Source organism: Dendropsophus ebraccatus, chromosome 12 (assembly GCF_027789765.1).
Source record: "Dendropsophus ebraccatus isolate aDenEbr1 chromosome 12, aDenEbr1.pat, whole genome shotgun sequence".
Classification (NCBI taxonomy): Eukaryota; Metazoa; Chordata; class Amphibia; order Anura; family Hylidae; genus Dendropsophus; species Dendropsophus ebraccatus.
In genome coordinates, this window is record NC_091465.1 from 20316864 (window position 1) to 20461042 (window position 144179).

General features: G+C 43.9%; 4 protein-coding genes, 1 long non-coding RNA gene, 1 other non-coding gene and 1 pseudogene across 7 annotated transcripts; 4 read left to right on the forward strand and 3 right to left on the reverse strand.

Moving 5' to 3' along the window:
* The first annotated feature begins 11632 nt into the window (after positions 1-11632).
* On the forward strand, positions 11633-12685 carry LOC138769437 (uncharacterized). The gene is made up of 3 exons (XR_011359258.1): positions 11633-11717; positions 12185-12418; positions 12611-12685. It is a non-coding gene; the product is annotated as an uncharacterized lncRNA (long non-coding RNA).
* Positions 12686-21323: 8638 nt separating this feature from the next.
* Positions 21324-30821, forward strand: LOC138768636 (multiple epidermal growth factor-like domains protein 11; the record flags this gene model as incomplete). The annotated part of the gene is made up of 9 exons (XM_069946588.1): positions 21324-21450; positions 21542-21742; positions 22522-22701; positions 23352-23543; positions 23970-24194; positions 24719-24868; positions 25273-25376; positions 25508-25722; positions 30692-30821. Coding segments are annotated over exons 5-9 (810 nt in total), but the record flags the coding sequence as incomplete, so codon positions are not given.
* Positions 30822-30846: 25 nt separating this feature from the next.
* Positions 30847-90972, forward strand: LOC138769436 (uncharacterized). Its single transcript, XM_069947920.1, has 33 exons — positions 30847-30912; positions 33096-33242; positions 33727-33891; positions 34229-34380; positions 37403-37571; positions 37660-37768; positions 37887-38032; positions 38836-38961; positions 39378-39557; positions 40010-40234; positions 43104-43230; positions 43784-43983; positions 49471-49683; positions 50777-50922; positions 51413-51540; positions 53338-53485; positions 59746-59878; positions 59983-60138; positions 66370-66496; positions 66581-66792; positions 66899-67061; positions 72151-72233; positions 72469-72629; positions 73867-74026; positions 78014-78180; positions 79954-80020; positions 80103-80234; positions 81127-81462; positions 82048-82163; positions 83372-83463; positions 86265-86382; positions 87462-87581; positions 90018-90972. Exons 1-33 carry the CDS (start codon positions 30873-30875, stop codon positions 90153-90155), a joined length of 4902 nt encoding a protein of 1633 aa, XP_069804021.1. The 5' UTR covers positions 30847-30872; the 3' UTR covers positions 90156-90972.
* Positions 90973-93581: 2609 nt separating this feature from the next.
* LOC138769889 (uncharacterized protein CXorf65-like) lies at positions 93582-105247 on the forward strand. Its single transcript, XM_069948623.1, has 7 exons — positions 93582-93669; positions 93747-93784; positions 97139-97225; positions 97694-97810; positions 98658-98732; positions 102230-102331; positions 104803-105247. Exons 2-7 carry the CDS (start codon positions 93760-93762, stop codon positions 104853-104855), a joined length of 459 nt encoding a protein of 152 aa, XP_069804724.1. The 5' UTR covers positions 93582-93669; positions 93747-93759; the 3' UTR covers positions 104856-105247.
* Positions 105248-118440: 13193 nt separating this feature from the next.
* Positions 118441-118630, reverse strand: LOC138770169 (U2 spliceosomal RNA). Its single transcript, XR_011359421.1, has one exon. It is a non-coding gene; the product is annotated as a U2 spliceosomal RNA (small nuclear RNA).
* Positions 118631-126013: 7383 nt separating this feature from the next.
* Positions 126014-126184, reverse strand: LOC138770183 (U2 spliceosomal RNA; annotated as a pseudogene).
* A 5511-nt stretch (positions 126185-131695) lies between these two features.
* Positions 131696-143243, reverse strand: ATP12A (ATPase H+/K+ transporting non-gastric alpha2 subunit). 2 transcript variants are annotated; one of them, XM_069949025.1, is made up of 23 exons: positions 143167-143243; positions 140906-141064; positions 139765-139824; positions 139047-139250; positions 138657-138770; positions 138351-138485; positions 137710-137827; positions 137314-137582; positions 136962-137160; positions 136613-136722; positions 136399-136533; positions 136115-136307; positions 135838-136013; positions 135472-135608; positions 135202-135352; positions 134946-135114; positions 134452-134606; positions 134154-134277; positions 133922-134067; positions 133505-133638; positions 133165-133266; positions 132508-132599; positions 131696-131959 (listed from the first exon to the last, which is right to left on the reverse strand). In XM_069949025.1, the coding sequence occupies exons 2-23, from the start codon at positions 141032-141034 to the stop codon at positions 131931-131933; spliced, it is 3081 nt and encodes a 1026-aa protein (XP_069805126.1). In that variant the 5' UTR covers positions 141035-141064; positions 143167-143243; the 3' UTR covers positions 131696-131930. The 2 variants fall into 2 exon arrangements, with proteins under 2 accessions (XP_069805126.1, XP_069805125.1); XM_069949024.1 differs by lacking the exon at positions 143167-143243 and adding an exon at positions 141633-141860.
* Between the last annotated feature and the right edge of the window lie 936 nt (positions 143244-144179).

A 144179-nucleotide genomic window follows, 5' to 3' on the forward strand; every position in this document is an offset into this window, starting at 1 on the left:
TATGGTGTCCCACCACGGGTGTTACTAGTCTAAATACCCCTCGCAAAAGTTTGTACTCAAAGTAGAGTGATAATGAAGTCATGTATCAAGTTTTACCACTAGATGTCAGTATTATATGTATTAATATAAGTATTCTGCACAGCTGTAGTGAACTAAAGGTTAATGTTTTGCTCAGGATCTGCACCACTGAGAACTGCTCTTTTCTTCCACCTCTCTATCCTTCTTTCTTCTTGCACTCTCTTCTTCGCCACTCACAGAGGTTGTTACATACACCCTGTAGGAAGTTGTCACATGGGAAGAGGAAGTAAAGACACACACCTACCCAGTCCAGTGTAGTCTAGTCTGGAGTGTGGTAGTAGACAAGACGTATGGAAGACACTGAGACTCTTTTCCTTAAAGCAACACTTCTACCTCTAATGCAGTGCTAAACACCTAAAGAGAGGACAAGTTAGAGATCACCGCAACCCACACCACGAACATCTCTTTACGTGCGTACAGTATCCTACAGCAGAGGAACTGATCCAGATAGAGAAAAGCAGCCAAGAGCCTACCTACTCTATCTCCCAACGCAGATGAAACCAGATAACTTCGGACACCTTGCTCAACTCGGGTAACAAGATCTGGGGCTTATGTCCCCTAGGAGGACGGGTCACCCGACAGTGTAGGGCAACAGGTGGTTACAGCTACAAAGGTCGAAAAATGGGCACAAGTATTCTTCTTTTTTCAAATATTGTCAAGTATTCTTCTTCTAAGGTTCCGGCAGAGCACAGTGCTACATTGGGTTGGGACTCTCAAGAAAAACTCCTCTTCACTATTCTGAACTCTCCCAACCTATTCCTCCCCACTCTTTTGAACTCATTCTGCTCTTCTCAGCACGCAACCAAGTCCGCACTGCTTCTCTACGCTTAATACCTCTACAGTTCTCAGTACAGATCTAGTCAAGTCCAAAGCAATCATTGCACCAGCACCTATACTTGAGGTACACCATCCTTGGGTCATCTCACCTTTCTGTTGGTGGTGGTACCGACAGTCCGAGTGGGTCATATATCCACTATGGACCACCGTGATAAGCGCCCAAGGGACCCATCACAACCTGGCAGGTCACCGACCATTGGGGAAAGGGTGTAGCCAGCCTCAAAAACTAAAAGCAGGTGTGCCTCCATACCGCTGTGCTAAGTCAGCACTGGTGCCACAACAACCTACCAACCACCATAGAATTGGCGTCTCCTATAAAAGCTCAACAGGTGACCGGTCGAGTACACACCACAAGACTAAAATATCAGTTATAATTATCCTCCCTGACCTCTGTATAGGGTTCAGATCTGCTGACCCCCTTCAGATTCCCTTTAAGAGCATGTCCAGCATTACATACAGTGTATAATTCCGGCATCACAGGCACTGCCATATGTCTATATGTAAATATAACCATAGTAGCACCAGATTTCATTCTTCCATAGTGGCTTTCTTAGGAACACTTTCTAGAAATTCTTTCATATAAATGCAGCCACCTGCTGCAATAACACTCCCGCCATGTAATGTATCTGCATTTTATTTCCCATCATTCCTCCCTGGATTGTTGCGCTCAGCAATCCGCCCCGGAGCCTCTCTCTATAGCCCATTATAGCGGAGAACAGATTTGCTCCCTACCGTTGTGCGTCTTCCCTCTCCTCACGCCGTGTTCCTGGGAACAATCCTAATTGCTAAATATTTTATTTAAATGTTCTTCTGTAATAAAAAACAATGAAAAAAAAAGTGTAACAATAAAAAGTAACAATAATCGGGGACATAAAAGCTCTAAATATTTAATCTGCACATTGAGTAATAATGGTGGTGAGTGATAATGTGCGGGATGTTAAACAAGGCAAATAAGCGAGTAAAGCGGAGGCCGGAGAGGGTGCTGGAGGAACCGCTGACCCCTGACCCCGCAGCAAATGTGCTTTCATGAATAATTCTGTATCCTGTGAGCCGCCATAGGAGATCATAGGACAAACTGACTTATGTTTATAATGTGCCTTCTCAGTACTGACTAGTAACCTCTATCATGAGAACTTTAAATAAAAAAGTTTTGCAACTTTTTGATAAACTTTCTTTTTCAGTTTCAACCCATTTTCATGGCATCAACTGGAAGTTTTTAAATAGAAGTAAATTAAAAATCTGTATAACTCTGGTGACGACACCAGTTAATCTGAAAGATTTTTTTCCACTGGAGTACCCCTTTAAGTTCTCTCCATATGTATATAAGCAGATTGCAGAGTGTTTCATTTTCCATTGAATGAACATCTTTTCCTTTGCTCTGCGCTCCATTACTGAGGTCAGTGATCACTCTGGATTCTTTTTAGGAACTCATCACTCCTGTCAGTTCCCCTGTCCTCGTGGCTACTACAACCCGGACCCCAGGTCTCACAGTATTGACAGCTGTTTGCCGTGTACCCCGGGGCATTTCTGTGGAATGGAGGGACTGAACGAAGTATCCGGAAAGTGTGACCCTGGTAAGTGTGACTATACTTACTGAGCCTAGAGAGAAATACAAAAAATATCTGGGGACTCTGCATAAGATCAGGATGGATCCTTGCTGCTTGGACACCCACGTATTAAAGTTTTAGGGCTGGTATGTGTGACTTGTTTTGTGTGTCCTTTTCTCCAGGTTGGTTTTGTGTTTCCGCGGCCTGGACTCCTCAGCCCTTTGATCTGGATAACTACACCAGCACTAACTGCTTATGCCCCGCCACCTCCACTGGAGGGAAGTGCCTCCCTGGCTTCTATTGCCCAGAGGGCGCCGCTGAGCCGGTATCCTGTCCTCCTGGGTTTTACTGTGAGAGTGCTGGTGAGTAAAATGAAAGACAATCAAAAGTTATTGCAAGAGTCCTGATCTGTGTGCCGTCTTTTTCTTCAGTGCACCAAAATTTGTTTCGAACATTGTCCAGCAAATTACCTCTTATGATGCTTACAATATCTGTTATCCAGAACCATCCCTCTGTCTTTCCTCCTGGCAGTCGATCACAGTGACAAAAAACTAAACTGAGACTTGTTCTATTTAATCTTGGTCTGGCTTTTCCTACTCCTGTTTCTGAAGCTCTGTGAAAGGTGTTCCCAAATCATAACAATCTGTGTCACAATCTGTGTAATAGCCCTGTAATATATCTTATCAGCGAAAAATGCCTCCTTCTCTACTTAAGGCCCTATTAGGGTCCTATTACACAACAGATTATCTGAAAGATTTTTTTGAGCCAAAACCAGGAGTGGACTAGACACAGAGAACAGGTAACAATGGAAAGACTGAGATTCCTCATCTTTTCAAATCCACTCCTGGCTTTGGCTTGCAAAAATCTGTCAGATAATCTGTTGGTGTAATAGGGCCCTTACACCAAAATATGTCTGACAGATTATTTTGCAGATTTTTTTCAGCCAAAGCCAGGAATTGATTTGAAAAGAGGAGAAATCTTAGTCTTATCTTTACAACCTGTTCTCTGTTTACAGTCCGTTCCTGGCTATGGCTGAAAAAATCTGTCAGGTAATCTGTCAGACATCTTTTGGTGTAATAGGGCCCTTAGGCTCCTTTCCTCTCTTTCCTAAACTCATCTTTTACTCAAAAGAAGTTTTAAAGGGGTTATCCAGCACTACAAAAACATGGCCACTTTCTTCCAGAGACAGCACCACTCTTGTCTCCGTTTTGGGTGTGGGTTTTGCAGCTCAGTTCCACTGAAGTGAACGGAGCCTTATTGCAAACCACACCTGACCTGGAGACAAGAGTGGTGCAAGTGGTCATGTTTTTGTAGCCTGGTATAACACCTTCAAAATCTATCCCAGGGGGATGGGGATCAGGTTACAGCTGCCCATAGAAGTCTATGAAGAGTGATGGAGAAGGAGGGAGCTACAGAGTGAGACAGAGAAGCATAAAAGCTGCTGATTAGAGATGAGAGAACCGGGTTCATGTTCGAGTCCATCCGAACCTGATCGTTCGGCATTTGATTAGCGGTGGCTGCTGAAGTTGGATAAAGCTCTAAGGTTTTCTGGAAAACATGGATACAGCCAATGACTATATCCATGTTTTCCACATAGCCTTAGGGCTTTATCCAACTTCAGCAGCCACCGCTAATCAAATGCCGAAAGTTCGGGTTCGGATGGACTCCAGCATGCTCCAGGTTCGCTCATCTCTACTGCTGATCTTTCCTCCCATAGACTCTTATAGGGGTAAAAATGATAAGTTCTAGAATGGCCAGAAATTGTGCTTCTCTTCATATATTCAGATACAACAGCTAATCCTGATAAGTTTGTTCAAAGGTCTGTCACCATTTAATTATTAGTAATTTATCCATGATGTTAATTGTTTTGTTCCATGCTTCAGGTCTGGCAGCTCCATCTGGAGAATGTGCCGCTGGCTTCTTTTGCACCGGTGGGACCAAGACCCCCAAACCTACTGATGGCCTGCAGGGAAATATCTGCCCCCCTGGCACATTTTGCCGTGAGTAATGTCTACATAAGTTCTGCCCCTACCTGTTTCCCTGTTATTTGTTCGTCCATTTATCTTTGTCTTTTTAATTTTTAGCGAATGGATCGCATCATTCACAGCTCTGTCCAGCAGGGACGTTCTCAGCAGATCATGGCTTAGGAAGTGTCTCCGAATGTCAGCTGTGTCCTCCAGGACTGTACTGCAATGGATCTAGCAGGATTTCTCCTTCAGGACAGTGCTCAGAGGGTATGATCTAAAGCTGGTGTTTTCCAGTGGTTGCACAACTACAACTCCCAATGTGCCTACAGTAGGTTCCCAAGACATTAGACAGCTACAGCTCCCAACATGCCCTATGTGCTGCAGGTTCTCCAGCTGTTGCACAACTACAACTCCCAGCATGCCCTGAGTGCAGCAGTTTCTCTAAATGTTACACAAGTACAGTTCCTAGCATGCCCTGAGTGCAGCAGTTTCTCTAAATGTTACACAACCACAACTCCCAGCATGGCCTGATAGGAGTTCTAGTTCTGCCTTCTGTTGGAGAACACTGGCTAAAGACTCCTGGAATGAAATAAATCTGTGTTTTTTGTTTTTTGCATCCTTGTCACATATAGCGTCCTGTTTATCCACCTGTCTACATAACGGTTTCTGTCTGTCCATGACATCTCACTTTCTTCTCTCTTTGCAGGTTATTATTGTCCTGATGGGCAGACACTGCCTGATAGTTTACCATGTCCCTCAGGATACCGCTGTCCAGCAGGGAGCTCAGAGCCTGTACCTTGTGAGTCAGGATTTTACCAAAATGAAGAAAGGCAAACCGCATGCCGGGTCTGTGAAGCAGGTATTCCTGAGACCGGGCAATGGATACAGCTGGGGAGGGAAAATGAAAACCATAAAAGCTGCTGGGATGAAGACATCAAATGTGAAGGAATCTGACAGCATCTGTAAATGGTGCAAAAAGTGTCAAACGTTTATTGCATTACCAAACATTGGAGCAGCGATGTATCGACCAGAATGATGTTTGTCGAGCAAAGACAATTCTAGTTGCTGCTCCTATGCTTTGTGATGCAGTGAACGTTTGACACTTTTTGCACCATTTACAGATGCTGTTATATTCCTTCACATTTGATGTCACTCAGACACTTCAAAAATTTTGTTTAGTCAGGATCTCAATCCTGAGAACCAAACGATCTCTAGATATAGTCGGGAGACACACGTAACAGCACGCTATATACTGAAGCACTGTGGACATACAGCCATAGATACACGGGTATTTCCATAAAGGGACTGACTGGCCTTACAGATTGCATGTACATAGCCATTGCTCTTTCTGCCCTGTCCTGCACATAGCACATGCTAAGTCCCGCCCCACCTCCTGTCTTCTATTCTGATCTATCTGTTACGAGAGACAGATTTTTAAAAAAACAAGCAGTGAGCAGCAGATTGCAGTTAAAGCGACTCTGTACCCACAATCTGACCCCCCCCCCCCCTCAAAAAACCACTTGTACCTTCGGATAGCTGCTTTTAATCCAAGATCTTTCCTGGGGTCCGTTCGGCAGGTGATGCGGTTATTGTTCTAAAAAACAACTTTTAAACTTGTAGCCCTGTGCCCAACGGGAGTATCTGTGGCCTAACTTTGCACCACCCCTCTGTCCCTCCTCCCCACACTCTTAATCATTAGGAATGCCACTGGAACATTTTCTCCTGTCTGAATATTGCACATGTGCCTTAACGATCCAGCCGATGTTCAGTATTTTCACAGCTGATGAATAGGAGACAATCTGCCTGGAGCATTCCTAATGATGGAGGGACAGAGAGGTTGTGCCAGCCTAATGCATTCACAATCTAAGCCCCGGCCGTTGCGCACGGAGCTGCCAGTTTAAAAGTTACCTGCCGAACAGACCCCAGGACAGATCTTGGATTAAAAGCAGCTATCTGAAGGTACAAGTGGTTTTGGGGGGGTTTCAGACTGTGGGTACAAAGTCCCTTTAAGTAAGACACCTAATAGCCAAGACTTTAGAGCTGTTTTGTGGGTTAAGGAGTTATTCTTGGTAAATTAAGCGATTTACAAATATGTTACAGACCAGTGGGGGCTCTGATCTATGGGATCCCTGCTGATGCTGATAATACACGGCTTATTCAGTGCTGCACACCCCTTTACTGTTTTTCCCTGCACAGCAGCTTTCCTTCAGCAAGTGGAGACCCTGGAAAATGAGGAGTGGTGCTTAAAGCACGTAATACATGTTATAGTTTGTGTCCATTGTGACCCTTAGGTTTTTTTTGTGAGCTGAGAGGGTTGCCAGTCAGCGACTACACACACTTTATATGCCCACAAGGATATTTCTGCCCTGCTGGGACTCAGTTTGGTGATCAGCATGGCTGTCCAGAGGGAACCTATGGTCCGAGACATGGCCTATCCAGCATCAGGGATTGTGTGCTGTGTCCACCAGGGAAATTCTGTAAAGGATCAGGACAAGCTGCTCCCACAGGTACACTTATCCATACTATGTACACAGTAACCATAAAGCCGCATTACTGTACACTGCTAAATGAATAAGATTTGTCTTATAGGGAACTGTTCTTCGGGATACTGGTGTAAAGAAGGTGCCACAAGTGAACATCCACAGGACGGGCTCTCGGGGGGTATCTGCCCTGCAGGATACTACTGCCCAGAAGGTCTGGCTTGTGTTGTGATACCATTCATGCTATCCTAAAATAACAGATTGTTTTTATAAAATGTTCCTGCTATTTTCTTCCAGGGTCTCATTCACCACAGCCCTGCCCTACTGGGACCTGGTCAGATGCAGAAGGTCTAGGAAATAGACAGGAGTGCAGGCCTTGTCCTGGGGGAAGTTTCTGCAACCACTCTGCTCTTACCTCTCCGTCAGGGTTATGTGCACAAGGGTGAGTCTTATGCAAATAGTTGTTCCTTGGAACAACTATTATTGGATCTCTAGTCTGCTTTCATTTTAACTACATTGGTCACTTGGGTTTAAGGAGTTCACCTATAGCAGTCGCTTTTCCTGGATCCTACCAGTGGCTCCCAGTACTCATATGACCCATGAATTAAGATATGACAAGCAGAAACATATCACAAAAAAAAACATACAAGCACAAATCAATGCTGGAAGGAAACAAGAAAAAAAAAAAAAAAACTTGTGATTACATGACTGGAGATGATGGATTGAATGGTGATACCAATAAGTGATGACGAGGGTAGCCAGGAATTAAATGGAAGATAAACACAAGAAGGGAAATATTCAAGAAAGGGCTCTAAATTACTGCACATAATTTTTCAGTAGATCTTACAGATCTAACTAAACCTAACTGTCCCTGCAACATCCCTGCACTGTCCCTTTAAACTACCCCTAACAGAATCAAGGAGCAGGCACTAGGACCCAGAGAAATTAAACGTGGCAAAACCAAAAAAAACCAGTCCAACATGTACCAAGACAAACTAAGCAAGACTGCAGTAAGTATCAGGATAACCCAAAAAGAATCAGGAAATATACCCTAGGAACATGGAAAGTAGAGATATGCAGGTAATGATCAAACAACTAGCAAAAAATCATTCATACAGTATGTCGTGGATTTCGACTGTAACTATCGTTCCACGCGTTATGGTGAGTGATTTCAGGTTATTCGCAACAGGGCTTGTTTGCAATCGTTTATCGTTGATTGGAGAAAACAAAAAAATTGCTTTGTCCGATAAGACCCTTACAGTTGACATACAAAGCATACACTATAGTCTGGAAACATCCTGACATCGCCTACTGTTTTGCTCTAGATCAGACTATGAGGCAGACTGATAGGAAAAGAGAAAAAAGCTGGAAGATTGATGGTATTCATAATGATATGTGACTGAGAGATGAGGGTGCCAGCTAAAGACTGATGGGAATCGGAGAAGGCCGATGGGCGGCCTTACATGATGTATGATATTTTTGTTAGAATATAAAGGGGAAAATAAATATTTATTAGCAGAAAAGTAGATGACTAGAAGACATCTAGAGGTCTAAGGAGCTTCTTCCCATCACTAGAATATAGATACCATAATATCTCAGTGTTGTGTAAAATGGATTTCAATTTTTCATTTTAGGTATTACTGTTTGGGTGGAGCGAAAACCTCAACTCCAAGTGATGGTCTTTCAGGAGGTCTTTGCCCACCAGGACACTTCTGTAATTCTGGGTCCTCTGCTCCTACCTTGTGTCCTCCTGGCACTTACATGGCACAGAGTGGAGCTACTGAATGTGATGTGTGTCCTGCTGGGAGATACTGTATTCCCGGAATGAGTCCCCAGCCATGTCCTAGAGGTAAATGATTTACATCTATACTTAGAAAGTATACCTGTCATGGCGGCCCATGGTCGGATCAGCGCGAGTTCCATTACGGTCTCATTGTGTATTGATATCTATGGAGACTCAAACTCCCGGATGAACAGAAGAACTCAAGGCTGATCTTGCAGCAGGCTGTCGTGACAGGGACACTTTACTGGGGTACTTTTCATATTTTGCTGCTCTTGCATAGAACTTAAGCATCCTCAGATCCCCCACTGAACACTTCCCTCTCAGCCCGCTCATCCAACCACTGACCACAGCCTGTCCAGCTTCAGTCAGTGATTGGCTGGGCGGCTATCACTGCCGGCATGAGTCTGTCCCAAAAGTGGTGGCGGGAACATTCAGCAGAGGTAATTGATAATTATTTACTTGTAAACCTTAGTATAGTGATCAAAGATGGACAAACCTGTTAAACAATAACGTTTTTGTTCCTTTAGGATTTTATTGTCCGCAGGGGACTGGTGTGGACTGGAAGCCATGTCGGCCTGGAACCTACAGCTCTGACCTGGGATTGGAGAATATTGCTGGCTGCAGAGTGTGTGATGGAGGCAAATACTGCATGTTTTATAACTCCACCAGCACGACCGGAGACTGTGCAGAGGGATATTACTGTACGGCTGGTTCTTACCAGGTGAATCCTGAAGAAGAAATTCCAGGTATATGGAACTATTATGCTAGACATGCACGGCATAGATTTCAGATCCCTCTTCCCCCCTCCAGATCTGTCCAAACTTTACACTCCTCTGCCCCCTCTCCAGCAGACCCCTCTGCCATCATTCAGCGGACCCCCCCCCCCCCCCCCCCCCCCCCACACACACACACACTCCTATCCTCCTTTCAAGTAGCCCCTTTGTTCCCCTCTGGTCACAGCTCATGTCTTGTATCTTCTCTAAAGGGGATATCCGGAGAGCGGGAATGGTCCCACCTTTTCTGCTCTCTGGCGCTCTACTATCTCCGTCTGCTCGTCCGTGCTGATACTTCTGCAGATGAGAGGGGGGGGGGCAGGAACATGCTGTGGGCAGTGATCAGTAGCTTCCCGATTTCACCAATGTGACAGGGACATGGGGCGGCTATAGGACAATGTAAACAGATTATAGTAAATAAATGGAGCAGATGAATTTTCACTTGTGCACAAATGTTTTTCCATTTGTCCTTAGTTGTGTAAAATGTTTTAAAGATGTATAGGATGGCCCAACATATTATTATTATTTAAGTAAATTCAGTAAATATAGCAAGTACTTCTTTTTTGTTGAGAATATCTCCTATAGACCTTAAAGGGGGTTTTCCGGATTAGACATCCCTGCCCCCCCCCCCCCCCCCCCCCCGCATCTCACCCGTCACTGACAGCACAACCCCCACCCCACCCCCGCATCTCACCCGGCCGCCCGCCCGCATGACACCCCTCCCCAAAAGCAGCCCCCCCCCGCATCTCACCCGGCCGCCTGCCCGCATGACACCCCAGCGTCACCATCTCAGCTCTGCTATATCAGCGTTACCATCTCAGCTCCGCCATATCAGCGTCACCAACTCAGCTCCGCTATATCGTCAGCGTCACCATCTCAGCTCTGCTATATCATCAGTGTCACCATCTCAGCTCTGCTATATCAGCGTCACCATCTCAGCTCTGCTATATCAGCGTCACCATCTCAGCTCTGCTATATCAGCGTCACCATCTCAGCTCTGCTATATCTTCAGCGTCACCATCTCAGCTCTGCTATATCTTCAGCGTCACCACCTCAGCTCTGCTATATCATCAGCGTCACCATCTCAGCTCTGCTATATCATCAGCGTCACCATCTTAGCTGTGCTATATCGTCAGCGTCACCATCTCAGCTCATCTACACCATCATCATTGCCATCTTAGCTCTGCTACTTCACCATCTTTCAGGCATAAGCATTGCATGATGGGAAATGTAGTTTCCTATCTTGATTATAGACCATCTTTTAGAAAAAGTTGTAACTCAGGAACGGAAGCAGCTAGAAAGACGGGAGACGGCTCAAACGGAAAAAACCTTGTTAGATATTCAAATATCTCAACCATTCCTGTTGTGTATATATATTGTAGGATCGGCTGGTCCTTGTCCACCTGGTCACTTCTGTCCTGTGAGCAGTGTGGTCCCCTCACCTTGTCCAGTCGGCACCTATAGCTCAGGGATAAAGCTGCACTCAGAGGTAGGAAAGTCATGGTGTGATCACCAAATCCCATAGTATATCCAACTTACAATCTATTGTTCTCATGCAAAAAGAGTAATCCAAACTACTCATATGTCTCTAGAATGGTCCTTTAGTCCGAGATTATTGCATATTTCTCTATATTCTTATGTCATAGGCTGAATGTTCTCCATGTCTTGCTGGATATTACTGTGACTCTCCTGGCCTTATGCTGCCGGCTGGACCATGTTCGAAAGGATTCTTCTGTACCTCATCTTCTATATCTCCTCAGCTGTTCTCGGTTAGCCCTATGGGAGGTCCATGCCCCACAGGTAATGCTTTAAGTAAAGCATGCAGATAACTTGTATATGTACACTATACAGACATATAGTAGAGGCTCAGTTACGCTTACTGTGGGCATTTTGAATTTCAGGACACTTCTGCCCCATTGGCTCCCCTTCCCCTCAACCCTGTCCTCCTGGAACATTTAACCCTATAGAAAGACAAGGTGTTTGCCGACCTTGCACAGAAGGGTAAGATCTGGTCCAGACCATTGTCTTTATGGAGTTATTGCTCTCTCATTAATGTTGGTCTGTGTCTTCTCCTGTTGGACGCAGGTTCTTTTGCCTCAGTAACACTTCTTCTCTGGACGGAAAGGAGTGTCCTCCTGGGTTCTACTGTCCTGAAGGGACCTTCTCCTCAGAACAGTTCCCATGTCCCCGGGGCACATACAATCCACACAGAGGACGCCACCTCTTGGAGGACTGCTTGCCTTGTGACCCAGGTGACATTCATGAGTGAGAAAAGAGAAGTGCATTGTATGTACGGTAGTACAGCAAAAAGTAAAACATTAGTATATATGATTGTATAGTGCAACCAGAATGTTGACATAGCACATTGGTGCCATGTAGAGATGAGTGAACTTAAAGTTAGTTTAGGTTTGCGTTAACCTGAATGCTTAGCATTTGAATCCCGGAGTCTGGAGAAGATGAATTTATCCTTAGGTCTTCCTGGAAACCATGGATGTGGCCATAGGCCATAGGCTGAATCCATCTTCTCCAGACTCCGGGATTCAAATGCTAAACATTCAGGTGAACGCAAACCTAAACTAACTAAGTTCCCTCGTCTCTAGTGCTAAGTAGCCCCATCAGTACAAAATTGGCTACTGTGAAAAAAAATGGAGCTTTGGCTGACTAGGCATTGCACAGAGTAAGTAAATATACGCCCATCTACTGTATTTTTTATTTGTAGGATATTACTGTGATGCTCCTGGACTTCCCCAGGTGTCTAGCCTCTGCTCTGAAGGATATTTCTGTACACATTCTATGAATACACCAACCCCGAGCCAAGGGATTCTAGGAGATGTGTGCCCTTCAGGCCATTATTGCCCAGCTGGGTCAGCCATTCCTCAGCCTTGCCCTGCTGGTTCGTATAGTAACACCTCAGCGAACACCGGGCCTGGAGCCTGTGTGCTCTGTGAACCAGGTAAGGTAAAGCTAGCCCTGTTTCTGGAAACCTGTCATGTTAAATGTGCAGACTCGTCTCCCAGCATCATGTTATAGAGCAACAGGAACTCATCAGACTTATAGTTTTGTGTAAGACGATTCAGTACATTTTGTAACTGGGTAAAATAAATAACATTGACCAAGTGATCTCCTCATCTTTATATGGTTACAGGATACTACTGTGATAAACCTGGACTGGCCACTCCAAGCGGGCCTTGTGATGAAGGCTACTACTGCCCGGGAGCTTCTGTGTCTCCTCATCCTCCTGAGGTAATGTGCAGCAGTATAAGTCTTCTGCTGAGTTCACGTTTATGTCGTCACCTCTGATTTTCTGTTTCATCATAGTGCAGTGTCCCAGAACATGCAGACTACTACTCCTATTATGCTCATTTCTATTGCTATGTCAATGCCTGTTCTGGTAATTGTTTGCACTGCAACTGCTGCTAGTTTTCCCCTGGTATTCTCTGGTTATGTGTATTCTCATTCATATTCTTATATATTCCTGTGTATTATTACAGTGTGCAGTGGTATGCAAGGCTGCTGATCACGTGACCAAGCCAGTGCCCTGTAACCATGGTTCCTCCAATGGCCGACTAACTCTGGCCAGGGGCAACCATGTGACCTCCCACTTCCTCCCAACAAGTGAGTCTTCCCCCTGCTTCCAAGCAAGGAGGGTGTGTGTCGTCTCTCTCCTGCCTCAGAGGAGTTGGGCATATCGCAGGTCCCACTTCACCTCTAGAAGTGTGGATCGAGTGCTCTGCTGTATTCAAGTCTTCGGCTGTATCTTCCTGCTCAAGTGTCCGGAGTTCCTTCTCTCATCTGGGTGTCATTCCGTTATCTCTCATCATCGTTTCAAGTATTCACAGCAAGTATTATTCTCAAGCTAATCCACCTAGCAACGCTACTTTCTCTCATACTCCTGCTCCCATCATCCGGCACGTATTCTCACAGCCTATGCAGCATCACTCCTGCCTTGTTTGTCAAAGCCTGCTATATACCCGGTTGCAACCGGACAGAACTGTTGCTTCTAGTTACCTCATCTATAATAAAACCGCTGTTACTGAACCCTGGCATTGGTGTCCACTAACTGGTGCCCTGACTAGGTGCAGCGAGGAATCGCATGCCCATCATCACCCGCAGATTCCACAGACCGGCCCTACAGCTGTGCTGCCCTCAGGCCTATACCGTGACAAGTATAACCCCTGCAGCTGCCCCGGTCATTGCCCGCTCATAACACCAGCACTGCGGAAGTGGCCCCCAGGGGCCAGGGCATCGCATTAGTAGCAGTAAAATGAAAACGATGGATTCCCAGATCTGTCACATGACTGATATCAATGGTGGCTAATGTCTGTCTATCAGGTTCCATTATGGTGTCTGTTGTTTCAAGAAGAAGAACTTTGCTTTGCGCTTCACCGTTCTACTTTATCAATATAATGTACTCCGAGACAAGATCCAACACAGATGTGAACTTGGCTTTGTCTTTCTTGGTACTTGTATTTTATAATACATTGGATGTAATACAGTGAGATTTACAATGCATTTCTTCCATTAGGTTACCAGCAATGGCGGCCCATGTCCTGCCGGTCACTTCTGCCCACGGGGGAGTCCTATTCCTCTGGCATGTCCTGCAGGGACCTACACACAGTATTTAGGACAAGCCAGCTGTTCTGAGTGCCAAGAAGGTTTCTATTGCCCTGTACGATCTACTAACATATCCATATGTCCTCAAGGTAAAGAGATTTATTTTCTTGATTTTACTTTGCACCATTGTGACTGCACAGGGCACAATGCAATATTGTAAAGCCATGATCTCTGTATATTATCTGCTGTATTATGTCCCTTATAATCCACCTTACACCACCATTATTTCTCTATGTGAAATTCCTGCTAGGATATTACTGTCCAAGGAGAACAGAATTTGCAGAGCAGCACCCCTGCCCGCCGGGTACATACAGCGGGGGTGAGGGAGCCCCTGACATCAGCACCTGTCTGCCCTGTCCCCCGGGGATGTTCTGTTCAAGACTTGGATTGGAAAGGCCAGAGGGATTCTGTGCACCTGGATGGTTTTGTCCTGCAGGATCGATATCCGATAAACCCGTCCATCTCCTCGAGGTTCCAGGTAATATACTGCTCTAATTTCAGACGAGTATACAAAATTTATGTTGTCAATGATAACTAATGGAAATTGCTAAAGGAGTCCAGGTTCCTTGCCATAACAGTGATCAGATGATGGAATCAGTGGGTCCAGCAGAATGTGATCTAATGTGTATTGTTAGTTTTATATGTACCGTAGGTATATAAAAGTCTATTCACTGTTTTCTTTGTATACTGGGACCTGTGGAATCATCTGTTTTCTTTGTACACTAGGACCTGTGGAATCATCGAATGTTTCTTCGTATAGTAGGATGTGCCCACCAGGAACATTTTGCCCCCGCGGTTCATCCCACCCTATTCCCTGCACTCCAGGTATTACTGTGTGTTTCTGTCCTTTCTTGGTTGGTTGCACTTTAAAGCATTGGTTTGTGCTGTGTTTGAGAAATCTGTCATATATCTTTGTATCTGATGGGTTTCTTTCTCCACTTTTAAGCAGCAGGGAGGGGAGTGATTATACTCAGCAGTTCAGAGTGTAGAGAGTTGGTAAGGCATACATGGAGGGCAGCTCATACAGGCTTTAAATAGGAAAACATACATACAGAGTGTCCCATACAGATTGTAGATAGGGAAGAGCGCAAAAAAGGAGGGCGTCTCACACCGGCTGTAGATAGGGGGAGTGCATACTTAGAGGACAGCTCAGTTAAGCTGTATTCAGGGAGGAGAATATGGGGGGCAGATAACACAGGCTGTAGATAGGGAGGAAAGCAGATACAAGGAAGGTTAGAGAGAAATCAGAGCTCCTATAGAAACCTTTACACCCCTTAACACACAGACCTCACATACAGTATGTACAGCATGATTGGTGGTGTAGTACACTTTTTCCAAGGCACTCTACACTCTTTGCGCAATCAACTATAGAAAGTACACACAGGAGCAGAGTGAAAGGCTATTTTTTACTAGTTATCAGTTATTGAGCAGCAACGTATATAGCATTTATGTATATAGCATTTCTATATACACTCATGCATCACTATTCACATAGACTTGTTGGGATTACACACACTGCAGCACCACAGTGCCCCACAGTGGCTAAATGTGTATTACAAGGAGGACACTTCTATGTGAGAGGAATCTGAGCCTAGAAGTAGGCAGCAATCATTGTTTCACCATGAGGTCTATAAAGCTCTGGTTGGTATTATATTGTGATCATTTCTTATTTCTTTATCATGTCTTTATGTGCACATCACCCGGTGTATCACTGACCATAAAAAAGGATATTGATAAAATAGAACGGCTCCAAAGACAGGCCACAAAAATGGTGGAGGGTGTGAGGCAGAAACCATATCAGGAAAGACTTAAGGATTTGAATCTGTATAGTCTGGAGGAAAGAAGGGAAAGGGGGGACATGATTGAAACCTTTAAGTATGTTAAAGGACTAAATAAGGTTTAGGAGGAAAGTGTTTTTAGTAAAAAACTGAGCTCAAGAACAAGAGGTCACAGTGAGAGGTTAGTTGGGGGCAAGATCAGAAGCAACGTGAGAAAATATTACTTTACTGAAAGAGTAGTAGATACTTGGAACAAACTTCCAGCAGATGTGGTTGGTAAATTGACAATAACAGAATTTAAACACGCCTGGGATAAACATATATCTATCCTAAGATAATAAGAATGGAAATACTAAAAGGGCGGACTTAGACGGACCAAGGGGGCTTTTTTCTGACGACAGTCTTCTATGTTTCTATATAATGTTCATTTACTTAACACTCTTAAACTTCTTTCCAGGGAAATACTGTGCATCTCCTGAGCTAGACTCAGAATCTGGTCCCTGTGACTCTGGGTTTTACTGTTCAGCTGGTTCTTCTCTCCCAAATCCCAGAGATGGGGAGATGGGTGACATCTGCCCCGCCGGTCACTTCTGTGTTGCAGGAAGTTCCTCACCCTCCGCATGTCCACCAGGTGAAAAATGTGTTGGCTGTCACTGAGGCTGAGGGGTGTGTGGTCTCTCCTCTGCAGTGAATTCTCTCTTTCTACACTCATGCACAACAAGTGTGATTCACCCCTTCTTTCCTTGTGCTTTCCTTTCTATCTACAGTCTGTGTGATCTTCCCTCCCTGATAATTTGGATGCTTTCACCCTTACCAATCTCTGATCTGCATGTACAAAATCCTTCATCTACCTGCTGCTATCTTTAATAAGAGAAGATAGAGGTTCAGTGTTTCTTCAGCACAGCCAGCTATGTACAGGAACTGTGCACAGTCTATACCAGCAAAATGGTAGGACTTTTTTTTATGGAATTATTTAGAAAGTTGCTTTATGTTGCATTCAGGACATAAATACATAACATTTAAAATTCAGTGTAAAGGTGTCTACAGCCACAAGTCAGGTACTTCACGTTACAAAATTCAGCAAAAAAAAATTCTTTCAAATCAACTGGTGCCAGAAAGTGCCAGAGATTTGAAATGTACTTCTATTAAAAAATCTCCAGTCTTCCAGTACTTAGCAGCTGCTGTATGTCCTGCAGGAAGTGGTGGTGATGGTCATGGTGATAAGACTTTGATTTGTACGCAGGGACCTTTTTGCCTGTGTCGGGTGCTCGGTCTCCTCAGGACTGCTTGCTGTGCACAGCTGGATCTTACTGCTCTCACTGGGGCAGTGTTGTCCCTGATGCTGAATGCATTGCTGGTCGGATTTGTCCCCGTGGGACGATATATCCACAAGATCCAGGTAATAACAACACCAAAGTGTTAAGAGTTGATCAGAAGAGTCCTTTGTGTTGGCTAGATATATGTTCCCTTGTTGTTCTGTCAAGTTTTACAGTAATCAAACAAGCAGGCTGTTCAGCACTTCTCCTTAATTAAAGTAATCGGTGGGGGGTGTCAGCACCCAGACCCCCAATGATCAGGATTTCTGACATGTCACAAGTTCAAAAAGCAATAGGTATCCTGTAAGGGTGGACCTGCCTATGGTGAATTTAGAGTCAGCAGGTTCAGGGTACAGCCGCGGCCACACATGGCTAGAGACTATATACCTGCTGTCTTCTCGTCTGCTCCTATCTAGCAGGATATAGCCTGTGCCTCCACACTACCTTATGGAAGTACAGTTTTCCTTGAAATATATGTAGACCCTGTGTCACTAATTCCTAATTCTTCCCTGACGTCTTTTTTCAGAACACGTGTGCCCTATTGGCCATCACTGCCCTCCTGGGAGCTCCGAGCCTCAGGCCTGTCCCATGGGCCAATTCCAGGATAAGACCGGTCAAAGTCAGTGTGAGGTCTGCCCAGCAGGAAGGTAAGTGCTTGTCAGTAAGGCTGGGTTCACACTGCATTTTTGCAATCCGTTTTTTGCAAAAAACGGATGAAAAAGACGGATGCATTTGTGTGCATCCGTTTTGACTTCCATTGTAAAAAAAAAAAAGGTTCAAAACGGATCCCTTTTTTTTGACGGACACAAAAACGTAGCTGACACTACTTTTGTGTCCGTTAAAAAAAAGGATCCGTTTTGATCCGATTTTTTTTTACAATGGAAGTCAATGAAAAAACAAATGCATCCGTTTTTTCCATCCGTTTTTTGAAAAAAAACAAAACATAAAAAAAGGGATTGCAAAAACGCAGTGTGAACCCAGCCTAATGGATCACCTGGGTCTGAATGATCTGTGTTGTCACCCACTGGCCATTCTTTATTTTGCCTTGGTGCATCCAAAAACAATTTAGTTGTTTAGTTGCCATACTATGCAGCTTTATTATAGAGCCTAGAAGATTCTCTATTGTGCTGGAACGTATCCCAACATTTTCCTCCAAAAGTTCCTAGTTATTATGTACAGTACCATTAAAGGGGTTGTTCACTAATATATATTTTTCTTTCAAATCAACTGGTGTGAAAAAATGCCAAAGATTTGTAATTTACTTCTATTAAAAAATCCCAAGCCTTCCAGTACTCATCATTTGCTGTATGTCCTGCAGGAAGTGGTGTTTTCCTTCCAGTCTGACACAGTGCTCTCTGTTGTCACTTCTGTTATTCTGTCAAATTACAAATCTCTGGCACTCTGGCCAGTTGATTTGAAAGAAAAAAAATTTTGGTGAACAACTGTGGTACTCAGCCAGTAGTGTTGATGTTATTTGCCGTGACGCCAGCACAGTAGTAGTGCATAGGTGTGATGTTGATACCTGTTTTTGTATGGCCAGTTTATAACCCCAAATGGTCGGTAACCTCCAGGCTTGTTGCGGGTCCCTTGGGCTCTTGTCACGACAACCTGGAGTTGTAGTTGATCCACCCAGGATCAATGGCGTAGCTACCATGAAGGCAGGGAAGGCAGTTGCTATGGGGCCCCGCACTACAGGGGGCCCGCCTGGCCCGTCTCCCCTGTCTTCAAGGTAGCTACGCTTCTGATAATAAAGCACCCTGCCAGAGACGCAGAAGGGAGCGTCTGCAATCCCCTCTGTAACACCTCCGCACCTCCCCCTGACACAGGCTCAGAGCGTCCTGCACCAGTGTCCCCCTCTCCACAAGTGGAAGAGTCCCAGGACGTTCCACTAAGCCCCGCCCCCATCGAGGCAAGCCCCACCCCCAGTGCCCACCATCCCACTCGCTCATGCCAGAATGCACAGGGCCTGGGGAGGAGACACAGCAGGAGGATGGTAACTATCACTGCCAGCTGGAAGTCACCAGCTTCCCTGGCATCCTGTATAATGGAAGTCACCAGCTTCCCTGGCATCCTGTATAATGGGGGTCACCAGCTTCCCTGGCATCCTGTATAATGGAAGTCACCAGCTTCCCTGGCATCCTGTATAATGGAAGTCACCAGCTTCCCTGGCATCCTGTATAATGGGGGTCACCAGCTTCCCTGGCATCCTGTATAATGGGGGTCACCAGCTTCCCTGGCATCCTGTATAATGGAAGTCACCAGCTTCCCTGGCATCCTGTATAATGGGGGTCACCAGCTTCCCTGGCATCCTGTATAATGGGGGTCACTCAGGCTCAGCTTCCCTGGCATCCTGTATAATGGGGGTCACTCAGGCTCAGCTTCCCTGGCATCCTGTATAATGGGGGTCACCCAGGCTCAGCTCAGGGCTGGACTGGGACTTAAAGTCAGCCCTGGCAGTCAAACCCCAGCAGCCCACATACCATATCATGGATAGCGCTGTGTATATGGGTAGTACATATAACTGTAGTGACACTAAGTGAAGAACACAAGGCACTTCATCTCCCACGTTTACCTGATTGCACGACTTACTCAGATGCACATACACAACACCCGTGGTGGGACACCCCACAACCCCTTTAAGAGGGATTATGTAAATGGCAAATTAGCTATCGGTAAAATGAAATCAATGCAATGGATTCCCTTTAAGCATACAAAACAAATCTTTATATATAATTCTTTTATTTTGTAACCGGTTCTGCTCTGTTCACACCACCACGGTTTCTATTATGATGACAGTGCTGGTCAACAACAGTTCCCTACTGACTTATAATATTAAGGGTTCGTACTGTCAAATCTGATGCCACACCTGGCTGAGGCTCTGGAGTCCCTGACAGTAGTGGGATCCCAATCACCATATCTGCCAAAATATTTCTATGGGAAAGACTGAAATCAACATGTAGAGGTGTAAATGCATCCTGCCAGTGTAGGTGCGCTCATAGGTGACTGTCATTGTGTTTGCAGGTATTGTGGCCCATTGACACCAGCAGAAGAAACACATAATCGTAGCTCAGGGACATATTATGTACCTATGGAGTGTCCTGTAGGCTTTTTTTGTGTGGAAGGAACAAAGTATGGCCGACAGCACCCCTGTCCAACCGGCACATTCAGCAATCAGACAGGACTTGTATCCAGCGAGGGATGCTCCCCCTGTCCTGGGGGCTGGTTCTGTGCACAGCCAGGTATGCTAAGCTGCTGTATACTATGCTGCTGTATACCGCACCGCCATAAACATGCCAAATGCTCAGCTGGTCACTTTACCTCAATCCTCAAGTTGCAGGCATGTGTATGGAGCTGCCTGGGGACAGCCAGGTCCAAGGAAAAATGGTGTCCCAGAAGCAATTCCTTTACAACCAGTTTTCTCTATTTTGAGTCCAGTAAAATTACACACGGGGGGCTGCGTTCTGCAACAGTTGTAATAAAGGCCAACTAGGCTGAAACACGTCGTGTTTCAAGCATGCACGAACAAGCATTCCCTGCTTGTTCATAGTCTGTAGAATGCTTTATGTCTTTTGCATCCTGCGCTATAGCTTAGTATTATGATATAGGATATAATGTCCTTCCAGCAGTGTAGGAGCTCAGCGATCTAGTGGGGGCTTGTTGGTTCATCTTTATTATATTTCACCTAAGCAAGGGCTTCACAGACATCACTAACTATATATATATATATATACTGCCCTTGCTGTACCATGTACCTCACTGTACCGTGTAGTATGGCCCTAAGTATCTCTTCCTGTCTTTAGGTCTCTCATCTCCTACTGAGAAGTGCTCACCTGGATATTACTGCACATTGAATGCTCAGCTTCCAAACCCAGCATATGGTGTCCATGGAGGACTGTGTCCTGCAGGGTCCTACTGTCCTCTCGGGAGCCGGTGCCCCCTGCCTTGCCCTCCAGGCACCTTCCAGCCGTACCAGGGGATGTCTTCTCTTGAGTCCTGTTTGCCTTGTCCTGCCGGGAAGTTCTGCAGCGGAGAAGCTTTATCACGGGTGTCAGGTTGGCATCTGTTTCTGAAGCATTGTCCTCTCTGTAATGTTGGAGTGTTTGGGTGGGAGGTAATATACACTGACTCTTTTTTCTTCTTAGGGAATTGCTCTGTCGGATATTACTGTGTGTTGGGAGCCTCCTCGGAGTCACCTATCGATGGCATCACAGGGTCCTACTGTCCGAAGGGTTACGCCTGTCCCTCTGGAACGTCATCTCCTCTTCCCTGTATAAATGGTGAGCTTCCATTAAATTGTGAACTATGGATAAATGAATCGCATTTTGATCTATGTGTTTGACTCTAATTTTTTTTATGTATACTGTACAGGTTTTTTCCAAGACCTGGAGAGAGAATCCAGCTGTAAAATCTGCCCTGCAGGCTTCTATTGTGACTCATCAGATTTCGGTGGAGCTGTCCTTCCCCAGCCATGCCCTGCTGGTTATATCTGCCCACAAGGAAGTCAGTCTGGAACAGAACAAAGATGCCCACGTGGCACCTACAGCTCGAGCGGGCGGCTAGCGGCTCAAGGTTTGTACTACAGTGGTACCTTGGTTGTCAAACTGCTCGGTTCTCAAACTGCTTGGAACTCAAACTGTATTTTCAAGAAAAGTTTGCTTTGGTTCTCAAACACTTTTTTGGGCATCGAGTCTTGAAGTACAGTACCGTACCGCGGTATTCGAACAAAAATTTACCCGGAAGTAATGTTCAGAATTCAAACTTTGCTCGGTTTTTGAATGGTTTTGTGAGCGTGGATAGTTGGCTTGTACCTGGTGAGTTTAGCACTGGTGAGGCTTCACATACAGTACAGAACTGTATAAGACTGCTGGAGTGCATATTCAGTACAGTAGTAGTACAGGCAGTGCACCACCATCTCCCATCCATTACAGTGCTGGGAAGGGGGGGGGGGCACTATACAGTAAAGGATGAGAGAGGAGTAAGTGATTACTGTATTGTAATTGCTGGTTTTGTTGAATGTTTCTTGTGTATAATGTCCTGTACAGTATAGTGCTGCTCTGTAATGTCCTGTAGTAATTACACAAGGCACTTATCAATGTAATAAATGTGAATTGTAGGTAAATATTGGTGGCTGCTGGAACCAATTAAACACATTTATATTATTTCCTATGGGAAGACACTGCTCGGTTCTCAAACTGCCTTCCGGAACCAATTAAGTTTGTGAACCGAGGTACCACTGTATTCTTATAGATTAATAAAGAGAACATAAACCAAACTGCTGGACTTGTGTCCTGAGAACTTCACCCCAGAGACACCATGAAACACACACAACTCTCTATATTATTCTGCAGCTGAGTGCCGGTCCTGTCCTGCTGGTTACTACTGTGCAGACGAGGGTCTTACTGAACCAACTGGACGCTGTCTGCCGGGTCACTGGTGCATTGGGAAAGCGGAGACTGCAAATCCGACTGATGGTGTGACCGGAGATGTGTGTCCGGCTGGAAAGTTCTGTGAAAATGGAGATATCTCAGGTACATAGTATCTATATGTCTATCTATCTGTCTATCTCATGTGAAATTGCAATGCTTTGGTTCTCTCTCTTTTCAAGTGGGTTCTGGGAAACAACCGAAACATTGCAATTTCACATTTAATTAAATAAACCTTTGGTCACATTGCTTTTTGGGAGTGCTGCAGTGAATAATTTTTCTGTCTTTCTGAAACAAGTCAGCAGAACCATTAGTGGTCGGGTGCCGGCAGATCCAGGTCCGTAATCAGGGTCCACGACAATAATACCAACAGAAGACCCCAACACTCCAGTTGTGTGAAAACGTTGTTTGCAGCCAAAATTTATTCCATCAAATGTCCAAAAACAGTGATAGCAATATTTAATTCCCTTCTCGGCTTGCAAACTGTTCTCTGTGAGGACTTTATGTTGCTACTGTATCACAATTTTTTGGCTTTTGATAAAATACATTTTGTCAGCAATCAGGCTTTTCCCCCCCCAAAACTGGAGTGCCGGGGTATTTTCTTGGTATTATCGATCTATCCATCGTCTATCACATATTTCCCTTACTTTTTTGGTTCAATTTTCATATAATCTCTGCAAAACTGGAACATACCTGTTCTCTTTTATTGAAGGTTTAGCTGCTAGTTCACATTATTTCATTGTTTCTTCTGCTAGGAGACTGCCGGGCTGGATACTTCTGTGATGTCCGGTCATCCCGCTCTGACCAGGCATTATGTCCCCCTGGATATTATTGCACAGAAGGTGCCCTCTCTCCTGTGCCATGTAACAGTGGGACATATGCTCCTCTCAGTGGCAACAAGGAACCTGATGACTGCCGCCCCTGTCCATCTGGACACTTCTGTAATGGTAAGCTAACCTCCTTTTAGACCTAAAGATTTGCTGTCCACTCATTTGCAGAGCCTTAACATGGCACAACACATTGCTATCTTTCCCATTCCCCCATACACATGCACACTCCTCTCAGTCGAGTATACATGAATAGAGAGTGGGGATAAGGCAGATCCCATGCTCCTCTGATGGCAGGTTATCTCAGGGTGAGAAGAATCAGGCAGTTGAACACAATATGCCTGATCCTTTTCACCCCTGAATCTGCTTTCAGAGCATTGTTTGGTCCCTTACATGTTAGATGGTTGACCGGTTTCACTAAAATCGTCAGGCTTAGCCAGCATTTATTCCTTTTGTGTTTGCATCTTGAGGGACGACCATTGTGTGATATGGACTGATAGCTCGTGGTCATAGAATGCCTCTCCCTGTATGTAATCCTGTTTCTAGGCACAGGGAAAGCCATGTGGCAGGGTCTTTGCGCTCCAGGATTTTTTTGCCCCCCTGGTCAGATCTCCCCCCGGCCATCTGCCCATCGTTGCCCGAGTGGGTATTACTGTCCTGCCGGGTCAGCAGCACCAGTGCCCTGTGAAAGTGGAAGCTACCAATCCCTGGAGGGGCGAGAGGCCTGCAGCACCTGCCCTACTGGATTCTACTGTGGATCAGGCAATGGCAGTGAGTGGCATCTTTCTTGCTCTTTATCATTATTACTTTTTTTTTCCTGGTTATTGGTTTGATATACTGAATTGTACATATATCTAAAGCTGTACATGTATCTGAAGCTGTATCTAAAGAATAAAAATCAACAGTCATTATTAATTCTCCTGGATGTGATGTTGGTTACTGCCCCTTTAAGGGCTTCTTTTATAATGGACCTTTATCAGTTATCCACAGAATGGATGATAAATGACTGGGACATCCACTGATCACTATAAGGGGGTTCAAGCCCCCCACCTCTCCTCACAACACAAGAAAATTCAATGGCGGAAGTTGAGCTTGAGCAGATTTGCTTCATTTAAAGTCTGTAAGACTGACTGATGTAGCGGAATACAAAGATGAGGAAGGCTGGGGCTCAGGATCCCCTTCTGGTGATCAGGGGGGCAGAGTAGATGGGTGATAATGATCCATTATGGGGAGAATCCCTTTAACATTCTCACAGCTATTGAATGATCAGTTTAAATATAATTTGCTTTTTTTAGGCTCAGGAATATCAATGCCCACTCTCTGCCCATCCGGACATTTCTGCCCCCCAGGGGCCAGTTTTGTTGCTGTGTATCCTTGTCCAGCTGGGACATATGGACCCAAAATAGGAGCATCAAGTATATCAGACTGCGAGGCCTGCCCAGCTGGTGAGTACGAGATGGATGTGGCTGGTGTCATGGGGATTCTGCCATTATGAGGGTCTACACTGGCCACAATCTGGATGAGAGCAGCAGACATAGAACTCTTTATAGAGGCGATAACCTTGATGACCTCTGTCCAGCTGTTGTCGCAGGGGGAATGGTTGATGTAAATTTAGAGTCAGTGTCCATGTAATGCACAATGCCTTGTTCTGTAAGGCTTGCTGGTTGCTCTAGCTTAGTGATCTGCAATATATGGCCGTCCAGCTGCACAGTCTTCACTTCAGCTATGGGTAGCTGTAGTTTTGCCACAGCGGGAGAGGTACAGGTTGGGGAACTCTACCACAGATAATGGCGGCCTGGGCCTGGTTATTTACATTTTTTCCCTCTTTCCTCTTTTTCTCTCTTCCCAGGAATGTATTGCTCATCTGAGGGTCTAGACAAGCCCACCGGTTATTGCTATGCAGGGTACTACTGCTCCCAGGGGGCCATTAACCCAACACCTATAACACCAAGGGTAAGATGACCACGACTGTGATATAGCAGGGACAAGCTGTTCTGCCATGATACTGCAGTTACAATTACAATGTGATGAATAATACAGGTTTGCACACGACACATCACTAAATCTATGCCTCTGCATTACAGGTGCCCTTTGATCTGCATTTCCCCCAGAATGACATTTGCCCCGCCGGTCACTTTTGCCCCAATGGTACCCGGTCTCCAGTTCCCTGTCCTCCAGGGTCATTCTCAATGGCTGCAGGTCTCAGTACATTGGAGGAGTGCCAGCCCTGCCCCGCAGGACACTACTGTGCTCAGGCCGGCCTGTCTGATCCTGCCCTGGCATTGCCATGCTCTCCTGGGTTGGTGATCTTTTCTATTCCATCAGTGAATTTATTTATATTTTGTCCCATGGTGAAAAGCCCCCAACATGTAATATTATTATTATTATTATTGTGCTTAAATTCTCTGTTGTTTTCTAATTTCTGATTATGGGCTAAATAGCTCTCATACCACAAAGTTATGTCCAACCAAGCCAGTGTTTCTTATACTGGGGGAGTCTTATAACACGACTGGGGATATATACCAAGCCAAAAAATCTACTACCCATCTGCAGAAACCTGCAGGGGGCGCTGACAGACATGAGAGGTGGCGCTGACCCGCAAACATCACTGCAGTGGCTCCGGGGGTCAAAACCATGGGGCATGTGCAATGCCAAGGATTGCTGTGAGGGCGGCACGGGGGCAGGGGGAAAGGCGCACAACACCACACAGGCGGCGCTTCCCTAGGGCACGGACGCTCTCGGCCCCGCCTCTTAGACATAGCAATTCCTCAACTAAAGTTTGTTTTTTTGCATTATGAAAGCACAACCAGTGCGGCCAAACATACCAGCAGAAAGGACTTCACATAAGCTACAAAAAGGTATGAGTAGTTGGGGGGGTAGCCCAGTGGGAACAGAGTCGCTTTAACCTCTTTAATCCTATAGAAATATCTCCTTATGGAAGTCTTCCAAAGACAGCAACACTCTTGTCTCCAGTTGCCACACCCCAACCAAACTGGGAGACAAGAGTGGTGCTGTCTCTGCAGGTGGCTATGTTTTTGTTGCACTAGATATCCCCTTTAAAGGGGGTATCCAGTGCTACAAAAACATGGCCACTTTTGCCCCGCTCTTGTCTCCAGATTGGGTGGGGTTTGTAACTCAGTTCCATTGAAGTAATTGGAGCTTAATTGCAAATCGCACCTGAAATGGGGGGAAAAGTGGCCATGTTTTTGTTTTAAGATCTGGGGACAATAAATGCCAGAGATGCAGAGAAAACTTGCAGCCATGTTCCCGCAGCCAATCTAGTTATACAACTCTTGTGGCTGGTGCATTGTTCTGCTGACAGTCTCCTTCTCCCATAGTGGAAACAACTACCATGGAGGGATGAATGTGGTTGCCATGATGCTTAGATAACCCTGACTTTCAACTTGACCATCATGGAAAGGAGTCAGGGCGCATCAAGAAAACATTTCCTCACCATTACAATCCCCATATAGGAAAGATCCAATTATGAGGGGGCCTTGGGATAAAGATGGATAATAGATATTAGATAAAGGGGCCATGCTGTGCTAGTTCCTATCAGTTATGTAACTAGTGTGAATTGCACAGTATTTTACCATTGCAGTGCAGTTTCTGAGCTGTGTTAGTACAGAAGAGCTGTAATTAATAATGTGGACACCAGGTGTCACTGTGGCACACAACATTTCTCTGCCATAAGATCAGTATGTGCATGGCAGGAGGGCATGATACAGACTATAAACATATCTGGGACATCTTATAAACTCCATATTCATGTATTAAGGTGGATCAGATGCGTTATATGTCATATTAGGGCTGCATCATGCTGCGACATTTGTCATAAGATGGCATTTGTGCTATGCAGTAAATCAGACATTGAGTCTCCCGATGTTGATGAAGCCGATCCATTATCTTTTATGTGAAATATTAGTCATTAAATTGTAATTATCTGTCAGGAGACGGAAAGTGATGATGTCTGTAATGAAGTCTAATGGACTCATCTAATTCTCCATCAGAGGATGATACAATCCTGCGGCTGCAATGTTATTTATACTGATCCGGATCGTACTCTAGACAAAAAGCTTCTATCAGAACAAACACTGACCAGGGTCCAGGCCAATGTAGGAACATTTGTGGGATCCAGTCCTCCTTGTGAGGGGAGCGGAGCCCCTAAGGACTCTATATTAGGATACAGGTATGAGCGGCCACTCCGACTTAGGAGCTGTTCACATTACCATTTTGCTATCTTTAAAGCGACTCTGTACCGACAGACCTGACCCCCCCAAACCACTTGTACCTTCAGATAGCTGCTTTTAATCCAAGATCTGTCCTGGGGTCCGTTCGGCAGGGATGCAGTTATTGTCCTAAAAAACAACTTTTAATCCTGCAGCCTGTGCCAAACGGCCGGGGCTTGCATTTGTATATGCATTAGGCTGGCACAACCTCTATGTCCTTCCTCCCCACCCTCCTCATCATTAGGAATGATCCAGGAACATTTACTGCTGTTTGAGCTTTGCACAGGTGTATTAACGATCCAGCCCATGTTCATTATACACACAGGTGGGGAATAGGAAGCAATTGTGGGTACAGAGTCGCTTTAAGCATATATACAAATGAATGCAACAACACATATCACTCAATATACCCATAGACTTTTACTGGTAAAAGTTAATACTTTTTTTTTTAACCTTCTTTATGTCTGTATAAGATGGCAATATAATAAGGCAGCATACCACACTTTCTTGTCCCCAACATATGTGAAACACACAGACATAAAACCTTATGTTTCCATGCATATAACTTACTTGTTTTAGGCATCATTCACAAAATATGATCCTTTTTTCTTCTACTATTTGTCCAGTTTTTGTTGTGTGTATTTTTTTTTTTATTCAATTATTTTTTTTTATTAAAATTTTTTTTTTGCTGTTATCATTTTTCTGAAATACGAATGAAAAATAATGAAACAAATGTGCACAAGTAATCCATGCAAAGATGAAAACTCCTCTTTAAATCCAACCCTTTCAATTCTACTACTTAAAATTGTATAAATACACGGCCATTGGAACATCCTATGTGTTGGAACACCCACCATCCACTTGCATGTTTATTAAAAATAGAAACGTGAAGAAAACCATTTAAAGGGTTACTCCTGTGGAAAAAAAATTCTTTCAAAACAGAAAGTGCCAGAGATTTGTACTTATCAGCTGCTATATGTCCTGCAGGAAGTGGTATTCTTTCCAGTCTGACACAGTGCTCTCTGTTGCCACCTCTGTCCATGTCAGGAACTGTCTAGAGCAGCAGCAAATCCCCATAGAAAACCTCTCCTGCTCTCTAGACTGCAAAGAATACACCACTTCCTGCAGGACATACAGCAGCTGAAAAGTACTGGATGACTGGAGATTTTTAAATAGAAGTAAATTACAAATTTCTGGCACCAGTTGATTTGCCTTAGTTCAACAACTTTATTCACATGGAGAATATTTTTTTTTTACATTAGAAGGTATAGGAATGTATAAAACCTACACCTGTGCATTAGGTATATGTAGACTTTTGCTAAATGTTGCATATAAAATAGTGACGCAGCAGCCATTATCACAATCCGTGACTCTGTTTCTGTGTCTCACTATGCGGCGGGATAGCTCAACACACTTGTATTCCACTTCTAAGGTGCAGTGCATACAGTACTGTGTACATCACCGCTCACATCCCATTTGTTGGGTTGTGTGTCTGGCAGGGAACACTAAAGTGTAGTAAATGCACCCGTACTGTATGTACCAGGCTCTAAAGGATGTCATGTTGTAGGCTGTACATGTCATACTGCCAGAGTCAAAGCTGCTTCTGTGGCTGGCTGGCACCATATTATACCTACTCAGCGACGAGAGCTGCAGAGAGTTAGGTGCTAAATATCCATCAGTATCGGGATTTGGACAGTCCCTTTGCTGTCCTGTCTGTTGGAGTCTGACATTGTCTTTATTGTCTTCATTGTCTCACACGTCTGTCTTTGCCCCCCATGCTTTACCCTGCAGCTCTGCTTTCAGTACAGTTACAATAAGGACACTGCTACAGATGTGGATCCGGAGCTCTGCTGCCCCCTGCAGTCTTTATGCTTCATGTTCTGCCATGTAAAACTCTAGTTATGAAACCCATTAATATCTGACACTGCTCGACTTTCAAGGTTGTGAAGATTTAATGTCTCCAAAGTTAAAAAATGAATAAATCAGCAGCAGGGGCGATGTACAGACAGACAGATCTGCAGGGACGTGCGCTTCATTACACACAAAATGCTCCGTCCTTGCCCGCCACTAAATATTGATAGAAAACAAAATTTATCTTCGCTTTGCGTTGCGCTTCTCTCAGAGCCAAGTAGCGTTTGATCTTCTGCACCATTAAATATGTGATCAATAATGGATTTATGAAGTCATTGGCGGAATGCAGATTCCTGACAAGTCACTGATCTATACCATAGCGTATACAACAAACAGTCACAGCGATTGGTGTATTATGTATTGGCTGATGGTTAATGGTCAACAAATGTAATCAATATATAATGCAAACACACACACGTGTGTGTGTGTATATATATATATATTAGGTATATATATATATAGATAGATAGATAGATCTAAATAGATAGATAGACAGATCTCCTTACTAGATTTGCTGAATTACAGTACACTCCATGTGATTGAGATTTTACAACTCATCCACGTGCTGCAAACATTTTCCCATGGAAATTGTGATTGAAATCTAGGGCGCACTTGCAGTAATATGCACATTGGACACATGCAAATTTGCTATAGATTCGAGTAGATTCCTGACCTTAAAATTTTTCACAGGATTTACACAGTTGTATCCTGGTGCCAACTTTGTATCAGCCTGAAGAATTATTTAGGTTGTGTTCCCACCATCGCACCGTTTTTTGCGCTTCTTTGTTTATATAGTGAAAGCCTAATTGAAAATGTGGTTTCTGCAATTTTGCCTGCCTGACTGTCTGGGCTTTGCCCTGTGATTCCAGTCAGCAGCACATCTTTCGAGTACGGACTATAATCACTTAAGGTACCCATACACCTTACACTTTTGTCAGCTGTTGGTATAAGAAGTATGGTGCTCTCATGAACGTCTACTGAAAGATGATGTCGGTGGAGATAGGGGTTAAACGTGATAAAAAAAATCACCACCCGACCCCTTTAGTGTAATATATATCTTCAGTAGATATATTTGTGTCCATCCTCAACTTTCCCTTAGATAAGTTAATCTTTGTGTCACATTTTCAGGTATGTGTGTAAGGAAGGCAGCTCAGTGTCATGCCCTTCAGATGACCTTCGTGGCTATCGTTGTCCTGCTGGATTCTACTGTCCCAGTGGGACAAGTATTGAGATCCCCTGTGAACCTGGAACATTCAGCCCTATGTCTGGGTCTAGTATGTGCCTGCCGTGTCCTGCTGGGAGTAGCTGTATGCAGGTGTCTACAGTGGAACCGCTAACCTGTCCTAGAGGTAAGTGCCCGCAGAAAATAGCCTGGAGCTCCTGGACCCTGTAAGCATGCTAGACCACCTGGAACATCCAATGATTTGGAATGACAACACAACATCTAGTTCTAAATGATAGATCTGTAGCATTCCGTGCATATGGGGGGCATAGCCAAGGTGCTAGCATGGTTAGGGGGGGGCCTGTGGGTCCCGTATCACGTGTGACTACTATGGCTATGCCACTCTTTAGAGGTGTTACATTATAAAAATCATCTGACCCCTTTATAGTACTACTGTGTTAAGCAGCTGAATTAGTTGAGATAACAGATGGTATATTAGAGCCAACCTTATTAATTGTGAAGATTTATCTCTTTATTATGCCTGCCATACTCCTGAATATTTCACTATTGGGATCATCGATCTCTGTAATGACTGGACCTGTGTCTATTACAGCATGTTCAAGGACATTGCGCTCAAGCACTTCTCATGCGAGGGCAATCTCCTACTTGTCTCAGCTGTATATCAGCTGTCTAGGCCTTAAAGGGAATGTAGCACTTTTCATTTTTTTTTTTTTTTTTTTTTATTCTATTGGTCGATATTTTTTTGTACATTTTCTGTTTATTGGGGAAGTCATCTTGCTTGAGCTGCTTTTAACAGCATTTAGAGATGTGCTTTACAGCAGCAGTGTACCATGGGAAAACTGTAGTCTAAAGATGACTCACTGACTTCTATTGCACAGTATAAGTGACTGTTCTCTCTGACCTGAAAAGAAGTCCCTGTTCTGGGACTTCTATGGTATACATTTGTGGACATGCTCTGTGACTTTAAAGAGGTTAACGGACAACTCCGGTCAAAAGTATTTTTTAATATGTTATTACTTATGGAAAGTTAGACAAATTCCTAATGTACATTAATTAGGATCAATGGAATCAAGGTCTGCATGCAAACATATACACTGTACTACTCCCCCTCATACTATGAGCAGATGATGGGGAAGTAGTACCAGGGCTATCCCCATCACTGCCACCACCGATGCCCCCCCAGCTGTCATTCGTACGTCCGTCGTCCCGGGCGGGTCCGCTGCTGTAATTGAGGACCGGGTCTCAGGCGTACTTCCTCCCTAAGACCGGGGCCTCAATTACAGCAGCGGACCCGCCTGGACCACCTGTCGCCGCCGCTGATGCCTGCCCCTGCTGTCACTTGTACGTCCAGCGTGCCGGGCGGGTCCGCTGCTGTAATTGAGGCCCTGGTCTCAGAGAGGAAGTAGGCCAGACGTACGAGTGACATAGGGGCTGCGGTGATGGGGATAGCCCTGGTACTACTTCCCCATCATCTGCTCATAGTATGAGCAGATAATGAGGAAGTAGTACAGAACATATGTGGCGGATTGGTGATGGGGATGGCCCTGGTACTACTCCCCCACCATCTGCTCATACTATGAGCAGATGATGGGGGAGTAGTACAGTGTATATGTTTGCATGCAGACCTTGATTCCATTGATCTTGACAGCCATTGATTCCATAGAGTGTCCAGCAGGGGCGCACTTTATATAGAAGTCAATGGTACTCATTGAATTCTATATATAGTGCGCCCCCTGCTGGACACTCCATTGGAATTCCACCTGATTCGTGACGTCACGGTATTTCAGAGAATTTGAAGTCTCTATGATCTACTAAATTAAGGGAAATAGCAGTATATGGGCATTTCCCATAATTAATGTACATTAGGAATTTGTCTAACTTTCCATAGGTAATAACATATTTAAAAATACTTTTGCCCGAACTTCTCCTTTAATGTGCAGGAGGTACAAGGTGAGTTGTGACCATTATCTATTGACTTCTATATGAGGGTGTAGTGGGCATGCTCTGTGACTTGTGAAGAAGTCGCTTGTAAGCTAGGAGAACGTACGCTGGAGGTCTACACCAGGCAAGGTGAGGGTAAGTGTGTTTGTGCAAAAGGAGAGGGGAGAGAACAGGGGCCTGTACTCCGGCGTACACTGTGTCAGCAGCACTCTGAACATTATGTTTTGGAACCCCATGAATCTTGTATACGTAAACGTAATTTTCATAGTCCTGCTGACACTCTGAGCTTCTCATTGATTCAGCAGCACAAACGCTCTGACGGGGCCGGTCAGAGCTAGTTAGCTAGGGACGTACAATGCCCAGGACTGCGTTATATGTTGGATTTGTCTATGTTCCCTCTCTCTTTAGGTTATTACTGCCCGGCTATGACTGCAGTACCAGTCCCATGCCCGGCTGGCACATTTAATCCTATAGGGGGCGCTCTGACACTTGCCTCATGTAAGAGATGCCCAGCAGGGAGATACTGCCGCGGAGAGGCGAATACTGAGCCTGATGGTAAAGTACTCATCCTAAAATCTTTTTTCAGGGGATGGAATAAAGCTACTGTGTTGTTTGTTATCTATAGAAAGAAATAAGATAGAAATATCTATGGATAGAGGAATAGATCCAAAGACCTGAACCACTATCTTCATGCACAGTAGGAATTGCAGGATTGGTATTACATGTCAGTATGGCCGCCCTGCTGTCATATTATCTTTGTAGGAAGGTAAATTTCCTGCTTGCATTGATCTGTGATCACTGGCCAGGTAGACATCTTTCATAGCCCCATCTTACTGGGTCCTCCTTATAGAGCTCCTGATGAACGCAGGGTGGGGGCTCCCCGAACATTACCGCAGAGGTCGGGGCAGTCACATTTCTCTAATTTTATTGTCTGTAGTTAAATCCACAATGATTTTCAGCAAAAGCTTCATATGCTATATTATATATTACAACATTATTCCAGTATAACGTATCCTGTATCCCATATCTCCTTCCACAGGCCTGTGTTCTGCCGGATATTACTGTGAAGGCGAAGCAGCAGACAATATTCCTCAGAGGACTACTCGCTTTCCTCTCAATGGCCCTTGTCCCATCGGCCATTACTGCCCTGAAGGAACCCTCTCTCCAAAACCCTGTCCTGTTGGGACATTGAAGAATACAACAGGTATGTGCTCCTACCCAGATCCTCAACACAAAAATAATTTTAAGTGCCTGACTTGATTTCATGGAATACGGGATATCCACAATAAACCTCTTACAACACCTTGGGAAGGTGACTTTCCCTTCAAGTCAGTGTTTCTCTCCAACTAGGAATCTTAGAACATTCCCAAGCCAAAAATCTCTCCAAAACGAAAGAATACCCATCTTACTTGTTTTTATGGTATCCATCCACAGGGACTACCAGGGACATCCTAGAAATATAGAAGTGTATATGTCATGTACAATGTAAATGGATTTCATTATGTATTGCCTCTGTACCTTTCCTTGCTTCTCTTTTCTAGGTGGCTCTTCCGTGGACAGCTGTGTGCCATGCTATGCTGGGTATTTCTGTGCCAGTGTTGGTCTGAGTTCACCCACAGGCTTGTGCTCAGCTGGATTCTTCTGCCCGGGAAATTTCACCTCCACCAGCCCTACTGCTTTCCTGTGCCCAAAGGTAATAGGAACTCTTCTAAGGTTGCGTTCACACGTACAGGATCTGCAGCAGATATGATGGTGCAGATTAGAATCTGCAGCAGATCCACAACAGATCTGTAGCAGATTTAATAGCCCAGAATTGATTTGCTTTAAATCTGCAGCTTCAAATCTGCTGCAGATCCTGTACATGTAAACGCACCCATAGGGTGCTGTCACATGTACAGGATCTGCAGCAGATTTGAATCTGCAGCAGATCCGCAGCAGATTTCATGGTCCAGATTGGATTTGCCTTGAATCTGCAACATCAAATCTGCTGCAGATCCTGTACGTGTGAACGCTTGTTCAGGTGGTCCGGCAGCTAACACTTGGCTTCATACAGCCGACACTGAGTCTGTCTATTGACTATAACAGGGCAGCCTAGAGTCTCCCAAGGTTGTTGTAGGGCATTCATTACTCGGATATCTATGTCAGATCCTATTGATATTCCATAGACATATGGGACGGTGAACTCCCTTGTGTGTGTGATTCGCACATGGTCAGTTCCTGTTCCTGGCATCCTTTACTCTTCAGGACAGGACTGGTTTTAATCACCTGTTGTGGAGTATGTGCTTCCTCATTACTTGCTCCATTATCTGCAATATGTTGTGGTTTTTCCTGGTATTCTTAGTTCCTATTCAGATACTTGTGTCCCTGCTATAATAGCAAGGTTACTATTTATCCAAGCCCCTCCCTGATACACACATTAGTTTTAGGATCTGTGCGTACCCAGTGACCTCCTTCCACAACACAAGATGGAGTAGTATCGAGTTACTCAATGGTTTGCTTAGGTCATGGAATGTTATTTAATCTTTCTTTATACTTTCTCCACAGAAAATCAGGGGGGGGGGCGGGATTCAAACAAAATCATCAAAATATTGTTGCAGGTTTATGGTGGATTTTAGTGCAAAATGTAGAAAGAAAACGAAATGAAAAAAAAGGCAATGTGAACCTGCAATAAAATCCATAAAGTGTAGATCAGGGATGGGGAACCTTCGGCTCTCCAGCTGTTGCAAAACTACTATTCCCATCATGCCTGGACAGCCAACGGCTGTCCAGGCATGATGGGAGTTGTAGTTTTGCAACAGCTGGAGAGCCGAAGGTTCCCCATCCCTGCTGTAGAATATGACTATAGCTTTCAATTCAATAGGGAATAAATCCATAGCGTAGTTGTAGTTGCAATATTAAATGACACGTTACAAATTTACTGTAGATTTTTTTACGTAACATTATTTATAGTTTATTGTAGTGTAGTAATATTTACCGCTAATAAATATTGATTTTATTATAACATTTTTTCTTTATGCAAAAATGAACATTTGTGAAACTATAATATTCCCTTACAACAATTCACAGTGATAATAAACAAAACACTTGGTAATTTGTAAAGTTTTTATGGATAAAACATTGGTGAGCACCATAAATACTGACAAATACCAGCTCTCTGTGATACAGTGTAATAGATAGGGACTAGGTATACCTCCAGGTCAGCAGTCCTAGGGCTATGACCCCATTACACTTGAGAGGCGGCTGTCTGCGGTCACTCTGCTCAGTGTCTTGTAAAATATTAGATTATTTCTTTTATTACTTGCCCTGATGTCATCAGATCTATCAGTTCCATCACTGAAAGAATACTGGCGGGTGTCGCAATGTACGTCTGACACTAAGAACACTCGGTCTTTGGGATTGTCCGATGTGATCACAAGACCCGGTTATAGAAGACACAGGTCATGCAGCCAAAAATTACCATATTGCACCGGATCAAAGCTTAGTTACATGGCAGCACATAAGTCACAAGAAATGATCCAAGGTGGATATGTGGTTGAGACGTGAACTCATTTACTTTCTTTAACTGTGGTGCAGCACAATATAGCGATTTTTAGTTGTCTTCCTGTACTTATCAGCTGCTATATGTCCTGCAAAAAGTGGTGTATTTTTTCCAACCTAGTGCTCTCTGCTGCCACCTCTGTCCATGGCAGGAACTGTCCAAAGCACAGAAAATCTTTACGGTTCTCCAGACTGGTAAGAATACACCACTTCCTGCAGGACATACAGCAGCTGATAAGTACTGAAAGACTTAAAGGAGAAGTCCAGCGAACATTTTTATTAAAGTATTGTATTGCCCCCCAAAAGTTATACAAATCCCCAATATACACTTATTATGGGAAATGCTTATAAAGTGTTTTTTTCCCTGCACTTACTACTGCATCAAGGCTTCACTTCCTGGATAACATGGTGATGTCACTTCCTGGATAACATGGTGATGTCACTTCCTGGATAACATGGTGATGTCACGACCCGACTCCCAGAGCTGTGCGGGCTGTGGCTGCTGGAGAGGGTGATGGCAGGGGGACACTGAATGACACATGGCACTGGAGGGACACTGAGCATCCCTCTGCCATCATCCTCTCCAGCAGCCACAGCCCGCACAGCTCTGGGAGATGGGTTGTGACATCACCATGTTATCCAGAAAGTGACATCACCATGTTATCCAGGAAGTGACATCACCATGTTATCCAGAAAGTGACATCACCATGTTATCCAGAAAGTGACATCACCATGTTATCCAGAAAGTGACATCACCATGTTATCCAGAAAGTGACATCACCATGTTATCCAGAAAGTGACATCACCATGTTATCCAGGAAGTGACATCACCATGTTATCCAGGAAGTGAAGCCTTGATGCAGTAGTAAGTGCAGGGAAAAAAGCACTTTATAAGCATTTCCTGTAATAAGTGTATATTGGGGATTTGTATAACTTTTGGGGGGCCAATACAATACTTCTCCTTTAAGTTTTTAATAGAAGTGATTTACAAATCTCTGGCTCTTTCTTTTTTTGTGAACTACTTCTTTAAACGGTGACCATACCAGGATAGGTTTTTGGACAATCCATACACAGAATAGATGGTTTCATACACTGACAGCAGGAATATGTTACTTTTTTAAACAGCGGAGCTTTTTCTTTATTTTATAACATTTAACAAATCGTATTTTGCTGTTCAGGGTCATTTCTGTATTGCCGGATCCCCCTATCCTATCCCTTGTCCTACTGGGCAGCACCAGCCAAACACTGGGTCTCATTCTTGCACCCCTTGCCAGCCAGGATTCTACTGCCAGGAAGCAGTGGCCGGTCACCCGCAGCCCTGCCCTCCACACTCCTATTGCCCTGCAGGTATGTATTGTCACATTGTTCTCTGCCTGTAATGTTCTGTACTGGTATATTGGACATGTCACCCTGATAACCTATATTACATTTACAGGTACACTGTTTCCTGTACCTTGCCCTAATGGGACCTATACACCCCATAATACGAGTGGTCTGAGAGAGAAGGGTGAATGTCTGCCATGTCCTCCAGGACATTACTGCCGGTAGGAGCCCTGGATCACATCTGTATAATGCACTTAGTTACTTTTATGTCGCAGAAGTGTCTGTAATAAACTGTCTGTCAGATGTGATCATACTCTTCCTGCACTTTATAATGCACAGGGGAGGTAAGCTGCTGGGGCCTTGTGCGGCCGGTCACTTCTGCCTATCCGGCAGTTCGGAGTACACCCCGCATGTCCAGAACTTCAGCCGAAGCTCACTGACTGAATGTAACTGGGGGCAGATGTGTGCAGGGATCTGTCCGCCAGGTGAGTAATGGAGAATACAAGAATTTACAATCAGATCATATAGTATTTCCTTACTGATATTACCGTACTTGTGAGCAGTGCTTTTAGCATCTTACTAACTCAGCATCTCAGCATCCTTTCCATATATAAAATCCAGTCCAGTTTGCGGCATAGACTGGTAATTGCTAAAAGCAATAGATGTAAATGACCCGTAGCCCACCTGGAGTCTATGGTCCACCACAAGAAGTGCTGCAAGTTGTAGGCTAAGATGATAGTCATGAATATTTCATCCCTATGTCTCCGTCTGCTGCTCATACGCAGGCTTTTAGTGCAAATAACCTACATTACCATTGTCCTCATATTTGCTGTTCAGGGTCATGGGTAAACTTATAAGATGAAATTCTGCTCGGTTGTTTAGATTCTAGTATAAGGTACAATAAAAAAGAATTTAATGCAGATCTATATCAATAGCATAGGTGACATATTTGTGGTTGCTGGGGGCCACACCATTCATATGGAAAATGTATAGGGGCTTCTTAGCCCCATAGACTTGGTACATCATCACATACATATTCAAACATTTTCCCCATTGTTATTCATTGAGTAGGAAGAGGGGACTCTGGACCCCCAGTGTTTATCAATGGATAAGTTATAGGGATAAGTAGGGATCACTGTATAATTATAATTCCTGCCACTTTCACAGTCCTGTGTGAGTGGTCAGATCCTCATTCTCCCCTGCAGTCAGAAGACTTCTATAGAATCTATCAGTAAATCGTTCTCATCATGATCTTGTGTCAGCATCTTATGTTCTGTCCTTTTTACAGGTTTCTATTGCCAGGAAGGCACCGTATTGCCCAGCCCATGCCCACCTAACACAGTAAGAATCTCCCCAGGGGGCAGACACAGGGAGGATTGTGAGTCCTGCCCCCGAGGATACTGGTGTAAAGAAGGTGCTGTGTACATTAATATTTCTGTCCATAAATAAGTTTCTTTAGGGTGCGTTCACACCTACAGGATCTGCAGCAGATCTGCAGCAGATTTGATGGTGTGTTCAGTTATTTAAATGAAATCTGCTGCAGAAAATCAGCTGCAGATCCTGTAGGTGTGAACGCACCATTAAAGGGGTTATCCAGCCCTACAAAAACATGGCCACTTTCCCCCAGAGACAGCACCGCTCTTGTCTCCAGCTTGGTCGGGGTTTTGCTGCTCAGTTCCATTGAAGTGAATGGAGCTTAATTGCAAACCGCACCTAAACTGGAGCCAAGAGTCGTTTTGTCTCTGAAAGAAAGTGCCCATGTTTTTGTAGCACTGGATAACCCCTTTAATATCTATGGATGTTCACTGCTGAAGTGCGTTCTTTATGTAGGGGCCCTGGGGCCTGTTCTGTGTCCGCCTGGGTATTACTGCAGTGGAGGAAATCACACCAGTCCTGGACATACAGATGAACCACAGCAGTGCCCTGTTCACACGTACCGTGCCCTTGCAGGGGCAGAGAGAGCCAGTGACTGCCAGCAGTGCCCCCCTGGCTATTACTGCAAACTGCCAGGTAGGAAGCAACTATGGAAAATAGGAAACTTGCTGTGTAACTTTTCTCTATCAGCAGGTGCTACCGCAGTTCTGTGCCCTCCGTCCAATGCACACTGTGCTCCTGACAGAGCTCTCTTAGTATCGTGAGGATAAGCTATCCGCTCTCACTCACCCGCTTGCTTACTGCACCTTCATGTTGTGTCATAGCACTTGGCACTTCCTTGTCGGACCCTCTGCAGCTGGTATCTCCCTTCTTCTTCCTCGTCCATCTCGCACCCCCTTAGTTATCTTCTCCCATTCCTTCTTCATCTTCTTCTTCTTTTTTTTTTTCTTCCCCCTTTTGTCAGCCACATGTCTGCTTGACCTGCCTTTCATATAACATCTTCACATGGATTGTACCAATACTCCATCTAATGTAATAAAAAAGTGCAACTGCTAAACATATATACAATGTGTATTTTTTATTGTTAGGTATTGTTATGTTTGAAGACTATCCATGCCCTCCAGGGTACTGGTGCCCTGGTACAAGCGACCCATTGGCCTGCCCTGCTGGGACTTTCAGAACTGAACCAGGAGCTTCATCCATTCACCACTGTGAGATCTGCCCCATGGGATATTATTGTCCCAACCCTGCTGAGACTCTGGAAGTGAATATTATAGGATTGCCCTGCAGACCGGGCTATGAGTGCCCACCTGGTATGTAAGCTTGTGTGCCATGAAGCTGCATTTGACCTGAGCGGTCTATTAGTATAATATTGGCGATGTTGAACCATCCTCTTTGGGTGTCCTGTTATTCTCCTTTCCTAAGCAAGTCACCACTTTCATAATAGCATGTCCACCATTACAGTGTCCAAGGGGGTTTGAACCGTTGGACATTGAGTGTTCAGACAGCGGCCGATCAGGAGAACGAGCCAGGAGGAGTCCGTGTGGTGCAGGTTCACTCCTGGCTCTGTGTCCTTTTCTGATCTGGTTGGCTCCATAGACTTTCATTATGCGAAGCTCCAGGTCATATAACACAGAGCAGGGAGAGAAAATGTGCCCTGCAGACTTCTTCCGGCACGTTCTCCTGATTGGTCTGGACACTCATACCCTGACTGCTCAATTCTTTTTTTCCTGACCGATAGACTTAAATGTTACCGTCACTGGATTGTGTGCAGGTCTGAATATGTTCTGTGTGTTCAGAACCTCCCTGGAATGTACTTATATTAATGTCGTATTCTTGTATGTCTGCCAGCCTTCTACTGCTCTGATCTGAGCTGTCTATCCGCCGGTCCAAAGCCTCATTGTGCAATACTGTTGCTTCATACTGAACGACTGGTTCTGTATCTATTCTATCAGCAATTTTGTGCTTCTTAAATATTTGTTGCAATGACCTATTTCACTGGGTTACGAATAAAGAACAGAAAACGTGGCATTAAATAGCAATATAAAGGGATTAGCATTGCCTTACAGGAAAGCTACGAATATGCAGTATTAGAAAGCCAATGCTTTTCCTTCTGAATGACAGCGGCTTGTGCATCCTTTTTTTCTCAGATCTCAGACAACATTTGCTCCTCTTTCTCCACTCGCTGCCAGCGCTATTACATGCGCCAGCAGCAAGCAGGTAGGACACAGTGTGGCACTGGGGGCGGGGTTCGGCTGATCGCATGATCACTGCATTGTCCGGACAGCCCATAGAGGTTAGCGGTGGTCTGCTGCCGCCCCTCCTATTGCACGGAGCGATGGCAGCAGATTGCTGCTATCTAGATCGTTGGTCTTTCAACATGTTGAAAGACACTGAAAGACAATCGTGCATGTCCGCTGATTGTTGTATTCTATTGCACTAAGCGATTGTAGGCTGTAACGGTCAGTATCGGCCTAATACGGACAATAATCGCTTCATGTAATAGGGCCTTAAGACTTTTTTTAAGTGGAAAACGTTTAGGTTTACAATGACTTTTCCTTTTTGCTTTTGCAAAGTCAATGATGTCTTCATTCTTTGGACAGCCAAATCAGACAAAAGTCTTTAAAGGGAACCAATCAGCTGATAAGGTTTCCTGCTGCACTGTATAGCACTTGCCTGCATTATGTGGTTAGAAGTCCTGGCCCTATTCACACATCATTAATCCTGTTAGTAATTGCGGACCTGCAATTACAGACAGAATTCAGATGTGTATCTGTCCCCATGTGTGTAATGTCATACCACAGGTGGTTCCCTAAGTTTTATATCACCCAGGTAAAGTAACTCTCAGTTTTTTTTCACACCAAGTCATGTCAGCTTCAATTTCCACTACAGCCACTAGCTGTCTCACTCTCCCAGTCCACAGCTGCAGTGTATGTAAAAGGTGTAGCTATGTACAGACACCAGAGTTTCTGCTGCACTAACAAAGTCTTGGCCAGGGCCCTTGACAGGGACTGCACCTCTTTCTGTATGCTAAGGCAGACAGCCAGTATGCTGTGCTGAACCCAAGAAGTGGGGTAACTGGACAGTAGGACCACCCTTGTCTATGACGTGGATCTCTTCAGTCAGGACAGTGACACCCTGACACAAGGAAAAGCAGAGTGACTGATCCCCAGTAAGGCAAAGATGCTAAGAGCTGAGGTACCTTACTGACACTGATGCTCGTCCACTTGGGGATAGTCTTCAGTGGGAGCTCACAAGACAGTCTCCGATATTGTGTAGGCAGAAGGCGGTCAGAGCTATATCTAAACACTTCTAAACACATCCCAGCAGAGTACTGTTACTAATTAGACAAGGGCTCCTACCCGGTCCCTATACTACCCTTGTTTTCACTTTCTTCTTCTGCTGAAGTCTATTTCCAAGTTCTTATCAGAGTATTATCAAGTAATTTTGGACGAGCACTTGTATCCAGTATTTTTCCTGTCACATATTTTGTATTGCACTGTAGTTATTTTTCAAGTTAAGTTAAAGCACAGTTTAAAGTGAATGTACCATCAGGCCCAGGCTGAAGCACTGGAGGCAGGCCAACCTACCCCCAGTGGGAGGAAACCCCCACCCCTCCTTGATGCGGCTGCATTGATTCTAATGGAGCTGCCTCCTAGAGGGGTGTGGGGGTCCTCCCACTGGGGGTGGGTTGGCCTGCATCCAGTGCTTCAGCCCGGGCCTGATGGTACTGTACATTCACTTCAAGTCGGGACTCTGTGTTCACTCGCGCCGCACCTGCACCTACACCTCGCACCTCACACCAGTTCTACCAGGGTCCAGTGCCTGTGTCTCCCCGGGCCACGGCATCTCCATTTGCACGGACCTATTGATTGAAATCATGGCACTTTAATTGATCCGTAGCAACTACAGATGTGTACAAGGGTCTATTCAAATCAGTGGGTACTGTACTGTCTGCAGCTACGGATACAGATCTTAGGAATAAAAGAAAATCTTCCAAGTTATGTAGTAGTAGTGCAGAAGAGGAGAGAGCATCACTCATCAGTATCCGAGTAGAACTGCCTTTCAGGGATCTAGGAATGATGTGTGAACTGTACTATTGTGACTGACAAACAGAGGCTGTTACATTGATACATGGAAAAGAGAATCAACTTTACATCATGTGGGATTTTATTGTTCCAGGTTCTATCCGTGAATCTCCTTGCAGAGCGGGATCATACTGCACGGCGCGCACAGGAATCCCACCGCTATGTCCTGGAGGCTTCTTCTGTCCTGAGGGATCTACCACCTATAACACCAGTGCACAGCTGTGAGTATGTCCCATCCATTGCTCTGTATGGGCCATCATTTACCATCATATACAGAGGAAGTGTAATGTCTGGTATGTAGTTAGAGTGCTCTATGGAGGTGTTCTTGGCCTTTAGATGGACAAAGGGTATATTTCCCATTCTTTGCCCTATATATACACAGGGGGAGATTTATCAAACATGGTGTAAAGTGAAGCCAGTTTCACGTTACACCATGTTTGATAAATCTCCCCCACAGGACGTATGTACCCAACTCTAAAATAGGATGAATGTACCAGAACGTTGTGGTGTAACTGTACACATCATTTTGTCCTTTTACAAGATATCTTCTTTTTGCATAACTGTTTGGCAGTAGAATACCCCCCTAAATGCAGATTACACTACCACTACCACAGAGCGCGGCTCTGGAGGGACTAAACTTTCATGAATTACATGGGCAGTCACTAATTTCAATGGGCGTCATGTAGTTATTTGGGAAAACTCTGTGGGGGATCCCCCTAGCAGATAATAAAATGCTCCTGACTAACCTTTGGGGGTCTCATCTTTGTCTTCCAGGTGCACTTTCCCGTTTTTCTGCCCCCCTGGTAGCATACGTTTGATGCCCTGTCCAGGGGGCAGCAAGGCCGTTCATGGAATCACCCTGCGGGATTCGGCAGAGACATCATGCAGTAAATGTGGACCTGGGACCTATCGTAGTGCCAGCACCTCAGATGTCTCATGCAAGCCATGCCCTGCTGGATACAGCTGTCCTCAAGGTAAAATGAAAAGCAATCAGCTGACCCCATTGCCATGGTGGCATCACGTAATGCCTATGCTGCAGCAGGGTCAGTGCAAATTGGGCTGCTTTCACTGTGTGATTCTACTGCAAGTCAGTGAGAGGATGATGGGAATCCCCCTCTTGGTCTGAACCAAAAGACCAGTTCTACCACTACTTGTGCTGATTATATATTTGAAGCATTGCAGTACAATGACTATATGGCTATTTATATGAGTATTTAGTTGTTTTATACACTTTTACACCTTTATGTTTTGTTTTTTTTTTTTGTTTTTTTTCTTCCATTTTTCTTTTATTTGTTTTCATATGCTTTTGTACCGCACTCCCTAACCCTCTGTGTTGCTGCATTGTACTATAAGGGCCCCGGGGCTTATGTATTTGTATGGTTTATGCTTTTAATGTGTTTATGAGTATTTTATCCTGGACTAGACAGAAAGACATTTCAGGTTTAAGATCTTTTTTTTTTTATTATATATTTATACACATTTTTATTACATTTTATTACAATAAATTGACACATATTATCAGATTTTGCTTTGAGGACTGGTATGGTTAAGAATTTTTTTAGTTACTGTGTACATTGGATGGTGTATTCCAGTTAACCTCAGCCAAATCAGATACAGGTGAGCTGCACCTTACATCGTTACTGTGCAAATTGGGCTATAGATCATGTTCCTTTGGACTAAATGCTTCTCGTGCTGTTTATCATTCACTCCTTAGCCTGATAAAAGGGCTGCACATTGTTATAATTTAATTACCACCTTTACCGGGCAGAATTCTAAATGCAGCTCTGGATGTGATCAGAGTAAAAGACATGAAATTTGGGTCAGTTCAATAAAATCAATGCAAACTTAATGTTATACATAGATATGAGCTGTAACATGATGTTCAGAAACGCAGCTACACCCTTAACGTTTAACGCCAGCCCGTTCTATATATACAATATACTCGAGGGGAGAACGTGTATAACCTTGTGCAGACTCCTGGGCAGATCCTTCTCACTGTGCCCTGGTGCACTATAGGGTGAGAATATGTCAGCACCTGTATATCAGGTTATTGCTCCAGATCTGCCCATGTGCTAATAATGTAATATCACATGGCATTACCTCTGGCCTGGGTGGATGACACAGCGGCTGCTTCATCCATGACCCTGAGAGGGTTACATATGTTTTTTTTATGTTGTCCCTTTTAAGAGAAATTTGTTGTGTATAATGTACACTGGTAGACCACTATATTTCATCACTTTCACGGTTAGATCTTCTTTGTAGACCTGTTACCCTGGATAGCAGCTTGCAGTCCAGTGATCAGTTTTCTGTGGATCAGTCAGTGTGAATCTGCATTAGATGGAAAAATCCATTGATCTAAGTAGTTGGAAGCTAGACCTGGTCATAAGGTAGACTAGTTGAGGTCAGGATCTTTCTACCAACCTTGGGGAGTGTTCTCATATACTGGTGTGAAGAGAATACAAAGAATAGTGTGATCAGGGAAAAACAACCAGCAAGAGCAGATCCTGTGGGTAGAAACAATTTGTCACTGAAAGGGATCAGAGGAGAGTGTTGTGAAAAGTTCTGAGGACCAACAAGAGCAGTCAGCATATTGCAGACAAATACAACTCTGGTGCCCGACCAATGTGTCCAAACCCACAACTCTCCACTCCTTAGCACGAATGGGATTTAACGGCAGATGACCTGCTCTAGCGCTATGGTGTATGGAGGCAGTAAGGTGAGAGTCCAGGGGCAAAAGAGAAAAAATCTCTGAAAAGTGGAGCGAAATCAGATGAATCCAAATCTCTGTGCAGAAACATGGCCACTCAGATGGATCCATATCTCTGTGGAGAAACATGGCTGGTCAGATGGATCCAGATCTCTGTGGAGAAACATGGCCACTCAGATGGATCCAGATCTCTGTGGAGAAACATGGCTGGTCAGATGGATCCAGATCTCTGTGGAGAAACATGACTGGTCAGATGGATCCAGATCTCTGTGGAGAAACATGGCCACTCAGATGGATCCAGATCTCTGTGGAGAAACATGGCTGGTCAGATGGATCCAGATCTCTGTAAAGAAACATGGCCGGTCAGATGGATCCAGATCTCTGTGGAGAAACATGATCGGTCAGATTTATCCAAATCTCTGTGGAGAAAAATGGCCGGTCAGATGGATCCGGATCTCGGTGTCATCCTAAGTAAAATGATGAATAGTTGATCTTTTAAAATGCCACTCCGAGGATGATAAATGTTTTTTTACTTTCCAGTAGTAACATGCAATTACATCTCTATGAGATTTACATTCAGTCAGTCATGGAAATGTATACAGAAAGTGACTTCCAGACCACGTAGCAGCCGCTGTGGAGTTTGGGCAGTGAGGTGGGTGATCAGAGGGTTGAGAATAACATCATATTGGGGATCTAAGGTTTCCTGGTAAGAAAAGGATCGGTGCTGCTGTTAGTATAGCATGTTGCTGCCGGGGTGTTACATGTATTTTTCCCAGAGTGTTGCTTTAAGAATATTAAGTAACTTATATTCTGCTGAAATGATGGGAAGGCATGTGATATGGGTGTGTGCGGTGAGTTGTTTGCTGTCAATAATAACCAATATGAACATGCAAAACTCTATGGGGGAGATTTATCAAAGGGTGTAAAATTTAGACTGGTGCAAACTGCCCACAGCAACCAATCACAGCTCAGCTTTAGGCAGTGCTGAAAGTAAAGCTGAGCTGTGATTGGTTGCTGTGGGCAGTTTGCACCAGTCTAAATTTTACACCCTTTGATAAATCTCCCCCTATATGTTATGCGATGCTGATTGCTGCAAAAATTACATTTTGTTGTTGCATTATTGCTGGCACTCCAGTGCTTGGTGGTTATGACTTCTGGCAGCAAAAACTTCAACCCCAGGACACTGTGTTGGTGGAACTGTGTAGTACAGTGCTTTTTGTGTTCCCACGATTACAGGGCCCTTACCAGGAAGTCTTATGGTTACATAGGAGATGCAGTGTGTGTGTCACCACATCAGGGGGAGGACGATAAAAGACAAAAAAGGAGTACAGATAGGTTGCTGGTGGGTGCCTGAGATAGTGATCTTCTACATGGCTCCAACTTTGTCAGGACACCATAAGGAGCAAGCAAAACATGTCTAGGGCCACAGAGGTAAATAGGCCACCACAAGGAGATATTGGCATCTAGAGGTTGGACGGTCATCAAAGATGCCTCACCTTACAAAACAATCCTCCCCACCTGTGACTCCACCATTGTACACCCCTATCCTCCCCACCTCTTACTCCACCATTGTACACCCCTATCCTCCCCACCTCTGACTCCACCATTGTACACCCCTATCCTCCCCACCTCTGACCCCACCATTGTACACCCCTATCCTCCCCACCCCTATTCCACCATTGTACACCCCTATCCTCCCCACCTCTGACCCCAACATTGTACACCCCTATCCTCCCCACCCCTACTCCACCATTGTACACCCCTATCCTCCCCACCAATGTACACCCCTATCCTCTCCACCAATGACTCCACCATTGTACACCCCTATTCTCCTCATCAATGACTCCACCATTGTACACCCCTATCCTCCCCACCTGTGACTTCACCATTGTACACCCCTATCCTCCCCACCTGTGACTCCACCATTGTACACCCCTATCCTCCCCACCTCTTACTCCACCATTGTACACCCCTATCCTCCCCACCCCTACTCCACCATTGTACACCCCTATCCTCCCCACCTCTGACCCCACCATTGTACACCCCTATCCTCCCCACCTCTGACCCCACCATTGTACACCCCTATCCTCCCCACCCCTACTCCACCATTGTACACCCCTATCCTCCCCACCAATGTACACCCCCATCCTCTCCACCAATGACTCCACCATTGTACACCCCTGTTCTCCTCATCAATGACTCCACCATTGTACACCCCTATCCTCCCCACCTGTGACTCCACCATTGTACACCCCTATCCTCCCCACCTCTTACTCCACCATTGTACACGCCTATCCTCCCCACCTCTTACTTCTCCATTGTACACCCCTATCCTCCCCACCCCTACCCCACTATTGTACACCCCTATCCTCCCCACCTCTGACTCCACCATTGTACACCCCTATCCTCCCCCACCCCTACTCCACCATTGTACACCCCTATCCTCCCCACCTCTGACCCCACCATTGTACACCCCTATCCTCCCCACCCCTACTCCACCATTGTACACCCCTATCCTCCCCACCAATGTACACCCCTATCCTCTCCACCAATGACTCCACCATTGTACACCCCTATCCTCCTCATCAATGACTCCACCATTGTACACCCCTATCCTCCCCACTTCTACTCCACCATTGTACACCCCTATCCTAAACAACTTCTACTGCACCATTGTACACCCCTATTTCCTCATCAATGACTCCACCATTGTACACCCCTATCCTCCCCACTTCTACTCCACCATTGTACACCCCTATCCTAAACAACTTCTACTGCACCATTGTACACCCCTATCCTCCCCACCTCTGACCCGACCATTGTACACCCCTATCCTCCCCACCCTACTCCCCCATTGTACACCTCTATCCTCCCCACCATTATACACCCCTATCCTTCCCACCCCTATTCCACCATTGTACACCCCTATCCTCCCCACCTCTGACTCCCTCATTGTACACCCCTATCCTCCCCACCCCTACTCCACCATTGTACACCCCTATCCTCCCCACCCCTACTCCACCATTGTACACCCCTATCCTCCCCACCTCTGACTCCCTCATTGTACACCCCTATCCTCCCCACCCCTATTCCACCATTGTACACCACTATCCTCCTCACCTCTGACCCCACCATTATATACCCCTATCCTCCCCACCTCTGACCCCACCGTTATACACCCCTATCCTCCCCATTCTGCGTTGTATAGACGTTTTATAGGGCTGTGGAAACATTCCTACAAATATCATAAAGATAAAAGACATCATGAGAATGTTTACAGAATTACGAGATTTTCCATTATGATGGGCATGGTTCCTTGTCTGGCTGGTGTTTACATGGCTGAGAGGGTATGTTGTGTATTATAGATGGAGGAGATTGGTCTGCGGTGTCCCACATTATAACCTGCATTAAGACGCATGCAAGGAATGCAGGAGATCACATATAGGCTCTTACGTCAGCCACACACTTCGAGGATTTACTACGGTCCACACCCTGAATGAGTAATTGTACTATCTGCGAGTCTGTACTCCATTCATGTGTCACCCCTCCCCCCTCTATATATATATATTATCAGCACTGTAACTGTAGGGGATCTCTTCTTTACCTCTCCTCGGGTCTCTGTACCACTTTAGGATCATAACATTTTTAGCCGTGGCACCAGGGGAGAGACACATATGAGACTGTCCTTCAGAAAATATGTATGCACTGTATGGCACCTAATTCTTCAATGTACCTTCCACCCTTTTTATTACAGGTGTGGAGAGCTACAAGTCCTTTCCCTGCCTGGCCGGCCATTACTGCCCATCTGGGGCCACAGCACCGATCCCTTGTCCCCCTGGTACATATGGGAACAGCACTCAGGGACGAGAACTAAGTGACTGCTGGCCATGCCCAGCGGGCACCTACAACCACCTCTCTGGCCAGGTGTCGTGCTTTCTGTGTGGCAGCTCGTCCTATTCCCAGCCAGGTGTGTAGAGTCAAATGTTTGTCCTAATAAGCATCAGTGATCCACTGGTACCCAAGTTATATAGTATTACATGGCAGGCATTAAAATAAATAGGCATCCAGGTGATACGTGGACAAGCTCGGTCTCCCTTCATGCCAGACAAATTCCCAACATTCCCATGTAACATCTCCGTAGGCAAGGTCTGCTCCAGGTTTTTGTGGGGCCTTGGGCGACAGAGCCTCAGCGAGCCCCTTTGTGGAGTAAATCATGTGGCAACTTCCCCTTAGGGGGCCATCTTCTACCCGTTAGTTGTACTGTGTAGTCCCCATTTAGTCCATGGCCCCCTGTTTAGTCCCTTTTTAGTCCATGGTCCCCTGTGTAGATTCCCTTTAGTAGATGGCGCCCACTCAGTATATGGTTCGCAGTGTATTCCTCTTTAGTTAATAACCCTACAAGCCCCAGGCCTCGGTCGGCTGCCTGAACCCCCCACATTATAATCCACCACTGTTGGGCCCCAAGAGACGCTTTGGACCCCAAGTAAGCTGGATGCTGGCGCCGACCCTGTCCATAGGGGTCCAATAGTCAGATGGATGCCAGCGTGTCCTTTAGGCCTCCATCGTACAGAGTTTGTATCTGTCTTTATGTATATTTCTAGGTGCTATTAGCTCCCTACATGGATCACCCCATTGTAATCCAATGGACCTGATCCACAGCCCTTACAGTGGTTTTATTATTCTGAGCAATGTTTTTTCCTCTGCACTTACTGGAATAACCTGGAGAATGGCAGCGGGTTCTGTCAGGATGGAGTTGTGAAATCCTTAGGGTGTGAACATTAAAGTGTTCCTCTTCCTGGACTGGAGACCGAGCGACGCTAAGTCCCAGTGTTGCCTGGAGTTCTGTAGGTTGCGATAACTTCTATTTACTGTGCACATATAACTATAGTAACAGCCGATATGATTGTTGTTGTGGTCGTTCCAGGATTAGGCAGGGATGGAGTCCTGGGTATCATGTTGGCCATCCTAGGCATTCCTTTATCGCTTATTTATATACGTTTTTACAGTGGTTTCTATAATGTAATGAACCTGATGTTCTTTCCATTGGGAATGGCCTTAAGGTTCTAGGAGCTGCGTCTGCCGGGGACTGAACCGCTCATTCCAGGAATCTGATGGCTCCTGCATCTGCCAGGCTGGGTTCGTGTTTTATGACAGCCGAGAGCAACCGAGATCAGACAGCAACAGCGACTTAGACTGTCAGCCCCAGGTACAGCGCAAAGTCCAGGCAGATGTGTGCCCAGTATGGTGCCACCATGGGTACAGTGCACAGTACAGGCACATGTGTACCCAGCATGATGCCACCATGGGTACAGCTCACATTACAGGCAGATGTGTGCCCAGTATGATGCTACCATTGGTACAGTGCACAGTACAGGCAGATGTGTGCCCAGTATGGTGCCACCATGGGTACAGTGCACAGTACAGGCAGATGTGTGCCCAGTATGATGCTACCATTGGTACAGTGCACAGTACAGGCAGATGTGTGCCCAGTATGGTGCCACCATGGGTACAGTGCACAGTACAGGCAGATGTGTGCCCAGTATGATGCTACCATTGGTACAGTGCACAGTACAGGCAGATGTGTGCCCAGCATGATGCCACCATGGGTATTTAGCGTTCCTTCATCCTCCTCCTCTTTTCTCTACCACGGTCTATTTCTCCTGTAATCCTCCTCTATGTACCGTGTTTCTGTGCAGGTGGAAGACCGCTGCTCTAGTGCTGAGGTGCGCCTCGCATCTACCAGGAAGTGTGTATCCCCGCAGCATCACGACTGTACCCCGGCCTGTGGTCTTCAGGGTGGAGAGCTCAGCACAGAGCTGGGAATGTCAGTCTCCTTCATTTGTATGGATTTACTATGAAATGGGTGGGGGAGGGTGTGTAAGCTAAGACAATGGGTAAGCTAAGGCTGCGTTTACACACAATTTAATTGACCAATTTATCTGACAGATTTTTAAAGCCAAAACCAGGAACAGACTATAAACAGAGAACAGGTCTTAAAGGAAAGACTGAGATTTCTCCTCTTTTCAAATTCACTCTTGGCTTTGGCTTCAAAAATCTGTCAGATAAATTGGTCAGATATCTGTTTGTTCCTTGTTCCCTGCTCGCTGCCAGCGCTGTTACACGTGCGAGCAGGTATGAGCGGGTGGGTGGGGGTGGGGTGGGGAAATGCGGGGGGGGGGGGGGGGGGGGGGGGGCTCTGCCCAAGTGATTGCTAGATCATCAATATCTCTATGCAGGCAGGGAAGTAAATCAAGGCGACCTATAGAAAGGCAACCCCACTCCTATAGTGTAGTGTAGATACTTGGAAAAAGAAATTCTCATACTCGCGTATATATGGACTTTCCATGGATGATTGACCCACCAACTCGGAGACCGCCAGGTAGGGTAGTACAAGTCCCAGGTCTCTGTCTGTAGGTGTAGCTCCCACTGAGGATTCCCCCAAGTGAATGCATGTTGTCAGTAAGATACGTCGGCAGTTAGCAGCTTTGTCTTACTGGGGATCAGTCCCTCTTCCTTTCCTTTAGGGGGTGACTGTCCTGTCTTTTTAGAAGAATCCCAGGTGAAGACAAGGGTTGTTGCTGCTCACAGTTACCTCACTTCTAAAGCTTAGCACTGCATACTAGTGGTTTTAGACTTCACACTGAACTGAATTGTACTCAACTAGGGCAAAACCTAGTCTGCCCTTTGACAGGAAAACCCCTATCCTATATAGGGCATGTGACCGGAAGAGAGAAGAAAGTCTAGAGTGCCTGCACCTGTGATTGGACAACATAATGTTGCTTTTACACAGAGATTTATCTGACAGATTTTTGAAGTCAAAGTCAGCAACAGACTATGCCTAGAGAGCAGGTCATAAAAGAAAGACTGGAATCTAACCTCTTTTCAAATCCATTCCTGGCGTTGGCTTCAAAAATCTGTCAGATTAATCACTCTGTTTAAATGCACCATAACACAATTATGGTTTCTTTACATGGAGCAAATATCGTAACGATTTCACGATAACGATCACATTTGAGCGATAATCAGCTCATGTAAACACAGCGTACGATCAGGCGATGAGCGCTAAATCGTTGTTCATCTTTCAACATGTTCTAAAATCGTCGTTGGTCATTCGCTGAAAATTAGCAGATCGCTTCATCTAATGACTCTTTCAACGATTCAACCTATGTGTGAGATGGGTTTCAGCGATCTTAAAATGATCGTAATAACGAATTTTTCAAACGATTCATCGTTCCATCGAAACACTGATCGTTATCAAAAAAACGCAAATTATTGCTCCGTGTGAAAGGACCATTAGACTAAACCATCATGCACACTGCAGCTGTGCACAGGGGAGAGTGAGACACCTAGTGGCTGGAGCAGAAAATCACAGCTCCCAGCGCTTGGTGTGACACCTGACAGAGTGACTCCACCAGCAGAATATGAGTGCAGCTCTGGAGTATAATAATACAGGTTGTAACTCAGGATCAGTACTGTAATGTAATGTATGTACACAGTGACCCCACCAGCAGAATAGTGAGTCCAGCTCTGGGGTATAAGGGTACGTGCACACTGCGGAATGAACATAGTCACTTATATTACCTGTGTAATGCCAGGCTGGTGACCATGTTGTCCTCCTCAGGTGCCACTGTCTACATTATGTCTCAGCTGAGGAGCTGTGTGATCGCTTCTGCCTTATGAAGGCGCCTCGGATATCTATGAGCTTTGGATCCAACATGCAGTTTCAGCTATACATTGAAGAGCCTGAGAAGAGGAGAAGCAGATATCTGGTAGGTGGGATTAGGAGAGGATGTCATGTTGGTTTAGTAAGGTTCTGTATCACATGATATCTGTGCTGTCAATAGATGTTTGCTTGAAACAAATGGCTACAAATCCACTATCATGTATCTGTAAACAAGAACTTAATGTTTTCCACCTGGTCAAATATTCCTACTAAATTGTCTAAAATGAAACATGTAATCTTTTCATAGAGGTTCATTATGATCATAGTAATCGCTTCAAACCATTGGGAAACATTGACAAACAACAGATGACTTGTAATCCCTCTTTGTTACCCAGAAAATCACAAGTTACATTGTTTCACCCAGTTCTTCCACAATAATTTTTTTTTTAAATGTCATACACACTATGGCCACCAGGTGGCGACATCCATCTGTAAAATGTATTCCATTTAAAGTGACCTTATGGGTATATTTTTGTAGTAGTTTCTAGTACTGCAAATCATTTCCAGCAGCAGGTGCATGTATTTCTGTCCCATTAAGTTGTAAAGGGCAGTCATAAAACTGACCGAATTTTTTTTTTCCAGCCATATTAAGAGCTTCAAAAATGGCAGAAAAAAACAAACAAACCAAAAGCTTATAGCTTAAAAAAAGCCCAAAATTGTGTGTGTGCAATCTATACTGTCCCAATATTAGCTACTTCGACTAGGAAGACATTGGCCGAGATATACAATGTGGTCATGCACCTTATTACTTGGCACACAGAGAAGCTGACAGATGTACAAAATAAACTCAGGGAAATAAAGAGTGGTATCCGACTTGGTCGCCACAACATTAATTGTCTCCGATAAAGGGGTGTCTAAGGTTCGGACAAGTCAGGAACCACATTTACTAAGGCTGGGTTCACACTGCGATATTGCATCCCGTTTATATGATCCATTTTTCAATGGTTACTTCTAATGTACATGGTCAACCACGTTTTTCTGCATGCTTAAAAAAAAAAAAAATGTTACAATCTTTTTTTTTTTTTTAAATAATAATTCAAAGTCAATGAAAAAACTGATCCAAATGGATTGCGCAAAATTGCATCTATTTTTTCCCATATAATATATATATTAAACAGACTGTTTAAGCAGTGTGAACTTGGCCTTAACAAAGATGAAACCAATGTAAAAGGGAGCTAACCTACTTCACCGAACCTGAAATGTAGATGGAAAATGGTGTACACCTAAACCTAACCAACATGCACCACGTCTACCTAGGGATGCACGCCACGTTAGTAAATCTGGCTAGAGAAGAGGGCACAAACACGTGAGGGAAACCAGCAACAATGGTAAATGAAATCCATAAATGTACTCCATTGCCCATAATACACTCCTACTTCAGAACTTGTAGACCAGAGTGCGTCAATCTCTGGGGCTGCGTTTCTGCATAAGCATTGGAAATGCGTTCTGCACACAGTGAACACCAGGCCCCCATTGTTGTAGGGAATATCTGCAACATAATGCAGCTATAGGGGCCTGGCTGCGGAGGGACAGCGCACTAAGCTGGACGTGCAGGACATCAGTGACCCGGAGAAGCTGGCGGGAGCGCGGGCAGGTAAAGTATGAAAAATGAGCTTGTTTAAAGCCCGGTAGCTAAGGGGTTAAGTGAGCAGTGACTACGTTCTCACAGCGGAATGAAAACCCACTGACTGCAGTGCTGAGTATTGCACTAGATGTCCCTGCAAAGCTCACATTGTGAAACTAGCCTAAAAGTAGGGGCCTTGGCATTTAGAAGAACAATTGTAACACAAATACAATGGCTTAAAAAAATAAATAAATAAAAAAGGAATAATAATTAATAATGAAAATAATAATTTATCTGTCAGATAAATCTCTCCGTATAAACGCACCATAACATGCACCAATTGTTTTGGTAGAAAAATCACTACAAAATTGGTGCATGTAATTTTATTTATTACCCCCTAGTATTCTCCAAACTTTGACTATTGCAAAACTACAATTCCCATCACGGCCAACAAAATAGGAAAAGTAGTTGTGCAGCAATTGAAGAACCCTAGAGTCCATTTACACAAAAAAGATTATCTGCCAAAGATTTGAAGCCAAAGCCAGAAACAGACTATAAACAGAGATCAGGTCATAAAGGAAAGCCTGAGATTTTTCCTCTTTTCAAATCCATTCCTGGCTTTGGCTTCAAATCTTTGGCAGATAATCTTTCTGTGTAAACTGACCCTTAGGGTATAAACACACACACACCGTATACGCAGTGTATTTACTGCTGCGATACGCAGCAAATACACAACAAATACACAGCAGATTAGATCTAAATAACTGAACACAGCATCAAATCTGCACCATCAAATCTGCTGCAGATCTGCTGCGTTTTTGCTGCGTATCTGCTGTGTATACGGTGTGTGTGTGTGTGTGTAACCTAATAATGAAAACATAAGGCACGTTTTGCAGCTTAAGGCGGTCAGGACATCATGGGAGTTGTAGTTTTACAAGAGTTGGAGAGCCACAGGTTTGGAGAACACTGATGTGAACACATATACATCCATATGTATGATGATAATAATAAACTATAATAATAATATAATAATGATAAAATAATATGATACTATAATAATTAATAATATAATAACGTGTAAAATGTTAAAATCACTGAGTACTCCTTAAAGTGACACTGTCACCCCCTTTGTGCATTCTGACATCTCTACACAGGTGTAAAGGGTAAATTTAGCGCTTTTCATACCTTATTTCATATCATACGTCAGGGTTTTTGTTTAAGTAAAAAGTGTCCTTTTATCAACTGCAGATTGTATTAAGTGGGCGTGGCCTGGCGACATTAGCGCCACTTAGCTCCGCCCACAACCGTTGGCCCCGTTGACGCCCATTGGTTAGTCGACGTAAAGGGGGTGGGGTATAGACCTTTCGGCCAGCCTGTTCCAATGGCTGGTGAGGGGGCGTGGCCAACTGTGGCGTTGTTGGCGGGGCTAAGTGGCGCTTAACACAATCTGCAGTTGATAAAAGATAACTTTTTACTTGAACAAGCACCATGACGTATGTTATAAAATAAGGTCTAAAAACCGCTAAATTTACCCTGTACACCTGTGTAGAGATGTCAGAATGCACAAAAGGAGGTGACAGTGTCACTTTAAGCACAAACTGTGCAAGCAAATAAAATAGGTTTTTTTTCCCTGTTTTAGTTCTCATACAGTACATTATGAACACATGAATATTGACGATTATTTTAGGTCAGCAATAAACAAAAAAAATAATAATAATTGTGTTTCTGAAGCATTGAAATGTCTTGGTCTTGAAGGAGTCTAGGAGAAGCTTTAGAAGAAGCTCATAATACTGATCCACTGGTTTGACATTGAGTTAATGAGAGGAAAAAAACCAGGGCCACAGGTGAGAAAGTTTCCTGCCATGATTCATCTGGATTTCTTAGAAGGCTTCACTCCTGTGCCGTACATCTATAACAAGCACAAGCCGCCTGTTCCTGCACATATATATTGTTTCTGAGAAAGCAGCAATGATCTGTGGAGCAGGTACACCAACGGCTGAAGAGCTGAACCTTTCTGCTGGTACTTTACCTTTATGACACTCCGCTCTGTGCTGAAGATCTTTTATCTGGGTTTTCGCCTGGATTTGTTTGCTGTCCATTGAAAAATACAGAAAAGATGAAGCTTGTATTTGTAGATTCTGGTTCTCCAGGGGCTGTAAATAAGAGGATCCAGCCTAATAGAAATGGGGTGCATGCTTACCTATAGAAGGGGAATAGAAATGCTCCTCTAGTCATTGAGGTGCAGCTGCTTTTAATCTTTGAAGTAGCCTCCCAGGCAATGTCTGTGAAGGTGACAGGAGGAAATAGCAGCCTATATATTTTTTAGCTCCGGAAAGGTGTACCAGTAAATTAACGACATAAGTGTAAATGTACAGTTTTATCCTTAAGATTCTACACCACTAAAATGAAGCATGACCCAAGGAAAAAGTGTACAAATTGTGTAAATGTCCATGGTGCAGGGAGAAATCTTTGGAATGACCTGGATTTTTGCATTGAATTCTAATAAAATGTGATCTGATTGTTCACAGTAATAGGCAAACACAATGTGGCCAACATGAATAACACACAGTTGTACTGTTCCTTTTGTTTTAGAGATCACACAGTATCAACATCCAAAAGGCAGGAAGAAGAATAGATTTTTTGCATCGATCACTATTATGTAGTCTGATTGTTCACAATTGTAGACAAACACAATGTATCAAAATAAGTACACTAATAGCACACAGACAATTGTACCATTGTAGTGGCAGGAGGGTGGATGAGAAGCAGCCGTTTCCTCCATACACAGAAATGGTTAACATGGCCAAGTGTTCCAGTTTTTTCTATGGGGAGAAGAGGGTTAAGCTGCAGCCAGAGAACAAAGGGGTTGGGTGTTGATTTTTCATCAGGCCAATCTCTACTAACATCATCTGTTGGTGGTTGGTCGGAAGAGCTCCATATACTAATGGCCAAACCAACCATGAGCAGATCGAACAGTCAGCAGGTGTCAGGTGTCCCTGCTCTCTATTTGGCTAACCAGTCCTGACAACAGAAAAGCCAGAAGCGGCATGCATGGTGCTCAGCACAGGAGCGTGGACAGGTAAGTATGTTTCATTCATTTTTATCTTATATTGTGCACTTTAAATAAATGTCCACTGTGCAAGGACAAAAAGTAAGTGAACTTTCTACAGTTACTGCATTGACTACTAATGTGATCTGATTGGCTGAGTGTTTGGCTATAATTCTGACTTGGAGAACAATCAGACAGTGTGAGTGAAGAATCCCAAAATGATTCCACTTACTTTTTTCCCTGCACTGTTGAGGTTTGCTCAGTGTGCTTAGTTTAGTTATACTGTGTTTGCCCATAATTATGACTACATAAGAGCCCTATTACACGGGACGATTATCGTGCAATTTCTCCTTATATTGTTTGAATTTAAACGATAATTGTTTCGTATAAATGCAGGGAACGATCAAACGACCAATGAGAAAATGTTCATTGCTCCTTAGGTGCTGAAACCGAAATCATTGTTAATCGTTGTTAATTTCTTTGCTGTAATTCCGCATTCGTCCGCTGTAATTCCGCATTCATTTGCGAATTATTCAGAGTAATTCCACATTGTTCCTTCATTTGCTGGGAACAGATGGACTAATTCATTGTAGTAGCAAGCGTAACTAACGACTATCGTTCATGTTATATGGTGAACGATTTCAGGTTAACGATGAACAATCTAGTTTGTGATCGTTTTTAATCGTTAAAAATTGCTTCATTTAATAGGACGAGCTCAACTAATAGCAGATCGTATCATATCTTTTACTGAGCACATTGAGTAAACATCCACAGTGCAAGAGACAAAATAAGGCTTAATTATGGACAAACACAATGTAACTAATCTAATAATGCAGACATTTGTAATGTTCATTTATTTTGTCAAGCACATTGGCCCAGATTTATCAGTCGAATGGTGCGTTTACACAGACAGATTTATCTGACAGATTTTGGAAGCCAAAACCAGGAATGGATTTGAGAACAGAAGAAATCTCAATCTTTCCCTTATTACCTGTTCTCTGTTTATAGTCTGTTCCTGGTTTTGGCTTCAAAAATCTGACAGATAAATCTCTCTGTGTAAACGCACCATATGGGTCCGTTTACACAGAAAGATTATCTCACAGCTCATCTGCCAAAGATTTAAAGCCAAAACCCGGAACAGACTATAAACAGAGATCAGATCATAGAGGAAAGCCTGAGATTTTTCCTCTTTTCAAATCCATTCCTGGCTTTGGCTTCAAATCTTTGGCAAATAATCTGTCAGATAATCTGTGTCTTATTTGCCTGTAGCAATCAATCAATCAATCAATCAATCACAGCTCAGCTTTCATTTCTTAGATTGCTTTGGTAAAATTAAAGCTGAGTTTTGACAAATTTTTGTCCCTGTCTGATTGTTAAATCTGGGTCAATGTGTAAACATCCACAGTGCAGGGCCAAAGCAAGTGATTTTCCTATGTTAATGACTGTCTGACCAAAAACTAAATAAAACAATGTTTCCTTAAGGATATGAGACATGAAGTACCAGATTCACAGATGATTTATGTATGAAATAAAGGCACACAAAGCCCGGTTCCTGACAAATCTGGTGCCCGGTTCCTGACAAATCTGTTCTACTTAAAAGAAAAAAAAAAAAAAAAAGAGTGCAACACATATTTTTTCTTCTCGCAGTTTTTTCCTGGAAATACAGCTAAAGTTTACCCTGTCTCTCTCTCAGGAGGTGACAAATGTCCTGGGTCCTGATCACCACGTGTGGAGCAGTGAGCAAGTCCACCTTGTGTTGTTCAGTCCTAGTGGTGTGTTTGGTGTCCTTCTTTCCAGCGCACAGGTCATTGAGCCATTTCTTGCAGGTCAGAAGAAAATTATCCTTTATAAAGTGTCTTTTTGAGTATTAGTTTGTTATAAGTAACGCTGTATCTGAAAATACATTATGAAAAACAACTAATTATTTTAGGAGAGTCATGGTCATTGCCAACACCAAGAAAACCACGAGCTGCACATCAGGGCCTCACATCAACTGACCCAGCATCTGTACCCGGAATACCCAATCCTATCCTGTGCCTCAAAGAGGGGGACGTTGTTCTGTTTCAGCTCAGCATATCATCAAACGGTAATGGAATGTAACATGCTGCAGTCACTATTCTGCTGGTGGGGTCACTGTGTACATACATTACATTACTTATCCTGTACTGATCCTGAGTTACATCCTGTATTATACCCCAGAGCTGCACTCACTATTCTGCTGGTGGGGTCACTGTGTACATACATTACATTACTTATCCTGTACTGATCCTGAGTTACATCCTGTATTACACCCCAGAGCTGCACTCACTATTCTGCTGGTGGGGTCACTGTGTATATACATTACATTACTTATCCTGTACTGATCCTGAGTTACATCCTGTATTATACCCCAGAGCTGCACTCACTATTCTGCTGGTGGGGTCACTGTGTACATACATTACATTACTTATCCTGTACTGATCCTGAGTTACATCCTGTATTACACCCCAGAGCTGCACTCACTATTCTGCTGGTGGGGTCACTGTGTATATACATTACATTACTTATCCTGTACTGATCCTGAGTTACATCCTGTATTTTACCCCAGAGCTGCACTCACTATTCTGCTGGTGGGGTCACTGTGTATATACATTACATTATTTATCCTGTACTGATCCTGAGTTACATCCTGTATTATACCCCAGAGCTGCACTCACTATTCTGCTGGTGGGGTCACTGTGTACATACATTACATTATTTATCCTGTACTGATCCTGAGTTACATCCTGTATTATACCCCAGAGCTGCACTCACTATTCTGCTGGTGGGGTCACTGTGTACATACATTACATTATTTATCCTGTACTGATCCTGAGTTACATCCTGTATTATACCCAATGGCGGATTATAATGTAGGCGATTTGGGCGGCCGCCCGGGGCCCATGCCTTGCTGCCCACATTATAATGCCGCCCGGGAGGCCCCCCCGCCACTGCACTCTTGTGACCGCAAGCATTGTTTCGCTTGCGGTCACAAGAATCTCCGGCTGCCTCCGTCTGATGCGCGGCTGCCGGGGGTGTCCGGTCCTCTCCCCGGCAGCGCGCGCATCACACAGCTCCTAGTGCCGCCTGGGGCCCTGTCTTCCGGTACTGGGAGCGCACGTACCGGAAGTCAGGGCCCAGGCGGCACTAGGAGCTGTGTGATGCGCGCGCTGCCGGGGAGAGGACCGGACACCCCCAGCAGCCGCGCATCAGACTGAGGCAGCCGGAGAGAGGATCGACGGGGGAACGCAGGGTAGCTGAGTTATATTTTGTTATTTTTGTGTTATTTACTCACTGGGGGGGCATCTATAAAGGGGGGGGGGGCATCTATAAAGGGGGGGGGCAGCTATAAAGGGGGGGAAAGAGGGGGACCATCTATAAAGGGAGGGGGGAGAGGGGGACCATCTATAAGGGAGGGGGGGAGAGGGGGACTATCCATAAGGGGGGAGAGGGGGACCAGCTATAAGGGGGGAAGAGGGGGACCATCTATAAGGGGGGAAAGGAGGACCAGCTATAAGGGGGGAAAGAGGGGGACCAGCTATAAGGGGGGAAGAGGGGGACCATCTATAAGGGGGGAAAGAGGGGGACCATCTATAGAGGGGGGAAGAGGGGGACCATCTATAAGGGGGGAAAGAGGGGGACCATCTATGAGGGGAGAAGAGGGGGACCATCTATAAGGGGGGAAAGAGGGGGACCATCTATAGAGGGGAGAAGAGGGGGACCATCTATAAGGGGGGAAAGAGGGGGACCATCTATAAGGGGGGAAAGAGGGAGACCATCTATAAGGGGGGAAAGAGGGGGACCATCTATAGAGGGGAGAAGAGGGGGACCATCTATAAGGGGGGAAAGAGGGGGACCATCTATAAGGGGGGAAAGAGGGAGACCATCTATAAAGGGGGACTATCTCCTATAGGATTAGCACCCTCCTCTCCTGACATCCTCTGTGCTGCTGGGACCTCCCCTATAGATCAACACCCTCCTCTCCTGACATCCTCTGTGCTGCTCAGACCTATCCTATAAGATCAGCACCCTCTTCTCCTGACATCCTCTGTGCTGCTTGGACCTCTCCTATAAGATCAGCACCCTCCTCTCCTGACATCCTCTGTGCTGCTGTGACCTTGGGGGTGCAACATCAGGGGACCAGGTGAGGTGGCGATATGTTTATTGGGGGCAGTGGAGGTGGGGTGGGCAATGCTTACTGGGGGTAGCAGCAAGGGACCAAACATTATGTTTATTGGGGCCAGCAGGGAGGGGAGGCAGGCAGTGTTTATTGGGGACAGTGGGGGGGGGGGGGGGGGGAAGCAGTAGCAGATTATAATGTGGGCGAATTGACTGGGGGGCGGCCAGGTTGGGTGGACAGCCCGGGGCCCAGAGTACATTTAATCCGCCACTGATTATACCCCAGAGCTGCACTCACTATTCTGCAGACTTACAGTGCTCCCTGGTTGCTTGATTTCTTCACATTGGCCTTGTTTCCATCAATGACATGTATTGTGAGTACAGTTCTGCCCTGCAGTACAGGGGGTAATATAAGCTGTGTAGTATAATGTAATGTAGTTACATACGGATTCAACCGTTCAGGTCATAAAGTTATTGGGTGGTCTTCTCCTTTATATGTATTGTCCCTTTAAGGCTCATGTTAGAACACATCTATGAGTTTCCCTGCATTGTCTATGGTTTGCTGTAATGAAATTTCTGCTCTCAGGTTGTTACAGAGAACAATGTGCAGATCCCTTCCCTGTTGTGTCCTCATGCTGCGTTTTTTCCGCTTGTTTCATGTATGATTATATTTGTTTCAAAGTAAATGGAAAAAAGGCCTTTATACCGTATAGCTCCCTGCATACACATATTGTGTAGAACATCAGGACACATCATCCCAGGCAAGATTCTATTTCTGCTAGGACATAACATTACAGTATCTGTTACCATGGATGGAATGTTCTAGAATCACACAGAAACAAAGCAGCTGCTCTATTTCTGTCTATCTATCTATCTATCTATCTATCTATCTATCTATCTATCTATCTATCATATCTCTCTCTCTCTAATGTGTATATATATATATATATATATATATATATATATATATATATATATAGAGAGAGAGAGAGAGAGAGAGAGAGAGAGAGCACATATCTATCTATTCATCATCTATGTGCATTGTGCAACCCTGATTGTGTGATGGCCCTGGGTCAAGTGAATGGTGGTAGTATGCTGGTAGTTGTAGTGCTTGCCGTCGCCCAGTGCTATTATGTTGGCAGGAGTGAGACCTCTGGGCTGAGTACATTCTCCTGAGTGCCCCCTTTACTTGGCAGTAGAAATTCATTACAAGCCCTTGTAATAACAGTCTCTTATATTCGGTAATGGTCTGGGCAGGTCCCCCTTTCTAATGTTAGTACAAAAAAAAAAATTTGGGGATAATAGATATATAGTATGGGGGAGATTTATCAAACATGGTGTAAAGTGAAACTGGCCCAGTTGCCCCTAGCAACCAATCAGATTCCACCTCTCATTCCTCACAGACTCTTTGGAAATTGAAAGGTGGAATCTGATTGGCTGCTAGGGGCAACTGAGCCAGTTTCACTTTACACCATGTTTGATAAATCTCCCCCAATGTTTTTTTCCTCCAGTCTTTGTACTGATGATAGGGAAAACAGTCCTAAAATGCACCAGTAAAGAGATCTGACTGGTTGGCTCCCAGTGGGTGACATGTGAAGGAACCATGTTCTCATGGAGGTTCAGCTGCAGTTTCCTATAACAGTATGATTGTCGGTATGGAGATGTGACGGTCACAAAGCCCATTACGGCACCAGGAGAGCAAAGAGGCCCTTGTAACACTTATTCTCTCTGACAGAGAGAAATCAATAGTACAGGCGATTTTAAGAAACTTTGTAATGAGTTTGTTAGCCGAAAAATGCATTTTTAGATCAAAAAGCAGTTTGAAGCTCCCCCCCCTGTCTTCATGGTTCTCCTATGGAGAGGGGAGGGGTTGAGGGAGATGAGCACCAAAACAGGACAACAAAGAGTTAATTTACAGCTACATCGCTGACCTCTCTGACCTCTGATTACCGGCTTTCACCCAGCTCCCACTGTGTAATCCTTTGTTCTCTGCTCTTTGCTGCCGACTAATCCCCCTCCTCCCCCCTCCCCTCTCCATAGATTACACAGGGCACATCTGATGTAAACAAGACACGATTTCCTGATAATGAGCAGTGAATGAGAGAGGAGGGGGGGGGACCTGGGGAAAGTCTTTTTGAATGCAGATAATGGCATATCTGCCTAATAAACCTAATCACAAAGTTTCTTAAAATCTCCTGTACTAAAAAAAAACACGACAGTGACAGTAACAATCAGCCAGTGCAAAGAAACCATAAAAAATTGTATACAGATATCCACTTGCAGCCTGTGTATTCTCTGCCACCACATGACACATGTCGTATAATAATACACTTACAGGCTATTTCCACTTTCACATTTGGCACCGTTCTCTTTACCTATCTATATGCACAAATAAATAAAGTTCCTTGACTACAGATCACGTCATTTCTTTTATGCAGACGTGACACCAAATAGTCACGTGATTTGGCCCATGTCATGCCCGATGTTGTATACTACTCTAGCCATGCTTTTATTGCATCTCGCTGTGCTGTTTTGGCCGGTGAGTGGATTTATTATTTTTTACGACTGTTACAGGGATGATTGTGTGATATCTGACTAGTTTCACGGTGATTGTATGAAGTGATGTATATATTTATATGTGTATGATTTATACAGGTTTTATGATTTTTTTTTAATTTGTTTGACACTGATTGCTAGTAGTGTTGATTAATCAGCACTGTAGGGTATAAAGCCTTATATTACATGTATCTAACTGCTTGTAAAGAGAGATTGAGGGAGTGCAAGGTTGCCTTAAAATACAGGATAGTAAAGAAATTACCATTTTAATTAATTTGCGATGCTGTGACATCATTCCCTATCTTATCATTTACAGTATCTCTATCTATCTATCGCATATCTATCTTCTATCAGTGCTGCAGTTTCTCTTTATTTTTTTTTTGTGGTGAAGCGGGGTGGTCCGCCCTCGTTGGGGTTAGCTTAGCAATGTTGTGGCAGCTAGGTAGGTGTAGAGTCACTTGGGCACTTGTCACGGTAGCCTGGAGTGGAATTGTTTATGGCTTCCATAGGTTTGGATAACCCAATGTACTCTGGTGTGCTTGTGCAGAACGAAAAACAGAGTCCAGTGACTTAACAATAATGTTTTTATTCTGGTGCAGGTGAGACACAGAAGAAATGGTAGTCTGTGAACCAGAAGGAAGTAGAGTAGAGGAGCGTCTTGAGGACCCTGTCCAATGAAGCACTGTACTCTGCAGGGATAGCGTATCCGAGAGTAGTAGAGGGGAAGAGAAGATACTTGTACTCATGTTTACTGACTGCCTAATGCCCTACAGTGTCGGGGTACCCGTCTTGGCAGGGTAGTACGAGGTCCCATGTCCCTTCGCTGGGTGAATCAGACTTCCCAAACCTTTTCAGGATTATTGTGCATTACGCAATGAAATAGGTAGGCTAACTGTAACTTTGTTCCACTGGGGTCAGTGCCTAACTGGAAACAGGTCACTGCCCTGTACTGTGTAGAGAGTATCCCTGGCGTGGATAAGGTGATCGTCGGAGGAGTTCTGTCTAGCACCGCATGTTAGTGGTTACTTGCATAAAGAAAATAAGTTAAGTCTCTTGGTCCCTTACAAGGGTCCTGGTCTAAGCCAGGCCCTGGCTTTACTACAGCAGGAACTTTCTCTAGGTTGCTCTCTCTCCACTAAGTGCCTAGAGAGCGCCTCCCACCAGGGACTAATCTCCTTTTCTAGGGGCAAACTAAACCTCCCAGTGATTGGTGGGGTTGTGGGGTGCAAGAGATAGAAGAGGATAGATCAGAAATAGGAGGGGAAAACTGCCTGCACTTGTGTTCATTTTTCTCCTGCCACATGACATACAACAGTTAACCCATAGTTTCTTTCAGCTGTGCACGGAGTAAATCATAGAAAAAACACAGTAGTGACACCTAGTGGGGAAGACACAGAATACTTTCAGACTACAGTATATCGCACTGTGTAAACCTGATACGAGTTACTTTGCCCAGGTGCAATAGAAACTTAGTGGTACACCTGTGCTGGGACACTACATTTTTATTGTGGCCTTTTGATCTTGTCCTGTACTGCACACACCCTTTCAAGTCACTGCAAGTTGTTGCTGTCTCTGCATACTATCTGATATTTATCTATTTGTCTATCTTCCCTGTGTATTACAGAGCGGATGTCCAGCCATTATCCACTGTATCAGAAGGATCACTTGTTTAACACCAACCCACACTGGGATTTTGGGGCCTTCCGTAGACTCGATCATCTCATCAGAGAGACCCACGTGAATGTCTCCAGGTAGCCTCTATATGATCCCCCATTCCTATTCTTCTCATGCAATCTCTGGTACATTGCGCTGATCATCTGTTATTTGTATTGTAGATTTGCCCATGTGTTCACAGATCCTGGTACATATGTGTTTCTGGACAATGGGATTAGAGAGAGATCTCTTTTTGTGACCGTGAAGGAGAATAATGTGTACTGTGACCCGGTGGCTTCTCGCTTCCAGCCATCCTCTCCGTATCAGCTGGTCAGGCAGGGTATAGTCACTCGGCAAAGACTCAACCTGGCACCAAACTGGGTGGCTATCCTCGGTAATCACTGTGCGAGTTATTCATCCCTTGTGCAGAGTGCTGTCTACTGTCCTGCAATCCTTATACTGGGTCTGAACCTCCTGTAATAATAGTCTATGTGTTATAGGTGTTCTGCTGCTGCTCTTCATTATAATGGTCACTCTACTGGTCCTGACCTTGGTACTACGACCCTCACTCTACACTCCCAGCCCCCTAAAGAACTGGAAGCCCAGGTGGAGGAGTCTTGGAGAACCGTATATTCCTCCACAATATGTGCTCACAAAAGACAGGTTGTGGTGATATATGTGTTCATATGATTCACTATATAACTTATATTTTACACTATATATTCAGACCATACCACATTCTGGAGTTCTATGTTCCATGTACCTGTTCTATATGAAGGTCATATGATGTACAGTCTATATACCACACATTACATTATATATTATACCACATGACCTTTATATGTTCTGAGGGCCATCCATGACCTTATATTTTACACAGTGTGAACCATATACTATATACCATATATCACACATGATATTCCTATATACCATGTGACCTCCATATACGCAGCATTATATGCACTTAAAGGGCCTTTTACACCTGTCACTAGAAATGCTGCTATGAACCATGGAAAAGTGACAGAGATCAACTGAGGAGCGGGCAAATGACCAATTCAGCTGATCATCTGTTTACAACCTGCTTAAAAATGCATTGGCTGCACAAATTTTCCTGTGTGAACGCGATATTTGCAGCCATTAAAGATAAAGGGAACGTGACAGCATAGATATAGTATATACTGTACTTATAGGATATGTATATATCTTTGCTGTCAGTTTCCCGATCACAAGCAGCAGTCTATACTTACCAGCTATGCTGCATGTGATTCAGCATCAGGTTCTCTGGGCCTTAGCCACTGCAGTATCTTCAGGTTGCCACCTCCTATGGAATATTTAACAGCCGGAGGAGGCAGGGCCTGTAGATACAGCCAGGGCCGGACTGGGACTTAAAATCAGCCCTGGCAGTCAAACCCTAGCAGCCTACATAACATATCATGGATAGCCGTGTAAAATACGTGCTGTAGCAAATTCTGCTTCATTTAGCCGTGTCCCCACTACTTCCTTAAACATGTGAACCCCACCATCAGCACCTAAAAATAATGATATAACATAATCTGCTGTGGATTTGATGCGGCATATATATGCATTCATTTCAACTGATTAAATAAGAAGCATCAAATCCGCAATGGATTAGGTATGAACGTGCCCTAAAGGGAACCTGTGGGGTCTATACCAGGTACAGAGATGTAGATCCCAGCATACAGGTCAGGGACTGGAACTTTAGTCTAGTGTAAACCTTTATAATCATTCTTTTAATTACCAGCTGAAGTGTCACAGAGGTGGAGCCACAGCAGCACCCTCTGCCCCGCCCCTTCCTGCTCTGACTGATGGACGTATAGGGTGCTGCTGCTGCGGCTGCTGTTGTGAAACTTTAGTTGGTAATGAAAAGGACAATTATAAAAGTTTACACTGGACTACAAGGTCCTGTCAGTGATATCACCTGTCTGCTGAGATCTACAGCTCTAGACCTGGTACGGACCTCACAGATTCCCTTTATAGGAGAAAAACATGGCCACCTTCTTCCAGAAACAGTGCCACACTCTTCCTCAGTTTGTGTGAGATATTGCAGCTCATCTATCTATCTATCTATCTATCTATCTATCTATCTATCTGATAATATCTATCTATCTATCTATCTATCGCCCCAGGAAAAATTTTAGGATATATAATGGTAGCATAGGTAAAAATTTTCTGTGCATAATACTGTCATAGTTAATAACACCTGTAAGCAAATATTATCCCCATACTGTACACGTTACTGCCATACTGTTACTACGCACACCCACCAATATTGCCAATACTCCCAGTATATAAGTAACAAATAATATCACCACACCATGAGCATTGCCATTACCACCACACAATGACTAATACCGCTACACTGTGACTGAATACAATCCACTATACACAACACTAATATTACCAATAATACCAGAATACACAGGACGAGTAATACCATCGCACCATGCCCACTGCCCTCAGCATACGGTGACTGGATAATACCACTATACCATCACACCATGCCCACTACTCTCAACATACGGTGACTGGATAATACCACTATACTGTCACCAAATAACATCCACTATATAAAGGCCAATATTCTCCCAAAGCAGTGACCATAGAACAGAGGTGTCACCCTCCAGCTGTTACAACACTACAATCCCCATCATGACTGGACAGCTAAAGCATGATGGGAATTGTAGTTTTGCAACACATGGAGGGACGGAGTTTGACACCACTGATACCGCGGTAGATCCTAGCTGTGTAAAGGTTCTGCAGACCTTATAAGTGATTATAGTGCAGTTACATCATGTGACTCACAGTAGGCGTGTTCTCTGCATGAAGAGACGTCCACTTTTCCTTTTCTTCTCCATCTGGCTTCGGCCATCATGAAGGCTTCTCTGGCCATGACTCCTCTCCACGAGATCTGTCAGACAGACATTTTAGGCTTCTTGCTCCAGCAACATCTTCATCTATACATCCCCCCATATAGAATAGCTATCCCCTGCACATCCCCCCATATAGAATAGCCCCCCCCCTGCTGATGTACATCCCGCCATAGAGAATAGCCCCATTGCTGTACATGTACATCCCTCCCATATAGAATAGCCCCCGCTGCTGTGTATGTACATCCCCCCATATAGAATAGCCCCCCCCTGCATCCCCCCAGTGCATCCCCCATATAGAATAGCCCCCCCTGCATCCCCCCATATAGAATAATCCCTCCCTATAGAATATCCCCCCATATAGAATAGCCCCCCTGTGCAATCCCCTCCATATAGAATACCCCCCCCCTGTGCAATCCCCCCATATAGAATAGCCCCCCCCCCCTGTGCAATCCCCCCCATATAGAATAGCCCCCCTGTGCAATCCCCCCATATAGAATAGCCCCCCTGTGCAATCCTCCCATATAGAATAGCCTCCCCTGTGCAATCCCCCCATATAGAATAGCCCCCCTGTGCAATCCTCCCATATAGAATAGCCTCCCCTGTGCAATCCCCCCATATAGAATACTCCCCCCCGTGCAATCCCCCCCATATAGAATAGCCCCCCTGTGCAATCCACCCATATAGAATAGCCTCCCCTGTGCAATCCCCCCATATAGAATACCCCCCCCGTGCAATCCCCCCATATAGAATAGCCCCCCTGTGCAATCCCCTTATATAGAATAGCCCCCCTGTGCAATCCCCCATATGGAATAGCCCCCCTGTGCAATCCCCCATATAGAATAGCCCCCCTGCATAATAACCCCCTGTGCAATCCCCCATATAGAATAGCCCCTCCTGTGCAATCCCCCCATATAGAATAGCCCCCCTGTGCAATCCCCCCCATATAGAATAGCCCCCCTGTGCAATCCCCCCCATATAGAATAGCCCCCTGTGCAATCCCCCCATATAGAATAGCCCCCCTGTGCAATCCCCCCATATAGAATAGCTCCCCTGCATCCCTTCCCCCTCCCCTTATATAGAATAGCCCCCCCTGCATCCCCCATATAGAATAGCCCCCCTGTGCAAACCCCCATCTAGAATAGCCCTCCCTGCATCCCCCCATATAGAATAGCCCCCCTGCACCCCCCATATAGAATAGCCCCCCTGTGCAATCCCCCATATAGAATAGCCCCCCCTGCATCCCTTCCCCCTCCCCTTATATAGAATACCCCCCCTGCATCCCCCATATAGAATAGCCCCCCTGTGCAATCCCCCATATAGAATAGCCCCCCCCGTGCAATCCCCCCCATATAGAATAGCCCCCCTGTGCAATTCCCCCCATATAGAATAGCCCCCCTTCATCCCCCATATAGAATAGCCCCCCTGTGCAATCCCCCATCTAGAATAGCCCTCCCTGCATCCCCCCATATAGAATAGCCCCCCTGCATCCCCCATATAGAATAGCCCCCCTGCATCCCCCATATAGAATAGCCCCCCTGTGCAATCCCCCATATAGAATAGCCCCCCTGCATCCCTTCCCCCTCCCCTTATATAGAATACCCCCCTGCATCCCCCATATAGAATAGCCCCCCTGTGCAATCCCCCATATAGAATAGCCCCCCCCCGTGCAATCCCCCCCATATAGAATAGCCCCTCCCCCATGCAATCCCCCCCATATAGAATAGCCCCCCTGCATCCCTTCCCCCTCCCCTCATATAGAATAGCCCCCCTGTCGCTGTGTGGCCATGTCAAGTAATTAAAAAAAACCAAAACACTCACCTCACCTCGTTCCCAGCAGCTTCTTTCTCCGGATCTCCGGTCCACAGCTGCTTCTTCATCCTGCTGCAGCGCGGCGGCTCTCCTCGCTCTACTCCCAGATCCTCAGCGGTGCGTCAGGGAAGTGACGTCTGCTGCTGGGGGCCTGGTGTAGGTGCCCACAGACGTGCCTGCGCGCGGCACGTCTGCGGCCTCAGCACTTGGGGGGGGGGGGGGGGGAACCAGGCGGCCCGGAAGAGACTGGGTGAATAGCGCGGCGGCCGGGGGCGCTATTCTCTCAGTCTTAACCACCGCAGAGGGCTGGCCGCGGGCAGCACATTGCCCCCAGCCCAGCCTACCCCTGAGCGCGCGGTCCCAGGGGCGGGATGGAGACACGCCACCACAGCCTGCTCCTCTCGGCCTGGCTGGCCCGCTCCTGATATACTCCTCTAATCCAATCAACGAGGGGCCGCAGCAGCCCCACGCTCCTACTCCACGTTGGTTGGATTGGATGAGTATGTCAGGAGCGGGTGGGCAGAGAGAAGCGGGCTGCGGTGACGGGAGCTGGGGCGCAGCGGTGATATATTTTTTTTTCTTATTATGCGGCCCACGGACTGGTAATCCGGCCAGCCCAGCGGGCATTTACCCGGCTTGCCAGGTTACCAGTCCGGGCCTGGATACAGCTAGAGGAGGCAGGGCCTGTAGGTACAGCCGGAGGAGGCAGGGCCTGTAGGTACAGCCGGAGGAGGCGGGGCCTGTAGATACAGCTGGAGGAGGCAGGGCCTAAAGATACAGCCGGAGGCCAGAATACTGGAGGAGCCAAATACCAGATCACACGCAGAGTGGCTGGTAAGTATACACTGCTGCTTGTGATCTGGAAACTGACAGCACAGATGTATACATATCCCATGTACAGTATATTCTATATACATATCTGCCTATGCGGCCGGCAAATGTTTGTGTCTAAAAGGACCCTTACTTGACTTTATATACAGTAAATCGTCATACTCTCTAGATTTCTTGATAACATTCTTTCATCTAATATGAGGCTTTTTTTTCTTCCCCAGTCTCCAGTTCTATGAAGCTGTCGGTGCTTGCGGCTCAGGAGAGATGCTAGATATAGGAAAGAGAGAAATCTCCTATGGATCAGGTACATACGTGAAGTGTAGTTTGGGTCAGTGGTGTTGAGCCTCTTTATAGCTGGTCACTGTCCTCTTTCTATGGGACCACTATATGTAAGCATCTCCCATATAACAGTTTGAAGACTTCAATGGTAAGTGCATGCCCTTGGACCTAACATCTTAGGTGTCTTAGCTCTATATAACAGATTTATGTCCCCTCTGTATGTGCATTAGCCAAATAACCATCACTTATATGTGTTCCAGATGAAAGGCGCTCTATAAGCGTCTTGGAGGATTTTAATGTACGCACTTTATTTGATAAACTTGAAGACCAGAACCTCCATGTAACTTCTCAGTTGGCAAGACACAGGAATGAGACCCTGTCCTTCTATAAGGCCTTCATACACAGGATCCAGGTGCTGAAGGTGAGGGCATCCCCATGATCCCAGATCTAGTCTTCTTCACAAAAGCTTCTGTCTATGGCTTTGCCTTGGTCATACTTGTGTGGTGTGCAACCCAGATAGTGTGGTGACCTTATGTTTAGTGGATGATGGCAGTGTGCTAGGACTTTCAATGCTTGCAGTCACCCAGTATGTTAACCCAATGGCAGACGTTGGTGCACTGGTAATGAGAGTCCCCCAGGGCACACCCTGTGTTAATGTCTGGTAAATGGGGTGCTTGTGGTGTTCTGTAGAATTTATTTACAGACTTTCATAAGAACAGTCTCTTGTTCATAGTAAAGCAATAGTGCATGCAAGGAGGTGCCCCTTTCTATACATAGTGCAAGCTGGTGTGTGTGGCGATTATATTAAGAAGCCAAATCTCTCCCCTTCTCTAGTCTTGGTACAGGTATTAGGAAGACCTGAGATGCTCCACAGAGGGGATCTTTACAGGTTGGCTCCTAGTGGGTAGGATTTTATAGTAATAATACAGTATTCACAGAGGTTGAGCTGCAGTTTTCTAGTCCAGAATGCAGGACTGTATAGAGGTATGACGTGACAGCCACCCAATATATGTCCCTGCGTAGAGATTCACTAGTATGCATCTAATATACACTACACATGACTGGAGGTAGACTAAATGTACACAGCCTTGAGGCCAACTCTACAGTCACTGACTGAATTGGTCTTACTGAGATCCTACCTTCTAACTACACTAAGGACCCTATTCCACCGGACGATTATCGTTTGCATAATCGTTAACGATCTCAAACGACCGTTATTGCGAAAGACCTGAAAACGTTCACTCATTTCCATGGAACGATAATCGTTACTTATGATCGTAATTGCGATAGTTTTTTTTCCGCTATTTCTTCACTATTGCGTTTGTATCTATTGCGAACGACCGAACGACGTCTTATTCAATGCGAGTGATTTTCGAACGTTTTGCGAACGAGCAACGATAAAAATAGGTCCAGGTCCTCTAAAGCGATCAACGATTTCTCGTTCGGTCGTTAATCGTTAACTGCATTTCAACCGAACAATTATCGTTTAGATTCGAACGATTTAACGATAATCTGAACGATAATCGTCCGGTGGAATAGGGCCCTAACTTAGAAGGGTCCTCCCATACAATTTCTAAAATAAAAATTTTGTTAAAGTTAATTCTAATTGTCCATTATGTATCTTACAATGTTGATAAAATATTGGAATCTTGTCACAGGAAATGTTACAGACTCTCGAACTGGGCTCCAATAAATGTGGAGAATGGAGGAAAATTCCACTGGAATGTGAGGAGGAAAGTACGAGAGCCACCATGAGTTCTCAGAGCCAGAGCTCATCCCTGAGCGTGAGCCAGGGCTATAACACCGACCAGACCCAAGGTAAGGCCTGCATCAAAATAGGAATCTTCTGCTATACCTGTAGGGGCAGGCTTCGTAGCTTGGTCCCTTTACATGTACAGATAAATCGCTTATTTAGCGAATTACAAGTGATGATTTTTTCTTTTAAACAATTTAACTGAAAAGATAAAAATCTTTATAAAGAAAACAGTACCAGCTCTACCCTTCAGGCACAGCTTCTATTGGATTGCAAGATGAGGTTGCATATTCTAAAAACACTGTACAGGTTGCTCCTCATGGAATACAAAAACATTTATAAATATATCCGTAGAGGGGAGGGGGGGGGAAGCGCCCTTGCGCGTGAAACAGCTGTGATAGTTTGTGCTAATTAGTGGTTGGCGTCCGAATCCGCTACAGATCAATCTGCTGGAATTTTAAAGTTTATATGAAATAAAGTTTACACATCAGTACGGTGAGTGCCCTCCAACTTTTTTCTCTTCTATGGATATATTTATGAAAAGATAAATCACTACAAAATATTGTTAATAGAGTCGTAAAATAATACATATCCCTGCAAATGACTGAACGACGAGTGTTGAAAAGGCCCTTAAGTCTGGGATTATTTAGGATCCAGCAGAGAATGATATCTCATGGATCTCTCTGTATGTGTAGAAGCATTTAGGTCACTCAGATGAGCAGTTCTCGTAATGCATGCAAATGATGATCTGTATAGAAAGGCCATTATGTTAGGGTATGGACAATTATTTTCTGTTGGCACTCCAGCAAGAAAACTTTGGCCACAACAAAGGTTGTTCGTCTAAAGATTGTGTTGTAGCCATGCCTATGGGGATTGAGTCATAGTGAGTGATAGTAAATTAAAAAAGCAGTCCACATAATTTTTTTATTTCTCCCCCGCTACAGGCTGGCGCATATACTGTACTTACCAATGATGATCGGTGTCCTGAAGCACAGCTTCATTCTGGTCATGCGGCGCTGCTCAAATCCTGCGGGCGCCCACATGACTTCACAGTCAACTGGCCTGCAACTAAGGAGGCCGTAAGTCAGGCTCTCCAATGCATGTCTGTGAGAGCGCCTACATAGGGACACCGACTTCCAGGCTTCAATAGCCCTGGAGAAAGCAGAGGGGTATAGAAGAGCCATGATGTCAGCGTGAGATTTGAACAGCGCCGCAGGACCCCGAATGAAGCTGCACTGTGGGACACCGATCATCATTGGTAAGTATGCTGCCGGGGGACAAATAAAAAAAAAAATTGTTAAATGCTTTTTATTATTTTTTTTTAATTTTTTATATTTATTGGGAAATTTTTAGGTGAATAATTGGATTTTTCACCCATTTTTGGTCTAAGTTCTATTTATGAACCAGTATTCGATGGGCAAATATTTTTTACATGCAACTTTTTTTAATCTTGCATAATCCGGGATTAGTGTCCAATTTATAATTTGCGACAAATGCATGCCTACGTCTAGTCAGTACCAGGTGAATATGCTTCCACAATTTTCTGCTTTTTTGCAACTTTATCTTTACTTTTTACTCAGATGCAGTCACTATGGCAGTGCTGCATTTTAATAAATCAGTCACAAGATATTGGAACAAAATATACACCAATCCTCATTAGAAGAGTCACACAAATTAGTCTCCTTAGTAAATGTCCCTCTTAGGGTCCATTTACACAGAAAGATTATCTGACAGATTATGTGCCAAAGATTTGAAGCCAAAGCCAGGGATGGATCTGATCTCTGTTTTAAATCTGTCTCTGGCCTTGGCTTCAAATCTTTGGCAGATAATCTGTCAGATAATCTTTCTGTGTAAATGGACCCGAAGTCTTTTTGATATAAAATTGATTACAAATTGTCCATATACAATACAATTAGCGTAAAGGTAAGCTTATAGGGCATCAAATAACAATTACAATTTCCATTAATGACAAACATTACATGGTACTTCATGCAAATATACATTATTCCTCAATATCCTAGTCCATACTCTTTGTTCTTATCTGCCAAATCACCCACAAGGGTTCAGTCTTGTGAATAAATATCACCCAGCTTGTTACAGAAGCTTTTGTTTTTAAGGTGACATGCTTCTTTTGTATTTTGAAACACTAACCTCAGTACAATCCACCAATCTCTGGGGATCCGGCCAGGATAGATTTCCGGTTACGGCCGAGTCCATTTATGCATTTTGCAGCACAATCACATCTACTCATATATTAGCATTTCTCTGTGCAGCTGCCCACACATTACCGCAGAAGAAAATAACTGTATTGTAAGGTCCCTTTAGGATATCTAATATGCAGGTAATGTGTTCATGTGTTTTATGAGCTGTCTGGAATAAGTCACTTTATTACAATTTACATGAGATTTTATTGTATCAGTACAAGCACTGCTAATTCTCCGCCTGGCAGATGGCCCAATGGGTCTCATAGCAGTAGGGCCCTTCTATATCCTTTAATCTGAGATTCATGTTAATTAAAGAAGAAGTCTGGCGAAAATTTTTTATTTAAGTATTATATTGGCCTCCAAAAGTTATACAAATCACCAATATACACTTATTATGGGAGATGCCTATAAAGTACTTTTTTCACTGCACTTACTACTGCATCAAGGCTTCACTTCCTGGATAACATGGTGATGTCACTTCCTGGATAAACATGGTGATGTCACTTCCTGGATAACATGGGGATGTCACTTCCTGGATAAAATGGGGATGTCACGACCCGACTCCCAGAGCTGTGCGGGCTGTGGCAGCTGGAGAGTATGATGGCAGAGGGATGCTCAGTGACCCTCCAGTGCCCTGCGCCTTAGTGTCTCCCTGCCATCATCCTCTCCAGCAGCCACAGCCGCACAGCTCTGGGAGTTGGGTTGTGACATCACCATGTTATCCAGGAAGTGACATCACCATGTTATCCAGGAAGTGACATCACCATGTTGCCCAGGAAGTGACATTACCATGTTACCCAGGAAGTGACATCACCATTTTATCCAGGAAGTGACATCCCCATGTTATCCAGAAAGTGACATCCCCTTGTTATCCAGGAAGTGACATCCCCATGTTATCCAGGAAGTGACATCCCCATGTTATCCAGGAAGTGACATCCCCATGTTATCCAGGAAGTGACATCCCCATGTTATCCAGGAAGTGACACCACCATGTTATCCAGGAAGTGACATCCCCATGTTATCCAGGAAGTGAAGCCTTGATGCAGTAGTAAAAGCAGGGAAAAAAAGCTTCATGTGCATTTTCCATAATAAGTGTATATTGGTGATTTGTATAACTTTTGGGGGGCAATACAATACTTTAATAAAAATGTTCACTGGCGTTCTCCTTTAACAGTGCACTTTCTCTGGATTCACACAGTTGGGTTAGAGGTTGAACCTGATGAACCTCTAGTCTTTTTTCAACCCTACTAACTATGACCATGTTTATTTATTTTCTGTTTATTAAATTTTTTTCTACAAATGCCAAAACACATTGATTGTATGTGACGTTATTAGTTTGGGGATTCCCAAACATAAAATAGTTTTTTATTAATTTAAAATATATTTTAAAATATTGCGTTTATTGTATTTGTATTTCATTTACTAGTAAAATGTTTTGAATTATTATTTTTTCTTTTTGCTTTGTTTTGGTGATGTAATGTCATATGCCATGTAAAAAGCACAGACATCCGTTATAGCAAAGCTATTCACAGCCTGCTTCTACATCATGTGATCACCATGCGAGAGAGAGGGTACCTTTCTGCAGTGTACATGTATGCCAGAATATGGGAATGGGTGATATAATATGTTCTGTACTTAGAGTAACCCTAAAATTGCATTGTATACTAAGACATAGACATAGCATTTCAGGCTTTGGTACTCTAGATTTTCTAGGCTGGGACACTGATACAGATGGATTTTCCAATCTGTATTATGGCTGCTAATTCTTGCCTTACTGTGCGTTTGGTGACAGCTGTCAGTTTGGGTCAGTCTGGGACTTGTGTCTGTAATACAATGTGTTAATTCCAGGTATTTTTATGCAAGAAGCCACTGCACTCATGAAGGTTGTGAAGGTCACATTGATGAAAGTCACCTCTGAACCTGCAGCAAAGAAGAACATGTCAGCAATGGAGCAGCACCACCATGTGAAAGGACATAATGAGTCCAGAGGAGCCCGTCCCCTGGAAAAAGACCAGGTCACATTATATTTATCAGTGAAACCTTATGATCCAAATTACTTGTATATTAAAGTAAAATTTCCCCTAAGAAATAATTGAAATGCAGATGGTTTGTTCTCCAACCAAAAAATGAGGTATTTAAAGGGAACCAATCACACTAAAATTGGCTATAAAGCTAAGGAAACGTGCTGGTAGATCAGCCAGCACGCTTCCTAACCATCCCCCTGTCCCCTCCGTCCCCTGTACATAGAGCCCTCAAAGTTAGTTTATTAGTCTCCCGGGCTCTATGCAAATTACCTTGTAAGTAGTCACGGTGGGCGGGCGGCTTCTTCAAGTAGTCACGGTGGGCGGGTGTCTTCTTCAAGTAGTCACTGTCCTGGGCCGGCTCCGGCGCTGTAATCATGCCCCTCTGGGCGTGTGTAGAAAGCGCCGCATGGTGACGTCATTAGGGGGGTCGGCATTACTAAGCTGCGCATGCGCAGTGCAGCCGGAGAAGACGCTGCTGTACTGCGCCTGCGCGGCGTAGTACAGCAGCGGCTTCACCCACAGTACTGCGCATGCACAGCTTAGTAAAGACGTCGGCCAGGCCGACGTGCAATCCCGCCCCCCCCCCAATGACGTCACCATGCGGCGCTTTCTACACACGTCCAGAGGGGCGTGATTACAGCGCCGGAGCCGGCCCAGGACAGTGACTACTTAAAGAAGACACCCGCCCACCGTGACTACTTGAAGAAGCCGCCCGCCCACCGTGACTACTTACAAGGTAATTTGCATAGAGCCTGGGAGACTAATAAACTAACTTTGAGGGCTCTATGTACAGGGGACGGGGGGCAGGGGGATGGTTAGGAAGCGTGCTGGTAGATCAGCCTTAGCTTCCTTAGCTTTATAGCCAATTTTTGTGTGATTGGTTCCCTTTAAGGTGTTCTGTATCAATAAAGAAGACTGTATCAGTAAAGAAGGGGTTAAACAGTTAACTCTTCCTCCACACACAACTCCCCAGGTGGCTGCAATATAACTTTATGGGAAAAGAGTCAGTATAACTTGTAACGTGGATTGAAATTCTTAATCATTCTGTGATAAGGAGTCCAGTGGGCGGTGTCACAATGGCCTGGACTCTTTAGTAGGGATGGTCCAAACCTGCCGAGGTTCGGGTTCGTATGAACCCGAACGCTCGGTAGCAGATTCCCGCTGTCTGCCCGCTCCATGGAGCGGGCGGATACAACGGGAGGAACGCCTGGAAAACTGGGATACAGCCTAAGGCTATGGCTGTATCCCAGTTTTCCAGGCGGCCCTCCCGCTGGATCCGCCCGCTGCACGGAGCGCGCAGACAGCGGGAATCATTACCGAGGGTTTCGGTTCGTACGAACCCGAACTGAACTCTGTTCGTACCATCCCTACTCTTCAGCATGGAAACATCAGAGATTTCAATCAATAAATTACAAGTTATACTGACTCTTTATACAAGTTATACTGACAGGTTGCTTTTAAGTAAGTCGAGTGAGGGTGCGAGCATTATAAAGTGATGGCAGATCCTAGCAGTATAACATAGGAATACCCCTTTAATGATTGATGGCTGATACATCTGGAAGTCCAGGAGCTGGTGACTGCATATTTATTAGATTTATCTCTATGAACGGTGTCTGACAAACTCTTATTATTCTGGTGCAGGATCTGGATCCCATGTGCACATCCTATTAATGTGTTACAAGGTTATCCTGCCCCCGATTTTATTAAACCAATTTCTCTCCCCCTGAGAGTCATCGTATTCTGAATATTGTATTACTATTTTAGGCTTTGACCAATAAGAACGCATACAAAGGTCTCATGAGCGGTAACATCCCGATGCTTTCTTCTGTGGGTATGTGATAGAATAACAAAGACTTTTATGTGAGATTTCATTTAGATCTGGATATTTAGACCTCTTGCTCTTTCTCTCCCAGGCTTGCAGCCACAACCTCTGCTCTTTATGGCAGCGCTGTACAGGGAGGAGAACCTGAAGAAACTCATCACCTCCAGCCCATTAACAAAGACCTTGGAAGAGATCAAAGAAGCCCTTACAAAAAAGGCGGAAGGTGTTCTTTAAAGTCTTCATAAAATATAATTTCTTAGCTTATGACTTTATTTACATAGGCAAAAACACTTGCATGTTCACCTTCATACTAAAGTAGGCAGATTGGCTCTTTACACCCCTGTTCCTGACCATCCAGAACCAATGGTGTATAAAGGACTTAAAGGAGAAGTCCGGTGAAATTTTTTTTAAGTGTTGTATCGCCCCCCAAGAGTTATACAAATCACCAATATACACTTATTACGGGAAATGCACATAAAGTGCTTTTTTCCCTGCACTTACTACTGCATCAAGGCTTCACTTCCTGAATAACATGGTGATGTCACGACCCGACTCCCAGAGCTGTGCAGGCTGTGGCTGCTGGAGAGGATAATGAAAGGGGACATTGAGGGACACAGGGCACTGTAGGGACACTGAGCATCCTTCTGCCACCATCCTCTCCAGCAGCCACAGCCCGCACAGCTCTGGGAGTCGGGTTGTGACATCACCATTTTATCCAGGAAGTGACATCACCATGTTATCCAGGAAGTGACATCACCATGTTATCCAGGAAGTGAAGCCTTGATGCAGTAGTAAGTGCAGGGAAAAAAGCACTTTGTAAGCATTTCCCATAATAAGTGTATATTGGGGATTTGTATGACTTTTGGGGGGCAATAGAATACTTTAATAAAAATTTTCAACGGTCTTCTCCTTTAAGGCCCTATCGTACAAGAACCTCCGACCATGTATTGTGTATGGGTGCCTCCCAAGTTCCTTCCCAGATTCAGAGATGAGAAGGAAAGAGTATAATGAATTTTGGCTATTCCATCCTTCCAATGTACAGTAAAAAAAATTGTGTGAACATAGTCTAATACCACAGCAACATCCTCCTCCTCTTCTCCACTTACATTTTTCAGAGCGAGAAGTTAAGGAAAGCTTAGTGCCAGTAACCGTCGGCAATCTGGTTCCAATGGACATGAGCCAACTCTCTCCTCGCCAGCTGATCGTGTTCCGGTTTGGCTCCGCTCTCCTCCATCTTGTATGTCACGGCTGCTCCCAGTATCCTCTACTGCTACTTATAGCTCAGACGATTCCAATAATCCAGAATCCTGGGCAGCTGAAGAAGGATCTGCATCTTGGAGACTCTTATTATGATACAGAAAACAGAATTTTGTTTGTGCCGTCCTCATGCCTGGATCATGTAGGGGAGCTGGCCGGCGTCATTGTGCATGCAGTGGCACAGATCAGGACAGGTAATGGGGCCATGAACCCCCTGATGTTAGTGGATAAAGCCATTGTAAAATGTGGTGGTTATTGATATCAAGATGTATCAAGTACAGAACACATATGCCATGCTGCGCAATGCTGTTTATATAGTATAATGTTCACACTATGTAATGTAGTTTACCAGGTCAGGTTCCAGTTTTCGACAAGGTTCCCCCAGTCTGAAAACATTGGCCAAGCGAGCGTCAACCTGTCAATTCATTGCTCTCTTCCCCCCTCCTTCCCCAATCACTGCCTGTGCTATTACATGCACTGTCTGCGAGCAGGCAGCAGCTGAAGGGGCTGCCAAAATGATCATTAGATCATTCGGGCTGCCTATTCAGGTCAGCAGCGCTGCACAAATCATTAGTTTTCAGCATATTGAAAGACCATGATCAGCCGACATTGGGCATCCTGGCCTTTCAGCATGTACGATTATCGGTCCGAACAGACGGTAATTGGTTAAGTATGGCCGATAATCGCTTAGTGTAATAGAGCCCTAAGGACATTTATTTATTCTGAAAAATCTTTTATGCAATGCGATACACTGATACTTTTCTGTCTTTCTCTCTTAGGGCTGCATCAAACACCTATTACTACTGAATATCTACAGTGCATAAATAAAGCTGTCAGGGCGATTTCCCGCGCCTTCTTCCAGTCCTGGGGTGCAGAGAGGACGGGTACACTCACAGTAAGTGCTTTTATCTGTCTGTAACTAAGGACCTCAGTGCCGTTTGTCCCTCTTGATTGACAGGGAATGTGCAGTCATCGTCATGTGTTCTACGCAGGTGGCGTCTCACGTATTTCTACAGCTATTATGTTCCAAATACTGACACATGTTCATACAATTACTGCTTGAAACCGCCCCATAGGAAAAACCTGCAACATGGGAAATTCCACCTAGTAAAAGCAAAAGTTTTGGTTAAAGTTTATGAACCCATTACACAATATGGCTATGTTCACACATCGTTTTTTTATTAGTAAAGAACGGACGCTGATTGCAATGGCCTCAGCGTCCGTTCTTTACTGCAGGGGCGGCATTGCATTGAAGTCAATGCAATGCCGCCCGCTGTGTTCACATATCGTTATTATAACGCCTGTTCTTTAAAACGGGCATTAGAATAATGTGCCCGTCAAGTATTTCCAGACGCTGTTCACACAATGTAATGTGCAGTGGCGGCCGTACATTACATTGAGTTGAATGGCTAATTGATTTGCAAGCACACCCGATGGTGCCTGCAAATCAGTTGTGAAAAAATCACAAATGAACTGAGCCCATTCACACGATGTGTGAACATAGCCTATATGTGAATCTAGCATAAGGCTAAGACCAGTAATGCGCACCTTTAACCCTTTCAGGATGCAATAGTTTTGTGCATTAAGGGTGCGTTCACACCTACAGGATCTGCAGCAGATCTGCAGCAGATTTGATGCTGTGTTCAGTTATTTAAATGAAATCTGCTGCAGAAAATAAGCTGCAGATCCTGTAGGTGTGAACGCACCATAAGGATGGACCTTTTTTTAGTTTCCAATCTTTAATCCTCACGTAACAAAAGCAACATTTTTATTGTACCATTTATGCATGCATAGGAGGGCTTGTTGTTTGTGGCAGGAGATTGCCAGACCCGCAGCAATATCACATTTATCAGTGATCAGTGGAGCTCTGGGGCTAAGCCATTTTGGGTACATACAATGTATTTCATCATATTCTATTCCATTTTGGGAGGTGGGATAATCATAAACAGCAGTGTACTTAGAGTGCAGGCTGGGGGTCCTTTCTACAGGGGCGGGGGCAGTGGGCCTCTCCATCTTGAATATGCCAAGTTACACTTTTTAGTGGTAGATCTAGTATTATTTGTCCTGTTTTGTAGGATTCGCACATTTACTTTCTTGTTCCAGGACATAGGAGAGGCACAATCTGACACAAAAACTGCATTCAGAGATCTTCTGAGGATACACAAGTTACCGGATCATTATCAGAAGCAGCGGAGGTAGGTGCCTTACTGTATAATCCCTTGCACAGGTGATGCATTACCAAGATTTAGCTGTTAGGGCATTTGCACCAGCAGGTTGCAGAACGCTACTCTGTTGTTGCAAAACTACAGCTCCCATTATGTACTGACAGGTGAGGCATTGCTACTGCTGGAAGTCTCTCTTTTTCTTTGACATAATAAAGAATGTGTATGAAAATTGTTCCATCTCATGCTGCATGGCAGGGAGTTCCATAGTCTCACTGCTCTTACAGTATCTGCGTCTGTGCTGGTGATAAAACCTTCTTTCCTCTAGACGTAGAGGGATGCCCCCTTATTATGGTTCTAGACCTAGGAGTAAAAAGATCAGAAAGAGTAGAAAGATCTCTGTACTGTATAGTAGAGAGAGGAGAGTGTGAGTTCGACTGCTAGGGTGCACTTCCAACGAGGTTAACCTAAAAATGTTCCTATACCCCAAGGAAAAAGAGAATATATAGAGAAGAGAAGTGTAGGTCCTCTAGTTAGAAGTGTAAATTGGTATTATGAATAAAGAATAGGATATAATATATCAGATGTATAAATTACTAGGTTTCAAATTTATTAATAAGATACTGTCCGCAAATATTGTAGAAAACAAGTAAAAGATACAGTATAATACAATATAATAATTTAGAGATCTATAATTAAAAGACAAAAATTGTATGAAAATCCATAAAAAGAAATCAAAAAGCAAAAAATAAATAAAAAATCAAAATAAAGTATAAAAATCGAAAAAAATAGAAATATTGTAAAGTTCGGATGACCGAGTTCTTATGTTAGTCCTTTATACAATGAAATGATAGACTGATCTCTTGTAGAGACTTATTCACATTCATTCATCCGTAAGTTTGCTAGTATCCTGATTTGGAAAGTAGCAATCATGTATTATAATGAAGCAGTAATGTCTATTAGTTATATATATTAGTTATCCAATTTGGCAATCGTTATGACTTGATCATGCATTCGTAGATATTTGTAAACATGATAAAGACGTGCTTGATTATTAGCAGATGGTCTATAGCGGGTTATTGCACTGTCTGCAATTGCTTGTTTCGTGTTTGTGTTTTTGTTAATCCGCTGTAGATTTGCCGATATTAGTAAAAATGTACTTAATGTCTTAGCGGCATATGAAATATATTTAACAGCATATGTTTTGGTGTCACTGACACCTCTCACCAGTCCTGGGTTGCAGTATGGTCCTCTCACTCGTCCTGGGTTGTGGTACACACGCAGGAGGTGACCGATAGATTGGAGGCTACCAGCGCTTGCCGTTTAAAGGAAGACCAACACCGCTGGGAGGCCACTCCAATCTATAATGAATGAATGTGAATAAGTCTCTACAAGAGATCAGTCTATCATTTCATTGTATAAAGGACTAACATAAGAACTCGATCATCCGAACTTTACAATATTTCTATTTTTTCGATTTTTATACTTAATTTTGATTTTTTATTTATTTTTTGCTTTTTGATTTCTTTTTATGGATTTTCATACAATTTTTGTCTTTTAATTAGAGATCTCTAAATTATATTATATATTGTATTATACTGTATCTTTTACTTGTTTTCTACAATATTTGCAGACTGTATCTTATTAATAAATTTGAAACCTAGTAATTTATACATCTGATATATTATATCCTATTCTTTATTCATAATACCAATTTACACTTCTAACTAGAGGACCTACACTTCTCTTCTCTATAGATTTCTGTACTGTCCATTCATATATTTGTAAATTGTAATCAGATCGTCCCTAAGATGTCTTTTTTCTAAACTAAATAACCCCAAGCTTGATAACCTGTCTTGGTACCCATTCCCTTACTAACCTTGGTCACCTTCCTCTGCACCCGCTCCAGTTCAGCTGTGTCCTTCTTATATACCGGTGCCCAAAACTGTACACAGTATTCCATGTGTGGTCTGACCAGTGATTTATAAAGAGGCAAAACTATGTTCTCATCTTTAGCAACTATGTCTCTTTTGATGCAACCCATGATATTATTAGCCTTGGCAGCTGCTGCCTGGCACTGATCACTAAAGTTGAGTTTACTGTCAACCAATACCCCCAGGTCCTTTTCGCAGTTTTACTTAGTGTTTTATTATTTAGCACATAATTGTACTTATTATTTCTACGGCCCCAGTGCATAACCTTACATTTATCCACATTAATCTTCATTTGCTATTTATCTACCAAAGCCTCCAGCTTCTCCAAATATATCGGTAATATTATATTATCCTCCTCTGTGGTGATTACTTTACCCAGTTAAGCATCATCTGCAAAAATTGACATTCTACTCTGTAGCCCCTCTACAAGGTTATTAATAAATATGATAGGGCATGCAGTTCATAAAACTTTAGGATAATGCTGTAGTGTTCAAAAGACACATCTCAAGCCGTTGCAACACTAATATTCACACATGCTGTGATATTGTCAGGATATAATGGGAGTTGCAGTTTTGCAAGAGCTTGAGAATCTCCACTTGATCCACAGGTTGGGGAATACTGCTGGATCCCAATAAAGCCTTTAGGTGGCACTGATCTCTAAATGTCTGTGAGGCATGCACTCCACCTTCACAGAGTAACCAGAATGGCAGCCCCCACTTACTATCGGGACATAGAGCCTTTAAAACCCTTTAAGGAGGCATGGTAAATGCAGTGTTCCATTTACCGTATGTGTAACAACCTCCATTCTCCTCCACACCTTGTGCATTGTTATACAATCCTGTCCATTTGGTTGGGGCTTTGGGTGCTTAATCCATTTCTGTTCCTTTCATCTTTTACCAGCTGTGAATTTTATAGTAAATTTAAGGACGAGAGAGTCATGGAGAACCTGTTTGTAAAGAATTCAGGACGTCTCAGAGAAAATCCCAAAGAGGAGAATTCAGACCGGATAACTCTGCAAGTGGGTAACAAATTTCCATGCATAATATATGGTATTTACTGCCCGAAATCTCATTATAAGAAAGGAGTACATGGGTTGTTTAGACAGACAGATAAATTCTATGGACCACAGTATTAGGCCCTCTCCACATTTCACATCTTGAAGATTTTAGGACGTCCCATTCTAAACCCTTAGGTATTAATATGGAATTGGGTCCCCCTTTACAGGTATAATAACACCTTCCATTTTTCTGAAAAGACCTTTTACAAGATTTTGGTGGTGTCTGTGTTGCCGAATAATCCAGAAAAACATTTATGAGGTCAGACAATGATGTTCGATGAGGGACCGGATCACAATGTCCATTTTAGGTTTTGATGGGGTTGAGGTCTGGGCTCAGTTTGGCCATTCACGTTATATTGAACCAGCCCCCCCCCCCCCATGCCTATGGCCCTCACTGTGGGCACTGGGGCAAACCCAAAGTGTTCCCACAAAGTTGTAAATAACAATTGTCCACTATGTCTTGTATAATGGTGACATTTTTACACTATGCACGTCAGCATTCGGTGACCCCACTCTACCTTTGCATCGTCAACATATAATGGCTGAGTTTCTGTGGTTCCTTAATGCTTCCACTTCCTTATAATACCACTCACAGCTGGTGGAGTCACAACATTATTCGATGAAGGACTACATTGAAGCCAAGAACAGTGAGACAGAGTAAGCTAGGACATATGGAGAGTGAAGACTGTATAAGAAAACCTACTTTTGACATAACAAAAGTTCTGATCTAGAGAAGTGAACGGTAGCACAGTGCACTCCCAATCTCAATCTAAGCAGTTCTGTTATATGTCTATGGGGTTGTGTGAACAACAATGATTGACAGCAGGGAAGTGATGGCTACACATTAATCTTCCATTTTAATGGACTGGCTGCCATATTGAAGTGGGGCCACATTTTATATTTCATCATTGGGGGGCTACAACTACATGTTGTGCGGCTACTCTCAGGTCACCAGCCAGTCTTACATACTAAGCTTCACAATGTAGAATAAAGGACAAGTCTAAGGATCTGTCCTATAGCATTCTTCTGTTTCATGGCAGGAAGAGGCGATAGATGCCCTCAATGAGGAATTCCTTCAGCTGGTGACACAAGCAATGCAAAACAAGCGAGAATACAGAGAACTGAGTGCCAGGACGGAGAACATCAGAGATCCATCTGTGGTAAGTTCTTATAGGATTATTACAGGTTATAAAGAGCAATAAATGAGTGTGTGGCTCTAGGGAATCTGCCGCTTACTACATTTCCCAGGCTGCAAATCATCAGGGAATGCTGGGAAATTTCCATTATCTCAGTTTGTTAGAAAGAAAAGTTTGTTCTGGAAGGAGGTGATCGGCTCACAGAGGGCAACCTCCTTAGACCACAATGATTGGGAAAAGCCATCACAGAAATCCGGTTGGGTATGGAGGTCTTGTCAAAGTGATGTTCATCTGGAGCGGTTTCACTATATAAAAAGTATCATCAGAAACCACAGTTTTATATTTTTATAGATATCTGTACTGTTTTAACATTGGGACATGTGGGGGCAGTACATCTACAGCAAAACCAGACAGGTGCAGGCTGCAGTCCGTCCTACATTTCAGATATTGACTAGTTTTGAGCAGTGGCACAAAACCAAGCCACGCAGACATGTAAATTTTAATTTTTTTACATTAAATGGTTTATTTAGGTTTACAAAAAAAGTCACTCTTGTCCTCACTTTGTGGTCTGCAGATTAGTTTCATTGAAGTGAATGGCGCCAAGTTGTAACACCACCCACAACCTGAGATAGAGTGGCGCTGTTATTGGAAGAAAACAGCTATATTTTTTCTACTCCTGTATAACCCCTTTTTACAAATTTATTTTTATATGTATCCGAAGGGAAGAACCCAACAAAAGTGCCATTACAGAATCTTTGCGTTTTATAGAGCCGTAAATGTACCCTGTGTCGTAACCTCAGGGTCCAAAGAATATGTCCTTATCACCAAGAGACGGTAAACACTCCGATGGGGCTTCTGTTCATGAGAAATTTCCATGTAAACAACATCTAAATGCAGGGACTGGAAACCAATAAAATTTTACTATGAAGTCAGTCATAAAATGGTTTCAAAATACATTGTCTCATAGAGAGCAGTGAGTTGTGTGTCCTGTACCTTGCTGGATGTACTCGCTGTCTGGTATGATCTAAGCACCAAGGAATTGCCTTTAGTTGAGAGTTTATACTCAGTGGTCACTAAAATCACTAAGGGCAGGGGGTGGGGGGAAATTGAAAAGGCAAATATACTTAGGGCCCTATTCCACAGTAACGATAATCGGCCGGATCTGCCCCATTTTGGCCCGATTCGGCCGATTTATTGTTCTGTGAGATAGAGAGAACGATCGGCCGATGATCGTGTCATCGGCTGTTCGTTCATTTAGGGCCAGACCTAAAATCATCGTTCCCCCACCGCGCATCGCTACGGTTGAATAGTGGTGCGCGGTGGGCGACCAACGATTTGACAAGCAGCAGCAGCAGCATACATTACCTGTCCAGGCTTCATCCCCGGGTCCCGCGCGCTCTATCTTCAGAATGGCCGGTCAGCTGACGGAGCGCTCAGCTCAGGCCGGGACCGCCGCGTGGTCTGTGGCCTGTTAGCTGACTGGTCAATCTGAAGATAGAGCGCGCGGGACCTGGGGATGAAGACAGCGCAGAGAAGAAGCCTGGACAGGTAATGTATGATGCTACATCGGTAACAATGTCCCTGCAGCCCTCGCTCAACGATCAGCAGATCTAGCAGATCGCCGCTCGTTTACATCGTTGATCGGACCCTCCTTGGCCCGTGAAATAGGACCCTTACCGTTCCCTGAGCCGCATCGCAGAACTCCTGGACCCCACTGGCTGTCATCTTCTCCCTAGTTCTGGGTACGTCACAACCCGGGATCCACTTCACAGACGGGTGGAATTTACCCTTCTCAGCCATCCAGTGACTACAGCGTTGTCCCACCCCAGTCACTGACTGGTTGAGAGCGACATCTGCCAGCCGGGTTGTGATGTAGCCGTCTGGGAGCTCAGAAGACAGCTGGTAGGGTCCAGAAGCGGGACAAGGCTCTGCGTGGGTGCCAGGACAGGTACTATTATACGTCCTGGTATTATACTTCCTGGACGGGCTTCTCCTTTAAGGCTATGCTACCAAGCAATATAATATCCGATGTACAGCAGAGATCAGCAGAGCCATTGTACCCCTTTGGTTTATCATGGGGGACCATTGGGTTCCACTGAGGACTCTTGTTTTTGGAATAAGGAATGCATGGTTTCTGCCATTTTTTTTTCTCCATATAAAATGATTGTATTTTGCTTTAGCTCGGTTAGTCACCAGTTTTTAGGACAAATGCTCCATTATGCTAAAAAGCAGCTTAAGTACGTCATGCTTCAATTTACATTATAAAGAATAAACAATACCATACCCCAGGATCTAATTCAGTAATGCTATTGAGTCATTGAGTTTCTAATGAGAAAATTGTGCACAGTTGAGTAAATCCACCTACAGCCGCACCCCAGGTTTAGTAGCACAATTAAGTTTCTAGAAATCGCTGTTGTAGCTTAGTTATTTTCCCTAAACTTATGGAGATTTGTCTTGCAGTTCAATAGGTTGGCAGAGAAGAGGGACCTGGCTGTGCTGCTTGAAATACAGAGGCGCAGCACATCCAAAAAGATCAGCGCTGCAGAATCTGAGCTGCTTTATCTGCATCAGCCTCACACTACATCCTCCACCGTCTAGGAATCAAGTTCCCAAACGCATAAGTAACAGCTATAACAAAAACTACATATACATGAATATTAACATGGATTCTGGCATTAAAGGGGTATAAGGGGAATTCCATCATGATATTAATGGCATATCCACAGAATAGGCCATAAATGTATGATACATATGAGGCCATTAAAGGGTTTCTCTGATTTCGGGTGAAAAAACAAAACAAAAAATTAAATAAAGCGTTGCTTACCTGCTCACCCCAGTTCTAAAATCACCAAAAAACGGTTAGTGTTTGTGGATGTTTTCATCGGTCTGATAAGCATTGTGCTTCCTGGTTGAGCAATTGCTCACTACTACAATACCCAGAATGCACTGATTTCCCTCAGCTCTTCATCACTACCCTCCCACAGCACTGCTGACAACTCTTTGCCCAGATCTGCTCCAGAACATTGCTCTACACAGTGCTACGGAACGGACTTCAGAGCTCCCAACATCATCATTAATGATGATGCCAGAAGCTCTGAAACAGACAAAGCAACATGAAGGTTAAAACTGTTTCAAAAGTCCTTTTTCTTCTAAATACCGGAAAGAGGAGACAGGCGGGCCCCCGAACCGGGAACGGCATGACTACCTCTACAATGCAGTGCCGGTGGTTCAGGGGTGGCAAGGTGCCGGTAGAGAGTAACTCTAAGGAGCAAGCGAGTGTGAACCTGTCAGGTCGTTTGCTCCTTATTCCTGGCTCGCTGTCTGTCCTATTACATGCACAGACACAGGGAGGAGCAGGGGGAGGGGCCACTGGAAGCAGTGGGAGGGGCTGCCCGGACGATCCTTAGATCATCCAAGTAGTTCATAGAAGATTGCGGTGGACTGCTGACGATGCTTCCATTGCTATCATTGTCATTTTAATAGAAGATCTTTTAAGATGATGATCCTTGCCTTTCAACATGTCCTATTACACCAAACGATTATCGGCTGCAACAGCCAGTAATCAATCGGCCAAGTACGACCGATAATTGTATGGTGTTATAGGGCCCTAAGCCTGTCTGTCTGATAACAATACATTTAAATGGCCGCACAATTAATCGAGCCATGTAAAAGTCTTTAATTTTTAATACTAAAAAGTTATATATCTTAGGGTGATAGTCTCATTTAAAATTTAGACTCTTTAACCACTATAGGACTTTATGTAAAGTGTGTGGCTGTTTTCGGAAACCCAACCACCTCCATCCACTAAAACCAGGCTGGTTAGGGCTGGGGCGCAGAGTTAAGAAAAGCTTTCTGTGTCTCCTGTGAAGCAGAGGGGTTGTGAAAGAGCCCTGAGCTTTGTACAGACCCCCCCCAGCCTCAGTCTCACCGATACAGCGGCCTCATACTTGTTCTTCTACCTGAAATCTCCATGTGAACAATAAATCCATCAGATAAGACGTTCACTGAACTCAGCAACCTGATCAGGAGAACTGGCCAAGTCCGCACGGGAGAAAAACACCCAGAACTTGTTCAAGCTGGAGTACAGCCGCCTTTATAAGTGTTTCTCTTATGGATTACTACCTTTTTATTTCCACTTTTTGTCATAATAAAACTGTGTAACGTGTTACTTTGTTCCTGTGATACTTTGTAATAATCTTGTCAGAGTCGTGTTTTAAAAGGATTTATCTCTTCCTCAATCCAGATTGTCAGAAGAATTTCTGAGCTATTGGATGTTAAAGAGGATGTACCATCAGGTACTTTCTCTTTAAGATTACACAAGAATCGAATGGCATCGGATGGAGCCGCGTCATGGAGCGGCGGGGGTTTCCGAGTCATGGAGGGGCAGGCTGGCCTGCCTCCAGTGCTTCACCCCCGTCCGGTAACCATGAATAGACGGGACCTACACGGGAACCGGGCCGCGGTTCAAAAAAAGTACCACGGCATCGGCTTCCCCGGTGCTGTCCGATTCATGTGTAATTTTAAAGAGCGTGTACCTGATGGTACATCCTCTTTAACAGAATATTAACTGTAAATATGAGTCAACGTATAAGAAATTTGTAGAGGTTTTGTATATTGCTGAGCGGAGTTGTTGAACTGTTTGGCAACGCTCTCCGAACCCGAACGCTCAACATTTGATTACCAATGGCTGCCATCTTGGGAAGCCAGAAAAATATGGATACAGCCTAGGCATATGGACTCCCTAGGACAGCATCCAACTTCTCCAGCCACCAGAAGTCAAATGCCAAGCATTATTATTCGGAGAACGTCGCCAAAACCAAACAGTTCAGCAAGCTGCTAGTTTGGTGGTCTCTTCCTTTAGTGCCTGCTGCCCAAGAAACAATAGGATCTAAATGTACATATGTTACTAGTGTCTAAAGCTGCCTATGCCTGTTAGATAGCTGTTGGCCAACAACTATCTCTCCTGATCCCTTCACTCACCTACCTAGGACGTATGCAGAGTCTAAGAACCGTAATAAGATCAAGTTTGGCATTTGCTGTTGGTCTGTTTCTGATGATAAAGGGTTTCTCTGACAATAAGGGTTTTATCAGCTATCCAGAAAATAAACTACCAAAGCAGGGAGAAGGGGTGTGAATAGGAGTCGTGGTGGAACGTGTGTGCTGCCATTTCATTCAATGCCTATGGGGCTGACGGAAACAACTCAGCTCTAATTCTCTTACCTAGGTCTCTTTCATAGACTTTGAAAGCCAAGTATTGGTGTAGAGGAACCTGCTTGGGACGTTATTGGAGACCCCCTTTATAGGCACTTCACTGGTATGGGCAGCTAGTGATCATTGTGTTTCTGCTAATGATAAAGTCTATTGAAGGGGAATAAGAAATAAAGTGACCAAGTAGTCAGGTAGCGAGGCAGGTGAGGTATTAAGAATAAGATGTAGCAAAAAAGGAACCAAGTGACACCGGAGAAGATGTAAAAACCATGAGAAACCGGCACCTGAATACAAGCACTGCTAATGGTGATTATAATAGACCATTATTTTCTTGGTCAGGTCCACACTTAGTACTTGGCTGCTTATATACAGGTATTTTTTAACAATTATACATCTTGTAGATAAAAAACCCATATATCATTTGATATGTTGAGTGATTGCATTATATTGTATGGATGATGTTACAGTTTTAGTATTTTGTGTAGTCATAGCTCTCCTATAGACTTGGTGAATACATTGTATATCTTTTGGCATCCTTCTATGTTTCTTTTAGGCCGCCCAGATTAAATTACTAAATCTCATTAGGAAGGAGGAGAATCTTGTGTAATACAATGTATTCGCTGTGATACGAGATCTACTGTGCAACGCGAAACAGATGCAAGACGTGCATACAGATCTAATGCATTCTTGGCAGCAACATCTAGCAACACCTTGGAGACACGACTGAGTAAAGCCAAGCTGTGTGTGGCCTCTCCATTAATAACCAGGGCTGTTTACTGAGCAATCATTGCTGGCTTGGTAAACAGCAGTAGAGTCAATGGCTGCTAATCTGCTGCCTCCCTGGTGACTGCTGATGTTGTCACTGCTGCCATGACTGGGAACACTCACAATATCAGCTGCTTAGGTAAGCGGCTTTCTACCTTTCTATAGTCACTAGCACTGGAGGCTTCTCTTACTTTATCCATTTAAATTTTTTTTCAGGAACACAACAGAGATGTTCATAACTGTTCTGTATGGAGGTAAGTGGAAATAATGCAGCCCTAAGGGGTTGCTGCCATATGTCTGACAAGTGGGTCGTGGTTCTTGTATGTATACCTTTCTAACGTTTAGTCCGTTTTGGACACAGGATGTGACCCAGTAAGGTCCCTATTACACGGGATGATTATCGTGCGAAAAATCGTTATATAGTTCGAATTTAAACTATAATCGTTCTATGTAATAGCAGGCAACGATCAAAAATTGTTCGTATGTCGTTGATTTAGATCTGAACCTAAAATTATCGTTAGTCATTCCCTGTAATTCCACATTCGATCGCTCAAGTTCCACATTTTCTACTAATCGTTCAGCGTAATTCACATTGTTCATTGTTTTGCTGGGATCAGAAGGAATAAACGATTTTTAGCCTCCTGTTGTTTTTGAAAGATCCGATAATAGCGGTGCACAGAGTTATGGAGTTAGTAGAGGAAGTTGAAAAATTGTCTGGCTTGGCTAGGTAAAATCTGTCTTCATCCCCCTGGATGAGAATTTAAGTCTGGAGTTTCCCCCTCTGAGAGTTTTAGAAAAAGGGGGGTTGTTTAGATACTTAGGGGTACGGGTATCTAGGAGGTTGGAGGAATTAAATATCCTAAACACCAGATCGATTGTAGACGAACTGGCCAAAAAAGTGCGAATTTGGAATAAATTGCCACTGTCAAAAATAGATAGAGTTGCATTAGATCAGTGTGTTTACCTAAACTTCTTTTTCTGTTTGCGCCTCCCCCATATGGATAGATGAGAAATGCTTCAGTAATATAAGAGCCCAGTTTGGGGCCGAAGGAGAGTCCGCATGAAGCTAGAACTCCTTTGTGTTCCACGTGGGCAAGATATTGGCTGTCTTCTCAAATTTACTGGTTGTTATATCATAAAGAAAGTGTTTTTTTTAATTTATTTATTTATTGGGTGAGATTCCAGATAAATGGAGCTGGGATATATTCCAGAAACTTGAAGCCGGAATACTGGAAAGGGGATGGTGGAAAAATTGGGGTATGGTAAAGAACTTAGTGAAGGTATGGAGGGAGTTGAAGAAGAGGCGAGAAATCAGAGGAGTTTGTGACTTCACCCCTTTGTGGAGAAATCAATGTTTAGCGGAGACAATGAAGTTGGAGGTCTCAGAAGTACTGTGGAGAGGAGGGATTCAGAAAATTGGAGATATTTGGGGGGGGGGGGGGCAAGGAAGTTGACAGTTGGGATAGTGTAAGGGTGAAATTTAATATTAATAATGGGGCTTGGCTGCATTATGAGATGTTGAGATCAGCGGATGACAGGGACAGTGATACCAAGAACCAAAAAATAACGGCCATCATTCTGTGTAATATGGTGAACAATTTCAGATTAACTATAAACAATCTTGTTTGCGATCGTTTATCGTTAGTCGTTAATCGTTAAAAATAGCTCCATGAGTGAATGAGATGCTGGTAATTCAAGGTCCTTATACTGCATGCACTTAATGTGATGTCTGTCACTCCGCCAACTCTTCACTCAATGAAATCTACATGTCACTCGGAATTTCTGCCTGTTTTGCTCAGTGTGAACAGGCCATAATAGTCGATTAACTTCTATTTCTTACACACGGATTTACTAAGGCGGCATTTACACGTCCATGTGCGGACAGATTTTTTTTGTGGATGTGTGAATGCCCTCTAAGACTCCATCTTAGAAGTGGTAGATATATGGAAGCTTCTCCCTAATATGATGTCTTATAAAGACCCCCACAGAACCAAGTGTCCACAGTCCTGTAGTATTAAACCACAGTGATTCTGATACAGTGGGACAAAATTGGTAATATGATATGATAAACTGCATGGCACAACAAGTATAGGATCGGAAGTTAGAGGGCAGGGTAAAAAAGGAAATATAATCCTCGCACCCACCCTGCAGCCACCTACATGTATTACAAATAACCATTTCACTGCATTGGAGGCTGTGGCAGAGAAATGGCTCTCTGTTTATCCAGGTGGCGGTGTTTCTTACCTGTGTATCCCTTACTGGGAGCAGTCGGCACTGTGGCATAGCAGTGAAGGGTCCTTGTCGCAGCCACAAGTACTGCCCATGCCATGTCAAGGGTTCTGATCAGTTGAGGTCTGGGTGTTCAGACCCCACCGATCAGTAGATGCAGGGGCGGATTAACTTTACCATAAGCCCTGGGCTGTTCACCAAGCCTGGGCCCCCAATCCCATTGTAAGCAGCACTAGCATGGTGTTTATAGTACAGGATAGATAATGTTATGCAGGGGGCGTAGCTAGGATTCATGGGGCCCCATAGCAAAAAACTATGGGGCCCCCCTACACACTAATATATAGGCAGAATCCTATGGTTACATACATAGGTGCAGGAACAGACTACCTTAACCCTTTATTTACTGCAGTGTGTAAGTGACCCAGTGTTCTCTTACATGCTGCAACACAAAAAGGGTTAATACAGAAGACAATTAGCTCTCTCCTGCACTGATAACCCCTGACCTCTGCAGGAACTCAGAGAACAGAGGTTATCAGAGTAGTCAGGCAGAGAGCTAATTGTCTTCTGTATTAACCCTTTTTTTTGTTTTGCAGCATGTTAGAGAACACTGGGTCACTTACATACTGCAGTAAATAAGGGGTTAAGCAAAAGGACACAGGAGGCTCTTATCTTCCCTGGGCCCCTTCCCTCCATGGGCCCCATAGCAACCGTCTTCCCTGCCTCTATGGTAGCTATGCCACTGATGTTATGATGTCCAGATTTGTGCAAAATTGTGGTAAAAAAGCAGTGATATTTGCTAATCATGGCAGAATTGTAGCCAGGAGACAATACACCACTGAAGGTATAAGTCTTTTGGGGTGCTCATGGGCCCCCAGGAGCTCAGGGCCCCAGGCTACTGCCCGAAACGGACCTATTATAATCCACTACTGAGTAGATGGAGCTGAGGGAAGAACACAGCTGAGGAGGGGGCTGTCTCATTGCAGGAGGAGGGGGCTTCACAGACCAGGAGGGGGCTCCACAAAATCCTGCAATGAGACCAGGAGAGCAGTGAGACAGGGAATAAAGCACTGTCAAGTTTTTTTTCAATTTGCAGTAATGCTTTAAACTTTAATTTCACGCTGTGTGACATCTGTAGACATCTGTTGTCTGTAACCTTTTGCCCTAAAACTGCCTCTGTTTTATCCCGTCATACTAATCCGCTTCCCATTATTGAGGGATCCCAGGAGTGTCTAATACACAGAAATGCATGTTATGTCCACCAGGTTATTATTATTATTTTTTTTTCCAAATTCCACCAAATCCAGATTCAGTAAAAAGCAATTCATTTCTTTGAGTAACTTTCCATCTTCCCTGCACTAACGCCCAGATTTCCTCCGCAGACAGTGAAGAGCTGCTTTTTAACATCAACTGTAAGGTCCAGCTCCTTCTGGAAAGTATCAAGAACTTGTGTCACTATGAAAATGAAGGTATGGAGGAGATGTGGGTGAGAGAATGGATACAGGATGGGGCATTATCATACAGTATGATGTTCTCCAATCATATTGTATCATACTGTATTATGTATTGTGTTATAGTAGCATACAGTGTAACATGCTATAATACAGTAGGAGGATGCATGAGATAGTATTGTGCAATATGCTACTCCCATGATACATTCTGTGTGACAGTGTTCTCCAGCCCACGGCTCTCCACCTGTTACAAAACTACAACTCCCAACAAGCCATTACAGCCATTGGGGATTGTAGTTTTCAGCAGCTGGTGGGACACAGGTGGAGGAACACTACCACCTAGCACAGAACATAAAGGATGTCTGCTGCCGCAGGCCACACAGGACCATTTCTCTGCATTCACCCACATGTATAAATCGTTATTGCAGGTACCATTATGTATGCTGTCAGGACTAATGCTACGAATGGTCATATTGTATTTTGCAGGGGATATAGAGCTTGCAGATGACAGTGGACAGGTGAAGAACCTTCTGGAGAACCAGCAGCGCTATGCCAGTGAGATCCTTGGTGAGAGGGAGACCCTTGTCCTTCTGGCTGTGACTAGTGAGTAATCTACATCTCATTTCATTTAAACCATCTACTGGTGGCACTGGTGTCATTAGTCTCTGTGGTACCAGTGATTGACTATGACACAGCTTGAAAAAGAGACATGATTAACAAATATTACTGTACCAAAAAAGACCAATTGGGGGATATATTAAGAACAGTGTCTCACACCAGCCCTAGAAAGTCCCCTGCCAGTGCACAGGTTTGCCTCTACAAAAATCCAGTACAAACTGTATGGGGGGGGGGGTCTCCCAAGACTCCACAGACAGAAAATGTTGGTGGAAATAGGGATCAGGAGTTAGGCCCTATTCCACCAACAGATCTGACGACAGATTATCTGCCAAAGATTTGAAGCCAAACCCAGGAACAGACTATAATCAGAGAGCAGGTCAAAAGACTTTCAAGGGAAAGACTGGATTTCTCCTCTTTTCAAATCCACTCCTGGGTTTGGCTTCAAATCTTTGGCAGATAATCTGTCGTCAGATCTGTTGGTGGAATAGGGCCTTTATTCCAGACCCCTTTGTTTTCAGAGAGATAAGCCACCAGCAGAGCAGTCTGGTTGCAATTTACCCCACCCCTCCCCTTAGACATCACATGTTCAGCTGACAGTTATTGAAGGTGTCTATCCTTTTCCTATTATCGTGTGATATCACCAGATCTCTTTAAATAATTTCTCCTTCACATTCTGATATATCACCAGACCTACCATATAACAAACCTCTTCTCCTCCTTGTGTGATATAGCCATGAGTTATAAATACAGGCCTGGTCATCATTGCTCTGCCTATTAGTAATATGGAAATGATAACATTTAATTTTACTATAGATTGTCCCTCTATCCTCAGGGTCTCCAGACTCCCCTGATGTCATATTTACCCCATTACTGAATGATGATTCTATTGTGAATGCCAAATTTCTAGGTAAGACTGGGCCTCGGGATTTCACCACCTCACCAACTTCCTGCAGATTGCATTACATTCTGTTCTATATAATATGGCCGCACATCTATATACTTATCATTGATCGCTCTGCTTCTCATCAAAGTGCATAAGCCCACACACCACGTCATGGTTCCTGATACATGTGGGTCCCTAACTAAAAAATGTCGCAGCCCCACGTGGCAACCACCACTGCAGCAACAACAACAGCACCAGAGGAGAAGCGACCCAGTCGCCCAGCAGCTCCAATGCTGCCAGACATAGCCCCTCTGGGTCTGGGCCACACCACCCACCAACACTGCGCCAGCGGAACCACACAGAGCAAAAACAGGATGGAAGAAAACTTACCTTGTGCTTTCAGCCAAGAGGCTGAAGGAAGTCAGACATAGACCCTATATATGAATACTAATTAAAACCACCTGGGGGGGGAGTTCTAGACCCCCCCAAAAAAGAGGCACAGACTATATCAAATAATTTTCTGTTTTTGCTCTGTGTGGTGTGGTTTGGCTGTTAGCTACTGCTGTGGCGGCGGGGTGTGGTGGCTATGTCTGGCAATGATGTTGCAGTGGTAATCGCTGTGTGGGGCTGCGCCATTTTGTTATATCAGGACCCACACGTATCCAGAACCTTAATGTAGTATGTGGGATTATGCACTTGGAATAAAATGTAACTCCTGATGTTATATAGTGCTGAGAAGCAGAGCGATCAGTGAGAAGTATACAGATGTGTGACCATGTCTGTTTTTTCTCCAAAGAATAAGTTCATTCTGTATCATGTTTGTCACATTATCAAGAATATAGCTAAACCCTTAAAGGGAATCTGTATCACCCTGCAACCCCCACAACCGCTGATACTGTTGCATAGCCATGAAAAACCCAAGCCCTGTCTCAGGGTTCATTTGGCTGCTAAACTGTTCAGAATTCTGTCGGTGCCGAAAAAGATGATCGTTGATACATGTTTGGACCTATAATTGCTGGGCGCTGACCGCGCAACGCTACGTGAAATAGGTAATCGATACAGTTTGAGCAAGGGCTGCAAGGACATCGGTAACAATGTCCATGCAGCCCTTGTTAAACGATTATCGGGCCATGTAATAGGCCCAGTAAACGAGTGCCGATCTAACAGTTATTATCGAGCCCCCATCGGCCCGTGTAATAACACCCTAAGGCGTCAGCAGCTGGGACAAGGCTTGGATTTGTGGAGATGGAGGAGGCTCCTCCTGTAGTCAAAAACAGGGCAGTGAAAAGTAAGAAGGGGGATTTGGTAATTTCCTGGGTCACAGAGAGAGGATTTCTTTATATAGTCCAAGGTTTTAAATACATTAAGTGCAGGAATATCAACTAGTAGGGATCCAAGAGGTCAGACCCCCATGGTTATAAATTTATGACATATACTAGCAACACATCACAGCGTTATGAAATGGAAACACTACTTTAAAGGGATTATTCAGGCTTAGAAAAACATGACTGCTTTATTCCAGAAACAGTCCAGCTCTTGTCTCCAGTATGGGTGTGGGTTTTGCAATTCAGTTGCATCGAAATTAATGCAGCTGAATAATAAACCCACACCTGAACTGGAGACAAGAGTCCTGCTGTTGCGGCCATGGTTTTCTAAGCCTAGATAACCCCTTTAAGGGCTTGCTATAGTGGTAGGCATCCTACACAAATCCTTCAACATCGACAAAGAAACTTAGGCGCAGAGATCATGAAAATAGTGATAATAGGGATAAAGCCTAAAGAACATTAAAAAGTTGCTAAACATTTCACTATAAGGCAACTTTTATTACATAGAACCTTCCTTACGTCTATCTCCCTACTACTGCTTCACGTGTGTGAGACTGACTATAGGAAACCAGTAAAATTCTGCAACCTGGAACCAGCTGATGGCAGCTTGTTGGAGGCCGGACCCAAACAAGGTGCCATAAGTCACGATGCCAGAAATAAACAGGGGCGCGGGCTGAGAAATGTCACGTTAAAGTGTTGATTCAGTGACTTCATTGTATATAAAACTACATGGCGGAAAGCTGCCAGGAGTGATGGAGCAGGCTGTGTCCATCAGTCAGAAGTTTATTTTTGATGTATTCATTGCATTGACATATTTCTTCGCATTCATCTTTTTATCCTATTGTGCTGCTCCAAACAGGTTATAAGCTGCTCCCCCCAGGAGCATTGTATAAAGCGAACTTTCCTCCATTATTCACACAGCCTGTCCAGCCTGCCCTACAAACATAATCTCAATATCATCTGTCTTAGTTTGATCACCTGTCTCCTTTGATCCAGTGTAGCAGTTCTATAATGTAATTTATGTATGTATGTATGTCGTGATGTCCCCTGTGATAGCAGCAGCAGATCCTGTAAATCCTGTAAGGTGTGAGGTGCGGCCTCCATGGATCAGACACAGATAGTTACATGGCTGATTAGGTTGGACAAGAGCCTATCAAGATCAACCTATGCTCAATCACATTGAGATCTGGGGAACCTGGAGGCCGAGTCACCACCCTAAACTCTGTCATCTTCCTCATTCCTAAACCATGTCTGCAGTGTGGCCCCCGGGGCATTATCCTGCTGATAGAGGCTGCTGCCATTAAGGGGTCCAGGGGTGGGGACTTGGCCTGTACAATGGTAAGGTAAGTGGTATGTGTCACAGTAACATCCACATGATGCCAGGACACAAGGTTTCCAACAGAACATTGCCCATAACACTGCCCCCAACATCTTTCCATAGTGTATCTTGGTACCATGTCTTCCCCGGGTAAGTGACGCACCTGGCCATCCACATGTTGAAAAACATGATCCATGAGACCAGGCTGCTTCTTACATTGCTCCATGGGTAAGCATGGGTGATTTGACCAGTCTGCAGGGTCTCATATTTAGCATATGTCTCGGAGCCAGCAATACACTTTTCAGCAGTTTGCTCTACAGCAGCTCTTCTGTGGGATTATACCAGATGTGCTAGCCTTCACCCCACACACATCAATAAGACTTGGGTCACATGATCCCATCCCTGGTTGCCCTTCCTTGGAGAAATTTTAGTAGATACTCAACCCTACATACTGGGGACACCCCACAAGACTGGCCGTCCTGGAGATGCTCAAACCTCACCGTCTACACATCTCAGTTTGGCAAAGCAGCTCTGCATGTAATGACTTACTGCTGATACACAATCTAAATCTGTATAAGCATATATAAAGTACAAAGCAGAACACCTATCTGATAGCTGGTGCTGTATTTCTAACAAATATAGTCTCCACAAGACAATGCATCTGTGCTGGGGGGGGGGGGGGGTCACCATTTAGAGATGTGCCCAATGGAGCAGAGCAAGAGCAGCCAACACTAGAGACACTGTACAGCAGGTATGTATTGCTCAAGAGTGGTCACTTACATAGAAGTGTGGAGCCCATGGCTCATATCAATGCAGTTTTTGTTATCAATTTTATAAGCTTCATATTTACTAAAACATGTTTTCCTTTTTTTCTGTAGCAAAGTTGGGAAATTGGGGAGACTCCAAAGTCTCAAGTCGTAAGCTGAAATCCAAAAAGTCTAATAGGAAAGGCACCGTTGTGATTTCCACTCCCCCTGAAGGTAAAGTGCGGTGAATCGGCGAGCAGGGTTCTGCTAGTCAGCCTGGTGGGACGCCATTTGCAGATTGTCTTGGTAGAAGTTTGTCTCTGTTCCCTGTTTGCGATGTGCAACTGTCATTCAAGTGAATAGGAGCTGAGCTGCAGTTACATATCACCACAGTGAACAGAGACCAACTCCACATACTGTTTATGGCTCTGAATAGCTGATGAATTTGGGTGCCAGGTGTTTGCTCCCCACAATTCAGTTATGGCCCTATTCCACGGAACGTTTGTCGCTCATAAATTCGCTAAAAGGACCGCTCGTTAACGATTAATTCACGACTATATTTTGCTAACGACAACATATAACACGTGAACGATAACGATTACTTTGCGGTCGTTACATGCTCGTTTAAAACGTTCGCCGGGGTGATAATTTGAATACAACACACCTAGTTTTTCAACACATTGGGTGAACGATTTCACGATTTCTAATTCAACAAAACGATTAGCGAATTATCGTTGAAAGACTAACGATTTTTTTTCGACATGTTGAAAAACATTTTATAACGACTGAACGACGATTTTGCTGTAGTCGTTCGATCGTTTACATCTATTCCACGGAACGATTATCGTTAACGAGCGGTCGTTTTAGCGAATTTATGAACGACAAACGTTCCGTGGAATAGGGCCATTACTGATGAGTGAATTTACAGTACTAGCTAAAAGAAACGCTTCACTAGGCTTGACGGTTGGCTTGTCAGCCGGCTGCCTTTAAACACCATTACACGTTGCTCCAGGTGCCTGGAAAAGCTGGATCCAGTACTGGGAAACTTATTCCAGTTTCCCAGGACTTGATCCAGCTTTTCCAGGCACCCGGAGAGGAGCAGTATGAAGCGGCACAAAGTTCAACGACAGCCGGCTGACCAGCTGAACGCCGACCTTAGCGAAGCTCTTCTCTTAGCTAGTACTGTAAATTCGCTCTTCTCTACTGATTAGCCATCCTGTGGATAGTTCATCAGTAAATTTTGTCTGGAAAACCCACTTAAAGTGAAGATACTACCAAGTACATCGCTTTGTGTTTTTGTACATGAACATACAGGCGCCGGCATTGGGGTGCCGGTACTGTGGTCCTTTTTTTGAACCGGTTCCCATGCACAGCACCAGTTTATTCCTAAGCACAGGCTCGGCATGTACCTAGTGGTACATTGGCTTTCAGTAGCTTTTTTTTTTTTTGGTGCATTTTATAGGTATTTTACATATGTTTGATATGTTTACACATAATAAAGAGTGCTAAAAAATACACATTAAGTGACTGCATTCCATCCAAAATAAGGACATGTGTACCATGCAGTGTTTTCTCCATTGAATTCAATGTAATTCAAAGGGAATTAATAAAGACAGTAACATTCTGAGGTGTAATACAGATGTAGCCTCACACTGACAGGCTATAAGGCTGCATTCCATACTATCCATTCCAGAGCATTATGTAAGTCATCAAAGAAGTGCTGGTTCTGGTCCCCTAAGGGTACACAAAAAAAAATGAGAAATCTTTTTTCAATAAATTAAATTTTCTTTAAATAGTTTTTAAAAAAATACATATATTAGTATTATTAAAATTGTAGCATCCCATATAATAAATAATAAATTATTTTCAATGCAAATATATATATTTATATATATATATATATATATATTTCTTTTTTTTTTTTTTTTATTACACGTCCCGATTTCTGACTAAAATGTATAAATTTTATGTAAGCTAAATGTCAAGACAGGTGTAAGAATTTACCTCCCTGTTCTCCATCCACATCCCTTTTTCTGCCTACTTGGAAAGTTATACAGATTTGCAATTACTAATATTTAAAAATCTCCAGTCTTCCAATACTTACCAGCTGCTGTATGTCCTGCAGGAAGTGGTGTATTCTTTCCACAGTCTGACACAGTACTCTCTGCTGCCACCTCTGCCCATGTCAGGAACTGTCCAGAGCAGGAGATGTTTTTTATGAGGATTGGCTACTGCTCCTGAGGTGGACAGAGGTAGCAGCAAAGCGCAGACTGTGTCAGACTGGAAATTAAACACCACTTCCTGCAGGACATAGCTGTAACATTTACCCTTTACACCTGTGGAGAGCAGTCAAAATGCAAATAGGGGGTGACAGTGTCACTTTAAGAACTTAAATTGCCCTTTCCACTAACTACTGGGGGAGGGGGGTATATACTCTTCCTTTATGTTTCCCATTTCTTTGTAATCCACTTCTCCCTTTTGGCTTAAAATAAATAACAAAAAAAAAAAAAAAAAAAAAAGAACAACTGCCCCAAAACGCAGTGTAAGAAACCGCCTATAAAGCAGCAGGTTATTAACTATGTGTATGTGTATTGTTGGTTTAGATGTCAGCTCTTGTGGTCTTATGTTGGATTCCAGGATGCAGCTATTAGATAGAGGGTTAAATATATATTTATAGAGGATGTTTTTACCTTTCCTTTTTGCAGCAGTGACAGTAAAGCAGGGTCCGTCTGTCCGGAGACGACCAGTGAAACCCTGAGGGAGAAGCATCGAGCCCCGGATCACTGGGATCCTTATCTGCTTTTGTTGGACTGAAAGATATATTTCATATTTCTACAATGGATTGTGTCATTGCTTCTTTCATTCAGTGAAGGTCTATAGAAGACATCTATGGCAGAGGTAAAGGTTCTGGAAAAGTGAGTGATGGCTGAACCGGGTCTTGGGGTGTATTCACATGCATCTAAATGTCAACGTATCTGCACATAGACCATACATCAAGGACCTCTGTGATGTAACAATTGTCAGCTGTAGGCCTCTGTCCCTGTGAATTTGGTGTCTTTTCAGCACTGAAAATACAACATGGTGGTTTGTAACTATAATTCCTATTTCGGACTGTTATGTTCAAAATACAATAATTTGGTGAGGTGTAACTGCGGGTGTTGCGGTTGTTACTGGGCCTCTAAGCCAGGGGGGCTGTGACTGTAAAGTTGACTGGTGCTCCATGCTGCAGAGGAACCTTCCTCTCCTTCCTCCTTCTCCCCTGGCTGCTCCTCTCAGTATATGGACCGTGCTCTGAAGCCTGAGCAGCATGAGTAGTCAGGGAAGACCGCTCCCTCGAAGTCAGGCAACAGATCCATAGGTCAGATCCTAGGCCTTTCATGATGTCACAAGTGTGGGACAAGACACCACTCTGCTGTAGTCATCAGCAAGTAATAAGTATATATGCTGTCTACTATACATACACCCATCTGTGCACTGTATGCTGCACACACACACACACACAACTCTGCCCTCTACACTACACACACAACTCTGCCCTTTATGCTACACACACAACTCTGCCCTTTATGCTACACACACAACTCTGCCCTTTATGCTACACACACACAACTCTGCCCTTTATGCTACACACACACAACTCTGCCCTTTATGCTACACACACACAACTCTGCCCTTTATGCTACACACACACAACTCTGCCCTTTATGCTACACACACAACTCTGCCCTTTATGCTACACACACAACTCTGCCCTTTATGCTACACACACAACTCTGCCCTCTATACTGCACACACACACAACTTTATACTGCACACACACAACTCTGCCCTTTATGCTACACACACAACTCTGCCCTCTATACTGCACACACACACAACTTTATACTGCACACACAACTCCGCACTCTATACTGCACCCACGCACAACTTTATACTGCACACACACACAAAACTCTGCATTTTATGCTACACACACACACACAACTCTGCACTCTATACTGCACACACACACAACTCCGCACTCTATACTGCACACACACACATACACACACACAACTCTGCACTCTATACTGCACACACACAACTCTGCACTCTATACTGCACACACACAACTCTGCACTCTATACTGCACACACACAACTCTGCACTCTATACTGCACACACACAACTCCGCACTCTATACTGCACACACACACACACACACACACAACTCTGCACTCTATACTGCACACACACAACTCTGCACTCTATACTGCACACACACAACTCTGCACTCTATACTGCACACACACACACACACACACAACTCTGCACTCTATACTGCACACACACAACTCTGCACTCTATACTGCACACACACACACACACACACACACACAACTCTGCACTCTATACTGCACACACAATTACAAATTGAAAAAAAAGGAAAAGGAGACATTTTCCATCAGTCCAGGTACCAACCTTCCCCTGTTCCATTACAGACCTCAGAGAAACTGAAAGGTGTACGTACATAATCTGTAATGTGCCACCTACTCATTCCATCAACCAGCCTAGGATGATCTGCTGGCATCAGCCACTCTATTCCTATATAATGGCAGCGTCCTTCTGTTTGCATAGTATTTTATTTGCTAGTTCACCAGTTTATGGTCCCTATTGTGGAATTTGAATCATAACGGGGCATTTAAATGCTATAGGCAGCTGTATTTGGCCACAGGTCACCCACCTGTTCTAAGGTATGTGCAATTTCTTGCTCTTCTCTCTTGTGTGTATGTTACATGACACTGGACCTTCCTTCCAAATACATTTTTAACGATTAACGACTAATTGTTTATCGTTAATCTGAAATCGTTTACCATATTACACAGAACTTTGGTTGTTAGTTACGATCGTTACTGTGATCGTTATTGCGATCGTTACTATGATCGTTTATTCCTTCTGATCCCAGCAAAACAATGAACAATGTGCAATTACACTGAACGATTAGTGAAAAAATGCGGAACTTGAGCGAACGAATGTGGAATTACAGCGAACGATCAACGATAATTTTAGGTTCAGATCTAAATCAACGATCGACGACATACGAACGATTTTTCGATTGCTGTCTGCAATTACACAGAACGATTATTGTTTAAATTTGAACAATATAACAATTTTTTTCACGATTATCGTCCCGTGTAATAGGGCCCTTACTTCTAGGTACACAAGGATTGCACTCTTATACCGTCAGTGAAACGCCCATGTGCCTCTCCTTCTATGGCTTCTATTGACGTGGAAGCAGCAATCCAAAAGCAGCTGTGATAGTATAGCAGGAATGTCTGATGTCGCTCGGGGACCTTCCGGACTCATCCCCATGAGAGACATCAAACAGCCAAAGGACATAGTGCTGGTATAATTTATTTTCAGGGGCAATAAGTACTGCGGCACCTCTCCAGAGAGTCAGGATGGATGACAACCATGCAACCAACACTGCTGCAATAAATGACATCAAAATTATGCATTAACATGAAATCTCTCCATCTCCGAGAGGCGGCAGATCCTTATCGGGATGATTGGAGTGTAATGAAAGCCTCATGTTCTTTAGTATTAATAGCCGACCATTCAGCAGCCTCAGGAGATTTTCACAGCCAGTTAACAGTTTAGTTGTAAGCTGTTAATCCAGTTATCCCTGAGACGTCAAGGAAAGAAGCAGGTAATGCCGCCTGGACGTCCGCCTCTACTTCACTGGGACTGTATGAATAAAAGATGAGTACACTCACTTCTACCTCAGTCACTCCATAGGGAAAAACAATAACGTCTATTGGTGTAACGATCGTCTTGGCCTCACCTGCTGGATTAAGGGCTATGAATTTTACCACTGTGATATAGTCTTAAAGGGGCTTTTTAACAATAAAAAAAAAACAGTCGTGGAGACTATTCCCTCTAAAATAAAGTACTAAAGCAGTGAATGCAATATCCCACTCTGAATGGCCCCCATCATCCTTCCTTTGAAAGGTTGTAGGGGAGCTGTAAAAACTGTCTGTCTTCCCTAACCAGATCATCTGACTGCCTCCAAGATGCAAGTGACAGCATGACTGATCCTCTTTAAAAGGGGGTTTATAGCAAATTACTTTCATGGTAACTTGTAAGGGTCTGACTACTAGAACCCACACTGATTGTGAGGTGACATTTATAGCGTACCCCTAATATCTAAGATCAAGGGCTCTCAGTGGGTAGGATCATGGCTATTGGTAACAGGGGGTTCACATTCTGGGTGTAGTCAGGTTTGACCAAAGGCTATCTGCTACCTACTGGTAACCTCGCAATTTAGACATGCCGGCCAAGTACTTTAAAAGTCCAATGTGCACAAAAGTCCCAGGAGTGCTGACCCTGGGGTGCCATGACTGACAACCCACTGCATGCAAATCACTTACACACTGTCTAGTGCACTCCCCTGTTTTCTTTCAGGTCGTCTGGTTAGGCTGTATGAGGATTTTTTTTGCATTTTTTTCCAGATGTCCAGGATGTATTTATGACGTACATACTTTACTGTGATGAAAAGTAGCCATCAATCCCAGACCATTGCAGGTCTATATAGCCCAGAGGCAACAGGAAGATCTTCCAGTGCCCATCTCCTTTTGGAGAAGGCATGCAGTAGACCCAAGCCTTGTGCCCTTTGTTGTGTGCCCCTTTTTTATGCATTTGGGTAATGGAGAGCATATTCTAAGAGACTGTTCTTACCAAGCTTTGAAATAATTTCTCACCCAAGCTTACCCAAATAAAGACTCTTCCTTCTGATTCATGAAACCTGTGTCTGTCTTAATTGTTGCACAGTGGATACCATGGGCACCCGGTGGACAAAGACTTTTACTACTACTGCACCCCTCTTCATCCCTGCTGTCGCATACAGGAAAGTGTCCCAGGGTAAGAAGTCCCATTCCTCCTGACCGCAGCACCCCATCCCATCTGACCGCAGCACCATCATCTGCACATTATTGGTGCCCAGTTGTCATAGGAGTTGTCATGACATATTTAGTGTCCTTTGAATGTTGAAGGGGCTGCAGGCTTTTCCTGCTTGTTCATCCATAGAATAAGTCAATCTTCAATATAGATGATTTTTTAGCCCTACACCAGCAGGACTTTCTCAAGTCTAAAGCCTCTAAGAACTTTACTTTAGGCCAAAATCATAACTCTATCAGATACTTCGAGTGAATTCTCTGCCTTGGCCATTATTTCTATGCTGATAATCTTGGGATGGAGCTGGGTCTGGGGCTCGTGGATGTGTAGGGTCCATGTGAAATTCAGATGAGAGAAAGTCAAAAGGTTAAAGATTAAAGATTCTCCCCAGAGGACACAAGGCCAGAACCAGGACCAGGTAGCAAAAAAAACCAGAATCAACCTCTACAGAATCAGTGTGGAGCAATGATCGATAGCATGGTGTCCCCTCATCTGTATCATTGCTGGTGAGTTGAACTTTTTGCCCTCATTTGGAGTAAATGTATATATGCCATATATGCTCTCTTTACTTTCACCATAGATGTTCTCTTTACCTCCACCATAGATGTTCTCTTTACCTTCACCATAGATGTTCTCTTTACCTCCACCATAGATGTTCTCTTTACCTCCACCATAGATGTTCTCTTTACCTCCACCATAGATGTTTTCTTTCCCTTCACCATAGATGTTCTCTTTACCTCCACCATAGATGCTCTCTTTACCTCCACCATAGATGCTCTCTTTACCTTCACCATAGATGTTCTCTTTACCTTCACCATAGATGTTCTCTTTACCTCCACCATAGATGTTCTCTTTACCTCCACCATAGATGTTCTCTTTACCTTCACCATAGATGTCCTCTTTACCTCCACCATAGATGTTCTCTTTACCTTCACCATAGATGTTCTCTTTACCTCCACCATAGATGTTCTCTTTACCTCCACCATAGATGTTCTCTTTACCTCCACCATAGATGTTCTCTTTACCTCCACCATAGATGTCTTCTTGTACCAAGAGCAGTTCAGGAAATACGCTTTAGACTTCTTCTGGTGGTGTTCAAGGGTAAGATATTTTATTCGGTCTTCAGTACTTAAAGAGTTAGTGGTGTAGTAGAGCTAAATGTAATCTTATACTTTTTTGTGCTCTTTAATAATTCCCAATCAGGAATCAGGTTAAGTAGCAAATTTCTAAAACAGACCATGTCCCAGTTTTGCTTGTCCGTATCCACAGCAGCATTATATAAAACGAGAGCAAGGAAAGCTGTTCAGAGGCACGGCCATGTCATCCATTAAGCGCTCTACGTATTTCACAGAAGCTTTTATTACATACTTTCTAATTTTTCTGGGATTTGCTCTAAAGGTAGCAAGACACACAAGGTCTGGCCATACACCTTCAGAAGCTGTGAGTTGAAAGAATATTCTACCATTGTACCAATACAAATGAAAGCTTGGGCCAAGAATGAATGTGCTCTATGTGAAGATGAGAGGGTAGGATGTGGCCAGACTCCGGTGTCCCCTCCATGCTTCTCTGGTGCCAGTATATCTTTACAAGAGTAAAAGAATTAGGCAGATGCCTGATCCTTCTCTTAACCATCAATCTTTTGACATGTCTAATTTCAACTGCCCAATCCAATTGTTCTTGGGAAGACAAACCACTGCCAGAGAAGTCCGGAGGAGACAAAGGAATCTGGCAGTGGCTTACCTGTTCCTGTCTCTATTGGTCCCCGATATACAGTATATCACTGCATGTCCAGCTTCATCAGGTAAATAGCACTCATGGAATAGACCCATCCAACAAGTAATCTCTTTTCTTGTCAAGGTATTTTGAGTATAATCCTTTATATGTGAAAAAGTGGTGACAGCCAATAGGTAAGATGTGATAGGATTTGGTTATGTGAGAGAATTATGTTATACTTACCTAAATCCAGGATTACAATTCCCATTCCTTAGGCATAGTTGATTAGAGTATGTGACAGCGATTGGTTGACATTTCTAAATTCAGCTGATGACAAAGCCACAATGTACTCTGTTTCTATTCACTGTATCTCTATAAACATAGAGTAGGATAGAAGATCTAGAATCTGTTTTCATTGGAGGAGGAGGGATGGGGGTATTGGTGTAAATGGGGGGTGATGGTATTTTTGGATTCTGTTCGGGCAGAAAGAATGTCCGTGATTTCAAAATCTTTCAGAATATGTTTCGAAAGTAGAATATTTTCACTGTACAGTAGTTTCCAGTTTTTCTTGTTGGTTGGGGGTTTTGAGGAAAAGCTCAGATGATTGTAAAGCAGACAGTCTTGGGGTGGAAGGGGCTTTGTTCTCATTGTTACTTAGCAAGGTATAAATGTGTTCACACCAGTCGAGTACTTTTTTTTTTTGAAGATATGAAACCAATATGTTTTTTTATATGCTTTTGTTTTTGCGCTTTTATTAAAAGGCATTCCCGATCTGCCATCCTGTGTCTGACCTCTGCCTGCTTACTGTGCCTTTGCATGGCTCCCCTATGCGTGACCTGGACCACTGACCTTATGCCACCTACCACAAATCATCTGCCAAAAACCAGATGGTGAACCTGTACTGTGCCACAAATCATTAGCCTGAATCTGATGCCAGACTACTACCTACACCAGCCTCACCTCTGTGGTAATGGCATCACATGTCACTTTTCTGATAAGTCATAGGAAGTGTGTATGTGTGTTGCTGTGAGCCACAGATCTGGAGCATGTGAAGATAAAGGGGGAGATTTATCAAACATGGTGTAAAGTAAAACTGGCTCAGTTGCCCCTAGCAACCAATCAGATTCCACCTTTCATTTTCCAAAGAGTCTGCGAGGAATGAAAGGTGGAATCTGATTGGTTGCTAGGGGCAACTGAGACAGTTTCACTTTACACCATGTTTGATAAATCTCCCCCAAAACTCCCAAATATCACAACAGCCTTAGTAAATCTGGCCAGGATCTGCATAAAGTCTAGAACGCATAAAGATCATGCATGTCGGGTCTCCGTTCTAGAGATGCATTGCCTTTGCTGCCTTCATTTGCTTCTTCTTCCTTACTGACTGAGGTCAGATCACTGAGTATGCCATTGAAGAATGTTGCATTTTCTTGCCTTAGTTGTTGTGTTGCTTCTATGGGGTGTTTTGAGTCATTATCATCTATACTTTAACACACTATTCTATCATTTCTGCAGCATTTGGTTGAATCTGAGCAGCAAGTATTGCTGTATACATGGTGGTTAACAAAAAGACTGTGGTAATCCCTACTGTGACCTGCATTCACTGAAATATAATTATGACATCACCTTACTGTACATGATTTATTCTTGACAACATAGAGTAATACCAGGAAACACGCCCTGAGGAGCTTAGAGAAGGTTCTGGTGGACAGGGAGGTATCAACATGAGCGGTATGTCACCGGCTTGTATATATATATATAGCTGTTCTGTAGACTGCACTGGTATGTGACATTTTCCTGTATGCTCCTGTGTCATATATGTAGAAGAAACCCTTCAGGACATGTTAGGGTTAAGCTCAGGTACTTGTACTAAAGTGCTAGTTATTCCCATCTAAGCCACAGAAGTGGGTCAGCTTATAGCATAGGTTTAGTATACACTACCGTTCAAAAGTTTGGGGTCACATTGAAATTTCCTTATTTTTGAAGGAAAAGCACTGTACTTTTCAATGAAGATAACTTTAAACTAGTCCTAACTTTAAACAAATACACTCTATACATTGCTAATGTGGTAAATGACTATTCTAGCTGCAAATGTCTGTTTTTTGGTGCAATATCTACATAGTTGCTGGAAATGGGCCTCTATACACCTATCACTCCAGTGTTCTAATGGTACAATGTGTTTGCTCATTGGCTCAGAAGGCTAATTGATGATTAGAAAACCCTTGTGCAATCATGTTCACACATCTGAAAACAGTCTAGCTCGTTACAGAAGCTACAAAACTGACCTTCCTTTGAGCAGATTGTGTTTCTGGAGCATCACATTTGTGGGCTCAATTAAACGCTCAAAATGGCCAGAAAAAGAGAACTTTCATCTGAAACTCGACAGTCTATTCTTGTTCTTAGAAATGAAGGCTATTCCATGCGAGAAATTGCTAAGAAATTGAAGATTTCCTACAACGGTGTGTACTACTCCCTTCAGAGGACAGCACAAACAGGCTCTAACCAGAGTAGAAAAAGAAGTGGGAGGCCGCGTTGCACAACTAAGCAAGAAGATAAGCACATTAGAGTCTCTAGTTTGAGAAACAGACGCCTCACAGGTCCCCAACTGGCATCTTCATTAAATAGTACCCGCAAAACACCAGTGTCAACATCTACAGTGAAGAGGCGGCTGCTGGATTTTGGGCTTCAGGGCAGAGTGGCAAAGAAAAAAGCCATATCTGAGACTGGCCAATAAAAGAAAACGATTAAGATGGGCAAAAGAACACAGACATTGGACAGAGGAAGACTGGAAAAAAGTGTTGTGGACGGATGAATCCAAGTTTGAGGTGTTTGGATCACAAAGAAGAACGTTTGTGAGACGCAGAACAAATGAAAAGATGCTGGAAGAATGCCTGACGTCATCTGTTAAGCATGGTGGAGGTAATGTGATGGTCTGGGGTTGCTTTGGTGCTGGTAAGGTGGGAGATTTGTACAGGGTAAAAGGGATTCTGAATAAGGAAGGATATCACTCAATTTTGCACCGCCATGCCATACCCAGTGGACAGCGCTTGATTGGAGCCAATTTCATCCTAGGACAATGACCCTAAACACACCTCCAAACTGTGCAAGAACTATTTACAGCAGAAGCAGCAGCTGGTAATCTATCATAGGTAATGGAGTGGCCAGCGCAGTCACCAGATCACCACCCCATTGAGCTGTTGTGGGAGCAGCTTGACCGTATGGTACGCCAGAAGTGCCCATCCAACCAATCCAACTTGTGGGAGCTGCTTCTAGAAGCGTGGGGGGCAATTTCTGCAGCTTACCTCAACAGATTAATAGCTAGAATGCCAAAGGTGTGCAATGCTGGAATTGCTGCAAAAGGAGGATTCTTTGACAAAAGCAAAGTGTGATGTAAGAACAATGTTATTTCAAATACAAATCATTATTTCTAACCTTGTCAATGTCTTGACTCTATTTTCTTTTCATTTCACAACATATGGTGGTGAATAAGTGTGACTTTTCATGGAAAACACAAAATTGTTTGGGTGACCCCAAACTTTTGAACGGTAGTGTATATATGAGGATAGGGACTGATTTGTATAAAGAGTAGAGATAATCGAACATCGGAAAATCATAGGTTCGATCAAACTCGAACCTGCCACATTTGATTGCCTTCATGGTCCGTGGGTGAAGTAGGAGGGTGCCCGTGGACCGCCTGGAATTCTGGGATTCAGTCTATTCAATTTAACCTACAATTTTCCCATGTTCAATCATCTCTAATAAAGAGCAGAGGATCAATTCAGTTTGGCACTAACTGAAATAATTGATTTGGTGGATCTGAAACTTATTATAATTTCAGACAAAGCTTTAAAATGGCGACCACTGTGCATCTTTAGCTTTGTCCATCATATTTCATACTATATTGCTGCTTTTGAAAACATACCCTGCATGGGATAAATATAATATTCTTGAAACCCAGGAGATCTCAGGGTGTCATAAACCACTTTTCAGGGCAATCAAAACACTATTGATTTGGACCAAATCAAATCTGACGGATGATTCTAAAGAAATTGGACCCAGAACAGATTTCTAGAAACCTTTAATAAAGAGAGGAATTAGTCTTGCAGTGTCCCACTGCGTATTTACATGAGATGGGAATGATGGTTGTCAGACATTTACTGTATTATTGCTGCTTTTTGGTGTAATTGCAGTGTTTCATACTGTAATCCTGATTTTGCACTGTTTACATGCAGTTTTAGGCTGCGTTCACACTACGTATATATTTCAGTCAGTATGTTTCAGTCTATTGCAACCAAACCCAGGAGTGAATTAAAAACACAGAAAGGCTCTGTCCACACAATGTTGAAATTGAGTGGATGGCTGCCATTTAATGGCAAATATTTGCTGTTATTTTAGAACAACGGCTGACATATTGAAATAATGGCAGTGATTTACTGTTATATGGCGGCCATCCACTCAATTTCAACATTGTGTGAACAGATCCTTCTGTGTTTTTAATCCACTCCTGGTTTTGGTTGCAATACTGACTGAAATATACGTAGTGTGAACATAGCCTTAGGCTGGGTTCACACTACGTATATTTCAGTCAGTATTGGGGTCCTCATATTGCAACCAAAACCAGGAGTGGATTGAAAACACAGAAAGGATCTGTTCACACAATGTTGAAATTGAGTGGATGGCCGCCATTTAATGGCAAATATTTGCTGTTATTTTAAAACAACGGCTGTTATATTGAAATAATGGCCGTTATTTACTGTTATATGGCGGCCATCCACTCAATTTCAACATTGTGTGGACAGAGCCTTTCTGTGTTTTCAATCCACTCGTGGTTTTGGTTGCAATATGAGGACCACAATACTGACTGAAATATACGTAGTGTGAACCCAGCCTTAGTGTGTATTGTACTCTGCCATCTCCACTGTTGCATTCATTATATACCATTGTTTCAGCTGTAAGTTATTATCAGCCCTTATTCCTTCAGATGGGGAACCTTCGGCCCTCCAGCTGTTGCAAAACTACAATTACCATCATGCCTGGACAGCTAAAGCTTTGGCTGTCCAGGCATGATGGGAATTGTCATTTTGCAACAGCTGGAGGGCGGAAGGTTCCCCATCCCTGCCTTAGTACATTACACTACCTTGAGAAATATTCCAGATAGTGGGTGGTGCCTACTGTAGTCAAGCCACTCCCTAGACAGAGGAGACTAGCTTAGACTAGTTAATCTCTGCTAGTCTCTTAAAGGACAAGTGCCATGAAAAACTTTTTCCCAGTAATTAAAGCACATTACAAAGTTATATAACTCTGTAATATGCTTCAATCACCTATCTGCCTCCTTTCCCTGTCTTTTCCCCCTCCACCCCCCACCAGGAAGTGTCCTGACTCACACAGACCTGATTACTGTTGTCACAGTCACCAAGCTCTTCTCTCAGCTCCTTCTCCTGTTACAGCAGCCCCCCTTCCCCTGCCTTGTCAGGTGACTGAGCTTGCTCAGCTTCCATTGGCTGAACAACTGCAAGCCATCACTTGGACTGGGGAGGGGGGGCTGCTGTAACAGGACCTAGAGCAGCCCTCCTGCTAATGACTCATCCTCACAAGGTGACGGCAGTCATCAGGTCTGTGTGAGTCAGGACACTTCCTGGTGGGGGGTGGAGGGGGGAAAAGACAGGGAAGGGAGGCAGATAGGTGATTGAAGCACATTACAGAGTTATATAACTTTGTAATGTGTTTCAATTACTGGGAAAAAGTTTTTCATGGCACTTGTCCTTTAAGCTTAGTAGATGCAGTGTTAGTAAAGTTCTTGGCAGTCTCTTAGGTTGAGGAGATGCGATTCATATCCATAAAAGAGAGGACCAGCGCCATTTGCAGACTCTGTACCATTGAGGATCATCGGCATTCGTGACCCTTACCACACCGGAGGGGACCAGCATTACTTTTAACTTGTTTCATGCTGAAAAACACACACCATGATAAAGCTTTGACCAGGACCACTTGGAGTATAGTAATTCCTGCAAAGAAAGCATTCCACATCCCAGAACATCACTCCTAGTCCATTCTGTAGAATTGCAGAACAGAGATCGCAAGAGAGACAAGAGCCTGTAAGGAGAAGATGTATGGGGGGCCCATAGCACATCTAGAGCCTGTCAAGGCTTTGGGCTAGGCCTAAAGCTGTCATGGCTGCCACTTCACAGAATTACCTGAAGAACCTGCACCCCACAGTGGGTATTGCAGCTCGGATCAGTGAGTACTAATATTTTGCAAAATCCTCCAGGGGCAAACCAGTGTGCATCCCTTAGTGGAGAATTGCTTTTCTGTGCTCCGGGTGGATTATCAACTGTTTTGGGACTTTTTACACCCTGTTTTCCATAAAGGCTGTTCCTTTGCTCCAAGAGACTGTGCACTGGAAGAGTTATATACGTGTTGTTTTATCTATTTCTGTGTCTTGTTCATTGTCTTCAAGCCTAATATCAAGAGCACCCACTATCCATCTAGCTGGACACTACATTTGCAGCATCACTATCAGCTGTCACACAGACTGTCAGGGCATGCTGATGCTTGTAGTACTGCAGCAGCTAGAGATCCACAGGTTGGGGAGCACTGATCTGTTTGATTCTTCATTGTGTACATTGCATTACCTATTCTTATGCTATGACTGTTCTGGTCTTGCTGCTAACTATAGATATCTTATTTCAGTAAGTTCACATTCCGTTCCTCACTTGGGTAATAAATCATTGTTTCTATATACAGTAGATATGAAAAGTTTTCAGACCCAACACTTTTTCACATTTTGCTTTGTTGCGGCCTTCTGCGGAAAATAAAGTTTTCCCCCGTTATTCTGCACTCAATACCCCATAATGACAAAGGAAGAACAGGCTGTTAAAACTTTTGCTAATTTATTATTAAGAAAAGGTTAAAATCTTGCATTGGCCAAAGTATTTGGAGCAGTTACTTAGCACTTAGTTAAAGTCTGTTTGGCTATGAGACCACAAGGTTTCTACAGTTGGATTTTGGGATTTTCTGCCATTCTTCTCTGCAGATATTTTCACACCTTGTCAGGTTGGAGGGGGACTGTCGGAGGACGCCATTGTCAGGTCTCTCCAGACATGTTCCATTGAGTTCGGGTCAGGGCTGTGCCAGCTGGGCCTCTCAAAGACATTTACAGAGTTGTACCTAAAGGCTGATATTAAAGGAGCAAGCTCCTCCTTCCCGGGGGTCATGGGAAGCTGCGGGAGGGGCTGCCAGGACGATCCGGGTAACATAGAAGAGAGTGGCGATCTGCCACCAGCTGATCATCGCTAACTACATCATTTTCTTTCAACATGTTGAAAGACAACGATCAGCCGACATTGTGCATGTTGACTGATTGTTGCGTTTTAACATTTACCATTTACTGCAGGAGATTATAGGCCGTGCTGGACAATAAATTTGCTCAATCGCTTGGTGTAATAGGACCTTAAGCCGTTCCTGCGCTATCTCGGCTGTATGCTTTGAGCTATCGTTTTGTTGTCAAACCTTTGGCCGAGTCTCCCTCTCCACCCACGGTATGATGCTGCTTCACTGTAGGGATGGTATTGGGCAGGTGATGAGCAGTACCTGGTTTCCTCCTGACACAATTCTCAGTGTTTTTTTTTTTGTTTTGTTTTTTTTTTTTGCAGACTCCAGGCGACATTCTCTCTCTCTCTCTTTTTTTTTTTTTTTTTTTTTTTTTGAGGACTGAACCTGGAAGCACTGTAATACCATGTCAATGCCTGGAGAGGACAGAGCAAGCTCTTTTCTATCTCCCTGTTCTAAAAATCCATGTAATATATGGTCCCCAGGTAGGGGATGTATCAGATATTAAACTGATTAGAACAGATACTACACTTGATTTTAGCCAAAAGGCCGAGAAACGATGAGAGACTTCTTTATGGCCACTCTGCCATTACACGCAGATTGGTGACATTGCTGCAGTGGTGACCTTCCGAACATTCCTCCCATTGGCACACAGGATCTTGGGTTACTATTGAGTTACTATTGGGCTCTTGAGTCCTTCTTTCTTGATGACTTTGTTTGGTAGAGCAACTCTAGGAAGAGTCCTGGTTGTTCCAAACTTGTTCTGTATAAGAATTATGGAGGCCGCTGAGCTCTTGGTAACTTTAAGTGTAGCAGAAATGTTTTTGTCCCCTTCTCCAGATCTCTGCCTTCACACAATCCTGTCTCTGAGCTCTACAGGCTGTTCTTTCCTCCTCATGGCTTTGTGTTTGCTCTGATCTGCATTGTCAGCTGTAAGATCTTCTATACCACAGGGTTGTGACTCTCATGTCCAATCAGCTGGATTTACCCCTGGTGACTCCAATCAAGGTGCAGAAGCATCTTAGCGATGATCCCGAGAAATGGCAGGCCCCGAAGCTAAATGTCACGTGTTATAGCAGAGGCTCTGAATACTAATGACATGAAATAGTGAAAAGTTTTTCATAGATTTTGTAAGATTTCTAAAATTCTGTTTTCACATTCTCATTATGGGATTCTTGCGTGCAGAATGATACTTTTTTTTTATTTTATTTTTTATTTTAGCAAAAGGCTGCAATATAGCAAAACATGAAAAAGGTGAAAGGGTCTGAAGACTTTTCCTGAATGCATTGTAGTACGTCTCTAATCTAAGTAAATATTAGCTGTTATTGGCCATTTACTGAGCACTCGGCAGCTCCACCCATACTTGTTGCCCTGCAGCCAGTTTGAGCTGGTTTAGTGGAGGTGGGTGGAGAGCAGTATAATGGAGAGAATGTGCTGGTACCACTCTCAGTTAACGTCTCTAGCTAAATCAATCAAGTGTCATTCCTGTGTGTGTTGCTGGTACCAGCGCATTCTCTGCTCAGTCCACACCCGGAGGGATGGGATAAATATAATCTACAGTGATGACTATAGATGCGCTGTGTTTTTTCAGCGCTTTACGAGAGGACGGTTATTCACGATTTTGTAAAAATATTTGCATTGAAATTTGTCTATAACGATTTACAAGGGTCGGAGTGTACGGCTGACCTTGAATTGCCCGAGATGTATCACGTTAATAACGGAGATACAGAATGTAATGGTGGGAGTGAGGGAGATGTAAGATGGAGGTAGAGAGCAGATATCTCTTGGCTGGTTTTGGTGGGATCTTATGATGGCTCTATGACCAACCATAGACATAGTAACATACTTCATAAGGGAAAAACAAATACTGATCCCGAGTAAGGCAAACAAACAAATAATACAAAACCCCATGCAGTAGATACCAATTTTTCTCATGCTGTGGAAATTTTTTTTTCTCCACCTCCAAACGTAATATAATGTAATGTAATATTAATACTTAGGCTCCTCCTGATCGCTTGTAGTGATCATCATGATTCTTTCCTCTGGCAGAGAACTCCATGGTCTCACTGCTCTTACAGCAAAGAATCCCTTTTATTTTGCTGTAGAAAACTTCCCTCATTACACCCTCACCCTAATTATGAGATCTCCCAGAAATTGTTCAGGTCTGCCAACAAATATTTCATATCCAGAGACAGAATATTTCTGTAGTCAGATCCTGCTGATTTCAGAATCTATTGCTTGCGTGCCCCTATAGAGCAGCGATTGGGGAAACCTACCTGCGGCCCTCCAGCTGTTACACAACTACAATTTCCATACTGCCTGGACAGGAAAAGCCAAAAAGAAATGGAGTGCATGAAAATTATAAATACCCTATTAAAAAAAGTGGCGTAAAAACATGTCAGCCCTGGATACGTTCATGACACTACGCGTCATGGCTGTAAACCCTGTTACATGGCAAGCATTGTTGAATGTCAATTCACTACGCCACATCATATGGCTTGTCTTTATTTCCCTATTCTGTTCACCTTATTATTTTTTGTTTTAAAAAACAATAAAAAGAAAGTTGATTAAAAAAAAAAAAAAAAAAGTGGCGTAGCTTTGGTGTCCCTGATATATATATTTATATAGAGTGGAGCACAGGTCAGGTTGCATCTAGCCATTTACGATACCAGGTAATAACTCTTCTCTTTCAGATATTCTCTATTAAGAAAATGCGGATAATAACACTTAACTATTTCTCTGTTCTTTCGTACGTCTGGCCTTCATCTGTGAAGATGACCTGTGAGGAATACCTAATTGTAGTCAGCCTTAAATAGAAGTCTCCACTAGGGGGCAGCAGGTAATAAGAACACCTCAGTAACAGTTAGTTAGGTTACAGGTACCAGCACATTCTCCAGTTTCCAACTTCCAAGCAGATCACAAACCTAGATCAACATACAATGGCTGTGTCATCGCCCTGAGTTACCTACACTACACAAACCAGGAGACAGTGATATTTTTATAGAGATCGCGACATGGAGAGAAAGGAACGGCTGCACATCCCATCTATGGCTGATACTAATGCCGCTAGGCCTATTTTAAAATTCAACACCAGGGTGTCTGTATATAATTTGATCAAATCATAATAGCCCCGTGTACCATGTGCAGGTACCCTGGTTCACACGGGTCCCTACGCTAACTCCACACCGTGTCGGTCAGTGACTGCCAACCCCGCAAAGCGTGCACATGCAGGGAAGGGAGGCCATGGAATGGCCCTGCAACCCCAATGTCACAGGACCAAACCCAAAATGCCCCACCAGAACCCGGCCAGCACATGAAGGCTGCCCCCAAACAACACATGTATGAATAAGGTATTACACCACTGCACCACTACACTCACCACTCCCTTTTCTGAACAGCTCACACTCCTTTATAAGACCCACATGACCAAAATTAGAAGGATATGCCTGTGCTCACATGTCAGTACCTTATGTCTTCCCCATTCTGTGTGAGCAGCAGTGGTGAGTCTAATATCATGTTCATACTTGTGTTGTTTGGGGGCAGCCTTCCCCGCTGGTGGTGCTGGCCGGGTTCTAGTGGGGCATTTTTGGTTTGGTCCTGTGACATTGGGGTTGCAGGGCCATTCCATGGCCTCCCTTCCCTGCATGTGCATGCTTTGCGGGGTTGACGGTCACTGACCGACACGGTGTGGAGTTAGTGTAGGGACCCGTGTGAACCGGGGGACATGCACGTGGTACACGGGCTATTATGGTTTGATCAAATTGTATAAAGACACCCTGGTGTTGATTTTTAAAATAGGTGGGATGTGCCGCCGTTCCTTTCTCTCCATGTCGTGTTTTACAGTTCTCCCTTTTCTGAGCAGCTCACACTCCTTTATAAGACCCACATGACCAAAATTAGCAGGATATGCCTGTGCTCACATGTCAGTACCTTATGTCTTCCCCATTCTGTGTGAGCAGCAGTGGTGAGTGTAATACCATGTTTATACTTGTGTTGTTTGGGGGCAGCCTTCCCCGCACGGGGCTATTATGGTTATGTCTCGATTATTATAGAGATGTTGTTATACTTCTATCAGTGTGATAAGCTGCTAAGAAGAAGGCTGCAGCATATTTAATATCCATGATAATGGCAGAGGTGATATGTACTGTATAGTAACATCAGATGAAACAATTGTTTTGACAAGAATTTGTTTTGTAAAGAAGTGAAAACATCCTCATTGACTATAATGTAAAAAAAAAAAAAAAAAAAAAACGGAAGTGCACTTTCCGTTTGTGTTCTGTTTTTTCAAACGGAGGGAAAAAAGCTGCATGCAGGATTTTTTTTTTTCTCTGTTCACAAAAACGGAATACATGCAAACGGAGCACAATAAAAAAGCATAGAAATGAATGGGGTGTTGGACGGATACGTCAGATTCCGTTTATGTTGTTTAAAAAAGGAAAAAAAGGAGGAGAGAAAAACGTCAGTGTGAACCCAGCCTTACCTGCACAGCAACCACATACTCATCTTATACCCATGGAAAGGTGTATCCTGAGGTACTTGAGGACAATGACACAGTTGCATGCTGACACTTTGGGTGCAGGATAATGATACACTGACACTTGCAGGACAATGACCCAAGACCCATGAAGCCAGTGACTGGGCAAGTAATATCTTCAGGGGATTAAATAGAGGTAGCATGGAGGGCCAAAGCAAAGCACTAGACATATTGGAAATAAAATAGATGATCATAGTGTACTAAGGAACTAACTGTGCCCCCTCACATCACTTCATTGTGCCATTGTCACTGCCCCCTACTGAGCCACCATGTCCTAATGAACTGTGCCATTGTCCCCTAATGTACTGTGCAACCATGGCCAAATAATCTATACCCCCGTCACCTAATGATGTGCCACTGTCCTCTAATGTACTGTACAACTGCCCCCTCTAGTGTACTGTGCCATGGTCTCCTTTATTGTACTGTGCCATGACCTTCTTTAATGTACTGTACCACTGCACCCTCTAATGATCTCTGCCACTGTCCTCTAATATACTGTACCACTGTCCTCTCTAATGTTGTCTGCCACTGTCCCCTCTAATGTACTTTACCGCTGTCATTATGTCACAGGCCAGAGTAGTGTGCTCGCCAATCTCCCCGGTTTCCTACGTTCTCTTTCAGGATAATAATTTTTGTGATGTAATGTACAGGCAACTGATCTGACACATTCTTGGAAACAACTTCAACAACCTTTACTTGACTTCTGCAAAATATACAAGAAATACACAAGGGCGTTACATAGTTTTAGAAAATAGATTTCCTTGGTCACTGTCTCTTTAATCACTGCTGCAATAGCCGGTGTACTATATTAGACACAAAATGCTCTCTAGCTTGACTTGTTATTGAGGAACATAGACTGTAATGCACCATGGCTGTGTGATAGCGATGATATGAAGTGATTCGGTCCAGTTACTACCTAGAATGAGATCTTCACAGCTCGGCTTGGAGACAGCTTGAGAAGATTACTCATGGGTTTGATGCTTCAGGTTTGATGACGGCAGGTTGTTCATATTGGTGGGACCATTAAAGGTGTGGAGCAGGCGATGAGGTCCTTGAGAAGCATTACCCTCTGTGACTTAAAGATGACGATATAGCAGTAGATGCTGATGCCCCCCTGGCATGGACTGGAATGACAAATGGGCATGTAGACACTTGGGGCACAGAACAAAGATTTCTGTCTATATTTTAAAACAGGTGTATTTTGGCCAATAGTGCCTCTCGATGTAAATGTGGACGGTGGATGTACTTTGTAGTATCTTCCCAGGCTCTTCTCTCCTAACTCAGCAATCTCCCCTGAGGGAGACACTGATAAGGTGACATTTAAGAGTCATCCTCGCACACTTATCATTGTCAGTCAGGGAAAACTAACCTGAAAAGATGCCTCTCTACAATGACAGCAATGTTCCTCCGCTCAGTCAGGGATCTTATCAGCAGGAAAGTGGAGCAGAACAATGTTTTCCGATCTGAAAAGATTGCAGAAATGAATTCTATCCACTGGGCAGGTGGCAGGTGGAACTGGTGGCGGCATGTATTGCCGCTCTATGATGGACTTTTTTTTCATGTCCAGTCATAGATTATAAAATGTAATAAGCTAATTGGAGGCAATTGTAAGTGTTAGGTTGAACCACAGTAATGTTTTTTTTAATAGAAGTGGATGTGACTCTACCTAGAGATTATGAAACTCTTTGTTTTGAAGGACATTTTTTTCGCAAGGATTCACTTTAATCAGCCAATTAAATCGGCCAATTCAGATTCCTACAGAAGCAGGGACTCCTGTCAAAAGGGTAGATGTCCCTGCTCCTGTAAACTGAGCGACAAGGTGTACACTGTATAACCCACTGCTAAGTTAACATTTCTTGGGTTGAGCGCAGAGTGCCTTGCCCAGCAACTTGACTAAGTAAAAGCAGCCATGCATACAGCATCACTGCTTACATCCAGGCGGCTGCAGATATTTACTGGACCACATACATTGTGCTTGTATGTTTCACAGGGGTCCTTGCTCACGTAAATATTTTCTGTGACACCCTACACTGGGTCTTTGTGGCGAAGCATACACTGTATGCCTCATCGCTCAGTTACATTCTCTGCCCTGGGCTCAGAGCAGCAAGGCATACAGTGTATAAGTTACTGCTCAAGGAACAGGAGCACTGGAATGGTAGGGGCCATTAATAAGTATAGCAGTCCCTGGGTGTTCCCGAGCCACCATGGTGACTGTAAACAGACTGTATTTCCACAACATTTTATGTGTCATTCTCTGAACTTTATAATGTTGTTTTGTTCAGGTGATGCAGCACAGAGTAATCTTAATATGTATTATTTCAATGTCCCCAACCTCCATGTTTAGCTACTAAAGCTTTCTATAGAGATCCCTGTGGTGTGGTACCTTCCGCAGTCTTAAGTAAAGTTTAATGGGTCGGTGTCCATTGTGTGCTGGGCTGTATAAACACATATAAATAGCTTCCATCGTGTTGCTGGTACCAGCACATTCTGTGTCTTCACAGCCGGAGGTGAACTTCTTGGGTGTATACTGAAATTCTGTGAAAACAGATGACTCCGCAGTATAAGCTGCCCTTATCGGCATATTGACCCCCACATCTGTGAGTTAAAGGGAAAATCTTAGCAGAAAATGACCTGTGGTTTAAATTAAATTTTGTACGTTAAACGTATATATATTTTTTGAATATTTGGTGAATATTTCATTCTAATTTTATCAATTATGTTATAAGATAATCCAGAAATCTTGCAGTGTTATTCTGGTCACTCATCCTCAGTCAGGATTACAGTGAAAGGTGACACCAGTATCAGACAGGACCCACCATTCACAATAAGTGTTGGTCAATGCTCACTCCCTGCACAATAACCTCTGCGCAGGTCACAGACCATGGCCACAAAATTCTCCCATGAAAGTCAATGATTCCCTTCAATGTATTGTTTGCTGTGTACATGAGGTTTTCTGTAAATGCTGTGTATAAAGCTCAGGCAATATGGTTGGCCCCAAAATAATCCCCCCCCCCCCCCCCCAAAAAAAAAAAAAGAAACTAGAAACATAAAAAAAAAAGAACATGTTTTAGTACCTGGTTCTAACAAAAGAAATCTAGGTAATACAACCCTTTAAATGTATTAACTTCGCTCTGCATCCACACTTCTCTTATTCTGCAGAGTTACATAATAAAGGAGATATTTCTGTAACCTTAAGAAGGAACGGAAGAGTATGTAGTATGTAGTTTTAGTCACTGAGACTAAAAACTTCAGATACATTGCTTTAATAAAGTTATACTACTTTGTAATATAATGTTATTAAGAAAGGTTTATATTTTTATGTACATATTCACTTCCATTGAGTCCTCTACTTTTTTTTCTAGTGCTGCTACACAACAATATACAGAGCAGGGTCCCATCCCCTCCCCCATGTACTGTATACAGCGATCGTGTCAGACAGTCCTCCCCTCCCTTGTGTAGTGTATGTAAGAGCAAGCCCTCTGTTCTAAAAATCTATTTAATATATGGTCCCCAGATAGGGCACATATAGGATATTAAGCTGATAAGAACACTTGGTCTTTGCCAAAAGGCTAAGAAGAGATGAGAACCAGGCAATCTTAAAGAAAATGCACCCAAAGGGTATTGAATTTCCTTCCTTGAAAGTCCTGATTCAAGCCTTCTTTCAGAAATTCTAAGATGATACAAACGGAATAGAAATTCTATATGTGATTCTAATTCTAATGTGATGCAACTGGAAAAGAAATATGATGAAGATCAGATCAGGGAAGAAACCTTTTCACAATGTGGCTATAAACTTTAGGCGTGGAAGGTCTGGAGCAGCTGACATGATCTGGATAAGATCGTCCAACAAAGTTTCTCCAAAAAAAGGTGACAGTAGAATATCTAATCTCAAAGGGATCTCCCAAAGATGACCCCCAGCCAAAGACAATGCCAGCAAAAACCAGGCCCTCCTCGGCCAGTATGCTATTAGGAATGCTCTTTTTTTTTCTTGATCTACATCAAGACTCTCATGATCAGCTGAAGAGGGAGAAACACATAGACAATCAACGAGATTGACTTGTCATTCATATGGTTGGGGTGATCGACCCATAAATCAAGCAAGAAACTTTGTGGTTGTTTATGGTCGCCATCAAATCCATCTCTGGATTCCAGAACTTTGAGGTCAATAATAAAAACACCTCCAGGTCCAGGCTCCATTCTGCTGGACTTAGCTGATCTCTGCTGAGAATATGAGCCTGGATGTTAAGGGACTCTCTTATGTAAACTGCATGAAGGTCGAGGAGATGATCTTCTGCCAAGGACACAAGCAGCTTGCATTTCTTTATCAACTGCCTTGACTTTGTTCCACCTTGTTTGTTCACATAGGAAATCAATGGAAAGTTGTCCAATTGAATCAGGACACTGCAGTGATGGACCAGAGGTAGGAAATGACACAGGATTAGGTGTATTACTCGCAGTTCCCTCCAATTGGATGAATACTAAGGCCTCCAGTCTGGACCACTTCCCCTGGACCCAGCTGCTGTCCAGGTGGTCCCCTCAACCTATCTTTAAAGTGTCTGTGGTCAGAGCTAGACAAGGGACGATGGATTGAGAATTACCTGGCCAGACCTCAACTACACAAAGCCACCACTCGAGATCCACTCTGGTGGATAGGAATAATACCACCACTCTGTCTAGACTCCACAGTCTCCTGTTCCACTTGGAAAGGATATCATGCTGAATGGGGTTTAGGTGCTTAGATATCATGCTGCAGGGGGCTGGGGAACAGCATCGACCAACAACGTCATGATCCTAGTGTGCTCATAGCTAAATGCATCGTGATCTCTGGCATGAGCTTCTGGATCCTATCGTTTGATGGAAATTGAGTTGATGTTGAAGCTAAGGAATCTGCACATTTTCGAAGATGAGAGGGGTGCTTCTCCCACCTTTTCCAGGTCAACCAGATGTCGTACATCAGTTTCTCTCGTGATGGTGCTTTGATGAGCCAGTTTTCTAGATATGGGATGACATACAGTAGATCCTTTAAAACCGGAGATGAGGTGCTAGGATGATGGCCACCTTGGTAAAGACCCAGGGCGCTGAAGAGCAGAGATGATCGAACATCGGGAAATCTTAGGTTCGATCGAACATAATATTTCCCGTTGTTTGATCATTTCTACTGAAGAGAGGCCAAAGGTGTACTAGTAATGCACCATCTGCCAGTTGTGACCCTCAGAACTAGGGATGGTCCGAACCTGCTTCGGTTCGGATTTGTACGAACCTGAACTCTCGGAAATGATTCCAGCTGTCTGCCCGCTCCGTGGAGAGGGTGGATACAGCGGGAGGACCGCCTGGAAAACTGGGATGCAGCCATAACCATATGCTGTATCCCAGTTTTCCAGGCGGTCCTCCCGCTGTATCCACCCGCTCCACAGAGCGGGCAGACAGCGGGAATCTGATGCTGAGCGTTTGGGTTCATACGAACCCGAACCGAAGCAGGTTCGGACCATCCCTACTCAAAACCTAAGCTTGGAGAATATGGATGTGGAGGCAGGCATTCTTGAGATCCATGGTCCTTCTCTTGCAGGACTGCACATGTAGAATGAATGGACTCCATCTTAAATCGTGTCTTTACCATAAAGGAATTCAGAAAGGTGTAATCTTTGGCCAGTCTTCAGGAATCTGGGCTTCTTGGATAGTTTAGGAAAAGCAACCCTTTTTTTTCCCTTAATGAAGCCTTCCAAGGGTTAAGCTGAGGTCCAAAAAGGTTTCCTGCTCAAAAAGGCAGAAAACTAAAATCAGGTCTCCTAACAATTTCTTCAACCACAATGCCCTCCTGGCTGCAGGGGACAATGCATTTGGCATCAAAAGGGAAATCTGGCAGAAACTCAGGGGCTATTTTGGGGATGTCCCATAGAATTTCATCTTAGCTTACTCCATCTTTCAGGTCTTTAGAGAGCTAACTTTGCCTATACACAGCCCTAAAACTTGACCCCAAATCTGCATTCTTTTTTGGTTTGGCCCCTCTACTTTAAACAAGGAGTCTAGCAGCAGTTGAGCCTGGTTCACCTTCAGTAGCATTTTTTCAATTATATTGAGCAGGAACAGGACCTATTCTTTATGGAACAATTACAAATGTTTCAGAAACTCCAATATCCGGAGGATTCTCCAGCAGCAAAGGCCTCAGAATTTAGAGGGTCAGAGTAACATGGAGGGGAGCATGCTGAGCTTTGGGCAAGTTGCAGCTTTATCTGACCAATGATGGTTCTTTACTTCCAAGAAGGCTTTAGACAGCTGGGATTTGAATAATTTAAACAATGCACAAGGTCATGCACAAGAAGAGGCCCCCACCCACCATAGAGGAGAATAGGCTGCAGCCAAGCCTCAGAGGGGTGGGGAACACCGCACACTCCAGGAGTACACTTGCATGTCTAATTACTTAATTGGGGTGTTAATTAATCATTGTTGTCCTGTTCTTCTGTAAGGGTATGTGCACACTATGGAATCTGCACAGATAACGTTCAGCAGATTCTGTGTTCACTTCCGCTTGAAGTTCCACCCGTACCATAGGCTTCATTCTATGCTCAGGCAGATTCCGCTGTCCGTCCAAAGAATTGACTCCTTTCCCTACCTGCCGATAGGGAAAGCAAGGAAGTCCTGCTCCTCTCCTTTAAAGGACAAGTCTTAGCATCTAGTTCCGGTTGTAGGAAAAGCCTGAGAGTCCTGCTCCTTCTGCCTCCAGCAACAGAGAGAACCTGTGAATCCTGCTCCTTTACCTGCTTATAGGGAAAGCCTGTAAATCTACCTTTCCTGCCCACTCACTGTGATTACCATAGTTCAGTATGTGTCTTTACTTTATACCTAAGTGCGTCATCTCCACCTCCATCTTGTGTTGCCCTAAGATAGGGCCTGTCGGAGCATCTTTAACAACACTACATTTATCAGTCCCCTCTGAACCTCAGAAATCCTTAAATTATGAATATCTTGTGGTTGTTGGTCTAAATGAGACTTTTCTTCTTCCCTTCGGTGTCCATCTTTGTGGATTGAGCACAGAACAGGTGGGTATCTTTTTATTTTGAATTTATTTTTTTCAATCTTTAAGGGGCATAAAAAGGCAATTTTCAGCCAGCTGGTCTGTTTACTGGCCCTGAGTATGCGTTGTCTTAGCTCCCATGCTGACAATTAGGCTTGATCGAACAGCGGAAAAAGCTAGGTTCGATCGAACTGAAACCTAGCCGGACCTTCCAAATTTAATTGCTGATGCCTTCCCGATCCGTGCGGAAGAAGGAGACATCCCGGGGAACACCTGGAATTCAGCCTAGGTAATAGGCTGTATCCCAGAATTCCAGGCAGTCCCCGGGATGACTCCTCCTTCCACACGGACCGGGAAGGCATCAGCAATTAAATGCGGAAGGTCCGGCTAGGTTTCAGTTCGATCGAACCTAGCTTTTTCCGCTGTTCTATCAAGCTTACTGACAATCACTTTGAAGTGTGTTCAAAATGTCATTAGGGCCAGTAAACGGAAGCATTGGAGGTGGACTGGAAGACCAGTGCTGGACCTGACAAGGAGATTATGCTTAATTGTGTTATTTTACACAATATGGGGGGGGGGGGGGGGACTGCCTAGACTTTACTGTTTTTCTGTCCCTCCCTTCACATTTCTTACTGCCCACCCTCCTTTCACTGCCTCTACACCTGACAAGAGTCACATGACTCTGTCCCTATTGCTCCCACCCCACCTGTTGTTTCAGCTTGTGGTCTGGGTTGGATGAATAAGAAGAAAAAAAAATAGTGACTGACTTCATTCACAAAAGATGCCCCCTGTGATTTACTGGATGTAACTATGTTTATATGGTCTGCAGAACCTATGTAATGCCAATATCTGGTCACTGTGTACAGTGGTTTTTATTCACTAACAATATGGTGAGAGTACTTTCCTGTCTGATCTGACATCAGGTGTGGAGCGATACAGCTGTTGGTGACTGACTGTGTCTGTATTAATGAGAATTAAATCTGGGCACAATACTCGGCAGGTGTCGTATAGGGTAGAGATGAACGAACATCGGAAAATCTTAGGTTCGATCAAACTCAAACCTTCTCCATTTGATTCCCGATGCCTTCCCGTTCCGTGGGGAAGGTGGAGCAAGCCCGAGTGCTGCCTGGAAAACAGGGATACAGCCTATTACCTAGGCTGCATCCCTGTTTTCCAGGCTGTGCTCAGGCTTGCTCCACCTTCCCCACGGGAAGGCATCGGGAATCAAATTTGAGTTAGATCAAACCTAAGATTTTCCGATGTTCGATCATCTCTAGTATAGGCCTTCAGTCCTGTGTGCAGTTACGGCTCTCAATGCTGAGGGTGCAAGAAAAGCTAGCTACACCTCTGCATCACAGGCTTTGTATTTAACTTTTTCCCAAATTTGGAAAACCTTTTAAATGGCTTCTGCCACAACAACCTGTTTTCTACATCTAATTTGTTTGTGGGCATGCCAGTATCGTGACTGTAAGGTGAGTTCAAAATACAGAAAAACATGCAAAGGGATGTGTGGAGCTCCAGACATGAACGGAAGCTTTGAGTTCTTATGCCCCTATTCCACGAGTCGTTTGGAGGAGCAAATGAGCGCTATTAGCGCTCGTTTGCTCCTCGTTCCCCGCTCGCTGCCGCCGCTATTCAGCGCGGCGGCAGCGAGCAGGTGAGTGCGGGAGGGGCGGCGGGGAGCTGCTGGGGGGGCTGCCCGGGTGATCGCTGATCGTCCGGGCAGCCCATAGGATACAGCAGCGCCTGCTGCCGACGCTCCTATTCAACGGAGCGACGGTAGCAGATCGCTGCTATATCAGTCGCTTGTTTTTCAACATGTTGATAAACAAGCGACTGCAACGATCAGCCGACATGAACGATGTCGGCTGATTGTTGCACTCTATTCCACAGGAAGAATATCGTTCGTAGCGGCCGATATCGGCCGAATATGAACGATATTGCTCCTCTAAACGACCCGTGGAATAGGGCCATTAGACTAAACTCGGTCTTTGTATTTATTAGAAACTAGAATCATTTTTCAACAACAACAAAAAAAGCACACAAGTAAATTCATGAAAAAAGATTTTATTGACACCGTTTGCTTGAGAAATAAAAAGCTGCATCTATAAACATCTAAACTCTGAGAAACGGAGCAACGCTTTTCTTTTTACATGACACTTTTTTTGTTAAAATAATATTTTTTTTTTATATAACTTTTTACATAACATTTACAATACAATACAAGTTTATCTTCCTGATTTGCTCGACAAACAGGATAGGTATAAAAAGTACAGTCCGCAACACCTGGTAAAGTCCGAAACGGTCCAGCCACCTCAGTAATACATGTTCTTGTCCCACCAGCCTGGAAAAAAGAGAACACGGGTTAATGAAACGTGACTGAAGTCTACGGACCCCCAACCACTGCCCTGTACGGACTGTGACATGTAAGGTAAGTGCAGCAGATCTCCTTGAGTTTTAAAGAACCCATTAGAAGTGGTTCTGACTGAAAAGATGGATTCAAATATGGCATAATCCACCAAAAAATGTGCATGTTTTTCATTTTTATTTTGTTGCTGAATCATTATGGATTTACCCTTTGCAATATACAGGGGCACCGGTGTAACCTGTGGCCATCCAGCTGTTGCAAAACTACAATTATCATCATGCCTGGATTTGGATGTCCAGACATGATGGAAAGTGTAGTTTTTCAACAGCTGAAGGGCCACAGGTTTGACAAGGCGCCTGGGTAAACCCCAGGACTATAGTCATAAAGCATAAAGCTCCAGGCAGAATGTTCAGAGGTTATTAGGACATTCTCAAGCATGCTGGTAGTATTGAGATACAAAGCAGCCCGCAGGCTACAATTACATCGTCTTGGCGTGTGTGTATATAATATACGTTCATACTTACTGCCGGGATAGCGCCTGATGAACAATTTACGGATTTCATCATATACAAAGATCAGAACTGCAAATGGAATGGCCACGAACCAGTACTGAGCCCTAGGCACAAGCAGAGGAGAAGATGACATTATAAAACAGGACAGTGCTAAGAAAAGGAGCCTATTTATACTAATATGGGAAACATTTTCAAAGTGGAGAGGGCAATAAGCTGCTGCCAGACACCTCCAGTGATGTATCTCACATAAAAACAAGGAAAGAGGAATGTTTTAATCCGGAATTCCAGGCCCTTCTTCAGGAAAGATTCAGCCTGCGGGTTGAGCTGACTTATGGCGCCCACAGACACTGACTTGTTGTCTGTGGAACGTCAATTGTTTTGTTTATGGAGGAAGTCAACTCAGGCCTCTTTTGTCCTATTAATGGCAGACCAGTTCAGCCTGCAGACAATAGGACACACTGAAGATACTACTTGTATATCTATATATATATCAGCCCAATGGCCAATATTTGGGTAAAATTATCTGCAGCTGGTCATCCCCACTGCCGCCTCATCATACTAGAACCTATTGCACCTTCTGCCATTTTACATGATGATCTAATCAGCCTTCTTTTTTGTTACTCCAAATTGTTGGTAAATACACATGACCCATTGGTTCAAACAACTTACCTTAATGGAGCAAACTTCAAGGCCTCTGGCATCCCAGGGCAATAAGAGAGAAATGCTCCAATGATAATTTGTGATACCAAACCCATCAGGAGGACTTTATTCCTGGACAAAAATAGAGACAGAAAAGGGTTAGAGGTGCAATAGTCTGCAGGGCAGGATCAGGTAATTCTCCTAATAATGCTTGAGCCATTCTACACATTCCACTGTTGGGCGCAACAGATGTCACTATGTTTCTCTTAGCTCATACTTCATGAGATAAGCAAATGTATGCAAGGAAATTCCAGGTATGTATGCACAACTTATGCAGGCACATCCCATTGGAATATTCATGTCAATGTACCTAAATAGACCTTGCTGAAAAACTGAGTTTCTCCTGGTCTTCCGGATGATAAGATCCACCAGCTGCTGCAAGACAATACTGATAAAGAAAGACGTGTACACCGTCCACTCCAGGAACTGCCTCTGACCGAACGTCTGCAACAAGATAACACATGATCAGCCATAGGCAGGGATCAGGGCTTTTAGACTATTTGACATTCGATATTAATGTAAAAAAAGAAGACACTTGTGGTACTATATCACAATCACCACATGCAGTATCCAGCTTAGCCCAGTACCTTCTTAGCTGGCTTGAAAGGGCTGGGATGCCTGTTGTGAGCCACCAAGGAAAGGTTGCTACTTTTCCAGCTTTCTGTAACCCTGTCATCTATGTAAGCGCTATCTTACTGTAAGTATAGAGCCTGGTATAAGCACTTACCCATTCTTGCCCATAACTGTCCTCCTGGTCCTGATTATAGATGTTTTCCCAGGGAACACGAAGGCCGAGCACTGTATACGGCAGAAATCCTTGTTGAGCCAGAACGGTGAAGTAAGTCAAAAAAGCTCCAACAGACTGGATAATCCCTGTGTTTAGAGAAGGATTCAGGGTTAGACGCAGCCATTTCTCATAGGTTACTTTTATAAACATTATGCCCATCCGGTACACGCACCGATTTGAAGGTAGGCATAGAGCGCCAGCTGCTGGTTCACCAGTCTGTCTATGTTCTTTCTGCGGGGCTTCTTGTTCATAATGTCTCTCTCCGCCTTCTCATAGGCAAAAGAAACTGATGGGATCTGCAGGAACAGTGATCACTTTTAGGAACTTTCTAAAATCTTGATTGCAAAATGGCGTCTATGATCCATGGCAGGTCTGTATGCAACCAATCTGCATGAGTATTGCAGAAGCTGCACATTGGCCAGTTATCCCCACCCTGCACCTTCAATAATAAAAGCCACACTTGTACTTACAATGTCTGTGCCAAGATCAATGAACAAGATGGTGATGGTGCCAATAGGCAGTGGGACATCAGCGATGATGTATATCAGAAATGGGCAGAGCTCTGCGATATTCTTGGTCAGTGTGTAGCCAATGGACTTTTTGATATTGTCAAAAATTAAACGGCCTGTGAAATGAAACAAACAGTGAGGAATATGCCCCACACACTCCATACTGGAATATGTCACTAGTCATAGCCCTGGGGTCAGTTTGGATTTTGCAAACAGCGATCTATGGTTTTATGAGTTTGCTGTTCCAGTGATGTAAACCTGCAAAACTTTTAACTCTCAGATCAGTATCGGCCACAAAACCTGTTAGGCGAATATGTAAGCAAAGTTAGGCTCTGTTAACATGCGGTCTGTATAGGGAGCACGCCCCAGTATATACTGCCAATGGATGGCTCTGACGCATGTCATTGTATACCCATACAAGAAGGTCTATGGATACATTCGGTCTTGTGCTTTACCTTCTTCTACACCGGTGACGATTGAAGCAAAGTTATCGTCTAGCAAAATCATGTCTGCAGCGTTCTTAGCAGCATCTGAACCAGCAATGCCCATAGCAATGCCAATGTCGGCTTTCTTCAGAGCTGGAGAGTCATTAACACCGTCACCAGTCACAGCAACTACAAAGTTCTGAAACACAGAGCGCAGCATGAATCTATCACAGTTATAGATACGGGAATCTCTGCATGTTGTAAATTAAAGGAGAACCCCTCTCACCTGTCTCTGACAGCCTTCCACTATGATCAGCTTCTGCTGAGGGGAAGTCCGGGCGAATACAATCTCTGAGTGATTGGCCAGAATGTCATCCAGCTCTTCCGTGGACATGTCCTTTAGTTCTGTACCGTTCACCACAGCTGCTTTTGCATCACTGTACCAGAAAAAAAACATCAATGTGTCAGGGAAAAAGGGGCACACTTCACTTTGTGGACCACCATTCCCGGTGACCTCGGTTAGGTCTATGTGCATGTGACAAACGCAGAACCTTACCGCTTATTGACCTGCTCCACAGGAATGTTCAGGCGGTTGGCAATATCCTCCACTGTTTCACTTCCAGCTGAAATGATACCGACACTTTTAGCTATAGCCTTTGCTGTTATTGGGTGGTCTCCAGTTACCATTATAACCTGTGTGAAATAAGCCACAGTCCATTACAGTATGCACCACTATAAAGACTGTTCAGAACCTGCATACTGTATATTGTACATTAAAGCTTTGCGGGAAAAGTTTTATCCATCCCTAGAAAGACGCAGACCACCAATTGTATTGACCCCTATAAACGCACACTGTCACTGCCATGTCATGCTCATGCCGTAGGGAATGCATAAGGCAAAATATCAAATGGATGAATCCTACCTTAATTCCTGCAGACCGACATTTTGAAACAGCATCTGGCACTGTTGAGCGAGGGGGATCTATCATGGATGCCAGACCAACAAAGCAGAGGTCTGAGGTTGGAAAATTCATGGATTCTATGTCAAATGCAAAGGATGGAGGATATTTATCTGCTGGGAGAAACAGATGGCAGAATCCTAGAAAAAGACAGGAGAAAAAGTGAGTGATGGTGTAACACCAAAGCATACACATTCACATACACACATCTTATTATACAAATATATATATAGTGTTGTACCCAATACTCTTTCTCCAAGTCCTCCAAGCTCCATGTAAGCTGACTGGAAGGCATCCTTCATGTTCTCATCCAGTGGCAGCTCCTTGCCTTGGATCATTATGGTGGAGCATCTGTCTAATATTCTCTCTGGGGCACCTTTCATGACCAGCAGCAATCTTGGATCTTGAGGATCATCAGTCTCATGTATTGAGAGCTGTAAATAGAAGGATGCTCCATTAGATAACAAGAAATGTGTCCATCACCATAGATTAAGGGCAGTGAAGGAGATGAAGGAGATCTTCTACCTGGAACTTGTTGGTGGAATTGAAGGGTATTTCACAGACTTTCCTGTTCTTATTCCGAATCTCCATTACACTCCCAGTGAGCACCTCTGCGAATTTTAACAGGGCCGTCTCAGAAGCATCTCCCACTACAACTTTCTGTACAGATGAACAGGAGGGTGAGTGATCTATATCATAAGAAGGGTTCCTAACAGCTGCACTAATAGATCTGGCGTACCTTCATGATTGGCACATCTTCCTGATCCGCCTTAAACTCGGCGCGGTTGCACAAAGTCACAATCCTGCATAAAGCTGTCCACGTTTCAGATGTCTGCTCAAATGAGTGATCTGGAAAGGTGAACATCTTGTGATATATCAAGACCTCTGATACAAGTAGTTGATACCAAAGAAGCATTACTGACGTATAAGTCTTCAAGCAGTTTAGAACACAGGAGTCAAACCTGCGATCCTCCAGCTTGGGAACAACAACAGCTCGAGGGCCATGAGTTTGACACCATTAGTCTAGAACAATCTCCAGAAAGCACATAAAGCAAACAGAGTTGCCTTAGTGTTATTTACACACTTACGTGATTGATCTTCACTAGTGTCGGTCGAGTGCGTCTGATCGTCAAACCAGAGATGGGCCACAGTCATTCTGTTCTGTGTCAGGGTTCCTGTTTTGTCAGAGCAGATGATGGAGGTTGAGCCGAGTGTCTCCACAGCCTCTAAGTTCTTCACAAGACAATTCTTCTTTGCCATTCGCTTTGCAGTTAGGGAGAGTGTTACCTGAAAGACGTATAGTGCACTGGTTAAGTCTCCGCCATGGATCTGATGACTTCTTTATATGGGGGATTAGTATATAACACAGTTACATACAGTAGATTGGTCTTTATGCTTGCTGACCTCTGTGATCATTCTAGAAAAAGATAAGGTACTTACGGTGACAGTGGCGAGAAGTCCCTCGGGCACATTTGCCACAATGATGCCAATGAGGAAGATGATGGAGTTGAGAACGCTATACCCCATACACATTGCAATGATGAAGAAAAGAACTCCAACAGACACAGCTACACCGGCCACAATGTGCACAAAGTGTTCAATCTCCACTGCGATCGGGGTCTTTTCATTACCAACTCCTGAGGCCAGAGAAGCAATCCGACCAATAATTGTCCTGTCACCGGTATTTATCACAAAACCTTTAGCTGTCCCTATAGAAGAGAGGAGAACCTGTAAGGCCACATGAGCTTATCCACAGGAATGTCCTTGAAGATCAGTGTGCACAGTGACCACCCTAACAGGTCTGGCACCTCAGGAGATTATGGGTCACGTCCTTACCTTCCAGGCAGAAGGTAGAGTAGAAGGCAATGTTTTTCGTCTCAAGAGGGTTTTCATGTGTATATTCACTGGATCGGGACTGAGCCTCTGACTCACCAGTTAGAGATGAATTGTCCACCTGAAATGCAGCCAAAAGGTGAAATTCTGACTTGTAATATATATATATATAATATAATTACCTATGTTCACCTCCTGAATATTAGTAAACTGCATCCATCTTATAATTTGTAAGGGCTTCCACTGTACACCCCCTAAAGGTGTATAACAAGAATCCTGGGAGCCCCTCTATGACCAGGGGTGTAACTACCACCATAGCAGCCACAGCAACTGCTACGGGCCCCACAAAGTGGAATTGTGGGGGGCTCTACATTACAGTATATGAACTAGACAGTGCTGCTGTGCAGAATATGAAAAGTTCTGTCTGGCAGCAGCTCCCTTATGATGGCAGACACCTGATACTAGATGACACAGCTGTCCCCTCCAGCTAGATGGTGAAAACACTGTACAGCACCCCATAACATTAGTCTATTGGGCTCTACACCTGAGGGCCCATAAGGTTAACTCCTAGCTGTATAAAGAACCCCTGTTCTACACCAAACGCACTTTCCCTGTGTAAAGAGGAAGAGTGGAGTGAAGATTACCTTGCAGCCCTGAGCATATATAATCCTGACATCCGCTGGGATACGATCTCCACCTTTAATATCCACCAAATCTCCCACAACAAGTTCCGTGGCCGGGACCTCTAGCTTTTCTCCATCCCGAGTCACAATCGCTTGCTGGAGACACAAAAATAAGAGTTATTGCCCCAAATTTATCAATGTATTTGAACCTTGTCTGACAACTCTCAGCTCACAATAGTGTTTAATCTGTGCATCCAGATCTAGAGCCAAAGTGAATAGGTGTGTGTGGAGAGGTGTCCAGGGCCCCTGGGATAGTTGTGCACTCACCTGTGGGATCATCCGATTGAAGCTTGCCATGATGTTGGTGCTTTTAGCCTCTTGGAAATAGGCAAAACAGCCAGTAAGGAAGACAACAGCAGCCAGGACAACACCCAGGTACAGCTGAGAAGAAAGGAAACACCACACGTGTTACCCACTGGATAGAGGATATGTACCTGATCTGTGGAGGTCCGACTGCTGGGACCCTCACCAACCATGAGAATGGAGATCAATTATTTTATACTATGACACAATCATTTATACATTTCTAAAATTGACAAAGATTATCCTTCCACTGATAACATATATATATGGATCCAGCCAACAAATCTTTATGGTCTATAGGGAACAAAGGACTTAATGAGAATAAACCTATGGGGTACGTGGTGTGCTGCTTACATTGTCCCGACTTGTAGTGTTGTCCTGAGAGTATTGAATGCCATATGCGATCCAGCAGAGTACAGAACCGGCCCACAACAGGAGAGAGAAGCCGCCAACCATCTGCTTCAGGAACTTAATGATTTCCGGGGTGCCTTTAGGGGGTGTAAGTGCGTTGGGACCATCACGGGCCAGAATCTCTGCAGCTCTTGCACGGGTAAGACCCTGTCAGATTGGAAGAGTAATATAACCTGATTACTACACACAGTATGAGCCTTGTTACAGCGTTTTATGTCTCCCTGGCTGGGAAAGTGTTCGCAAACTGAGGCCAAGGAACAGTAGAACTCTTCACCAAACTCATAGGGTACAGACCGCTCCGGCTTAATGGTTGTGTTCCTGTAACTTGAGATAAAGAGACAAGACCAGGAGGGGACGGCGATAACATCTTTGAAACAGTTTTAGTTTCCATTGACTTTAAACTTATCTTCAGAATGAAGAATTCCCACCGTAACTCTAAGTACTGATTAACCAGCATAGGTCAAGGGGATAACATCCTGCGATTGTATCTCTACAGCGCCAGTTATTGCAGTGGGCAGTCACTAGTGACACGTGTCTCCAAGCAGGGCACAAGCTGGATGAAGCCACTTGTCACAGGCTGATGCCTACAGAATCACAAAGCTGCTGCCAAGCTTATTAAATGGATTATGGCCCAGAGGGCACCGGGTTCTCTCTTACTCACTTTGAGAATACTTGTTTCATATTTTTCTTCTAGTACATCAACATCAAGTTTATGGTCATCCTGAAAGGGGAAGAAAACACAGAATTACTACTACTGAAGACAGACCTAAAGTCTGCAGCTATATGTGGAGTAATAGAGAACGGATCTAGACTGATCGATCTCCAGATTAATACCCTCTTAATATTGCTTGGGATGGCTACAAAGTAACAGCTCTTCAGTAGTTGAGAATATTGTTGTTCAATATTCTACATCACACAATGGACAATGCGGCCCTTTCTTTTACATTCTTCATCGTGAATCGCCCCACAATGTAAACCTCTTGTGACCCACTCATCATTCAGTGAGCACACATATGTCTAGTACATGTCCTGGTATGCTGCAAAGGAGACCAAGACAAACACTGCGCCACATGAAGCTCTGATCTAAGGGCTAGGAAAAGTGTCAGCCTATGAGGAAGACTCCTTCACAATGCATAGAGAACTGTACAAACACTACTCCTGGGGGAAGGAGCCTCGCCTTGTGCGGTGATATGACTTCTATGGAAATATTACTAATAAGAGTGCACCACAAAGTCATCAAACACTGCGGCCATACAAGGAATTATTGATATATAGTTATGGACAATAAAAATCTGATCTAGAGAAACCGAAGTATCTCACCCCATCATCTTATGAGGAACACTGTCATAATGTATAGGGAACTACTGTATAAATAGAACTCCTGGAAGAAGGAGCCTCGCCTTGTGCGGTGACATGGCTTCTATGGAAATATTACTAATTATACCGCACCACAAAGACAACATCAGACACTGCGGCCATACACCGGATTATTGATATAGAATTATAGGCAATAAAGCTTTGGTTAACAGCACAGAACAGTCGGTGTGTATAAATGAACCTTAGGTTGATAGTTCTGTATATACGACCCATGTAATATACAGACACATAGCATAAATTATTTATAGACAATAGAACTGTGTGGCAGAGCAAAGATTTCATCCTCCTCCATTGCACAGAACAGTTATTAGTGTGTATATACATTTCTCTAGATATATGTCCCTCTAATACCCACTCAATATAAAGACTTGATGCTCTACAAGACACTGTAAGAAATGTTGGGCTCACGAGGGAGAATTGCTCACCAGTTCAAGTTCTTGTTTTAGGTCGTCAACCTTCTTGCCGTTCTTTTTCTGTTTCTTCTTCTTCTTCCCATCTTGACCTAGGTCTTCTACCTTTACCTTCTCTGGATTTTGTACGTCCTTTGCCCCCATAATCTCCGTACTGTAAACATCAGACGTCGCCTGCGACACAAACAGAACATGAAGAACGTTCGATCACACCGGCGATAATACAGAGTGATGTCGGAGTGATGGATTGATTTAGTCTTGTGAATTGTCCGGTTAGTGTGAATCTGTATGTGGAGTTTCCAAACAAATCAAAAAATCCTGACACTTTGTAAAGGTAACAAACAAGGTGCAAGAAGATGAGACGTCTCCTGCACATACAGTACATGTACGTGGATATTAAGATATAAAACAAAAGGCAATCATCAGTGGAAACAAACAAAAAACGCCATGCATCAAACTCTGTAATGGTCTGTACTACAACAGAGAGCTCCCAGTGTATTGGGTGCGTACGCCATAGACTGAAATACAATGTATTGTTTATGTACTAACCAGTTACTTAGTATCACAGCTTAATCTGGTGCACCGGCTGTGAGAATACACAGTGTGTCCGGACACATTGGCCACAGTAACTTATCAGAATGTATATGTAAGTGCCATCTATCATCACCAACGTGAGTCACACAAACAATGTTCTCATCACATCCTAAAGTGAATCTATTTGCTCTAGTTTTCGCTTTCTCACCTCGGTTCCCATTGTCTCTTATTCTACTTTGCTTGCAGAAACCTGCTGCCAACTTGTAGAATAACGTCACTAAGACACCAAGACAGGTAATAACACCAGGTCAGCAAAGGGGTCACCCAGCTGGTAGTTAAAATGCAAGAGCTTTAGAGGTTGTGGCTGTCCCAACGAGGAGCCAATGTTAGCTGCAGTCTTCCCCGCACCTTGACATCTTTAGGCAGGACAGGAATACTCTCCAGAGCCCTGTGTCTGAGCATCCAGCTGCTGGTCCTATTTGTAGCTCTGAGGGTGACTCCTCCCTGCAGACCGGTATCTCCTGTAACCCTGCCCCGAATCTTCACCTGGCTGGGCTGGGCAGAAATAACTGCAAGGAAAATAGGTCTCTGCTCAACTCTGCTGGTTGCCCTATGTCGGGACAATCTCTCTCAATATATATATTATTATTATTTTTTTTTGTCTATATACACCCCCCAATACATCTACATACTCTCCACCAGCACATCAACATACAGTACTCTCCAGTGGTCGACAGCAACTACCAACACAATGCTACAACCCACCAAGAGTCCTCCCCTGCTGAGAGCCTGGAGCGCTCTGCGTCATCTTTAGAAGTTTCAATGGAAAGTTCTGGCATTCCGATAAATATTTTACATGACATTTTTTTCTCTTTTTTCTTTACCATTTTCAAATGACCAAAAATGTAATTTATTAAAAAAGAAAATATCCACTCTGCAGCAACTACATATAAGAATACGGTATCTTGCCATATAGCCGCAGCCTCACACAGGATCTGAGCTTTTTCCATCTTTTATATCTACTCCTGAACTTGCTATATAGAAGACAAATGCCCCTATATACCAAGTGGGATTGGGAGAAGCTACAGCACAGGCAGAAAAGCTAACAATCCAGTGTGCAAAAAGGGAGCGAAATAAGTTATTGTTGAAGCCCCAGCCCAAGTAGAAGGCTTCTGATCAATGTTACCCTCTGTATTGGGTTATTTGCCCTGATCTCTATAGCTACTATAGATACTTACAGTCATGCTCCATGCATTTGGTTGTTGTCTGCTGCTTCTCCGCAAGTGTTGTGTATTGAAGTGTCTTTTATACTATACTATAGGGGTCATGTATCGTATGTGTTTGCTCTACAACAGGTAGTACATAGAGCAGTACATAGAGCAGTCATTGTCATTGTAGCCAATGTAACCGGTGTCCATATTCTACACGTTTTCTCGCACAGCAGAACAAAAGTTATACAATGACTACAAACTAAAAATGTATACTAGTCATTTAGGCCATGGATGTTATTCAGTAATACTGTAAGAGACCTTAATGGAGAACATGTGTTAGTTTGTGTAAAATATAAGCTCTAAATCAGAGCTAATACAATAACTCCATGTATCAAAGTATACGCATACTAAACAGGTGTGCATCTCCAGGCCGCAGGCAGGGGGCACTCTTCTCCCAGCAGTAAGGACAGGGTCTATATCAGAAAAGTTATTTGATAAAACACAAGTTAAAAAATATATATTATGTGTTACCTTTTTTATTATCCTAAGTTTTTTAGACCATGATGCTTTGTGGTGGGCACAGGTGGTCTGTCAACATAAAATAAGCTCTGTTATCCTCAGTCACCCTGCAGGGGAAGGAAAGATTTAACTCAATGACATGAGTACATGTAACAGTACATAGTAAGAGGAGATAGATAGATAGATAGATAGATAGATAGATAGATAGATAGATAGATAGATAGATAGATAATTTGTTGCATGCACAACCTCACAAACCCAATTTGGTTGTATGGAAGAGGTGTTTAGGCTGCAGCAATTCCTGCCGTGTATAGATGTAGCCATATAGAGCCCATGAGGTGCCCTATGGCTATACAGTATATCGTTTATACATTTAAAAGTAAAAAATACTTTTAATTTATAATTTTTTTATTGAGAAGAAAAAAAAAGCATAAAGGGATACAAAAGGGAAAAACAAGGGAAAGGGATGAGGAGGATATACTATATCTGTACAGAACAAATGAAGCATTTCCAGACACCTGTTTTTGTTGCCTACCTAAAGGCTTTCTAAGGAATCATTTCTAGGATGTCTTCTGTATGTTTTATGCAATTTGCTTATAATCACTTGACTAGTTTTCATTCCTGTTATGAAATATCTGATATCTATCGCTATAGATCATTTCTCCATTGAGATCCCAAAGGTCCAGGATTAGTTGTTCACTCATTTCTCTATCAGTGTTAGTGTGATCCCCGATGTTAGCAGGATATTCTCTCTAGCTGCAGGGATATCACCGTCCTTGCACACTCCATTACTGTATGTGACCTCTGCCCCTGTATGTGACCTCAGGACAGGACAGACTGTTCTATGTAATCTGTATCTGGGTTGACAGTAAATTTCCCTGCTGTATCATCCAGAAGTTATCTTCCATAATGGAGAGGGTGAAGCTCAGAGTGCCGGCTCTAACAGGAATACAAGGAGTTTCATGACATTGTTCCTAATCATTTTCTTCCAGGTTCCAGACCATTATTGCGCTGCATGGACCAGC

Bases quoted from the DNA above. Each gene is read 5' to 3' on its own strand.
- LOC138769436 (XM_069947920.1), top strand. From the start codon at position 30,873: ATGCAGGTGTCTACAGTGGAACCGCTAACCTGTCCTAGAG. The intron at 30,913-33,095 runs GTAAGTGCCCGC...CTCTCTCTTTAG, and splicing joins ACCGCTAACCTGTCCTAGAG to GTTATTACTGCCCGGCTATG. The intron at 60,139-66,369 runs GTAATGGAATGT...TGTGTATTACAG, and splicing joins GCTCAGCATATCATCAAACG to AGCGGATGTCCAGCCATTAT.
- LOC138769889 (XM_069948623.1), top strand. From the start codon at position 93,760: ATGTTCATAACTGTTCTGTATGGAG. The intron at 93,785-97,138 runs GTAAGTGGAAAT...TTTCCTCCGCAG, and splicing joins CATAACTGTTCTGTATGGAG to ACAGTGAAGAGCTGCTTTTT. The intron at 102,332-104,802 runs GTAAAGTGCGGT...TCCTTTTTGCAG, and splicing joins GATTTCCACTCCCCCTGAAG to CAGTGACAGTAAAGCAGGGT.
- ATP12A (XM_069949024.1), bottom strand. The intron at 137,161-137,313 runs GTAAGTACCTTA...TACGTCTTTCAG, and splicing joins GACTTCTCGCCACTGTCACC to GTAACACTCTCCCTAACTGC. The intron at 133,639-133,921 runs GTAAGTGCTTAT...ATCTTGTTGCAG, and splicing joins ACAGTTATGGGCAAGAATGG to ACGTTCGGTCAGAGGCAGTT.